Genomic DNA, 144,179 nt, shown 5'->3' on the forward strand with positions numbered 1-144,179 from the left:
ATCCGAGCTCTTAAAAAGAAGCTCTTAAACATCAGCAATATTTAGTGCTGTACAGCCTTCTGGCCACCACATAATGACTGCAGTGTTTTTTATGAAAATGAAACTCATCACATTCTGGGCTTTGCTTTAAGACCTCACATCAATCACTCAGCCCCAAGCTGTGCCTCACACCTTTTCAATTCCCACAGCGTTGTTCTTTCCGTTATGTTCGTCTTAATGTCTTTTCTGCCTTCTTCCTCGCTGTCTGCTCCTTGAGGAAATATGCTCTCTCCAAAGCTGTTGGCTGAACAGTTCTCTTACTGATCTGGAGGGGAGAGGGGAACCTGGTCAAGTCTATAAGGCAGAGACAACTGGAGCACAGTTATTGACCGTTTCTTACAATACAAACAAACTGGGCACAAGTAGTGAAAAAGTCAAGCAGCAAGTAAGAAAAATAAAGGAAAAAATATTTTTATCCCCCACAAAACTGTCCGTGGGACTCATTGCTACAGGATATTGTGAAAGACAGAAATGGAAATTATTTTTGAAAAGGAGCTAAGAAAATGAATGAAGGCTGGATTCATCATCATTATGAAGTGCAACGGCTCAGATAAACCAAGCTGCTGAGAACCCCCCCCGAAAGTTGGTAGGAGCTGTGAGGCCCAGGCGCCTGCTGCTGGTCCTAGAGGAGGTGGGACGGATCTGATTTGGTCACTCTTACGTGCTTTTCAATCATGCCACTCATAAGGAGTAAAACAATGGCAAAACATAATTACAAACTGTTAAAACTGTATAAATGCAGTTAATTTAATGTAAGGGTTTGCCTTACTGATGAAATTACCCAGTTCTTCAACTTTTTAATCTCCCACCTTCTTCCTTTCTGCCTAATACTGTCTTTCTCCTGCTCTGCTGTGATGCACGCTCCTCAGGGCCATGCCTGTGTCTTTCCTTCTGTAGGGCTGCCTCATGCAACTAAAAAAAAGTACAGTAGCTTTATTCATCTGCATTTACTTTCTCCCATTCCTTGACCACCCCATACGCTATGGCTCTCGCTTGGTCCTTACTCCCCTCCTCTCTAAATAGTGGACAATAAATGCCGCACAAAGTCTTCCCACCAAGCAGGCAAATAGGCTGGGCCTTTCCAAAGCACTTGATCCTGGCTTAGTCCCTTGTCACAGACCCTCCTGCTGGAAATGGGGTTCAACAAGCAATGAGGTCAATGCTGAGCATCTGAAAACTCTTCCCACGAGCCTATTTTGCTTTGAAAACCTCCCTCCCACCCATCGGTTGTTTTGAATTAGGGTTTTGGCCGGGGATCACTGAGTTCCTTGACATGGCATGAGAATATATATTGCAAAAGGAACATAAAGCTGTTCTGTGCCCCTTAGCTGCCTGTGCGGTGCCCTAGCATCACTTTATACCTGTTGACCTGGGTAGCGCTGGCTGCAGGCAGCTGAATTTCTTGCACTAAGCCTGCGCTCTTTCCTATCTGGGATGATGCCACCGTGAAGGAAACAAAAGGAAAGATAAGCCACCGCTTCAGAAACCTCATTTCTCTTGTCCCTTCTCATCTGAGATGCTGGTAGACAAAGAGATACTGATGAGCTTTGTTTCGGTGCCTTGCTGAGGATGCCGGGCGGTTGGGCAATGCTTAGTGCTGCTAGTCACCAGCTGTCCCGATGCTGCAGAGCGCGAATGTGCCCACAGTAAACAACCAGGGACAATGGGGACTCTAAGGAGGAGGAATGGGTTTGTACCAGGGCTAGTAACTGTACCTGAATTAACAAAGGGGCAATTCAGCTCGTTGGGATGGCGTACTGCGGCACAGTGCAGGAAGAATGAATGAGAAAAGATCAGCAAGGCTTGGCTTGTGCAGGCTGGCACATGATAACGTTATTGGTCCTGTCATTTGATGCTGGGTGAAGAATGCAGAAAGAAAGTGCTTTTAGTCAGCCAAGTTAGCGTATGACGTTGGTAACATTATTTTCTGGTATCTTCTGCAACATTCCCTTTTTCTGTCGCCTGGGTCGTTCCTCTTCTCCTTTCATCTGGTGATATTCCCGGTTATTAGGCAGCAACAGAACGGTGGGATTCCTAGCACAGCAGCGTCAGTGCTGACCCAGTGGGGATCGATACACTCCGAAATTCCTGGGGTGGTTTACCAGTAGTTTGGGCACACTTTGGATGGATCAAAAACTGGGTGTCTGGCCTGGGGCATTTGGAGGAAAGGTAGCTGCAACACCCGAGGAAAAAAAAAAAGGTCTGATAAACTTTTGTGCTCTGAGAAAATGGAGGGGTCTGCCCAGGAGGGTGAGTACGCATTGAGAAACCCAACATTAGGCATCTGGGCTTGAAGATGTTGGTTTGTACTCTCCGTGACATGCTTTGTAAAACAGAAATCTTAATGTAAATAGTAGCAGATAAAGGATTTTTAAAATGGCCTGTTGCCATGAAAAAAAGGAGCTGGGCAAGCAAACAAGCAAACGCAGCTGAGAGAATGAAGGTCCCATAACTCACAGTGCATTTGTTTACTTACTTTGGCATGAGACGCAGGTGTGAGTTCATTCTTTGTTTCTTTCTGCAGGCTGGAAGAAAGCCTGCCTGCTCCTTGCCACGCAGGTAAAATAACTCGAGTACTGAGGAATATTCTTTAAAGCTGTGCTTTGCCACCTTTTTTAAATAAAAAGGCACATGCCTTTTGAAAAAGAAGTCCAAGGACCAGCTAAAGTTAAATAAATAAAATCTGCAAACTGTTTCATGCAAGGCTCTAACAATGGTTTTCATTTATTCTCCTCACCTCTCCCTGAAATGAGCTAAACTTTCAATGTTCATGGATTACTCTCCCCAGTTTTGCTTCCTGGCATAGATCTTTGCACATTTTCACCTCTCAGGTGTTGCAAATCTCCACGGTCCTCCTGACTGCAAACTCTTTACACACACTTTCTTCTTGGTTATATTAGTCTTTTGTATTTTCAACCTCGTAAGGACTTTTTCATACATACTTTTTGATCTTGGCCAGCTGAGATCCTACTGCTGAGAGTGTAACGGGGTGTTCTTTGAGTGTGCAGAGAGTTTGGGAGAGGGCAGAGTGTAAGAGCAGTGGGGATGGCTAAGCGGAGCCCAGGTAGGAGCTGCTGGCTACAGAGGGACCGTTTTGGGGGAGGACTAGACACATCCAGCCTCAGGAAAGGGAGTTTAGTTTTCAGAACTAGAGCCAGCTGTGGGGAAGCCCCTCCTGGAGCTCCAGGTGGAAGGAGGTGTGCTCCCAGGGTCACGCTGGATCACAAGACTGGCGCTCAGGCCAGCTGTGTAACCTGAATGCCTCTCCTGTGGGATGGATAAAGGGGAGAAAAGAAGCACTTGGAGATAGTAACCTGGGTGGACTGAGAGGCGGTATCTGGTGGGTGAAGATGCAGAGGCTGGAAAACAGGAAGGGAGAGGAAGAGCAGGGAGGAAGAGGAAGAGCAGACAGCTGCTCTGTGGATGGTCCCTGTGTTTGGCTAATGATGGTAATAAAATAGGATTAGCTGCTAGCCCTGGATTGATGGCCACAGCAATTGCCAGCCACTGCTTCCCTTCTGTGAGTAAATGAAGGTGGTGGCACGTGAAAATTACTTTTTAAAGCTAATTAGCTCCGTGTTAAGTCTCATCAGACAGTTAATGTTTCAAACAAGTACAACCTGGGTATAATTGCAGCCTCTGTAAATTTGTTTGCCCCATTAATACTTGTCACTATCAATTATTTAATTCCCCCTCAGCTGTTTGAATGTTTGTTTCAAAGTGGGCTTTACATGGATTTATTAACTGGTTTTTGGTACTGCCAGGAGATATCAGGAGCTTTGCAAACCAGAAGATGTGTTTCCTGCTCCATGAGCTCTGTAAACTGAAGGTAAGAGATTAAGTGGGAAACTGGAGAAAGACAATGATGGTGTGCTGATAGATCTTTGATTTAGTGCTACAAAATCTGTGGGAGATATCCAGGGGGAGGGCGAGCCCAGGTTTGAAAGGATTGGTGTTCGGGGGACCTGGTTCAGGTCTCACAGAAGCAACTGGGAGCTCCCATCGAAGCAAGCGGTGCCTGACTCACCCAGGAGGCTTCTGCTCCTGTTTATACGAGCAACGAGAGAACCATAGCAGCAGCAAAACAGACTCCAGGAGAGAGGGCAGACAAATGAGACCGCTCCAGGGAGAGGAGTGAGTAGGAGCTCAACAGGGATGCTGGAGGGGAGAGAGGGTCGCCTGCCCCGGAGCACTGGGGAGGTGCAAGCAGGGTGAATTGTCCCTGCCAGCCTGATAAGGAAAATGATAATCAGGAAAAATCTTTATTAGAGCTGACTCAAACATTTTTGCCATATCTTAAATCAGAATGTTTGCTTTTACTGCTGTTGATTTTCTTTTTTCTTTTTTTTTTTTTTTTTCCTTTTTTCTGGCTGCTGTGTCTCTGCTGAAATGTTTGTAGCACAGATGGCTTCCTGGTAATTTGTGTGCATGTCCTTTCAGGAATAATATGCTCCTCCAGGACAGCGCTTTTTTTTTTATTATTGTTATTATTTAAAGCGACACCTGTTTGATGTGAGCATTAATTGGGGAGAGCAATAAAGAAATGAGCTGACAGCTGAAGAACCTTCTCTTGATCTCCCTGTGCTTATCTTTAATGCTTTTAAGCTTTTAGTATCAAAATAATTAATTAAGGTGGCATTTTGGTGGTCAGATGGAGAGTGCTCATTTGGCTTGCAGCTCCTTGCAGCTGCTCAGCTGACATGTAAGCAAGCATTTCTGTGCCGTGTGTATGTGGCACGCTGCAGTCCTGGCGACCGAGTATAGGAGTTTATTTTGGAAACTGCTAATGGCTTTGTTTGCACATTTATTCCCTTTGCTGAGAGAGGCTGCAAACTGTTACTGTGACCTTTTGTGTTACTATGATAAGAAGCTGTTTTGGAGGAAAGTAGGTCTGGTGCCTTGGACACCCAGGAGCCTTTGCAAAGGCCTTCAGCCCATCTACGCAGAGGAAGACACGATGCTGTTTGCAGCTGGAATCCATAGGCTGTGTGACATTAGCCGGGGTGAGCACTTAGAATTTAGGTGTAAGAGTTTAGAAATAAAAAGAAACTAATGCGCATACTTATTCAAGGCACATGGTTTGCTGATTTTGAGGGTCCAGCTATGGAGGCATCTCCAACCATGCCAGGACTGCTTCAAGTTGATTTCCAGTAGAGCAGAGAGATGCATGTGGAGGGGAACCCGCCTTCCTCCCATCTTCGCTGTGGGACCCTGCAAAGTTGCCAGACGCCAGTTAAAAAGGGGCTTTTGGTTTCTAAAAGGGGAAATAGCAAACCACCCTGAAGCCAGAGCAGCAGCAGACCTCACAAAGTGTTCTTCTGCCTTCAGACCATCTCTTAAACATAGCTGCAAAAAATTAAACTTTAAATGTTAATTTTTATGTAAGAAGCAAACTATAAATTGTGCTTGTTCTTTATTTTGGCACTAGAGCTGCAAACAAAAAGACATGTCATATTGCCTTCATAAACTAACCCCAAACAATTAGCTCTAATTTTCTTTCAAGTTTTAGCACCGTTTGTTTCCATATATGTCCCCAGCTTTTATTATTAAGAAAAGTCTAGTTACGTAAATCATAACTTATCACAGGGAAAACTGAATTATGAAGACATTCTTACTGAAAGTCCTATGTGTTTTGGCTTTTCTTTTTCTTGGTTAAATAAGTAGCTTAAAACTGGTCATTTAGAAAAGAAAGAACAGCACTTGCTGCTTTTGCAGTGTCCTCTTCAGATCGTGCATATAATAATATATAAAATGAAGCATATTCCCATAGCTGCCATTCTAGAGTGAACAAAGCTTGTTATTAGATGTCTAGCCTCGTTTGTTTGATTTGAACTGCAGTCAGAGGGATGAGTGCATGCTTGACATTTCTTCCGCAGTAAAATGTCTAAAGCAATGCCAGCCCAGGCTCCATTATGGGAAACTAGTAAAATCCATTCAGCATGTTCATGAACAGCAATTCTAACTTTTAATAAACTTACATAGTATATAACCACTTTCGGCTGCTTATGTGGGCAAATGTTTCTGATGTTAAAAACAAAATAGTGTAGGTTTTCTTAGATATGGGAAAAATACTAGCAAAATCCATATTTGTTTTATATGGCTGAGCCTGTTTATATTGCCCATGCTAAGGATTATATGCCCTCAGACGGGAGAGGAATCTTGTCTACAGCTGTTGTGGAGAGCCTTTATTGTAAAAGATGATGGACAAAAAGTGAAGAACTTTCTTAATGAATATATAAGTAACGAGAATAGAAGACAGACCGGGAACAGTGACTTTAGCTCAGTTCCTTGAACCCTGGCAATACTTTAAGTACATCCCTGAGCTGATGCCAGTTGAACAAATAATGTGAGTTTATCTTTAAGTTTTATTAGCTTCAATAGGCCTTACACATGTGTTCAATAACAATGTATAATAAAAGCTCTGCAGAATTGGGGCTCCAGGTTTACTTTTTAGGTCATGGTTAATGGTATTTGTCCAGCTTGTCCTGATAGTTAAAGATAAAACCACTCTCTGCGTTCAAAGTAGTATTTATCCATGCCTTAAAATGTTAAAGAAATAGATAAGGTGTATTCCTCCCTCTTGGATTCCCTGGGGGTGCCAGTCTCATTTGACTGATTGTAGAATCATTTAGGTTGGAAATGTTTTAAGATCATCATGTCGAGCCAGTAACCCAGCACTGCCCAGTCCACCACTGAACCACATCCCTAAGCAAAACGTCTACACTTTTTTTTTAAACACTGGTTTGCTATCCTTGCTGGTGCTGCTCAGCACCTCAATGTGAAGTATGATGCTGCTTCAAAGATCTGCGACTTGCCTTTTCTTTTAAGCCGTAAGATCTTCACACCAAGGATGCTCTATTTCCAGCTGCCAGTCCAAGCTCCAGTAGGAAGTGGCATTTCACAGAGGCTGCTGGAAAGCCACTAGCTGGCTAATGGGGTAGGCCTGAAATGGGAGCAGGCTAATGTCACTTCTCCTAGAACTGTAAACACTCTCTTGTTAATGTCCCAGGATATAAATGCCTATATAAATGGCAGACAACCAAGACCAGAACTGCTGGCTCTGCTAGAGCCCTGTCGAGGCTTCCTCTGATGAGCTGTGTCGGGCAGGCCAGAGGGATGCTCTAACTCACAGCCAGTGGCTACAGGCTCAGCCAAGACTGATGTGGTGGGATGCATCCTAGCTCTGCCTCTTTCCAGCAGCAGCAGGAAGCGGTTTCAGAGTGAGTTCCTCCTTTGGGTTCATGCCACCCAAACACGGATATTTTTTTGGGTAAATAAATAACGCAGGCAGCTTGCTTTACCTTGGTAAATACAGCGTGAGCGTATGTGTAAGCTTGGCGCTAGTGCAGAGTTGTGACTTTGAGAGGCTGGTCTGGCAGCTGGGGAGCTACCAGCAACCACAACCTGGTTTTAGGGTTTTGGCCTTTGCAAGCAAAGGCTGTGTTAATGCCATCAAGGCTGATACAGCAGCACAACAACCACAGTAGATGTTAACGAGACCAGTGCAGAGAAGATAATAATGGACCAAAAGCAAGAAGCCTACATATATGTGAGATCCATTTCTAAATGAAGAAAAAAGAAACGTTTTCCCACCATCTGCACCAGCACATGAACAAGCCTGGCAGAGCAGAAAGACATCCTCCCAGCGTTTACCGTGGGAGAGTGTCTCGGTTAGGGGTCTGCCTCTCCACCACAGGGTCTTACCTGCTTTGGGTTTCTTATTTTTGGCAGTTGGACTAGATGATCATTGTAGGTCCCTTCCAACTGGAAGAGTCTATTCTCTTTTCTAATTGCTTCCCTCCTCTGATCTTAGGTGAGCCATTTTGGCCTGAGCACTGGTGTGATGCAGGATCTTCCACATTCAGGCAACCTTTTGGCAGGAGGCCTTCCAGGCTGCTGAAGGCTAAGTCCCAATATGCCAAATAATGGGGATAATCAATAAAAACTCCGGATGAGGAGGAATATACTGGTGGCAAAATGGTGCTGCTGGATGATGTAATTAATCTGTGGTACTGTAGTGCAGGCACAATAACAACAGATCCATACCTTTCCTCCAAATTATGGAAGAATTGGGTAGCTGGGAACATCTATGAAGTAACTTTTGCATTCAAGTCTGGATTGTGAATACAAAATGTAACTGGGTTGGATTCCCTTAAAGAATGAGAACAAGATGTCACAGATTGCTGTAGCACATGCAGCAAACTGGGGCTCTTAGTCACCATCAGTTGTTTTTCTGTTGGCTGGCAGCTATCGCTTGAGTTTTCCCGGCTAACTAGATCAAGTCCCAAATATATGCCCTCAAATAAATTTCCTATGGAGAAGAGACTGAGCTCTTTGTGCATAAAGATGGGGTTTTCATCATTGTGAATTCCTGTTTCCTCCATGAAATATCCACTTTGGGATGTCCATGATATCTTTAAACTGTCTCAAAGTCTTTATATAAAGGTTAAAGGTTAGTACCTGCTAGAAGTAGTTTTCCTTAATGCTCCATATCAGACAGTGTAACTAATGCTTTACTATTTATTGGCTTGCTGTCTGGGGAGTGCTACTAACTTTTTTTCTGAAGATTAATCAGGTCACCCAAAAGAGACATTAGTAGGAGGATGAAGCCTTCTGTAAACAGAATTATGCTTAATGGTCCCACTTCCAAGTGGTTCTCAGCACTGTTGCATTTCTTAAATCCTTGCTGTGGAGTTAATAGTTTATGGTGGTGTGATGTTTTCAGCCTCTGCGTAGGAGCAGGGAGCTACTGCCCTGCCATTTCTACTGTCAGCTGTTAGCCTGAATGCAATGCATTTTTGCATAAGGCTTCTGTTTTTCTGAAGATAAGCTAATACAGTTTGCATGCATTTCCATTCCTTTTATGGATTTTTTGGGTGCATTTTGATTAAGATAATCTGTCAAACAAGTGTGTGGCTGGCAGTGACAAATTGACCCTTGTGAGATCATTGGCTTCTGTTGGGACGTTTTCAGTAGTGGTCCAGTAGTGTTAAAGGGATGAAGGAAGACAATATGGCTTCAATGAAGCTAATTGGAAAAACTCCCATAAACTTCAGCAGAATTGGGATTTAATCCCTGCTATTTTACAGGAAAGCAAAGCATGGGAGAGAAGCCTTTAAAAACAAAAAATTGTTAGAGAACAGTTGTGATCTTGCATGTCAAATGTATTTAATTATAGGGATTTTTCCAGTATCTCTAGAGAATTTAGGGACATTCAGTGGGACCTTCTTTTCTGCTTGGAAAATACTTTGCCCATTGTGGGCACTAGGAGAGGAAAAAATTGAAATAAGCTGTCTCCAATTGCAGTTGGAAATGTAATACAATGGGAGAGGGCTGAGACCCACAGGGAAGCCAGTGGCAGCACTCCCATTGACCTTAATGGGAGCTGGACCACATCCCACACGGCCTCGGAGATGTTTGTGGGAAAAAAAAAAGTCTACTGTAAAACTGAAAGATGAGAATGAAGAAACGCATGAATTTCAAAACTTTGTGGCTAAAGTGGGGTCAGCGCCAAAACCTGCTGAAGCAAACACAAAGTCAACGGTCAGGCTGACTTTGTTTGACTCAGTTATGTCTGTCTTCTTGTTTTGTGGAAAACTTTGTCAGTTCGTTAGCTACTACTCTTAGAAAATATCTGTTCATCACGCAGATAATATACGCTAGCAACACTTCTGCTTTGTATAACTGATACACTGGATTTTATACAAAACCGTAGGCAAGAGGTTATTTGTGTGTTTGCAGTCCTCACTGATGAAGTCCATCAGGAGCTCATGACCATTGCTCTCTGGTAGTTCCCCCCCTGGAGATCCTTGGGGGTGTCTCCCATGGGATCAGCCAGCTGGTGATGTGAGACCTGTGGGCAAGGGTTAGGTCACCTTGCAGCCGGGGGAGAGGCTGGCAAAAAGGGGTCTTACAAAGATGGGGTCTCATGACCATGGTGGTGTACAAATGCTGCCATCTCACTGGTTTTAAAGATGGCAACAAAATAAGGAGGGATTTTAACTAGAGGTAAAATATGTCCTGGGTTTGAAATGCAGTTCGGGGAAAGCTTAATGCTGAAAAGGCAGTTGCCTTCATGTTGAGGAAAAGAAATGCCTAAAGGACTGCAGAAAGGGGGTGAAAAATTCTACGTAAACAGTTCAGGGCCAGCAAAGGCCAGAAAGCACTCAAGCTGCCCTTGTCTGCTTGTCATTTTGTGAAATTATGGGAAAAGGTCTCCATGGTGGTCAGCAGTCAGGTGTCTGGCGTACAAGCGTGGGCAGCGGAGAGCTAAAGACAGGATGGACACAAAACCTCATCCTGGGTATTGGAACTGGTTTTTCTCAGTGTCTCACCAAGTGCATCAATTCTCCAAAGTATATAAACAAGTTTCCAGAACTTTCAAGAAAGCAGGGTCGCTAACAACAGCTTTGGAGGAAATTTGGAGGGTCCTCACTCCTGAACACCTCTCGGACAGGCAAAGACCGATTAAGGCATGGCAACACGCAGAAGGAGCACAGCTCCCGAGAAAAGGGTTGCTTGCGCTTTCAGAAGAACTTGCTAGAAGCCACAATGCGCCTTGGAAGGAACGGGGATCATATTTCAGCCTTGGATTTTAGGCACACGTTGTGACAGCCTGCGGCAGACATGCCAGGAACTTCATTCCGTAAATCACATTTCTTGCAAAGGAGGCCTCTGTGCTCAGTAGTAGTAGCATTTGTTTCTTCTTTTTCTTGGCTGCTTTGCTTGGAAGTAGTGTAAAGACTTAACCCTGGTGAGAAGGACCTGCAGAGAAATAATGGAGTATGTGAGAGCTCCGGCTTTTGCCTTGTTAAATGAAACTCAGTCTATATAAACACCCTTGAAAAAACCCACTGGTAACGCTGCAAACACAGGATTCAGCAGCAGGCTGTTTTCATTTAGCTTTTTGGCAGCATTTTTAACAAGAATATGTTTTTTGCGACTTTCAAACCAGACACATCATCTTGGATGAACTATAATGGTAATAAAAGCATTGCAAATATCTCTATTTCTAACCCAGGTTTTGCTGGAAACATCTCACCACTTAGAGGAGAAATAGAGCCTTCATGTGCTGAGCGTAACAGCTTGCTTAGAAGTGAGTGTGTACTAAAGCATGTTTCTGTCTTTGCTCTCACTCCAACTTTACTCTTAGTGTTTGTCCTTTGGTCTGCTCAGTATCACACCATCTTGTTATGGGTGGCTTTTACTTTCATCTAGCCATATTGCAGAAACTTCAAAAGCTAGTGACATGATGTACCTTGCCTTTTCCCTCTGAAGTGTGTGATGTGTTTAATGTAATAGTGTTTCATATACACAAAGGCTAGCATCTTCCCAAATGATTTATTTGTAGAGAAAAGTCTGTTCAGTCAGCTGTTGAGGGTGAGGAAGATCTCTGCTGTCGGCGAAGAAGATGTTGCAGTCTGGAGCGAGGTCCACTTTGAACACTTCTGAATAAATATTTTGCAAAGAAATGGACCTAAGGTGTGCAGCTTGACTGTAGTGGTGACCCTAAAAAAAAAAAAGAAAAAAAAAGAAAAAAAAAAAGGAGATAATCATCATAAAAAGGGTTTAATTAGAAGAGAAAGCACCCACTGATTTGTGGAACAGATATGAACAGCTGCAATTCAAAGTTCAAGCCTCTACTAGAGATGCTAAACCTTCTTATTGGTTCTTGCAGACAACCATCTCATGTAATCCTCTGCGTATTTAGCTGCAGCCTAAGGTTGCATAGGAATTTTCCCTCGTTATCATCTAGAAAGATATTTCAGAATCTCTCTCAACAGCTATAAACTTGCTGACTTCCATGTCATCTATGTTTTCTTTTCACTGCAAGCTGGTAAACTTGGCATAAATTACCACTGTTGATCCTGAGCAGCACAACTCTATTCATTGTACAAATAAATTCAGTCTGCTTTTTTTTATTCTGCTCTGTTCTGATCCCCTTCTCCCAGAATGGGTATTCCCATCTTTCTGTATTTGACAGTCCTTCCCAGTCTTATGCAATCAGCAAAATCCATCAACATGCTCTTCTTGGCACGGGAAATGACAGTAATGAAAACATCTAATATATTCAGCCCCAAGACCAAGCTTCTGGGAGCTCTCCTCTTTGACTCCCTTCACACTGACAGTCCCCATTTCAGATGATGCCTCCAGCTTCCCTAAGAATTTCCCTTTTGCCTCTCTAGTGGTAGTTTTGCCAGAAATGCTGGGCAGAAATGCTGTTCTTCCCAAAAGCCAAGATAAGCCCCCCATGACCTGGGATGAGACTGCTGGCTGTTCACCGGGGCGAGAGAAGCTCTGCTCTGGCATGCTTCTCTGTCCCTCCTGCCTCATGCCCTTGTACTCGGCTAGTTTCCAAGCAGCCTGCTGAAAGGTAGTAATGGTGGTCACCAAACTTCAAATGGCCAAGGGTTTGATTTGTTTCAATTATTTTGCCATACAAAATACTGTAAGAATGTAAAGAAACCCTAAAAAGTTATAATTTCCACAATGAGTACTCTTTTAATATAGAAATTTACTATTAACAGTTGGACTTGATAATCTTTAAGGTCTTTTCCAACCTAGGTGATTCTATGATTCTATAGTAGGTTGTAGACAGGTAGGGGGTCGCTCTCTACTCCCAGGTAACAAGCAACAGGACAAGAGGAAAGAGCCTCAAGTTGTGCCAGGGGAGGTTTAAGTTGAATAGTAGGAAAAATTTCTTCACCAAAAGGGTGCTCAAGTACTGGCACAGGCTGCCCAGGGAGGTGGTGGAGTCACTGTCCCTGGAGGTGTTTGAAAAACACATCGATGTGGTGCTTAGGGACAGTTTAGTGATGGACTTGGAAGTTCTGGGTTAATGATCTTAAAAGGTCTTTTCCAACTGAAATGACTCTATGAAATGGGAAAAATAACTGTTGACTTCAGTGGCTACGCCTAAAAAAACCCTGAAGGCAGTCTGGGAACGCGTGAAGGAGGGAGTGAATGGGGAGATGACTTAGGTAAGGTAAGCTCAGCAATGCTACTGCATTTTATAGTCTCGTGAGGTGGCTAAAATTTGCTGTAAGGCCTCTTCCACCCTTTGACATGCAAAGAACAGTCTCGCTCTGTAGTGCAGGGCCAAGAAGTGCATCTTTTTAAAATAAAAATGATCAGAAAATGCAGAACTCTTGAAGCTGGAGGTGTCTCAGTGCCAAAACACACCTTAATAATGCAAACTTGAGTCTGAAAATAAAACGCCTCTTTGACAAAAATGTTGGGTTTATAAGAATCATAGGTAATGAGCTGTTTATCACCAAGAGCCCTTCAGTCCCTTGTTACTTTGATTAAAACACAGACCTGTTGCCCATGAAGGTATAGACTCAATATGTCATCAAACAGCTGCTTGTTACCAGTGCAGCTTGAAAATGCAGCATCTGCACAGAGGAGCTTTCCCTGCTTTGGAGCAGAGCTTCCCTCTGAGGACGTCCATCGCACCACGCTCTGGGCACCCCAATGGCTGCAAACGCAGCCACCACTGACCACAGAAATCATCGCCTCCGGGCTCATTGCCTGTTCCCATGCAGAAAACCAGAGACCTTGCTACACCCAAAGTGTTTACTTTTTCACCTCTGTCCTCCTTCGCCCAGCAAAGTGAACAGCTCTCAGGTGCCAATGAATCGCGACCTGAAGAAGGAGTGAGTGCGGTACTGTCGGTACTATGGTTGGGCTGGTCCTTGGTTCACCCTGCGCAGCGTGCCGTAAGGCAGGCGGAGAGTGAACTCTGCGCTGTGCTATCGCTCGGGGTGGATGTCAGCCTCTTTGCATGAGCTGCCCACGCAACAGGGAGAACTGTCAAGCTGCAACATGCCAGAGCCACCGAGACACACCTATTGGAACGGCTCCCCCTTCGCCTCTCCTTGCTTTAGCCTTCAGAAGTTGAATGGAAAATAACGATCAGGTACTGTATTGTTTATTTTCAGGTTTTCTGTGCCAAACACAATAAACATTCCCTGTGCTGTGGAGTGCAGACAGTCACAGAAACAACCTACTTGCAGCACGTTTTTCTGCTGATTTGTGACTCTGCGTGGCTACGGCTTTTTGCGCTTTGGGCTTGTAGTGACACCACCAGCCACAGCCCTGTGTATGTTACGCTGTGCTGCTTTGGTTTTGCCTTAATATTGCAGTATAACGGTGTGTGACACAGTGTGGTCTATTGTAAGATGGGAGGTGGGATGGGCGAGCTCTCAGAGAGGTGCCCATGCTCACAACAACGTGAGCTGTGATGGTCTGAGCATGTCACCAGGAGCCAGGATGCTGTGACACAACTTCACCCCAAGAAGTGCTGTTGGCACGGTTGTGTGTCTGCTTCCATATCCCATTAGCTGCGAATCATCTCTAGCCTACTGGGCTATTTAATTGAAAAAGAAAATTGTTACAGCAGGGCTATAGGTGTGTAACCACGGGCTTTGCAGGGGGAGATGGATGCTATCGCAGCATACAGGGATGACCTCTAAGAACAAGGACTGTACAAGGAGTACTTGGTGGTGGGAACAAGCCCCCCATGAGCTTGTTTGCCCTGTGTGGAGTGTATGCTTGGGCGTGGGGGTGGCCAGGGCTGTGTCTGGCTCTGGGATGGTGCCCTCACTGGAGTGTGGGGACTGGGGAGGCAAATGGGGGAGCAGGAGTGACGTATCTCTCCAAAGGCTCTTTCCTGCCTGGAGCCACCAGCAAAGCTGGGATGTGCTGTCCCTGCTGCTGGTCATACACCATAGCTGGTGTGTGCTAGAAGCATGCTCCTGCCACACCAACCATGCTTTATTTTCTTTCATATGTTAAATTGGTCTAAATAAAAGATTGGATGACCAATGTTAATTTAGGTTACTCAGGAAATTCCTGTATAGTAAATTTACACTGAGTTTACTTGCTATTCTGTGTGGACTCTCTCCGACAGCGTGTACGTCACCCCATACTTTTGTGCAAGGACAAACCATTAGTGCAAGGATACTGGTGTGGGAAAAGGGCTCTTTAATGAAGTAAAGTTATAATGAGGTTCTGCGGCTGAAAACTGAAGCTAAGAATTCAGACCAGTAATAAGGTGTGCATTCTTGGCCACTGGAGAATTTAATATCTGAAACAATTTGCCTAGGGACATGATGAATTCTCTCTTTGAAAACTTAAATTAAGATGGGGTTATTTTTTTCTGAACAATCTGGTTCAACCAGAAGTTATGGTCTTGATGCTGGAGGTACTGGGAGCAAGTATATGACCCAGGCAATGCAAGAGTTCAGACCCTGCAAGTCTCCACTTGGGTGAAATAAAATGTTTTGAATGGTATATTAAAGCATTGCTTACCCTCACATTTTGAATCTTAACTCAACCTCCCCTGCATGAAGAAATGGGGGAAAAGTGAGAACAAATCACGTTTTCTGCATTGTTTCTTCTGTGATTTCTTTTTTTCTTTTTTCTTTTTTTTTTTAATCTATTCCTCCCAAAATTTCTCACTGATGTGCTTGACCCAAAAGGAACTGGATCGCCTTTGTAGGACTTCCTGATCTTTCTGCTTGTCTTAGGGAATGGGTCACTGCCTGCTTGCTAGAATGCCAGCGCTAAGGGATAATTCACCAGGAAATACCCCAGGCCAAGTAATGAACTGCACAGTACAGCAGCCCTCTTTCTACTCGTTTTCCTGCAAAAACAATCCATGTGCTTAGATATTTAAGGAATGCAAAATAAAGTGATGGTAGTGACTTTGAGCTATTAAGCATATTTTTCTGCTCTTTCCTTCATATACTGCTGCATAGGGGGGAGTTTTACAAAAGCCCCTGTATTTGGAAGGGTGTAGACCTCCCTGGCCAGAGCAGGACTGCTCCTTCTCCTCCCCGTCCCTTGTAGAGGAGCTGTAGCTGCAATGCAGAGGCAGCCAAAGCACTGCTACCTGCCCAAATGGCCCCTGAATCCATGATCCCCTGCAGATGAGCTGGGACGAGTATGGGCATGGAAATGTTTACTACACTACTGGAAATACTTGGCTGGCAGGAGTGAACAAGGCTGTTACCACAGCTGTGCCGAACAGTTAGTAACAGGTTTTTGATGATGAGGAGGAAAAAAGGCAAGTAAGAAGAGGACCTTTGTTTGATACAATCCCACGGAGGCAACCTCCACAGCCCAAAAGTACCCTACATACTCTTTCAGCATTGTATAGATCTACTAAATTAATCTGGTAATGATGACCTAGGTGAATGCTTGTACTTATTTCAGCTGTTTCTATACAAGAACCCCAAAGAAAAAGGAGAAGAAAGGCCCGTATATGAGGTCTACTTGACTTTTCTCTGTTGCTAATAATAGCGGTGAATGAGTATATACAGGGAGTGCCAAACTTGTGTTGTATGTGCATAATGAGTCTTTTCTTAATACTCTGGAATTAACAGGTAAACAAAAAAGTATTTTTTGGGGAAATCAGTGTAGCTATTCCAGTATTTCCCAGATTTTACATTTAGATTTAATCAATCAGCTGGTTTGATTTGCCCTCAGACTGTGTCCCCACAACTACATCAGTCGGACTCCCTCTCTTGTGCTTTAGGAAATCATTCTAATATATGTGGCTAGTTATTTTAACTTGTTATTTTACTGTGAACAGAGCAGGGCTAGAGGAGACCTGAATCACCAATGTACTTTGTGTGGAGGTCTTGTGAAAAGTAGGTAATGCCCAAGGGATAAAATACTGGAAAAAGATTCTTTGATTTGTTATCATGCTAAAGCCAGGATCCATCCTTTTGTCAATGCTAAATTATTCTTCACTGTGTATAATGTATCTTCTCAAATCTGAATTACTTTTTTAAGGTTGTTGCCCAGTAGCTATTGAAACTAACAGAAAAAGTCATGCTTTCGTTTAAAAAATGGCACACTGGGAAAAAAATATATTTACTGACAAGGATTTTCATTTTTGAAGGCCAAAGAACACTTTACTGAAGAGTTTTTTGGGGAAAACTGCATATGTTTATCTCCCTGTGTTGAAAATAAACAGAGAGAAGAATTTTTCCTTATAGAAGTTCTCTTTACTGGCAATGAGGCGTGGACCTGAACAGCTCTGCTGGGTTGTGAGCTAGCAGCTGGGAAAGTTCTTATGTTCTTCTGCCTTCATGGCTTTCATCAGCAGAGATGTGCAGGGTGGCATTTTAAAGTTGTAGCTTACCCAGAGACTATGTACCAAGTTGGGAAGAATAACCCCTAGACAGGCAAGTGAGTGAGATTTACACAAGGAATTTCAAAGCGTACAACTGAGAACTACGTGTAGGTAATTTTTGCTGGACAGATGTTTCTTTATTGGACTGAGACACACGTTGCTTTTTAAAAAGCTTCATGCTATTTGGCCAATAAATTATTTAATGGAACAAACAGTTATTCTTCAGTGTCCTAGCCTTGACTCTGGCTCTGCTCTTCAAGCTCATACTTACTCTAGAGCAAATGTTTCTGCTGACAAATTCACAGTGATTTTTCAAGTTGTTGGCGTGACCTGGCACATTTCTTCAAGGAAAACAAATTTTGATATCAAACGGGGAATATTCACTTAAGGAGAAACTGAATAAAGGCTGGCTATTTGGGTATACTTTATCAGAAGAAGAAACTAATTCTGATTTTAACTCTTGAAATTTTTTACTGGCTTCAAACAGAAAGAAAAAACATCTCTTAACAAAAAAAAAAAAAAAGAGAGCATACTGTAATCTCCTGACAAATATGTAAAAGCCTGTATATTTGTACTCCTTCATAGAGCAGAACTGAAACCAAACAATGAATAAAGACCACCAGTAAACTTCCGAAAAATAAGGCATACGTGCAATGGCCAGGAACCCTCATCATGGACAAAGTAGATGGTATTGCCCACTAGCTGCTTATACCTTTATTTTTGATGTTATTGTAAGATGTAGAGGGTCTGGCATGCTGGATATATGCAAATACTGGGTAAACGCCTGCCCCTTCTCAAATGAATTTATAGTGTCCCCAGGACAGATAGCAATGGAGCTGGCACTAGACCCCAAGTCAGGTCCAGACATTTTTGCCTTTTTGTAAAAAGTATTCCAGATTAAGCTTTTTTCTGTATGCATTAACATTAACAAAAAGTGTAATTAGCTTACAAATATTTCTTTCTTCTGATGCTCTTCTATTTCAGGATTTCCTGTTTCAGGTTTTAGTCCAGCAGGTAGTAAAATATCCATGTTTTAACTAGTGAGAAGTGCTGATGTGTGAAGGATGATCATCAACTGGGGCACCAGGTGGGACCCTTTTGGGATGTGGGTTCCCCTGTGACTGAGAGCTTGTCACACACCAGCCACCTGTGCGTTGGTGCTGTTGGTGTTAACTGTGATACCATAAGAGTACAGTAGTGGCCCTGTGGTGCTCCCTAGCAATAGGGTCCACTCAATAATAAATTGATAGGAGCAGACACAACCACGTGTGTGTAACTGAGCCTTACCCTATCACAATGATATTCTGATCTCAGGGAGATCAGTTGTATGAAAGTGGTACCCAGCCCTCACACGGAAATAATTTCTACTGCTTATCTGCAAGCCCCTCTGCAGTGTGGGTGAACTGAAGCCACAGATTACGCTTTAAAAGACAATTACGTGTCCTTCACTTCCTCAAGCCCCTCAAAAGCCAAATAGTGTTATCTAATCTAAACCACTCCAGCTCTTCTCCATCCCCTCAGACACATGCTGCGCATTACATTTCTGCAGAAATTCATTGCAGTCTGGTTCAGCAATCCCTTTGAAGTCCTTGGAAGCTTATCTGTACTCCAGCAAGCCAGGGTGTGTCTCCCAGCCAGCTTGCAGGTGACCGTAAAGTAGAAATTTATCCCAGAGGCCACAGGTGCCTCTCTGGTTTTTTTTTTTTTTCTGATTGTCAAGAATTGTCCAGAATTTGCCCCAGAATAAAGCTGTGCATCCTGAGGCTGTCACTTGGCCTGAGGGCCTGTTAAGTGTGAGCGGGAATGTAGCGTGGGACACATCACAGTGTCTTGTGGGTGTGGTCCGTGAGAGCTTCAAACCCAAAAAAGCTTCAAGAAAGCACTGAAAAAGGTCATAGCTGCCTTTTGGTACAACCGAGCGGGTAGAAACAAAGCAGGGCTGGCAAGGAGGCACCTGGCTGGCTCCCCAGACTCTGGCAAAGCCTGGCATTTCAGAGCACCGTAACCCCCCAGCTGCACCCACCAGCATCAACCCTTCCCTGCCCAGCTCTGTTCTAGCTCTCCAGAGAGTGTTCCCTGCTCCCCTGCCCCTACCCTGAGGGTCCCACATCCATTGCTATTCTCACCTCCCTTCCTGGTAACCGTTAATGCCTTCCCTAAAAAAGCCGGAAAATAGTTTTACTGCCACAGGACAGAAGAAAAAAAAGTCTGACAATAATCCTGGGATGAAAATGGCTGAGCAAGTATTTACGTTGATTTAAGGCTGTTCCTGTTACATTCTTGAAACTACTGAGGTTATCTTGTAATCCATCTGAATTGCAGCTCGCGGCATTTTGAGCTAATTTTAAATTATGCTGTATTTAACTATTCTTTACCTCCTTCTGCCTCCTGGTATATGTGGAAAAATGTATATCAGGTTTTAGAACCTCTAACCTACGGCTCTGAGGTATCTCTGCATCTGAAAAAGGAGACAGAGCATTCCTTGAGAAGAGAGATCTTGGGGGCTGATGAGACTGGACCCTGAGAGGTGGCACTTTTGCAGTGCTGGGTTTGGCTAGAGGAGGGTTCTGTTGAGCAGTACTCTTTCTGTTTATTTTCTGAATGTTTTGAGTGAATGTGAGTCTATAGATGTTTAGAGAGCGGCAGCACTGGAGATGAGGTTTATTTATTCACAAGATATGTATCATGCAAACAGCTGTGAACTGCTTCTTCTTGCTGCTCTTTTGGTGCAATTCAACTCCCACCCCAGGAGACCACCCGACCCACCAGGGAGAGGCAGCACAGCCTCCCTGGGAGCTGGAGGTCTGCATCGCCTGGAGGCTGCTGCCTCCTCTCCAGCCAGTATGACGCTGTTGGCCTTACCAGCTCCTGGAGCTGGAGCTCTGTGCCTCAAGCTGAGAAGTAGATGAAAACCTGGACGTGAGCTGGCAATGTGTGCTCACAGCCCAGAGAGCCCCCCGTGCCCTGGGCTGCATCCCCAGCAGCGTGGCCAGCAGGGCGGGGGAGGGGATTCTGCCCCTCTGCTCCGCTCCCGTGAGACCCCCCTGCAGCGCTGCGACCAGCTCTGGGGCCCCCAGCATGAGAAGGACACGGACCTGTTGGAGCGAGCCCAGAGGAGGCCATGGACATGACCAGAGGGCTGGAGCACCTCTCCTGTGAGGAAGGGCTGTGAGTTAGGATTGTAAAGTCATTTAGGTCGGAAAAGACCTTTAAGATCATCAAGTCCAACCATTAATCCAATACTGCAGAGTCTACTGCTAAACCGTGTCCCCAGATGCCACACCTACACCCCTTTTGGACACCTCCAGGGCTGGTGACCCCACCAGCTCCCTGGGCAGCCTGTGCCAGGGCTTGCCCACCCTTTTGGTGAAGAAGAACTTTCCCTGCCACCCAACCTAACCCTCCCCTGGCGCAACTCGAGGCCGTTCCCTCTTGTCCTGTGGCTGGTTCCCTGGGAGCAGAGACCGACCCCCCCTGCCCACAGCCCCTGCCAGGGAGCTGAGAGCCATCAGGGCCCCCCGAGCCCCCTTTTCTGCAGGCTGAGCCCCCCCAGCTCCCCCAGCCGCTGCCCACCAGCCCTGTGCCCCAGCCCCCTGCCCAGCCCCCTGCCCGGCTCTGGACACGCTGCGGCCCCCCAGGGTCTGTCTGGGAGTGAGGGGCCCAGAGCTGAGCCCGGCTTCGAGGGGCGGCCTGGCCAGTGCCCAGCGCAGGGGGACGGGCGCTGCCCTGGCCCTGCTGGCCACGCTGCTTCGGCTACCAGCCAGGGTGCTGCTGGCCTTCTCGGGCCCCTGGGCACACGGGGGGCTCATGCCCAGCCGCTGCTGCCCAGCCCCCCAGCCCCTTTCCCGCCGGGCAGCTCCCAGCCCCTGCCCCAGCCCGCGGCTGCCGGGGGTGGCTGTGCCCCACGGGCAGGGCCCGCACAGGTGGGTTGCTGGGCCTGGAGAAGAGAAGGCTCCGGGGGGGCTTTATAGCGGCCTTTCAATACTTAAACGGGGCTTAGAAGAAAGAGGGGGACAGACTTTTTAGTAGGGCCTGTAGCAATAGGACAAAGGGTATCTAAAATAAGAAGAGGGTAGATTCAGACTAGATATAAGGATGAAAATTTTATGATGAGGGCGGCGAGGCGCTGGCACGGGCTGCCCGGAGCAGAGCGGTGGTAGACGCCCCATCCCTGGCAGTGCTCAAGGCCAGGTTGGATGAGGCTCTGAGCAACCTGATCTAGTTGAAGATGTCCTGGTTCATTGCATGGGGGTTGGATTACATGGCCTTTAAAGGTCCCTTCCAACTCAAACTATTCTATCATTCTAACATGGACACAAGGATTTTGGAAGAATTTTTTTTCCTCTGGTGAAGTTAATTTCCTTCTCCCGCTATTCTCTCTATTAAGAGATGAGCTCCAAATGGGTGACAGATTTGTCAGATTTTTGGATGTAAGGCATGAAGAGGAATTTTCTCCTGGGCCCGTTTGGTGATCTTCTTGGCATCCAAGAAAAGGAAGCCTCGGTACTAAACCCTGCATGTGTTATATCCAAGGACCAGACAGATTTTCCTGAAGGAAAAAGCAACTGGATATCTCTAACCAGAGAATCACAGCACAATTTTCCTTCTGGATCTTTTGCAAATCATTTCCTGAGGAAGGTGGGGGTTAACTTCATTTTTCACATCCCTTTGGAAAATGTTCCTGGGCTGCTCCTCACCCCCAAACCAGCAGAAACCTGGGGATCTGAGGCGGGCCAGGGTATGTGCAGAGAAGCCTTGTATTTCCATATCATGCCCTGGCTTCATGACAGTTTTAGTGGGAGCACCATATGAGTGTCTTCCTTCCCTCCTTCAGCTTCTTTTCCCTTTCATCCGTTCTGCCTCTCCTCATTCCAGGAGACCCCACTGACCCCTGGGCCCCACTGTGGCATCGGAGGGGACCGATTGCTTGTAGTTACTGCTGCTTGGTTGTTTGTGAAGACAGGGTTAAACAGGGCGTTATTTCTTATCTGTAAATGATGTTTATCCTGTTGAACACAATCACAAATGCAACCCCTTTGCTTTTAGCTCCATTTTTCACCCCTTACTTTTCCCCCACTCCCTCTTGGTTGTACGCTGGAGACCACAGTAGTTTCTGTTTAAAGTGTTTCAGCTTCTCTGTATTCCAGAATTTAACTGGGAGCCTGTTCCTACACGCTGAGCAGGGTGGGACTGCCGATTCCTTTTTTTTTTTAACCCTCAGAAAGGTGATTACTGAATGTAAGGCTTCAGGGAATAAAATTTATGGAGGAGAAATGGCCTTGTATGTTTTTAACGTAGAGCTACCTCACTGGACAGTGTGGTATTTCACCCTTCGCATGCCGCAAAAAGCTCTTAGTGCTAACGCTTTCTGTAAGTGAGGGCTCAATGTTTCTGCAGTTCCTGACTCCTTAGTACACTTTTCTCAACCTCTGTGGCGAAAATAAAACCTGATGCTTTCAGGTTAATTGCTGAATTGCTCTTATTTGCATGCAATGAGGCTGAATATGCCAGTAAAAATTGGAGCCCTGTTTAAAAAGCTTATTTTGGGAGGTTTATCATCTGTCACTGATCATCATTACAGCTCTTTTCAAAGGACAGCAACATTTTGGGTCCCATCCAGCCCGGGGAGGTGGGGAGAGGGGATGGCTTGTGAGAGGCCATCCACTGCGAGCCACTCATGGGGGCCACCCGTGGGACAGGGTCCTGCAGGTCCCTCACCAGGAGCCTGGGCTGCCTGCCAGTGCGCAGGGTGAGGAGCGCTGTGCAGGACAGGGGACAGCATGGCAGGCCACCCCTGCACACACCGCTTCCTCACAGGAAGCATCGTGGGGGATCCGCTGGGATGTTTTGGTTTTTTTCCTTTCCCCCCCTGTGTTTATACTCTTAGGACCTGATCTTCCCAAACAGCTGAGGGCCGGGGCCAGGAAGCACTGCTTGTTGTGCACAGCCAGCTGGAAGGCAGCACCACGCAAGGTCCCTGGGCACTCGGTGCTCACTCAACACTTCACAGCCGAGGGGAAAACGTGCGCTGCAAGGTGGGATAAGCAGTGTGCCAGCTTCACCGGCATCTGGTCAAATCCATGCTGGCTGGGATGTGTGATCTGGGGCTGAGGCACCACCTTTTCGTGGCAGGGCTTGAGTGAGAGCACCCTGTGGTTTTCTCAGTCTCCACGCTTTTGTGCAGCTTGCTCTCACTCTGCACTCATGATTATTTCAGACTGAACGAGCAACAGCTCTAAGACCTTATAAACCTTGTTTATAACATTCCTCTTGCCCAAAACGCTCATGTTACCTGCTCATCAAATGCAAAGTGGTCAGATAATCGAGTCCTGTTGGCTCCATAAGGCTCTCCTTGGGAAATTAAAGGAGCACTACCTCTAACTAACATTAACAACCGGCAAAAGCGTTTCTGCACATCCACACAGAGGAGCTGTATTCCTCCCACTAGAGGACGGTAGCTGGTGTACGCAGCCATCAGTAGCATTTTACAACAGAAGCAAGAATAAAACAGCCCTACCCTTCCTGTAGAAACATGTTCCTTTCTAGTGGTTTTCACATAATGAATCCCAGTGAATATTTAACTAAGTCTCCCCTGTAATCAAGTTTCTGGCCTCCTTACTTGTATCCACAATGTAAAACATTTCCTGATCCATTGCGATCAGCAGCCCTGGGAGTCTCCAACAGTATCTGTTTCTCTGCTCAGTTGGCATCAGAAGAGCTGCGTGATTGTTATTGGGTTTTTCTTGTCCAGCAGTCACTGATATGACCTTTGCTGTCCTTTAAGAGATGGAAAGGATCTTTAGGACCTCGACTTGGCCATCTAAATCAAAAGCAGGCCTTCTCCTCAAGCCCTGAAATATTGCTGTTTATTCATACATATATGAATAGTCATTGTATGCGTATGAATATTCAGTAATGCAAGTCTAGATTTCATGCAAACTGAGCTTCCCTGTAACCCTGCCTTTGAAGCACGAAAGAACAAAGGAGAAAAGTGTGTTTCTGGGTCTGCGTGAGCAGGGAAAGAGGACAGTTTGGGTCTGTGCGGTGACTTGGGAAACCTTTCTATGGTAAAACCTATGATTCTTGTTTAAGGAACTCCAGGTCCCTGTATCAAATAGCAAATTCCTATTTGTGTTTGGGCTTTACCTGCCTGACCATTACCTTTTCAACCCATTTTTTTGGACTGCAGGTTGTGAACGTGGTTACAGAGTTAACAAACGAGTGTTGTTAAACCTTGATGCATCTCCGTTTACATGGAGGCTTTCTTGGGCAGGTCACTGGCTTCTCTCCAAGGCAATCCAGTTTCTCAAGTGAAATTGTGGGTACCTTAATCACCTGGCAAAGTGGAGGAGGAGGTCATCTTACAGTGGGGACAGCAGCTGATAAAAGACATGGCTTTCACAGAGAGAGAGACAAGCAGCGAATTCCTGTGAAAACTAGGGTAGAAGATAGAGAAGAGAAATTATGTGCAAAGGATGGGGAGAGAAGAAAGGATATGAACCGCTTGGGGAATCCTGACTTAAAGATGTTTGGGGGATGAGAAGAATGAGGCAGGGAAATAATTGTAGGCATTTAGTACTTTATCACCCAGGGTGGTGAAAAGTGAAAAAATTACTTTTGTTTTTTTCAGCTGCTACAGAGTGGCTGTGCCTGTTCGTGCCTGCAGCTGGGCCTCTGAAAGTGAACTGGAAACACGGAGCTTGGCACTGCAGTGAAGGATGTGGGAAGCAGAAGGGGTCTGCTGGGATTCGGTGGTGTGGGATGGCTGGGTCACGGGACCTGCACAGAAAGAACAGAGTGCCTACACAGGGGATCGCCGCCATATAGTTTTCTGCCCCTTCCAGGGTTCAAACTGTAACACGAGCCTTGGTGTGAGCCCGACCTCACACCTTCGGGTCTGAGGTTGTGCCTGAAAGTAAGAGCACGCTTGCTGAACCCTGTGGTGTCACCAGAGAAGAATCTGATCTGATGTAACATGGCAGAGGAAGCTGCCACAACCACCAGTTGGTCTAGTTAGACAACAGAGCTTCAGTAAAATAAACCAGCGTGTATTGATCAACTGGAAATAGAAATAAGAAATGCCTGGGCCAACAAGCAAAATATATCCAAGATCTGTAACAGAAAGACAAATTGTCTTTGCAGCCTTTGTCTTCTCATTTTTATAAGTCTGGCTCTGTCTTGCTGTGCCCTGCTCGGTGCTGAAAAGGAGTTTATTCACATGGGTTCTCTGAGGCCTGCTTTAAGGGAGCTCACTGTAAAAAGTTCTCCAATGGAGGCTGCTTTCCACTCTTGTAAAAAAGATGCTATTCCTCAAGAGCCAGAGGTGCTCTACCAGGACAGCGTGTGACAAATTCTTTATGAGAGAATACATAATAAATTGAGGATTTTCTTTTATTTTGATTATTTAGTATTCAATATTTGCATTATGGAAGTGCCTGGAGGTTCCAGCTGAGATCAGTATCCTATTGTTCTAAGCCATGCATAAAAACACGGTCAGAGATGAGGAGCTTACCATCTAAATAGATGAACTGGATAAAGGGTGGGAGACAGGAAGCATCTATTATTCTCATTTCATAGCTGGAGAGCTTGGACACAGACAAATTAAGTGCCTTTCCCAGGACTGTGTAGGAAAACCGATGTAGAAGGGCAGAAAGCATCAAATGTCCAGTATCCTAGTGTAATACCCTACTCATAACACACCACATTTCCTGTTTAAATACATCTTGCAACAGTGTAATAATAACAACAAATACTTTTTTTTTGAATATTTTCCTTAAGACATACAAAATAAGAGGAGTACCAGAAAGGTTACATGGCTACAAGGCATAACAATCTGGAGGGAGTGTTGATACTCAAATGCCATTACAAGACATTTGACGCAATAGCAGTGAAAATAATCTCTTTTTTTCCAACTGCTTGGCCTTACTGCCTGAAAAAGTATCTCTCAGAAGATTCTGCTGTGCATAATGCAGAGGGAGATCAAAAATCGATAGGCAAAAGCAATTAATTTGCCGCTTTCTGTAGCTTAACCAAAATGAGTTTTTTTGTGGATAAACACCCAGTAAAACTATCCCTTTACAGCCTGGGAACTGCAGCCCCCCCTTCCCATATACATTTTACTGTGGAATTACTTGGGAGCCCATCTGCTTCACACTTTTATGGATAACTATTGCATCTACTGGCATTAAAATAAAAAAAATCTTACCTCAGTTTTTCAGTTTAGCAGCATCTTGAAGTAATACATGGTGAGGACTAGTGATGGAAGTCTTTCAGTAGCAGTTTTTATGTTAGAGAGGGTTTGCGTTTATATGAATATGAAGGGACTTCCCCCTAAGACACTGACAGATATGCAGAACAAATTAGCCTATCTTTGAAAAGAAAAAGATTTGCAGAAGTGGGTTCCTATGATGTGCTGCTTTAGCACCCTAAAAAACAGTTGAAAGCTGCCAGGAAAGGGAGCCATAAATACTTTGGAAACCAGGTAAATACTTTAGCTGCCAGACTTTGGGGTTAGGCGCTTAGCTTTAGAAGAACATTTTTTTTTAAAAAAATATATCTTGGATAAGTATGTAATTGTATCCAGCATGGTCAAGAAAAATTTTTGGACAGGGCAGATTGAATAACAGAGAAGAAATGTTGCTTCCCGTTGTCTGCCATGGAGAAGCTAAACTCTCAGCAATGTTACATGGCTGAATTAGGATCTAAAGGGTTTCTCCCAACAGATATCAAATACTTTAATGTGTGGGTTGTCTTTTTCTTTTCTTTCTTTTATTTATTTATTTCTCTGTAGTATATTCCTATTTTCATCAGATAGAAATGTGACACGTTAGCAGGTCCCACACCTGGAGAATAGACCAGTACCAGAGAATTTGCTTCCCTTGGGTACCCGCGGTCTCCCTTGCCATCTGTGTGCAATGTGGCAGGAGCTGGGGCTTGTTTCCTTGCTGGGCTCCGATGGAGGAGCCGCTTTCCCTGGAGCTCTGACTACACTAATATCTCCAGCACTTGAAAGAAATGTCAGAGGCTCTGTAAGGATTAGAACTGAGGAGTGCTCAGAAGCTCCATGTTATGTTTTTTTCCTAAGGTGACTTTTCTCACATTACTCGAGGGCGCTGGTTGCTTCTCTCGCCTCATCTCTCCATAGGCACAAGCTCTTCGGCTTCTGCTTAACCTTCTACCTTCATCCCTAAAAGCCCTTGAGCTGGGCTCTTGCACCTGCCCAGCAGCAGTAGCCTGCAGTCAGGCACGTCTTCACCTTTCCCTGCCAGGCAAAAGCGATGCTGGGTGGGAATGAATCCATCTCCTCGCCGCCGAGTGGAGATCCAGCTGAGCCCAGCTGTGCCGTCCCTGCAGCCGGAGCCCCTTGCTTGTCCCGTGCCCCTGTTGAACATTAACTGTACCCCTGCCTGCGTGCAGGGGGGGACCAGGGTCCAGCTGACAGCAGTGACAAAGGGCTGGCAGGGCTGAAAGATTCAATTTAACTTTCTTTCTCCTCCCCGGCTTCCATATGCGAGGGGGGACAGCGCTGTTCCTGCTTTTGAAACTTGCGGTGCAAAGGAGCATTGGTGTCCTCGTTTTCCTTCCTCCCTATTGATGTATCATTGCCAGGATGAAAAAGGACGTCTCAAGAGCTTTTGAAAAAATGGGTGACTACTCAAGACATTTTATAAAGGAGGAAGAATGGGAAAGAAAATAGGACTCGGTAGGGGGTAGAAGGAGCCTGAATGTGTGCCTTGTCTGTCTATTCTTTCGCTTGAAACCTGGAGCTGTTGTTCCTATTTCAGTTCAAACTGTCACCTTTAGTTCATGATGGCTTTACTGCCCTTGCTCCTGAACCTCAACAGATTGGGGCTTATTTACCTATTCACACTCTGCTGTGGAACCTCATTAATAGGCTTATTAGCCACACCATTCACGTGCAGGAGGGCTCACAGAAAAGATCCCAGCCACTTTGAGAGGAGGAGGAAAAAAACTGTAAAGAGATTATGCTCTCATTCAGCAGCCTAACTGCTATGAAAGGCTCCCTGGGCCCACTGAGATCTCTTGAAGCCTAAATATGATGACAGAATTGATCCCCCCCCCCCCCTTTAATTCCAAACATGCTTCTGCTTTTCTCAGATTGAGGAGCGGGGCTGTTGTGGGCCACTTTAGGAGAATGTGGCTCATTTAAGAGGAAAGGATGCTATTGATAGACTGCTATCTTTTCATCCTGAAAAAGAATAAATTCTGACAAGTGCTTCCAGACATTGGAAATAGGTGTTCTGATTTGTCATTTTTAGTGGAATGCTTCCTTTTCTTTCAGAGTATGCAAAGATATCGATGAATGGGGAAAGGTATTGCAGCTTCCTGTGCTGGACAATAATTTATGTGAGAATGCGTTAACAACGTTTTCAATGGGCGATGGACATGCCCGGAGCTGGGAAAATTGGATCTTGACTGTGACATCTCAGCTTCTCAATTAGAACATTCAGATGTCCGTTGCTTTAGGAATGGGGGTGGGGTGGGGTAGAAATGAAACCTATGCTTCTAATCAATTACAAATTTGTCTGCCATCCCTCATAAAGCCTGAATTACTGCTGGCGATGGTGGGAAAGTACTTTCTGGGAGGTAAGTATGGATTCAACAGAAAACTTGTTTTCAAGTTTTCAGTGGCTGGAAGTATGCAAATAGAGAGTGACGCTATGCTCTGTGACTATAGTCCTTGAAAATCCCCTTGATCAATATTGCACACAACATATAAAATGTACAGTAGGGCTATGCTTAAATAAAGTAACATTAAATTGATCAGCAGTGATTTAATTTGAGGCAACCAGCACTTATTGATTTTGTTGTCAAGCTGATTCTACAAAGCCAGCACTACACAGACTCTGTATTTAGCAGTCTTTTAGTTAATGGTATCTAAAGCAAATGTTTTATTAAGCAAGTGTCAGCTTAAGTTATACTGAATTGTGAATACCAATATGATGCAGTTGTAAATCAGTGTGTCCAGCAGATGATGTCTGGTAACTATTTGACAACTTTCCCTGCTGGGGCACCCCACACCCCACGGTTAGAGGTGCACTGCCAGGCAAAGTCACAGGGCAGTTGGCACCAGGCTTTGCACTCAGAGGCTCCTAAGCTGAGGGTGATTTTTTGAGGGGGTGTTAACCCATCACCAGCTCCCTCTGGAACCGGCCCCGGCCAGCCGTGGCTTAAGCCCCCAAAAAAACCTTCTGGAGAGGTTTTTGGGGAAAGCTGTTGAGCTGGTACCGTTTCGGTGGGAAGCTTTCGGTGTTGCCCTGCATCACCCAGGCCCAGGGAGGCACCAAGCCGGGACGCTCCGCGCTCCCCAGCTTTGCTTCCTCACCCGCTGGAAAACTTCTGGCGGAGCAACCCAAGCGCAGCAGTGCGGCCTCCCCCCGCTCCAGCCCTGCTCCGGCTGCGGGGTGCGCTGCCCCGGGGCCGGGCGGGCTGGCCGCCCCCCCCATCCCGCCTCCTCTTGAGCATCGCTCCCCGCTGAACGGCTGCTCCCCGCGCCCCGGCCGGGGTGGCGGCTGCGCGGAGGCTGAGCGCAGCACAGGGCGGCGGGCCGGGCCGGGCCGGGCCGGGCGGGGGAAGGGGCTCCGCGCCGCCGCCGCCGCGATTGGCAGAGCCGCGCAGCGCCGTCCAGGAAACGGCTCGGGTTGCAGCGGGGGGAGTGACCAGGGGAGGGAGGAAGGGAGCCGGCGGAGTGCGCCGGGAGAGGGGAAGGGGGGAGGCAAAAAAACCCTAACCAACCCCCCCCAAAAACCCAACCAAAAAAAAAAAAAAACCAACACAAAACCACCACCCACCCGAGGGGGGCTGTCGGCTGACAAAGCTGCGGCGGCTCGGGGCGGGCGGCTGGATGGAGCGGAGCGGGGCCCGCGGCGCTCTGCTCGGCGATGCCCGCGCGGGGGAGGAGGCTGCTGGCGCCGGGCACGGCGGGCTCGCCCCTCTGAGGCGGTAGCCGCTGCAGCCCAGCCAGGGGACGGGACGGGACGCCGGGCCGGCTCCTGCCTCGCCTCGCCACCCCCTGCCTCCCCCAGCCGCGTCCCGCGGGGGATGCGCCCCGCTGCGCCGCTGCGGGTTTGCCAGCCGGCCCCGCCGCGGCCGCCCGCCGAGTGACCGCGGCCGCCCAGGAGTTTCCTCTCCGTCGCGGGGAGCCGCCGCGCCTCAGCCCGCCTGTTGCGGGGCGAGCGGGCCCTTCCCGCCCAGCTTCTCGCTGCAGGTAAGCCGGCACCGGGCAGGGCGGGGGGCGGCGGGGGAAGGTGCGCGGCCCCGCGGGAGCCGGGCGGCTGCGGGCTGCCGGGGAGTCCGCTGCCGCGGGGTCTCGCACCTGGTGCGGGGCGGGCTCTGCCGGTGCGGGACGCGGGGCCGGGCGGCGGCTGCGGCCGGGGGGCGGCTCGGTCCTGCTGTCAGCGGGGAGCGGGGGGCGCCCGAGCAGCGGTCCCAGCCGGTCCCCGCTCCGCAGGGCGCACGGCTGCCCGTGGGGACGGCGCGCAGCGGAGACAGCGGGACGGGCAGCGCGGTGAGAAGGGGAGGCTCGGCCCCGCGGGAGCAGCCCCCGGCCCGGTGCCGCCGGCGGGGGGAGACCGGGGCCGCCCGGAGCTCCGAGGAGCGGGCGGTGCTGCCCCGCGGTGCCCGGGGAGCGCGGCCGCCCGCCCGCAACTGCCCGGTCCGGCACGGGGGGGGAGGAGAAACCCTCCACGAAATATATATTTAAATGCAAAACGGCCCCTTCAAACAGGGACCCATTATGCGTTTGGTGTGAAACGCTATCAACATTTAGAACTTCATTGTCTCCTTTGTACCAAATCCCTGTAAATCTTCCACTAGCCTTTACTCATTTTCATCTGAAAAGCCTGTTTGGGCTGAATAGACAGCAATCAGCAGCCTCTGGACTTCTCTCTCTCTCTCTCTCTCTCTGGAATGTCAATTAAAATGCAGATTTCCAACACCCCCCCACCCCCCCACCCCCCCATCTCTTGGTGGCAAAAGACTTGAGAAAAATAGGATAGTCCTGGAAAGCAAATGAAAGAAGTTCAAACAATGAAAAAGTACTGAAGCTGCCAGCCGGTTCCCATTAGTCCGCCAGAATTAATGTTTAATAGCTGTGATGCTCAGATTTGCTTGGAGATTGAACTGGGATGAAGAGTCTTGTCAGATATACGAGTGTGTGTATATATATTTAGAGATGCATATATATTTCTGTGTGTTTATGTGCATGTGTATATAAAGCTGTTAGCTTTAAAGCTTCGCGTACCTGGATTTTTCTGATGAAGCTACTGGGCTTTTAGGGCACTCGAGATCTCTTTGTGGAGGGAAGAGCCGTATTTCATTCAGATTTTGCTGTTCCCTGCCTAATAGAGAAAGATGCCGAAGAGTTATACAACAAGCAATGTATTGATTTGGTTAACATACTCTACAAATTGTGCTCTCCCTGGGGAGTGATAAACATCTTATAAACAACAATGGAAGTAGATTAAAAAGAACACTGAGCATTGAATTTAATTAATGCCACTGCTGAACAAGTACTACTTGTTTGTGTGTCTGAGTGTGTTTAAACTGAAGTACAGCTCCGAGGAATTTGGTTGGGCTCCCAAACCAGTCTGCTTTCCCATGCTTGTCAGTTTGGCAAAGAAATTTGGGCAGGTATGTGAGGAGGTGAAAATTGACTTGATGAGCGAGTGGCAAGGAGAGCCATCAATCATGGGAGGCTGACAACTCCTCCCCGAAGTGTAGGCTGAGAAGAGAGACAGAGTTCCCTTTCAAGGGGAAAAATAAACACTACGTGTGGCTTTCACTGAGTCTGAGACTCCAGGAGGGATTATGGTATTGTAGTCAGGAAGCCAGAATTGTGGAGGCCAAAAAGCATGCTGGGGCTGTGTTCCAAACATTGAGATAGAGGTACATAATTATCCAGCACAGGAGGTCTTTCCAGAGGCTCGTCCCCCAGCAACTGTGGCGATTCAACTATGAAAAGAATTTGGTTTCATTTCATCTTCGTTAGACTCTGCTTCTTTTGGGAAAGGGCAGTCCTTGAACCCTGGTCGCTGTCGTGGTGGTAAAAAGCAGTTTGGCTCCATGGATGGGTCCAGAGCTCTGATTTTTGCTTTGCTACGCCTTTGCAAGCCACGGGTTTGAATTTTCTGCTGCCCTGCGGATGAAGAGTCCCTTCCTTCTGCTGGCAGATGTTCAGGTGCAGAAGCTGGCAAAAATCTTCAGGTGAGAAGACGCGTGGTCATGTAGCCTTGTGCTGTGCTTCAGGATTTAGGGTGAGGATAGGAACCACAAACGTGTTTGCAGTGGCATTGAATGTAGCTGAAAAATCTGAAACAGCTGAACCGTAAGTGGAATTAATGCTGTTAGTCTGGAATTCTGCTAGCATTCTGGTATGTTTTCTCTTTTCAAAATTATGATTAAATTTTGCATTTATATACATAGCCTCGAATCGGAGTTTACAGGATGGCTTACGGAAGTCAAATCAGTGTTGCACCTGGTCTGTTAATTGGCGTTTCTACCCACTTTATAGCTGGATAAATGGAGCTACAGAGCTGTGGCTGTCAGGCAGCAGGTCGGGTGGTTGACCTGGGTGGTAGCGTCCAGGAGAGCTTGCTCTGGTCCCTCACCAAATCCACATCCATCCCACAGACAGAGCTCTCTTCAGTTCTACACCTGCTCTGTGCTTATTTAAAGAAGTGCTCGGCAAGCTCTTCACAAATGTTTATGCAGTGGTCTGGTGGCGTTTTCACTGGAGATTCAATAGTAGTTGCTAGCTTGCGGTCTGGGATGCTCACATTAGGCTTAATTCTCTAAAGGAGGGACAGAGCTTTGAACTGATACCAGCTGAGGGGTAAAAAAACTTGCCCTAAAGTATTGGAGATTCACCAGAAATACCGTGTATTAATTATTTTCCCCAAGTGCCTTATTTATGTCATCCAAAATCTGTTTCTACCGACTCCGGTAGTTACTGTATATAGTACCCATGATAGAAGATGCCTCAACAGCATTTTTGTCTGTAGCACTGTGATCTTGGTTGGTATGTAGGAGGTAGCAAAAATCTAATAAAATCCGAATAAACTTCTTAATGGCTGGCTTTGTAAAGGGTGGGTATTTGCCCATGTTTCTGTGTAGTATATGCTGAGGTACCATACCACATCCAAATGATAGGGAATTTTGAGAAGTTTGCCTTTATCTCTACACTCCCTGCCTCTTTTTTTTTTTTTTTTTTTCTCTGAAGAGTGAGGGCAGGAGGGAAAAAGAGGTTTTATGTTATTTTTCCCTTCAAGTGCTCTCTAAGCTTCGGTTGCATTTCATCACATCTAAGATGAATCATTGGCCAGATAAGAACAACTGCTGCAGTTACTTGTTTTATCCCTTTGCTGAGGTTTACCGTCTTTTATTTCTGAAGTGGAAAATCAGGTATAATTTTCTGGTTGAGCTGTAAAATCACCCTGTGAGGATGCTCTTCTGACCCTCACCTGTCATCTTAGTGTGGTGGTAGCGCGGTATGCCAGTTGGTTTGGTACCGCTTTGCTTCTCTCTTCTATCAGCCCATGCCTGGATTACCAGTTAACTCAATTTAAATTAGTTTTACTGTGAATAAAGTAGGCTTCCCCCCCCGCCCCCAATGAAATATATCAATAAGCATCAGAGAGAGAGAAAGAGAAGAGAAATGTTTGTGCACACGGTTTAGCGTATAAGAATGGAAACTGATGCTGGGGAGGTCTCCTATGAAGCTGCAATTGGTACCATACTTGATACCGATTTTAATTACCTGTAATGCAATGTAACTAGCCAGTGTCCCTGCACAGAGTGGAGCCTTTCCCCTGTACAGGACTCTCAGGCTTTAAGAGGACACTGCACTGAGTCAGAAGGTGGTACATCCATAGTGGAGCTGGAATTCCTGAAGTGAAATAAAAGTTTTGCAGAATATCCAAGTCTAAAGAGTATTTGTCAACTGTTCTTCTTGTGGAAAATTACTGAATTCTTGCAAATTCAGAACTGCCTAGGTGAAGGAATGAAAAGCAAGGCAAACTTGCATAAACCTTCAAACAATAACAATATCATTTGTCTAATTGTGGTAATTTTGTAGCATTACAGGTTATGTGCCTGCACATGTGTGTGCCTCTCGTTTTTTAAAAAACTATATTTTTCTGTCAGTAACATAGCTCTCTAAATATGTGCTGAGAAGTGATTTTTGTAAAAACAAGGAGGACTTGGTTACGCCTCAGGTGATGATGGAAACTGCTAACAGAAAATGAAAAGTCACTCACTTTTCACATATTCTTGAAGCTGGAAAACTATTTTTCCCATCCTCCTCCTCCCTTCCCTCTCGCCTCGGCTCTATTTGGGGCTTTCTGAAGCTGTTTTGGTTTGTGTTTTAAGATGTTTTGCTGACAGTGTTAAATCTCTCTCCTCCCCACAGCAGCAGCCGTTGTTCCAAGGGAGGAGGTATTACCCTGGCCGAAGGCACTGCTTTCTCTCCATGCTTCTCTAGAGGTGTTCAGATGGGATTAAAGTCCACATGGAGATATGGAAATGGACCAGGAATTTACTCTAAAAAGATGGTCAGCTGGGATTCGGGTTGCCTTATCTGCCTGGTGGTGGTCACCATGGCTGGACTTTCCCTGGCTCGACCTTCATTTAATTTAGTAGTTGAAGACACCACGCTGGAACCTGAAGGTAAATCACTCTAGAATCCTTAATTCCGCAAAATAAGTTAATTTTAAGTGCCTGAACATCTGAAATAGAAGTCAACATCTTTGTGCTTTGGTAAATCTAAATCAGGTAGCAGATAAGCCCTCAAGAGTTATGTTTTTTGGTTTTTCCTGCTCACGTGGGGGCTGTGTTCATGCAAGCATGCATTTATTTGATCTTACGCAAGCAAGTGGTGTCAGTGACTTCACTTGGGACTGTCATCACGTATAATCAAAGTGTATGGCTGAAAGTTTTCAGGAATGGGCCTTGAAGGAAGCCAGTCTGGTGCACTTATGTATGTGTTACACGTTGCTGTCTCAACGAACGAAATGGGTGTATTAGCTGCAAGTCCTTGTGACCATCTTAACCTGAGAAGTTCAGAGGGAAATAAATCCCAATAGTTGACAGTTGTGTGGCCTGAACGCTTTAAAATTTGCCAGGCATTCTGCTAAAACAGTGTTGCAGCTTTATTGGTGTTAGTAATTAGAATAAATTTCCCTATTGCCGTTAATATCTGAGAACACTCAGTACGGCGTCTAGGTTGCCAATTCTGGAGGTGTAAACGTTGAGATCTGAAGAGCAAGGACTGCAATTTATTACTGTGAAAGCAAAAGCTAATTGAGACCTTTACATTGGAAGAGGTGTTTTGATAAAATCTCCTATCTTGAGCCTGCACCTGTTGGTATGTTCTTCTAGGTATAGCTGTTCCTCAAGCTTTGCAGAGTGATTTTCTTCTCTGAAGAGCTAAGGAGGGGCTGCTTTTTTATTGTCATCAGCTGACTGTATTTAAGAATGATTTTGCTGTGTTGTGTAAGGTCTTGCCTGCTCTCTGAGCACCTCGGGGGTGAAAGCGAGGCTTTCTTCATCAGGTTTTATCAGCCCTTTGGAGGACTGATTATATTTCTAATAACTCAACTGTCAGTCCGTAGAGCATTTCTGATCTGGCAAGCTTGCTGGAGAGAATTTGGCCTTTACACATTCTGCTGTTCATGACCACGGATACTGCTTTGGTTTTATTTAATAAATTTTCACGCAAAACTTACTTGTTTCTATCCACTGCCTCTAAAAATAGACATCACCAGCTAACACATTTTTAGAATCCGTTCCAAGTACATTTTTATTGATGGCAGGGGATGAACTATTTAGAGACGATGAGCCCTCCTCCCTAGCAAGCATTCCTGAAAAAAATTAACAAAGTATAGCAATATTGTCATCTGTCAGCCACAGAGACTGCTGATAGCAAAGATGTGGGGTTTTTTTTCTTTTGAAGGTTTTGAGAATTAAAAAGAAAAAAAGCCCAGCTCTCATTGCCACTTACTGTATGATTTGTTAATTGCACATCTGGTGCCTTTTTGGCTTTTCAGAGGAATGACAAAACCATGAATAATTTTGGTTTCAGAGTAGCTGTTTGTAGTGAGGTCCCCTAGTTTTAGGGTTAAATCAGAAAGAATGTGATAGCATGATTGGTGGAGGATTTTACAGGCTGAAAAGTCACAGTTTTTGAATGATGCCCAATAATTTTTCACCTTTTCAGGGAAAGAATAGCTTTTATGATTTTAAAATGTTTCTTCTACAGTGAATATCTAGGGAGTGGAATCTGGGTTCTGTCAGAGTAAACTGTTAAAAAGGATTTAAAACTTCTTCCCTGGGCAGACATGTTATTGACATGAAAAAATTTTAGATGTGAGAACCTGAATCATTACCAGAAACTAGAAGAAAACCCCACCAAAAAATGCTTCTAAGTTAATAGTATAATAAGAGCTTTTATGCTGTGGAATACAGGGAATTGTGTGGGATTTATATCTGAGATTTGGGAAATAAAACCTCCTTTATGTACTTCATTAAACCCCTTTAAAAAAAAAAAAACCCACAAGTTTTTACACAATCACCTTCTCTGGGTTCCATCACTGCCACCCACAAGCTCTCCAAACTGAAAACAAAACAAAAAACCTTTCCAAAAATCTCTTCAAAGACAAAGCAGACTTCTTTTTTTAATTTAGTGAATGCCAAACATTTTAGCCACAGCTAATGGGGGGGGGGGGGGGGGATGGGGTGTCAGGTGTTCTGATAATGTAAATTTTCAATAGAGCTGCTGATGGTGCAGTCATTAGAGTGATGACATTTCATACCAGCTGAGAAGGTCGACAGGGCCATGACCTTTGGTGACACGTGTTGATCTGTTCCTTAGTCTTCCTTCATGGACATGCCCTAAATCTTGTCTTTTTTTTTTTTTTTTTTGATATTGGTGCTTTTATTGTTACTGTTTATTGTCTTGGCGACTCAGAATATTCAGCAAGCTGTATGCAGTGTTAACAGGAGTTGAGACTGTGGCTTTTTCATTCCTTTGCAATGGAGAATATGCTCTTGTCTGTTAGCTAGACATAACTTCAGGGACATTTGCAACTGTTTTCCTCAGAGTATCTGGTTAACTATGTACTTTAGTATGAGCAGTATTTATCTGGTAGGGGGATGGGCTGTATGGATATGTGCAGGACGTGTGCAAGATGCTGTCATGCATCGAGGGTACCTTTGGTTATTTGCAGTCATTCTGGTCTCTTTGGTAGCACGCTTCTCTTCGTGCTTTTACAGAACACTGGACGTGTGGAGCTCTCAATCTCATCTGTGGCCATCAGATTTTACTCTGATATATATGAAAGTAGTTACACTGAAAAATGGTACCTTGAGTCGTTGTAAATGATAATGTCGAAATTGGTCTCACGGGTGCTTGCTGAGGGCTGGATCCTCGGCATGGGTGTTACTGGTCATGGCGGTGGTATAATTGGAGGCTGTCCAGCGGTGTAAGCAGAAACAGGACCTGTGGAGTGAGTTTGGAGACTGTCAGCTCTCAAATTGTATCTTGCATCAAGTGTTTATGTATATGTCTTTTCTCCTAGGAATATGAAGACTTTCTGCTTTTAAATATTTAGAAATAAAGCCTACCCCAGTGTGTACAAAGGAGTCATTCTTTTTCTGGGTAGCCAGGCTGTGAAGGCCTTTGATGATAGCCAACATTTCAAAAGGGCTCTGACCGCACACATAGGTTGAAGGGTTACTTTGTGAACTGAATAATTAGTTTAGACATACATTTGATAAATAGCAAGCTCTCCCTTGACCTCCTCTTGCCCAAGCTGTGTGTTATCGTTCTGCTGGGTAGCTAATTTTGTCTCTTCCCCACTTGCAGTGCCTTGACGCTGTCCTTGGAGCACCCACTCGGAGCCCTGGCCTGGTGCAGTAACAATGTGTTTCAGTTCTGTTAATTTAGGTCAAATTTCAAAGGACTAATTTAAGCTTTCCACAAGGGACAGCCCAATTCTGTGTCCTGTGACAAACACAGTAGTGCAAAATTGCCTTAAACGTGCGTGTGGGAGGCTCCTAGGAGGAGCAGCAGCAAAAGAGAGAGACCCGCTTTAATGGGTGATGTGTGCTTATGATGGGCTCAGGAGTGAGTAACAAGCTGTCATTTGGGCTTTAACTCAATCACAGCTATTTGCTGGCCCTAAACAAATAGAAATAAACAAATAGAAACACATTCAGTGCAGTAGTACCCAGAACAATACCTTCCTTTTTGTAAAAATGTTGCATAATACAAAGAATATACGCTCATTTTTGGAAAAATGTTGGCAGTCCTTAAAGGTTAATGTCACCTGTGGTCACAGTGCTCCAGCACAGTCCACTTAGAGATCCTTCCTTAGTTGCTGGCAGCCTGCCTGGATCAGGATGTGGAGTCTTGTGAGGTGCTTCCCCGGCTCCCAGGGAGAGGGCAAGGGCTGCAGCATGTGGAGGAGGGGTGGTGGGATGTCCTCTGTCCTATGGGGAACGGTGTGCTCCCCTTCCTGGGGTGCCCCCATGGGTCCTCTCCATGCTGCTGGGACCCCCCGCAGGGTGGTTGCAGGGCCGGTGGGATCCTGCATGGTGGTGATCTCCAGGGGCAGAGGTGATGGAGAAGCACTGGGATGCTGCTTCCAACCTGGTAGGAAGAATAAAGCAAAAAGTTCACCCAGGCTTTCCTTGTTACATGTTTGTTGTCCGCCCCCCCCCAAGAATAGTGGCTCTGATATCTGCAAGTCATGATTAACAATTTGAACTGATTAGTTGAATCGGGAGGGTTGGTTTTTCGGGGTCTTTTTGTTTTGTTCAAGGAAGGGCAATTATCACAGCCCATTATGGAGGAATGTGACATCCCTACAGCTTTGGGTGAGGGTTGGATGCCCTTTCAGGGATCCGGTTCAGTAAGTTATTTGGCCCAGTACAGGAATCGCTAGCTGAGATTCTGGGGAATTGTACAAGCAGCCAGATTAAATCAGTCTTCATGTGTCCATTCTGCCTTTAAAATCTGCAGTCCTTTAGCAGGGGCATGGTCTTGAGCTGCAAACTAATTGGGCACGGGTAGAGTTGTTATTTACAGTCGGTGTTGATGAGACACTGGGAGTTGGTAATGTGTCAGTGTGGCAACTCTTTTGCAACGTAGCACAAATAATTGCATGTTTCAGGCTTATCTGCCATACAATTGCAGTTTTTTGAAGGGAGAAAAAATACTAACTTTTAGGAATGTTTTTCCTTTAGTGATTTTTTTTTTTTTGGGGGGGGGGGGGCGCGTTTGAGCCAGAAGACTCAAAGATACTGAGTTGTGGTGTTTGTGTTGTTTTTTGTTTTTTTTTTTGGTTTTTTTAAACCATTTATATAGATAAACCCTCAAACCAGTGGCTGACTCCAATGGATGCATAGTTTTCTAATTTTAAAATAGCTCTTTCTTGGCAGAGAACTTGCAACAAAATTCAGGCTATAGTAGCTTTTTTACAGGCAAGTTACAAACCTTTGAAAGCAGAATTTACAATGAAAATGCTGACATCTCCAGTTATGCAAGGTTGTGTCCGCATGAGACGATGGACTATTGTGGCGTTTTGATAATAACCATAGCATAGCGCTTAATGAGCATATTTCTATACCCAGTTTCCCAGCTTTGGTAGAAATGATCACTTGGCTTTAAACAAATACGTTCAAAGATTAGTGTTAGAATGAATATTTAGTTTAGAAACAGATGGGAACGCAAGAATACTTAAGCATCCCTTTTTCTATCATTAATAGAGAAAACCTCCTTGGTGGAAGTGTCAGATTTTTAAGTGTTAAACATTTTGTGAGTCCTCAAGGTTGAAGCTTTACAGCGAAAGCAGAGACTTTCTTTGAAGCAGCACTCCTTAGCAATATAAACCCGTGGTTTTAAAAGAACCATCACCCACTTAGGCAAGTTACGTCTTGTCTGTTTGTAATAGTGCACCTGGTTTAACTAGAAGAGAAAATTTATTTCAGTGTAGTTAAACAAATGCAAAATTCATGCTGAAAAGACATCAGGAACCCAAAACATGTCTGTAAGGATGAAGAGCCTGGAATTTGGCAGTAGTTTGACTGTGGGTTTGGTTGCCCAGTGTCAGGCTGGGTACACCGGGCTCCCATCGCAGCTGGGCAGGTGGGAGCATCCTCTGCAGAGTCAGTCAGGACGCACAGAGCTGTGTTTGTGGTGCCTCTGGACAACACTTGATTTGGCAAGGAGCCTTCCAGGGTAAAATCATCCTTACAGCGATTTGGGAAGCAATTTGAAATTCAGACCTTTGGATTTAGGTTCAGCACGTGGTGCTGTGTGTCTGCAGCCCTTCTGGGGGGATTTGGCACAGTATGCCCCCAAAATCAGAGGTGCCGCCTTGTAGTACAGGGGACTAAACCAGCTTTTAAACTGATTGAAAGAGAAGTTGGAGCAACTTTGAGTACAGTCAAATCTTAAATAAAGACCAGATTTGCAGAAGAGTGCAGCAGCCAGCAGCTCCTGTTATAATTACAAAACGTGCGCGGGGAGTGCTGAGCTGTTCTGGAAGTTTGGCCTTTCGGGTTTCACTCGGAGTTGAGAGCGTCAGCAAAACTGCGTTGGCATTTACTCCTTGGGGACTGTGCCTCTTGATGAGGACAGTTGCAAAATGAGATGTTCTGTAAGAGGGGTAAATATGTGGTTTTCTTAAAAAACAGCTTATAATTCATATGCCTACTAGTACATCTTCAGGTTATTGTTTCCCAGGTCTTAATTATCACTGCTGTTGGGATTTTTTATGGGTTTTTCTTAATTATTATTGAAAAAGAACCCCATTTTTTTAGTGTGGGGTGGTTTTTTTTTGGTTTTTTTTTTTTTTTTTTTTTTTTTTCCTGGACCTACTTCTGAGTATCAGAGTAGTCAGCACCTGGTATAGAGATGTGTCTCACGGGCTTCACTTTCTGCTGGTTCAGGTCCTTTTGGGCCTTTTGCTGCTTGTCACTGCACAAATGACACGATCCGTATCAAAGAGAGGGACAGAAAGGCAAACTAAGTGCTAGCTGAATTCTACCGTGCCCTTCGCTTGCCATGCTATTATTATTTTAATTGTATTTTTAAAATGACTGTAAGTGAAAGCATTTGGTGAACCTCGGCGAAGCTGAGGAATTGTGAGATCTGACCTACTTTCATTCCCCTCCTCACATGCCGTTGCAAGTTGTGTGTAATTATTGCTTTTCCTCCCCCGCAAAAGAACTGGCTCATCAGTTTGGGACATTAACCGGTGTGGAGCAGCCTCGCAAAGTGCCTTACGGTAGCAAAGACACAAGAACTGAGAGGAGGGGAAAATTCCTTTGTACCAAGGAAAGGGCTTGCATTTATGAGGGTTTACTGGGAAAGGCAATGTGCTGGGGGACTGGAAGGGAGAAAAAGGAGGATGAGAAGCTGGCTGGGGAAGAGAAAAATCATATTTTGGCTGTAGTTAGTTTTTTTTCCTCTTAGCTTTTCATGTGTTTCTGCTTTGAAAGGAGTTTTGTGACATGGTAGTTATCACCCCGGGCTTTCTCCCAGGGGGCTTGTGGCTGTCCCTGCGTGGGGTTTGGAGCTGGATGCTGTGGCTGCGCATGCCTTTGCAGGCTGCGCTGACCAGGACGAATCTGTAGGGGATTAAGTCGTGGCTGGACGGAACAGAGCTTGATCAGAGTACCATGCTGAAACTTAGTTTTTAAATGTGATAAAAAATTGTGATGTAGAAAAACTGTGTAAGGTTCACAATGCTCTCTCTTTAGCATAGGATGTGGGGGGTACAGGTGAGCTGCTGGCAGGACCGGCAGCTGGGCAGCAAGGGGGAGTGTGCTTTTGTGAGACTCGCTTTGCAAGTTTGTAAAGTTCCCTGCTCAGTGTCTCCATGCTGCAATGTTCAGTTTGCTTCAACGAAAGTAGTATGTTTTGTAATCTGAATGCCACCCAGCGGTTTTCAAAAATCATTAAAAAAAACCAGTTTAAATTTTGAGTAGCTCTTGAGCTTGGTGCTGTTAAACATCGTTTAATCATGAAAAGCAATCCTGTTTAGATATTACAGTGTTGAAGTACCCAGATTTATCTGATATTGTTTACTCACCAGGGTAGCACAGGTATTTTGGACGTTTAGGATTATTAACACGGAGGCTCTGTAATAAATCTGCAACACAGCGCTGCTCAGGAATAGCCCTTCTCCTAACGATTCAGAAGCATTTGAGCCATCTTCCATTAGTATGGTGGAGTGCCCAGGAGCCACTGCTGCAGTGAGGAGTGAAGGAGGTGTCTACAAGTTAAAAATAGCCCTTGTCATGTAAATGGGTGTGCGCCACCTGGAAGTGCAGGTAGCCAGCCTAGCTTTTAACGTCAGGACTTGTTCTGCTGCTCTCTCTTTGTCCGCAGGTACCACTGGTGACTATCCTCTGTGTGGAGCTGGAACTGTATTAGCTGTGGTGCCTTTGACTAAATGTTGCTCTCAGTTAAAAGAGAGCCTGATATGCCTTGAAGCTTTGGAGTATTTGGAGAATATCCTATGGTTTAAACGTGTTGTGGATAGGACTTTCAAAATTGCTGAGGGGATGTTTTGGGGATATTGTTTCCATTGACTTTTTTCAAATCCCGCTTTAGGAAGTTGGGGAAGATAAATTTCAGGGGAACAGGCAAGATGAGACTACCAGATGAGCTGCTAAAATTAAGAGGATTTGTATAGTCAAGTAAAAGTGGGACCGTGTACAAAAGAAACAACTGCTGACTTGCTTATAGGGAATCTGAATAGATGTTCTCTGCATCCAGAGCTAACACTCAAACATGAAATTGTGCAATTGTAATTGCACAGTTGTAATTTATTTCTTTTGCATGTTGAGCAGTACTAGTCCAGAGCATGGCCTTCGGCAAACCTGCAAGAAAAAAAACTTGTGTTTTTATGTTTGGATTTATGCTATGTTCTGTTATGTTTTTATGCTGCTCTTGAAATGCAAATAAGGGACCTGAAAAAAGCTACAGATAATCAAGAAAATATTAAACCCAAGAAACCCCCTTTGCAACTAAATATACATGCTCATACCTTTTCCCAAGGCTGTATATCTTACATGGAGCCTTTCCCATGCAGACTTTAGTGCTAAGCTGGACAATGGGAATTGCTTAAATTGCTCTGCATCTTGGTTATGTGCAGAATACAGCCAGGAAGGTTTGATGTGCTGCGGTTGCTGAAAGTGGAAACAATGAGAAAATGATGCTAGTCTTGGATTCTGCTTTTTAGCGAGAAAAGGCTAATTTCAGCTTTTCATTTGAGGTTCTGGCAAAAGGTGATACATTTCCCCTTTGTACTTTATAATAGATTACATGACAAGACTTTTCTGTAATGAGTTTGAAGAGTAGTTAATTATTTTTGAGATTGCGTTACACGCGTGTTAGGTTTGTGTGGTACTCCCCAGCACTCTTAGCACTGAGACCATCACTCTGCTTCTTTGGGCAGCTGATGGAGATTCTGACTTGAGCAGAAATGGTCAAGATTTGGTGCCTGGAACTAAAGGTTCAAACCCCTAAGGTGATGGCCTGTAGTTTCTCATCATACTCATGAAATCACAAAGGGCAGCACAATAATTTTAGGGGGATTGGTGTGGCTGCTCAAGGTTGGGGGTGTTCCCTCCCTCCCTGGCTACCAAGTCTTTGTGCAGAAGACATACTGATGCTTTTCTGTTTCTTGCTCTGTCCTGTATCTAAAGATAAATCCTATGGTGACTGTTGTATAAAGAAGCCCTCATCCTGTAAGGAGCAGACTGTGAAGAATGGGGACAAACAGGAAGAAATTGCAGGGCAGTTCCCAGCAGCAGGAGGTGGCCTTGCTGGTCTCGCTGCTGTTTACTTTGAACTTGGCATGCTCTGAGTCTTCCCTGGCTTGGCTTCCAAAAGCATAAAGCACACAGCCAAGCCCATGAGCATGTGATACTTGGCATTTTTGACGTATGTTGCGTGGTTGTGCAGCCATAACTCAACCATCACAACTATAAAGACAGGTAGGAGCAAGCAGGCTACAAGTTGTAGGAATTTTTAATCTCTGCATGAAGCCCAGACAAGTACAATTCCTTTTTCTTATGAGCAGCCTTCTTCCTTTAACCAGGGGGTGAGACACATCAGCCCAGCTGCTTTGCAGCCATCAAAGCCATGCTGAAATAGTTTGTGCACCTTACCCCATGCTAGCCAACACACTGATGTAGCAGGGGACCTCACGAGGTTTGCCTCCACTGGTTTCTTCTGGGTGTGATGAGGCCCCTGTGTCTGTAGCCAGGGCTAAATGCTGCTTGGGGGCAGTTACCTCAAGGAGTTGCAGTTCTGTAATTGCTCATCTGCCAGAGAGCATTACACAAGGCAGATAGGTGTAATCACGTGGGGATAACTTTTAGGAGCATTTACAGAGCTTTTTTCTTGGCCAGGGGGTCCTGCAAGAGGTGAAACACTCTGCTGCTCATCAGAATTATTTATTTTTCTAAGCCTTCAAAGCTTAGGAAAACAAGCTAGCGCAGTGTAATTTTTTCCCTTACCCATGATCACATTGGCAAGTGTTTCAATTGGAGGAGATTCACTTTTTTTTTTACGATCTTAGTGTATGTAACGCTCAATAGGAGTTGACATGATGCTGGAGGTCGATGCCTGAGCAGGTCAGTGTGGCTGGAAGCTCTACACATGCTAGAGTACCAGACATGTATTATGTGGCAACGCGTACTTCATTTTGCAAATGTTCAGTTCCATGGCGAAAGAATTCTTCTAATTTCCCCCTCCCCCTAGTCTGGTTTCATCTCTTATACCCATCAGATGACTAGGTCCTTATAGAAATAAGGATAACAGGGTTAAAGAAGGTGCCAGGAAAAAATACATCAATTTATTTTGGAGAGTCTGACGCTTAACGTTTAGTGGAAGGCACTGCTTTCAAGTAGAGCAGCCTGGGAGCTTGTTGTAAAGGAACAAGTGAAGACTTAGAATCTGCCACACTTGTGTTTGTAACTGTCATGGGTATCTCTTTGATGCTATGTGTTTGATGATGTTAGTCCTAGATCTTTCTCATCAGATTTGAACAATTAATGTCTTCATACGTTAGAGAGGGGGAAATGATTTCTGCTCTTTTTGGAGTGTTGTAGAGTGACAAGTTGTGTGGTTTTGGGTGTTGGTGTGGTGGTGTTTGGTTTGGTTTTTTTTTTTTAGTGTTTTAAAATTATAAAAGGAACTGCAGTAATTTGGAAAGGAAGGTCTGTTATGAGAACAGAGACTTCCTGATGATGCCTGGCGGAGGCAGAGCTGGGCAGAGCTGACAGCTAGCTGGTGGAAACGCAGGACAAATAGGACAGCAGGAATCCGGTGACTTTGGAGGAGCAGATGGAGGAATTGCAAACACTGTTTTGTCCCCCTTTGTATAAACAGACGTGCTTGGCCTTTGTGGATTTGGTTTGGTGTTAGCTAACAGGAGGTAGTCACCATGGCCAGGATGACTTTTAGCATTTCTAAACCGGTGGCCGTTTCTTTTGTAGGCTGCATTTATCATCTATGGTCAGAAGAGGACACGCAACTACTCTTAATATTAGCTTGTCAACTTCAGTTGAGGGAAGAGCCCATCAGCTTGTACCTGGGAGGTGGGAAGGAAGGTTGCAAACCTGACTGAAGATACCTGGGCTTCCTGAGCCGGCACAGAGGCTGTGTCCTGGCGGGAGCGTAAAGGCTTGGGTTTGACTCGCACAGTCATGGGATGGGGCTGTTCAGCTTCAGGCTTAGTTCAACAGCCCCGTTCCACGTTGCTCATCCAGTGTGGTCTTGCTGGATCTTCCTCAATGAAAACCAAGGAAGAGGTAGGAGAAGCAGGAGGAGCGGTAGGGGTTGGCAGCCTGGCATCCCCTGTGGGGACATTCAGTGTTGCAATGAACCTCTTGGATTCTTGACAGGTCAGGTCTGTTGACCCTTCTGGGCACGCTGTGGTGAGTGTTTAGTTATTTACTAAAGCCTTTTGAAGCGAAAGTGGCTTGATGGGGGCTGAGGCTTTTGTGTTACGGAGAGTTGTGTGAGAATCTTTGCTGGGGTTAGCTATTAGCTGATTGTTTAATTATTTGGCTCTGTAACTCAGTAACTAAATGCCTTAAGCCTTAAGATAAGCAGCTCTTTGTTAATATTTTAATAAATGGAGACAAATAATACTATAATAATAATTTTAAACCTAAGGAAATATAAATCTCTCATTTCAGTGACCGAATCTTGAATGAAGCATGATTTGGAATGTAATTGCATGTATCATAAGTATCTGAAACAGAGCATTCAGGGTGTCCCCAGACCTCTGTTGTGGTCGTGGCTTTTATACAAACAGCATTTACTCCATTTGATGGCTGGATGGCATAAACCGTGCTGTGAGACCATATGAGCAGGCAAAGAAAAAGTTCACATCTGTTTACTCAACAGCAGCTTGGTTTTCCATGGCAGTATCGTTCAATGGCTCCACCTATAAAGTATAACTACATTGTGTGCACCACTCTTACAAAGGAGGATGTAGCTGAGAGCAGACAGTGGCAGAAGCAACGTGCCCTCCCTTGTCCCCCGGTGTTCAAGAACACCACCAGAAATTTTGCACGTGCCTTTGTTGCTTGTTTGTTTGTTAAGGGGTGATAGGCAGGTGTTATTCACATCAGGTAATGCCCCTTCGCAGTAGGAACTATGCCACAATTATAGGATTTGCAGAAGAACGTTCTTAGAAAGTAATCCTGTGCCGCCTTGCCTTAGCCGTGCAGAGCCTGCCCAGCGAAGGGCTGATTTACAGCTTTCGGTGGTGGCTGAAGGATACGGTTTCAAGGCAGGAGTTCAGGGAGAGCTGGAGGAGCGTGGATGTGATACCAGATCGTCAAGCCTTGCTTTGTGCTGCAGGCTCTGCAGGGCTATCTCCTCCTCCCATCTAGCTATTTGGCGAAGGGAAAATTCAGAAGGGTGCTGCTGAAAAAACTGGCGGATGGGTGCTAGTGAGGGCTGAGCAAACTTGCAGCCGTATCTCTCTGGTACCATCAAAAGACATGGGAGTGGGGAAAGAATCCTGATGTCAGCCTCGGGGGAACCATTGATTTGATGGCACAGCATGTACATGAGTTCAAAATTTGTCCCTGAGTTTCAGAACAGTGCAAAAATCCTTGTGCAGTATCCTGGAGAGAGAGTTAACTTTGCAGCGTAGGTTGTTTATGTGCTGCCGGGAATTTTTTAACAGTTTAAACTGGTTGATTTTAGCAGTGAGGCTGTTGGGTGGACTTGTGCCTCAGAATCCCACCTGTTCTCTGTTTGCTTTTGGGCACCATTTCAAACCCACACTGGAAAAAGTTTATAGGCAAACATTATAAAAAGTGACAGTCTTAAGTGCTGCTACATTCTAGTTTGGCAACACAAAGGCTTACCTGAAATAACTCACTGTTTCCAAACATGACTTCATTATTTCATGATACTTTGTGCTGTATCTTCCCTGATACTCTAGAGAGACACAAATGGGAGAGGATAATATTTACCAAATGCTAATACATATTTGAAACTTGTTTTTCTTCAGTATGCTCGTCATTTTCCTTGCAAAATGATTTTTTTGGGGTCATTTTGAAATCAATTGCAGCTTTTTGAATTTGGATGTGCATTTGCGTTGACTCGGTGTAAATTTGGGGACAGTAGTTCAGAAAGAGATGCAATCAAAGAGGGAAGGTAGAAAATTACTTTCCTTGTGTTGGTATGGGAACAACAGATCTGCCCAGGAGGATGCCGTAACCTGTGTGACCATCCTTCGAGGTTCCTGGCACTCGTCAGCAAAAACCACTAATGCACTTAAAGGAGGGTTGGGTGATCTTCACCCATGGTGGCTTTTAAAAAGTTTAAAGACATTTTTAGACTCCAGTATATTGTTGGCACAGTTAAACTCTGTAAATGCGGGTAGAGCATTACAAAGAAGTCTTAAAAACTTCAAAGTAAATTAGCTAGCTGGCTTCAGTTACCTTTTTGAAAAATTATTTGACAGTTGAATCTGAATTAAAAAGAAAAATCTCAAGCAGACTCAAATATAGTCATTACTGTTACAAAATACACGTAGAAAGGAACCCATGCTCCTTTTGGAAATTAGGTTTCTAACAGCATAGTGTAGTACTCAGCGAAACACCTGATCTGTGGATTTGTGACTGTATCAGGAAGACTGAGTTAGTTGGAGGAGTATAAAGCTGTATTTGTAGCTTGTCCTAGACTTTGAGATGGAACTTTGCATACTAGAAAGTTTAGAGACCTTGCTATAAAATCAAAATCCAAGAATCTTTACAGTCTCTGTAATTGGTCTTGTTTAAGTGGTTTTAGGTGCTTTTCCTGGCTACCATCTTGGTGTGATGCGTGTGTCAAATCTGTTTGAAAAAAGCTTGTTTACCCTGGGGAAGAAGCCAGGAGAAGCTTTACTTGCTTTGCAAGGGCACATCCCTGGGTCTGTTCTCCCTTTGCTTCAGGCAAACTTCCACTGAGCTCCCTGAAATTACATGAGTCCAGGATGACTGGGAGGAGACACTGGGCACGCTATTTTCAAGTACATCAGTATAACCCAATATTTAAACGCCCGAGTGTCCCGCTGTGGTGGCCACTTCTGTGACTCGTAGAATCATAGACTGTCTCCAGTTGGAAGGGACCCATAAGGGATCATCGAGTCCAACTCCCTGCTCCTTGCAGGACTACCGAAAACTAAACTACTGACAGAGCTTCAGCGCTTCCAAACTCCCATCCACTGGCCAGCTCAGATGTGACGCCTGTTTCAGACTTCTTTGTTGAAAGTGTGATACGAATAACAACAACACCATTCCCCGAGGATGAGGAACATGGGTTTCAGGGTTTCGGTATTCTTAGAAGCAGGGGTGGACACTGAGGAGGCACCTACTTTAATATTCCCTGAGACTCCCCAACAAACCAAAAGAGGCGTGTGTTTTATTTATGTATACGCACAGTGGTGCACAACTGGTGCCTGCGCAGGGAAGGATGTGTGCCGGGGAGCAGCTGTCTGCGTGGTGTGACCCTCCTCATGAGCAAACAGAAGGTGCCATCGTGTTTCTTTATTTACGGTTCACACTGGCCTTGGCGAGGCCAAGAGGCTCGTGGGAGAGGGATGCTGTGGTTGCAGGGAAAAGCCAGTTAACAAAAGCAGTCCCTATATCTGGCACAGCTCGAGTGCGTCATAGGTGTGCCGAGCCATCCCGCTGCCCCCTGCAGAGATGCTCCCGAGTGCCCAGGCTGCGGTTCCCTCCCCCCTGCTGAGAACCAGCCTTGGAAAGGGGCAATGAAGCTCTAGTAACTATAGGCAGATGTAGTTTTCCAAGGATGTTTTTTTGGAAAGAGGCTGTGGTTTGACATTCTTCTCATTATTTGGTTACAAAAGGGAACTGATGGATGAGCCGTTCTTCTTTTGAACTTGTGTACGCTGCGACTTGGAAAGCTTTGCTTGTGTTCCCAGGTTTCTGCTGTATTCTGCTCAGGAGAGGCTGTGAAATAAGAAATGAAGCAAAAAAAAAAAAGAAAAAGTTACTGTCATTGGGAGCGGAGTAGGCAGTGTAGACGTCCAAGTGTAGAGGCTTGAGAAAGGGTGCAGGGAGAAAAATAAGAACATTGTATGTGCTGTGTATAGGAACTCATGTTTATTAACTTAGTTTTAGCAAGGGTTTTTTTGACCGTCCTGTTCTTCCAACACAGCTCCCTTCAGTTTGTTTTTTTTTTTTTTTTTTAAAAAGAAGCAACGTATAAAATAAGATGAATCATAAAATTGTTTGAATCATAGGCTCAAATGCTAAGATATAAAACTGAATTTGCTTTTTGAACTCCTCCTGCCTTCTCCAAAATCTTTGAAGCCCCCAGGTGCAGCATCACTCATCTCCCCAGAGTTGGCTCGCTGTGGCCAGTAAGAAGGGTTGTGCCCTTGCACGGCACTCGGAACAAGGCACGTGTCAAGACACCGATCCAAAGGGAGCGAGCTTTGTTTGTGGTTAACTTCTTGAAACTAAAGCCTACCCCATACCTGCATGTGGTTCAGTTTTATGAGACAAGTTGCTGGGCTAATCTGGATGAAACTTTTTTTTTTTTTTAACATAACTTGATTTCTGTGGATGAAAAGGGCCTTCACTGACTTTTGTTGGAAATTCTCTCCTTTCCGTTCTCTTTCTTCTTTTTCCTCCTTCCCTTCCACCTTCGCAGAGCCACCAACCAAATACCAAATCTCTCAGCCAGATGTATATTCAGCACTTCCAGGAGAACCGCTTGAGTTGCGCTGTCAATTGAGAGACGCCGTCATGATCAGTTGGACTAAGGATGGGGTCCCTTTGGGGCCCGACAATAGGACAGTGATTATTGGGGAGTACTTACAAATTAAGGATGCTACACCCAGAGATTCAGGCCTCTATGCTTGCACTGCTGCTAGGACCCTAGACAGTGATACTCTGTACTTCATTGTAAATGTTACAGGTGAGTGAGTTAAACATAGGTTTTTGCATGTAGAAGCTGTAAAATGTCATATAAAGACACGTTATGATATAATGTGAAATGGTCCACTCGGGCACAGCCAGTTGAGCTGAGTTCTGTAGTTATTTCAGGTATTTTCCTCCTTGTCTTGACCCTGAAATGGACTCAGTTTGTATATACTCTTTTTACTTCACGGGATCTATAGTGATTAACAGCTGCTGAAGAGCTCTCTGTGCTATGCCGCTGTGACAGGATTAAATTATACAGAGTTGCTGTGATGGTGATAAAGCCGGTAGAAAGAATACAAGCTCTGCCCGCCCCCCCCCCCCCCCGCCCCGCATCAGAAGAAGAAAAGGGGTGTCCTACATCCTTTAAGTTTAGAGATAGCTCACTCTGGAGACACTCAGTTCCGTTCAACTGAATGTCTTTAAGAAAAATAAAAACTGTAAGCGGAAAGAGACTTTTGGAGTTAGCAAGCTCCCTTTGGAAACTTCGTAGCACTTCAGGATTGTTAGCTAGTTTTGTTAGCATTTTATAAGAATGACACACATGCTGTGGCTGGATTTTCTTTTTCTACAGCTTCTGCACAGCTAACATAACATCTGTTCTCCTTGATAGATATTCTGTGATGTAGCATATTGGTTTATTTGTCTGTAAAAATAGGCTGGTTTAAAGACTTGATTATTTTTGATGTGCAGATGCCCTTTCCTCTGGGGATGATGAAGATGACAATGATGGGTCCGAGGACTTTGTGAATGACAGCAACCAGATGAGTAAGTAACGGCGATCTGCCAGAAGTCACTAGCAAGATCCACGTGGAAAATAATGTCCCGTCTTTTGCGCTCCTGCCTTCAGAGCTTCTTGATTGTTACTGCATGGGCTGTCAAATAGCGGTATCTTTGTCTTTCTCCATTTTTCTGTTTCACATAGTTCGTAACTTGGAAAAGAAAAAGAAAAATAAACTAATATTCCTCTAAACATGCTTTACTGGTCTGTACTTTCTTTCTCCCTTCTTGCTAGCATTTCTGCAGTTTCCTTTCTTACTGAACTGAAGTTCAGTCTTTGTCTGATTTAGACTCTCACAGATGAACTAACTTTCCCTGAATCTGAGCTGCAATTTAACAGAAGAAACAAAGATCCAACTCACTTTGTTAAAAGGTGGTATGGAAACTTTAAAAATAAAATTTAGTTGTAATGAGGTAAATCCTTCAAGCCTTAATCTCGGCAGAAATCTCCCCAGGAAGAATGAATTTGGACACAATGAGGTTCTTTTATCTGCAAAGGACCTCAAGGTTTGTTGCAAAGAAAGCAATCCAGCACTAAAACCACATTTTTATGTTACTTATGCATGATGAAAATGGGCTAAAAGAGTCTTAAACCTATCTGAATGTTAAACTTCAGCCCCTTTAGAGAATTTGGAAAGCTATTAATAGGTTCTAAATAGAGCAGTTGCTAAGAAAAAAAAAAAAAAGGTAAAATTCATATTGGTTCCTTATGCCCCTATGCACTGTTGCAAAATCCCCTCGGTGACTGGTAGTTTGCTAACGCTCGTGCTGTGTAAAGTCAATAACACACAGAACACAGAAATCCTTCATGGGAGGTGTCAGCTAGTTACCAAACGTGGTAGCCAGGTAGTATATTTGCTCCTCAGCCTGGTTGGTAATGGGCAGCTATACTGTATGCTTGAAACACTCATGCAGATGATAAAGCATGGGCCTGATTTCAGCTCCCCTAGTTAGTTACTGTTGTATATGACTGCCCCGGTCTGAAGCTGTGAAACATTAGATGCTATTTAAAGTGATATAAGTTCTGAGCTGCCTGTTTGGCCCCTGCCATCTGTTAGTGTGATTAACCCGGGCTGATTCACAGGTGCAGCTTGAAGTGGCTGAGATTAGGCAGCTGGAGGCTGCTTTGACAAAGGAATGTGGTGGCCAAGATAATTGGCCAGTTTGGAAAAGGGACACTGCTCTTAAAAGAAGTTGTCTAGGGAAAACCCACCAACCCAGGCAATGCTAGTGTTCCCCTGAAAAGGACTCGTGGGTAGAAATTCCTTTTAGGAAATGCCCCTCTGTCTGTTATTGCTGTAGAGGTTTATTGGTGTTGGTCAGAAAAAGGCTTGCGATATTTTTGGTGTGTTAGCAAAGACTGCTTCTGGACTGTGCTGGTGGCTTTGGTGATTCATAGTGAGCACAGATAGCTTTGGAGATATATATATTTATATATATGTAAAAATATTTTTTATACATATTTTGTGCCTATAGCAAGGAGAAAAAAAGCAAAGGGCCTGATCTCAAGGCAGCTGTGCTCTGTAACAGGGTGGTAACCATTCCCACCCTTTCATGCAACAGGGAGATGTACCCAGTGGTGTCCCCTGTAGCACCAGTGATGCTCGTGTAATATGAGCTATCATTTTAAGCTGCTGCTAATCAATCTTGATTCAGGAGCTGGTGAAAGGCCATTGACAATTTCCGTCTGCCAGGGATGGGGTGTGTACTTCAGCGGGGGTCAACCACACTTTCCCTGCTCAAAGTGAAAGACGCCTCCAGAGCGTGAACGTTTAAACATCTCGGATGGCAGGGAGAGTGCAAACTCTTGCCGTGTAGAAGGAAGGAAACTGCAAGTAGAGAGATTGCTCCCAAGCAGAGCCTTGTACAAACAAGTCCTCATGAGATCGCCCTTTGCAAGGTGCCTGCAAACTGCTGGGGCTTCTTGCAGGCTGTGGATGGGAGCAGGGAGCGGCGCAGCCTTCCTCCTGGTCTGTGAACGCTGGGTGGGAAGAGCTGTAACCGGGAGAACAGTCGTGGCAACGCATCCCTGCAAGCAGTCTGTTTTCAATGAAAAGTTGCATCATAGTAACTCGGTTGGATTAATGCAATGTTGCTGAAAGAGGGTTGTGATTTGGCAAGATCAGAGCTGGATGAAAATTAGGGGTGGGACTTGGTGCGGTGCTTTTGCAAACCACTGAAGCTTGTGGATCTAGTGTCTTCTAAGCCTTCCCGTCAGTATTCCTCTTCTAGATTTTATACCGCATCCAAAAGGCCACGTCTAAGTCAAGATGCGGTGTTGCAAGACAGGTTGAGAAGTGAGTGAGGAGCGGAGGGGTACGCTATGTCCGCCCTGAGCGTGCCACGTGGCAGACAGCGGTGTGCAACGGTCCGGTGTCCTCTTCTACCTTCTCCTGCCTGTGATGGGCAAAGCCTGGGAAAGTCCAAGACCTCACTGGAGCCCCTGGCTGCTGCTCTTTGAGAGAAGTTTTGAAGGGTTTCCTGCACCATGGTTTGAGCTTTGCAGATCTAAAACAATTTAACTGATAATTTACATACAAATTACAGCTGCGATCATTAAGGATAAGCAATGGAAATTGGCCTGGTTATGCCTTTACTGATGGAAACAAAAGGCCATAGTCTTCAAAGGTTGTTGCTTTTTGATGAAACAATTCTGATAAAGTCCAGCTGTCCTGGCATGTTAATTATGATGTGATGAGGCAGGAAATGGCTGTAGTGCCTTCCACAGGAAACTGAACCTTGGCATTCCCATTCCTGCATATTTAAAACTAAAGCAAACCTTTTAGAGCTGTTTTATTTATGATGCTGAGTATTCTTTTAAGCTTTTTTGATTTTCTTTGCCTGGGTTACAAATATATTTTTCGGAGGCCAAGGTTTTCAAACACAGGCAGAGAGGCTGTTGAGGGAATTGAGTGTCCTTTTCGAGGCTGCCCAGAAAATACAACTGCTCTTGGAGCCGGCGAAGGCTGTACGTGGCTCAGTAGCCGTGAGGAGCAACTCGTCCTCGGGAGAGGCGGGCGCTCGTGTGTACACATGTGCGTTTGACCATTTGCCCTGTGTGTATTTTTAAGTAAAAGGCATGCATAGCAGATTTCACTCTGCGTTTGGTGTCCTTTTAGCTTGACAGATATTTTAACTGTCTGAAAAAACACTGTGGTAGATTTGTTCCAGACTGCATCCTGAATAGCTTTTTATTACTTCCAGCTTTTGTTGAAGGGATTAGTGCTTGTGGGGAAGGTGCAGGATTGGTTCCACTGCAAAATAGTCTTCTCTCTCGACAAAATGGCTTTGTTGGCAATTCAGTTTTCCCCTTTGTTGCCTTAAAGAGCTGCCGTAGCTTGGTTCTGGAGGGTCGCCTCCAAGGATGTTGATCTGGGACTTCATTTTACAAAGCTGCAGGCTGATCGCCATCAGTTCCTAGTGACAGCGCTGGGGAAAACAGTGCTGGTACTTGTTGCCTCATCCTCATCATGATTTTGGGAGGTAGCCCTAACTTAAGGGGTTTCTATAATCCTGATTTAGTGCTGGTAAGGCAACAGCTGTTGTGATGGTTGTGCTGAGGTCCACCAACAGTAATTTATTCTGGAGACCCCTGGGTACCCCTGAAGATACTGCTATTCTGCCCAGAATTCTAGTCAGGCGACTGGAAGCTTTATGACTTTTTTTCCTTATCACCCTTTAAACAATTTTGTCTGGGCCAAGCAATGGTAAATTGGCACCAAGAACAAATAAGTATCTAAATGTAATCCACATGCTGTTCTTTTCATGCCTTGAAGAATTTCAGAAAGGATGAAACAAGGTTCAAATTCATCAAATCCTGTAGAGTGGAAACCCACTCAAGGGAGCAGCAAAAATTGGATGTTGCCTAGAAGTGTTTTTTAATTAAAGGTCAAATACAATAGTACTGAAAACCATGGAGGGGTTTGATGTGGTCATTTCAGGTGCATTATTGCCTGCTGAACGTGCTTGTCAGGCAGGCTTGGAGTTGACTACTTTTGTATTTCTTTGTGTCAGATAAGTTGAAATAAAAATTGAGGAGTCCTGAAGTGGTCCCCAGGGCTGCCTAATTTCAATTTCACATACAGGAGATTTGCCTGATTAGATGTAATGTATTTGCAGTGGAGTGCAGTGTGGGTCAGCAGGATATTTTCTTCACTAATGAGAGCTCTAAAAGCAGTCAGGAATTCCCACCCATTCCCCTGCTGCTCGTTACTTCTATGTGCCGGAGTCTGCCCTGTTGTTGCTGTGAACTTTTCACAGCGGTGCTACCTACTTCCACCTGTCCTGTTAGCAAAGTTGGGATGGGATAGACGCCGTCTGTAGAAGTTGTCGGCGCTTGGTGGTCTATACTCGTTAACTACGTTCATTATTGGTTTTAGTGAATCTGGATGTTTTTCCTCTCAAGACAAATAGAAGCAGTCAAAGGTGCTTTTAGGTGTTGATGATTTAATCTATAAAGAGAAATGCTGTATGTTAATCGGATCAGTTGCTGTATGAAAGCACAAAATGAGGGTGAGTGTCACGGTTTCTGGATGTTGCTGCCTTTTTTTCTTTTCCCTTAAACATACTGAGGAGCTGCCAATGTATGTTATTACTACCTAGTGAAAAATGGTAGGATGTCTTGAAGCGTTTTCAGACAGTGTTTTCAACATGTGACGTCCGCATGTTTTCCTCCAAGCTCCCCTGTAATTCAGGAGCATTGCAGGTTACGCGGAGGGTTGTGTGAGGGGAAGCTTTCCGAGCAGAGTCCTTTTTCCCAGCCTGGGGAGTTTCCATTCCCCCTCTCCCTGTGGCACAGAACTGAGCTGCTTCTCTTTGTTCCTGCCTGCATCCTCCTGGCCTCTTCTCTGCTCCCACCTCTTCTGTAGAGCAAAGTTTTAGCTCCCTGGGTGTTTATGTATACGAGTCTTAATTGGATCACTTCTCTTCCAGGAGCAGAGTTTTTTAAAGGGTGAGGATTGATGGAAAGGAGGGATATACGCAGGAAAACCAGAGGGTGAGCTGCACTGTAATGCAGTAGGAACCTGGCCGCAGGAACTAGCCTTGTTTGGGGCACTGTTGATGGTTCGATCTTGACCAGTTCCAATGCCCTGGTCACGGGCTGCACCCTGATGGGAGCTTCTCCAGAGCTGGGTCCATCCAGCTTGTGCTCTGCAGAGCAGCATCGCCATGGGCAAGCTGCGGAGCCTGTGGTTCGGAGGTTGTGCGTGCCAGTGACTGCATGCAAGCTTTTTATGTTCCGTAGGTGTGAGAAGGTGCGTGCGGTGGATGTGATGAGAAGTGACCATGCTGGCTGGTCACAGTGTTGCTGGGTCAGCATTGTCCATTTGGGGCCAAATTTAGGCACTCTGCTCTGGCTGAGATACCAGTGTGGCTGGTTCGGATGGTCGATTGGCTTTGCCCTGCCACAGTTTACTTTGACTTTGTGGCAATTGTGGGTAGGGCCCACCAGCGGTCACCTTACGTTGCCTTGTGGAAGATGTTTAGGGGTCCAGAGAAAATATCCTTTCAATACATCAGTACCAACATGGAATGCCATCTTTGCCTGGGATACTTGTAATTTGGTCGTTGGATGTAGTAGTTAATTCCTTTGGTTGGCTTTGTTTAAAGTCTTCTGTTGTTTTAACGTGATCTGGTTTTAGCAAATAATGTTACAGCGATTTTTCCTTCCATCCTTAATTCACTTTAGTCTGTGTAACAATTTCTAAGTGTTGCAGTTAAATTTTCAATAGTTACCTGATTTTCTATTTTGATTACATGCACAAATTTGCTTTGCTTTTCTGCTTCATTAATTTTAACACTAATTGCCACTTCGGGCAAAAAAAAAAACCCAACCCACTTATCGTTCTTAGCATCATTATATGACTGACTTTTAGAATGTTTTCTTTATACTGAGAGAGACATTGTTAAAGGAGTTATTCCTGTATTTTCTATCCAGCTGTATTTTTATTTAGGGAGGGGGGGTAGCAGGATTTCTGAGTTTGCACTGATTGTAAGAACTGCTATAAATATTTGCGGAACGGAAGACTTTATTTATAGTGGAGTGTTAGGCTGCTAATGAAGGAAATGAAACAGGGCAGAGAGAAATAGAGTTATTTTTCTGGACCCCTCTAGTCCTAAAAATTCCACACTAATCTGATTTGCTTCAGGAAAACTCCATTGTAAAAGAAATTAATGTTTCCTACTATTAAGCAGATCTTGAATCTTTAACTTTTTTAAACTGTTATGGTGAGACAACTGAAGCGATGCCATGAAGATACTGTGCGATGTAGCCAAAGCGACACATGGATCCAGAGCGTGGGATAACCTTGGATATGGATCTATCTATCCAACTGTACTTGTTGGAGGGTAAAACCAGATGGGCAGTTGTATGTTTTGTTCTGCTGTGTATGCTGTACTGGTATGTGACAAACGCTTGAGAACCTGGATGAGAGAAGGGTTTTCCATGTGCTCCTCCTGCTCCTTGTGTGGGCCAGGGCATGGCAAGGGGTGAGCAAGAGCCAGGAGAACCTTGCCAGGAGACAGTGCAAGTGGTGACTCGGTAAATATGGGCTGAGGGAGACGCTCTCATTTTTTGCCACGGTGTTGGATGTCACTGAGCATTTAGGCTTCGGTGGGCTTATGAGGCTGGGAAATCCTGGCGGAATGATAAATGCTATCGCTGAGTTTTGCTGATCCATATTTACTCATTTGATTTCTTCCTCTTTGGTTAAGATTTCAGAAATATATTCCATTTATAAATGTATTCTAGTGTGTTTTGCGACAGTAACAGCACAGTTCACCCTGTCACTGTACGCTGTAAGCTTTAGCGTGCTGCCGGGTAGGTATGTTTGGTCTCCTCCTTCTCATAAATGAGGAAGGGTTAAGTCTGATGCTTCCAACAGGTCTTCCAACTTGGTCTGTCTGGCTGCACAGCTGAGGTCCAAGAATTCCGAGTTTGCTGCGCACTCACAGTAACTCAACTTGAGGTCAAAGGCATCTGATCATTTGAGTCTGCTGAAAACCCGGTCCCTCTGTCTTACTTGACATACACAAAACAAAGGATATCTGTGGTTAATTATTGGAATTTTGTCATAAATTATGTACTCAAAGCTGCAGACTGAGCTGTTTGCAAAATTCTGGTCAACACTTGCAACATGTGATTTCCAGTCGTGTACTCTTTCTGAACCACACTTAAAATGAATGTGTGCAGTGCTTTGTCTGTGGAAGGGGCTGGAAAGAGAGCTCAGTTTCCGAGTACTGATATTTCTGGATGTATCTCTTCAAAACAGGGGCGCCTTATTGGACACATACGGACAAAATGGAGAAAAGGCTACATGCGGTGCCAGCGGCGAACACTGTCAAGTTTCGTTGTCCAGCGATGGGAAACCCAACACCGACGATGCGATGGCTGAAAAATGGGAAAGAGTTTAAACAAGAGCATCGTATTGGTGGATATAAGGTAAGATCTCATGATGTGATTTCGCAATTTCAGTTCTTGACCGAGGCTGTAAAAAAAAAAAAAAGAACAAAAACAAACCAAAAAACCCCCAACTTGCTGAAGTCAACAGAAAATCTTTTAACGGCCTTGGATGAAACACAGAAGCAAAAAAAAATAAATAAAATTGTTTTCTTCTGGGGGAAGGGTAGATGTTTACTTACTGAGCACTAATTCTATATTTATTTTTTTTTTCTCAAATTCAAGCTTGTATCATAGCAGAGCAGCTAAGGATTATTTATAGAGACTTATTTGGAGAAGTAAAGACTGACTTTGCGAAGCAGAGTAAGATTATTTTGCTCTATTCATTTTCAGCTGCGTTGTTCGAAGCATGACCATCCGCTGGCGATTGTAGGCAGTTCAGTAAAGGAAGGTTTGGAAGTCAAAAGTTACTATTTTCTGTAGAGTTTATGACCTGTGAAACTGAAATGGGAAGCAGAATTTGAGGGAGAGTAACAGCAATTACTTACAAGGGTTTGTTTGAATTTTAAACAGCTTCAGATTAGATGTTTCATTTGAAATCGGTGGTTACTGATTAAGAGAGAGTTTTAGGGAGGCCAGCTAGCTCTGTGGGTTAGTGCGTGGACCTTTAACCTCCTGGTATCTGCCTAGGTCAGGTCAGAAGTCAGGATTCGGTCATCTTATCCTGCTCTTCGCAGGGAATGGGGCTGCGTGACTTTGATGGCAAATTGCTGTTCCAGCCCTACCCGCGCCATCCTGCCCACACTTCTGAGTTACCTTAACGTCTTCTGCAGACCTCACGTATGCAACACTTCAGCAGCTTTGCTCCCAAAACGAGAAGTTTCCGAGTTAGTCACCTTGTGTCACGGTTGTAAACCCCAGCCTAGAACTTCTGCTGAGGAGCTCAGAGCAATTTGTAATGGTAATTAAGACAGAAATAAGCATTAAGCTCAAGACGAGTCCTGGGGGCTGCCTCCCCCGGTACTGCGCTGCTGCCTTACCCCAGCAATCACAGTATTTTCGGGGTGCCACGTTTTGCAATGCCCTGATGGAGCCAGGGCGTATATTGCTTCGTTGTGCTGTTGACTCAAATCCTGCTTGGTACGTTTTCCAGTGCAGAGGAGGACAGCCCATAGCCGCCTTTCCTCTCTAGCTAGATTTACTGTAGAAAGTGTCAATTTTTCCAGCATTTGTGTTAGCAGAGAGCGAAGCCCAGAAAATCTCCCTGCATGAACGCTAATTATCTAAGTAGACTTTTCCATCTATGTTTGCTTACCCCATAAATTACTCTTGCTTATGAGTGTACACCTGGCAACACCTTCTGCCTTTCATAACGCTATGGAGTGTTAACGAATTGGCTACAATTCAGCGATTTTCACCTTTTTCTCAGTGCTTTTTTAAAAACCAAAAAAGCGCCAATTAAAGAAAAAAAAAAAAAAACGCAACAAACTAATCCTGTCTTGGAAAATAATAGTAACCGTTTAGGTACTAACTGGGACATTATTTGAACACTTTACATCTCATGAAGGGGAAACGTAGATATCGCTCTTGAAAACTGTGAAGGAAAATGTGTGTCTTGCAAGGCGGGATGGAGATACCTGATCTCTGGTTTGGGAGGGTGACCTTTGGTGGGCTAAGTCAGCCCACGCAGAGCTCCGTGCTGCCACTGCTAGCCTGTGTTAGGGATCTGGGTGAGCTCATTTAGACTTGTGCCCATTAAGTGGCACAAATTAAATTTTTGTTCATGTGTGTTAAACGTATACGACTTCCTAGGTATGTATGTACTCTGGGAAGAAACCACAGATGCATATTTCCGAAGCCAGCTTCAGTGTGAACTGAACTATATACCTATAATTCTAAATCATAACTTCTTACATCTCTTTAAAGGAAAAAAAGGTGGGGAGACAGCTGTGGATTTTAGACTTGCTCGTTGCTCAGAAATCCATCAAACTTTAAATGATCTGGTAGCATTTACTTGTCATTGTCATTCTGCTTACCAGATCTACCTCTATTCTAGATTCTGTCGGTGTTTTGAATAACCATCTTTTTAAGATGGAAGCTTGTTTTCTAGTGAAAGGGTGTTACAGAATGAGACCTCCAAAGCTTCTGGAGGCTGTGCCCTCTTCTTGTTAGAGAGGCAGGATGAGGTCACTGTGGTCTTATTCAAAATTATTCCGGAATAAAGAGAGAACTGTATTTTCTTGATGTCTCTACACTGACAAACTTGTAATGAAGGAATCTGCAGAAAGGATTGAGCCTTTCCATGCTGGTCTGTGTTCAGGCACATATCACAGCAACTCGTGATAATTATTGTACGCCAGCTTGTCTTCAGTCTTGCCATTGCTATATATAAAGCATTTCTGCTGGAGAGCTGCATGTTCATAATAGTTTGAGCAACTAGAATAGCTGGAACCAAACTTGGCCATACCTGCCAGTCAACAGTTGATGTAACACCATCCATCCCTTTTGGAAGAGGCAATATCCCTTGAAGACTTTAAGAACAAAGTAAAAGAAAGGAAAATGGGAAGCTTTCCAGTCACCTTCCAGCCACCTCTCTCCTGCTGTCTTGAGCTAAGAAATCTCTTCTTTGTGTTCCCTTTATCGCAATCAGATAGTGACCTGTAGCACTTTGTCCCTCTGACTGGGGAATGCCTTGAGTCAATTTGCACTCAGGCAGGCTAGCCGAAGGGTGTACGTGCTGGCCAAGATAGCTTCCAAAGTGAAATTCTTCCACTGTGACTAATTCTGGGTGGTGAATTTAAAAATTGAACCTTTTACGATTTTTCAAGATATACCCAGACTTCCTACAGCAAAGAGAAAGGGATCAGTTGTTGAATGTCTAAATCCTTTTTAGTCTTTTAATTTTTTTTTTCTCTGCCTCTAAAGTGGTGATAGCTCTTGCTTCTGCTTTAAAGATATTTTATACTTTCTTTGAGTGAATAATCTGAATCCTTTATGAGAGACCACAGGAGCCTTTACTTTTCTGTACGCCACCCAGAAAGCAAATGTACTTCTATCAGTTGTTACTGTTTAACAGGTGTGTGTTTTCACGTGCTCGTTTTGATAAGCTTCATCAGTACAGTCGTCTTGTATACATTTAAATTCAACCAGGTAAATGCGGAGTAAAGAAAGAGTTCTGATGCTATAGGAACTGTAAAAGCCTATGGCTTTTGCATGGATGTTCTGCGCTTGTTCTCTCTACCTGAGCACTACCACTATATGGCTGAACTGTGCTAATTTTGTGGGGAATCATATTTTGGTTTCTGATCTTTCTTTCAAGATTGAAATTTTTAAATTGACCCTCTTTTATAATTTTTGTTTGCCAAGTGACAACTTTTCATGACGTAACTGTTCACTGAAGACATGCATTTTAAAATTAAACAGAACTGTCCACAATTTTTTTTATGATACTCCAAAAGCAACACGTTTCATAGAAACATTCCTTGCCCTTTCCTAGATTTCTGACCAGTATTTCTTGGCATTTTGATTCCAGTGTAGTTTTCCCATCTCCAAGCTAAATCTTAAGGGTACAGTTGTATGCATTTGATGTTGATAATTTAGTTTAAAGATTGAATTGTTTAGAGAGACTGTTTGGAGGAATTGGTTAAAAAATTGGTGGACAAGATTTGTCAAAAAAAAAGCATCTCTGTAATTTGCTAGAAGCGTCCATAATTAGTCAGAAGAAAACGCTTTGAGATTATATTTATTATCTCAATCCTTTTGCAGATAAAGCACCGTTTTTGGGTATGAAGCACAGATAAAACATGAATATAGGTATTGCAAAGCTATAAAAAAAAGAAAAAGAGGTCAAAAGCAGTTATTAAACTGCGGCGGCAATGTATCTGAAGGGTTAAGCTGTGATTTGGGATACTTGGAATGTGGTTGTTCCCTGAATTTCCCTATGTCAAGAGAAGGCAATGACAAATGGGAAAGGCTGCCCTGAAGACCAGGTGACGGAGTGCGTGGAACTGTGTGGGCATGCTCCAGGATTTTTAAAGAACTCAGTATGAATTAGGGCTTCAGGGAATAAAATAGTAGTAATAACAGGGTGGTAGCTGGCAAGGGGCTAGTCAGGTTGGAGAACTGGAAAGGTCTCCTGCAACTGATGGATGTCTGGCTGCGGACACTTGTCCAGAAAGGACCCCGTGTGCCTGGTGAGGATGCTCCCACTTTCAGTGCCTTGTTGCTGCCCTCATGTTTTTTTCCTAGTGGATTAGTTCACATGAGCTTCCTAATATGTTCTGTCTGCCAGACTAACTCAAGTCATCTACTTAAACAGCTTAAATATGGACCCAGTTGGTATCACCCAGGGAAACTTAGTAGGGAATATTTGGAGAGCTGTAGCACTGGTGTCTTCAGTTAGAAGGACCCTAGTGAGCAACCGGGAGGCGGCTAATGGCTTTAACCTGCATTACCAAAGACTCCATCTGTTTGCAACTTGAGTCACAAGGGTGTGTTTTGGTTTTGGTTTTTTTTTGGGGGGTTTGGTTTGGCTTCCCCCCACAACCCCTGAAAAAAACCCCAACAAAGAAATGAGTATCACTGTAGTACATCTGTACACAGAAGGCTGGTGTAAGACCTGTGTAGTGCGGAAGCTCTGCTTTGCACCTCTTTTGAAACTAGTTTTTACATAAAGCGGTATGGTTTTGGTGCTGGTTGTCAGTAACATCACCAGTTTTGCTTCCCAAAGACAGGCTTTATGGGGCTAGGGAGTTACTGAAAAAGACCACGTTAACAAAGCCTGTATGAGCAGGGTGTCGCCAGCTGCATGGCTGTGAGTATGTGGCAGGACCGTCACGTGTCCAAGAATGAAAAGTTGGATCTGGGAGCTTTCAGCAGGAGGAGATGCTGTCATCCCCATCAAAGGGGAGTTTTTCTGGGCTTCGCAATGCTGCGCTTGTAACCAGAAAGAGTAAGTCATCAAGCTGAATCTAGTTGAATCCAGATCCATGACATAAATCTGGTTGTGTGACAACATGTCATAAATGCTTTGGGCCTCTACAGCAGTTATTTAGCTTAAACTGAAGAGGCTTAAGCGGTTTTATTATAAAGATATTATCTCTTCTCATTGGAGTTACAAGAAGGGAAAGAGCACAAATAGTTTTTAATATTGCTATCCAGTATATCTACTTGTGGCTCAAAGTTAGTTATGTTTTCTTATTGAATGCGAAATAATTTCTTGTGTTTTCCTATCAAATTAATGAATTACAGGTTGTTACCCATTTTTATTTTGTTTTAACTTTTGTCGAACCATGATCTGTTCTTCCTGTTTTGCAGTCAAATTGGTTAAAAACACTTGCTCTGATTCTGAGAAGTGTGATGTAACTTGCAATGGCAAAAAGATCAGGTCACTTTGACCAAGTCTCCCTCAAAATAGCTCATACGTAAAATATGCAAAATATGTAGCTGTTGTGTTTGTTGTTTACCAATAGTTTATGACAGTAATTCTTCCTGACCCAAACATTGGCTTTCAAGGTTGCTTAGCAGAATAACGAGACAATACAATAACACTGATAAACAATTTCTAGCTTTATAAACTTATTTCTTAGCTCTTTGTAGTGTGGGGGAAAAAAAAAATCAATATGTAGTTTTGTTGTATACCATCGAGAGTGGGGGCTGGGGAGAGGAGCTGTAAGTTTGGAGTGGAGATTTTGAGGTCGTGTCACACGTTTCTGTGACCTTGGGTTAGCATCCATGCCCTTCACCTGCTGCTGGAGTCTTGTCCACATTTCCTTTGTTTTTCAAAGTCCACGTGGCCAGTCATTAGCTCATGTTACTAGCCCCAAACTGGACAATACTAGTAATATCAACGAGCTAATGACTAGCTGGGGGGCCTAGGAAAGCCAGGAGCCCCTTGCAGAGAGGACTCTTCTTCCAGGCTTTGAACCGAAGGCGTTTTTACCTGCAGCAAGTGTGAGGGCTAAGCTCTGGGCACCGGGGACGTGGCCCCGCACAGTCTTTTTCCTGCTGGATAAGGACCTGCACAACAGCCAGACATGAAGCAGGATTTCAGACCTATAGTTGTAATGATGTTTTAAGAACGTATAGTTCCTGGAAGTGTCACTGAATGGTCCATAAATTTTTCTGGTGTACTGCACTGAATTACTACTTTCCATTTGGCTGATTAAAATGACTGTACCAGATTGTATTTTATTCCATTCGCTAAAATACGTACTTCACAATTGAAAAGTTGTACATTACAGCTCCATAATGTTAAGAGTTTTGAGTGCTTTGTCAAAAATGTGATGTTAAAACAAGGGATTAGCGGATAGCCAGCAAAAGGTCATTTTGAGAGCCAGCTTATGATGCAGGAAATATATATGTGTACCGGATGATTCTGTATCCTTTCAGTACTGGGCTGGATCCTATTTTCTGTGAGGTGAATGCCAACACTCCTTTCGAGTTCAAATGGGAACAGAATCAGCACCTTTAATACATTCTGTCTGAGAATAATTATATGAAATAAATGTATGCCCTTATTCTCCGTTGCCATGAGGATTTTCTTCAGACACTTTTCATAAGGCAGCACCTTCATTTCTTTTTTGTGGTACCCCAGAGCCTCAGGAGGTGGTGCCCACTCTGTGTGTCTGTGGGAGGGATCCCAAACATTGCTCTTCTGTACTTTGTTTCTCCAATACAGGGGCTCTGTAGTTGAGCTGTTAGAGAAAGACAAAGACGTAGATGTTAGGGGATCGTATCCATCCCATATTGCTGGTGGGCAGTTAATAGTATCAGATGATTGTTTGGAGACAGATGGGAAATATCCTGAGGGTGTGAATTCGCTTTAGAGTGGATTGAGAGGTAAAGCCTGGTAAGGCAACTGCTGCTAATTGGTGACATCTTCGTAAGCCTGGTAGAACTGAGTGTGCACCGACGTCCACAGCGCTCGGATCGGGGACGAGGTACATTTCCAGCAGAATGCACAAAAGCTTTCACTGCTGCAGCCGTCCTGCACCAGATCAGGCACAAATAAAGTATTTCGGTATCCAGAACTGTCAAATGAGCACAGAAGAGGCTTTTAAACATGGATTACGAGTGGTTAACTCTTCAGGAAACAGTTCTTTTGGAGGGGGAGAGGGTGAAACTGTGCTGACGAAGTTCCCAGCCTGTCTGGTTTCAACCCACCAGGTCCGCAACCAGCACTGGAGTCTCATCATGGAGAGCGTGGTCCCGTCTGACAAAGGAAATTATACGTGCATCGTGGAAAATCAGTACGGATCCATCAATCACACGTACCATCTCGATGTTGTTGGTAAGTAAAACTGTCACGTGTAGGACAATGCTTTTAATTAATGACTCTGTTAAAACATTTAGAACTAAGCTGGTACATTTTGCGTTGGTTTTAAGATGATTTCACAGTATATTTCTGTTACGTTTTCACTACGTAACCAATTGCTACATACCTTTAGATACTCATCTGTGTCGCTCGCGTCTGTAGGACTGATCTATACCCGTGCCTTGTCAAAGGTGTAATATCCACGTGTGCAAGTGAATTCTTGTTGCTGTGATACACCCACAAGCTTACCATGACAACCAAATAATAAATACTGATGTAATTTTAATCATTAGTATTACAATTTAATTATTACTTGTACAATTGTACTAACATAAATTTTAATAACTGCAGTTATGAAAACTGTCAAGTGATCCTTTAGACTGCAGCTATTATAGCTGAAATGATTTTTTTTTTTTAATGTGAAAAGCTAGATATTGACTTTGGTTAGGCTAGTGCAGATCTGGAGCTTTCGCAGCAGTGTAACCGACATCCAGCCACAGCCTGTTGTGTGGGCTCTGAGCAGCCCCTGAAACACAGGACAAAAATTCTGAAGAAGTGTTTTACCTGAGGACAAATTGTAAAAAGCTGTGTGAATTCGTAGTGGTAGCAAAGCCGTGAGATTCAGCAGGGCTATTAAGCACAAGCTTAATAATGTTAACTTAATAATACCAAAATCCTGTTGACTTTAATAAGGCTTACACATATTTATGTAAGTGCTTAGCTAAATTAGGGCTTGAAACCTCAGGAGCCAGGTCTGTTCACCCCTACTCTTGCTGATTAGCCTGGGTGGGTGTGAGCAGTTTTATTGACTCTGAAGGCATTGCTGTCCAAAAGTAATCGCTTTGGCTGTTATAATAGGACCTGCTGGTAGTACCTTGGGGGATCTGAGCTGCAGTTTCTGAACTATGTCGTGAATGGCTTTTGCTCTCTCCAGGCTTGTGAGGTGATCTGAGCCTCACAAGCTTTGGGGATAAAACTTTCGATCAATCAGTATTGAAAGCAAAAGTGAATTTGATGATCGTAAGCCGTTGCTGGCTGGTGACTGACAGCCCAGCTTATCTTCTGTGGGGAATCTTGCTGTGAGTTTTGGTTTATATGACCAAAATGGCGATGAAATATTCATTTCCCTGTTTCTTAATCGGTGTTTACATGAATAAAAATGCATCCCTTGCATTGTTTTGGATGACCTTTTAAAAGTAGCGTCTTATTTTGTCTGAGACCACCTAAATCTGCGGAAACCCCCAAATCCAAAAGAAATCAACTGCCAGCTTCTCAGGCAGCAAGAAATGAAAACATTCCCCATGAAAATGCCAGCGAGAGCTAGCCTTCATGGAGCAGAAGAGGAAAAGATAATTTTGTGACGGGGCTGCCATCAGACTGAAGCCCTACCACCAGCCCTCAAACATTTCAATCTCCAAAACCAGTCTGTGAACCACCCAACTCACCTATACTTGGTTTTAGGTAGTCAACGCTGAAAGCAGTGAGGATTTTGATATCGCCCTGGCAATATTTTTGGCGTCCTTGGTAGGGTGAGCTATGGGGATGGTTGAGGTGAACCGAGTGACTGGCAAAGCCATTGTTGTTTGAACACTTTTTTTAAACAAAGTTTGTGGAGGATGCAGCAGCAACAGCTGCCAGAGAGGGTAGTGAATTGTGTTCTGCGTGCCTTGGTCCTCTGCTGACCACCTTGCTGGAGGGCATTGGCTGCTCGCATGAACTTGCCAGGGGCGAGGCTCAACTTAAAGCCTGGCCCAAGGAGTATATAAGGGGATGATAACTTAAAGCCTGGCCCAAGGAGTATATAAGGGGATGATGAGTTGTGGGATTTTTTTGAGGGTTTTTTGTTTGTTTGTTTGGGGTTTTTTTTCTCCCTAATTCTTTGGGAATCGTATATTGATTCAAGTTTAGTTTTGCTTTGTAGATTGACTTAAGTTTTGCTTAAAACTTTCTTTTAGTGGGCTACATGGGAGGAAAAAGGCACTTCTGCAATATTGGGAGTTTTCCTTGCTGAAATGAAACTGGTTAAAAATTCCCCTTCCCTTTTCTGTCCCCTGCTCCTTTTCCTCGTTACCGCTGCAGTCCCAGTCTGGCATGTTTCACGTTGACCATAAATTTCTTCACCCATTTTTTCTAGAAAATGTGTTCATGGATGATGTGGTCACTTGAGCAAATATTTGTCAGAAGCCCTCTCACCTCCTCTCCCCCTGTGAGCCTTTTGAATGTCTTACATTGAGGAATATTATGCAGAAGTTTATTTTTCCTGGCAGTAAATTACAGTGACCTGCATGAATGAATGGAATGGTAATAAGGATTATGTCATTTATTTAAATGTCTATTCCTCTCCTTTAGAGAGGCAGAAAAGTAAATAATGAGATTTTTCAAAAGCAACTAGTGATTCGGGGTGCCAGGTACCCTGCTGATGGCACCCAAAGGAGCCCTGATTTTCCCTGGGCAAATATTCAGCATTTTCTGATGCTCAGGTCCTGAGAGATATGAAACCAAAAGTCCAAAAGTGACATTTGCAAGTCACAACCTGCGTTTTGGAGTTCTGCTCAATCATTTTACTTTCTTTTTGCATTTAATTTGATGAGTTCAGGGGTGTAATTGTTAGTTTACTTTGAAAACATGTGTATGGGAATGCAAACCCTGAGATACCTGTGCTGGATTTAGTGTGAGTCTCTCAAGAAATACTGCATTGGGCCTTTAACCTGAAAGAGGGATTGATGCTAGAGAGGTCAGCCATTTCTGTGATGCTGAAAGCTTGTAATAATTGTTGAGGTTGGGCATAAAATTGCTGAAGCAGTAAATCAAGGCTGGCCAGAAGGGGAAACTCCGACACCTTTTATAGTTAAGACAGTTACACAGAAGTTAGTTTTGTGCTTTTTTTTTTTTTTTTTTTTTTTTTCTATTTTCACATGAATTTTTGGTTCCCACAGGGTTATGGAGAGTTACGGATCTTTATTTAGAGGCAGTTGTATATGTAGACTGCATCTTACAAACTTCAGGTTGTAATTTTAGGTCAAGTTCTGTGTGGAAAACTGTCAGTTGAAAGCCTCTGAAATTACTTTTCCTATATGGTTTAACTGGTTCCAGAGCTGATTAAGTGTAAGTAATAGCAAATGGTATTAAACATGGTAACGTATTACACTAACATGAGCATCTGACTATATGGTGTAATGTAGAGAACCCTCTGATTATGTCACAGATTTGGGAGGTATCCCAGCAAAAATTGTGCCAAATAATGACACAATGCTAGTTAGGAATATCCAGTATTACTTGATGCCAATAACCTTCCAGACCTTGAACTCTTTTGACAATTAAAAGCCTGGAGCCAGCAGGGCTGAGTAGTTTTCAGTCAGAATGTAGGTGTGAAGTATTCTCGTTTTTACCTTGTAATTACTTGCAAGAACCCTCTTAAAATAGTCAGCTCAGCTCAGATGGTCTCGTTCAAATTTACAAACCTGGCAAAACTGTTGCACTGAATTTTTTACAATGGGAGTAGAAAATACTGAAGAAAAAAGCAGCAAGTCCTTGGCAGCCTCTCCGTATTGCACAGGATACTCGTGCGCATTGACAGCGCTAGCGGGGAATTGTCTATTCGAGTTGGCCAGGATATTCCTTGTTGGACAAGGTTGTTCTTTAAATGTTAGGGATACCCCAATCAACTGCCTTTTCCTCTCTCCTCCTCCTCCATTTCAAAACAGGGACTTGAGCAGGCAACGTGCAGTGCTTTGCTGGGGGATATAAATGTGTGAGGTTGCAGCAGCGGCAAATGGTGGTGCTACAAAACCCCATTAGGATCCTGTGAAAGGGAGACGAGTCGATTTTAGCTTTTTATTGGAGGACTACCCAGAGGCTTCAATTAATATTAGATACTTATTGTCTAAGGCAACGTGCCAGCACACAGTAATTGCTTACAACCAAAATGCGGAGAGGCCGGGAGAGGAAAATGTCACTGTCCGTTTTATAGATGAAAAACCGATCTGTGGAGCGATGAAATTTCTTGCCCTGGGTCACGCAGGAAGCTTGTGGCAGAGCCAAAAAGTAAAGCTGGTACTTGAATCCTAATCCAGTACCTTAATTAAAAGAATGTTCTTTGCCTTGTACAGTTTAGCCCATCAGCTGGTTGTTGTTTTTTTTTTTTAATATATGCAGCTGAAGTGCCTTTCTATTCTTTTGTATTGAACAGTAGGTCGAAACTTGCATTTTTATAGCAAGCTTACTAATAGACTAGCTCCGTTCTCATTAAACATATATAAAGTCATGCAGTCTTAAGGGAGAATGAATGAAAACGGTGTGGTTTTCACTTATGAGTTGTATTGTAGTGAATCCGGGTTGTAGGAAGCAACGTGGGAATGCAGCCACTGAGACTTGTATATAATTAGCTCACTCTTGGATTGCAATTATCGCTAGAGTACAATTTCAGCAGCAGTGGCAGTTCTGTTTAAGCATGGAAGTAACTAATTGAATTTATATTTTAATGGCAAAAAAAAAAAGGTTAGTGTTCGAACAGTCCTAGTGCAGGTAGCCATTTCTGTCCTATTTAATGTCATCATCCAGGGAAACAAAAGATGGTTTGGTTTCAGATGAAGTTTGGCACATTATCACATTTACTGGGTTTTATAAGCAGCTGCTATAACACGATGCATCTTCCAAGAATGTATGAGAAGACCCTGCTGTTTATTATAAAAATGAACATAACTTGTCACAAATGTATTTTTTAGAAAAAAACAGCCAGTTTAGCTGTACTTTGACCAGTTTCTAATTTGCCTAATAGCCATGCCTTTGGTCCTCATTACTGAGGAGTGAACTCCAGAGCTGAAAGAGTACCACGCAGTTGTGCCTTAACAGTAATTCATATTTTCATATGAAAACAGTGCGAGAATAACTTATCGTCCAGGAAGCACTTAAAATGACTCTCAATTTAAAGCTTGAGCCCCAGAAATCTCATGTATGAGTGGTTTTACTGACAGGTGTGCAGAAAAACGCTTTTATTCTGAACCCTTGGGGGTTTTAGAAAGCTTTAGGATGAATTTTACTCTTGCTTTTTCCAGCACATTATTAAACAAAAAACTGATTAAAATGGAATCAGTGTTTTGCTATTGGTACATCACTGTTTATATTTCCCTTAGTTTTGAAACAAAGGCAACGTTTTTTCTTCTGCCTAGTCAGTTTTATTTTTGGACTTTCATGTGCTCTCACAGTCTCTAACTGTGAACATGGCACGGACGAGTATTTTTTTTTTTTTAAGTCGTGTTTCCATGTTGTCATTCCCAAATTCATAAACACATATGCGTTGTAGTTTTGCTTTTTGGCGAGGCTTGTTTTGTTGAAATAAAGTTCAGAATTTGTTTGACTTAACTATACTACGTTCCTTAATTTCCAAAGAATTGGTTTTAGGATTCAGGTTACATACGAAAAAGGAACTGACACCAACTAAATGCATGCCTTAGACGTTGTACCACTGATGTCTGGCAGGAGTTAAGTGTGTAGGTATTACAACCAAGCCTAAACTTGCATTTCTGGCAGATGTGCCTGTAGTTGTTGACTGGCTCTTTACATGGACAAGCTTTGGCTTGACATCTTCACCCAAGTGCTTGCGGCATGGGACATGATGAGACAGGGGCTGAAAGCATGAAGGAATCCACACTGATGCTTGCCCTCAGGTATTTGGTTAGGCCGAGAGGGAAGAAGATTTTATTTAATGGGCTGATAAGCCTGAGTGCGGACTTTACACCTGGCAGTAGGCTTTTGGCAAGGTGTGTGCGTCTGAGAAGAAATTACGCAAATTGTTTAGTGCTGGAGGCTGTGCGGTTCGCTCCTGAAAACAAAGACCACAGTGTGATGGTTCAGCTAAGGGAAAATGAAAGCTTATGTTCCCCCCCCCCTCCCCGGCCTTTCTTAATAAGGTAAAAATATTCCAACCCTCTAGTTTTATAGTGTTAAAGCTTCTGATTTCATTGGAGTAGTCTGGCTAAATTACGTTTTATGGACAAATACTAGTGTCATTACTTCATCTGCTGGGTGAACAGTGAATTTGTCATGTTTGGAATGCTTCCTGCAGAGTCTGCTGGGGGAGGACTGGTCTCCCTGTCCCACTTTCTGTCTTATTACAGCCCCAAGGCAGGTATTTCTCTTTTCTTTTGATGAATGATGAACAGGATATTGTTTCAGCTCTGTTATTATCATTTTTAATCATGCCTTCTAATTTGTGCAGTATCCTACTCGTGGAAATGCAAGTAGGAATTTGCGGGAGTTGTCTGAAGATGCTAACAAGACTGTTGCCTTGTTAAATGTGCGATTGGCATGTGTCAAAAGCCATGTCTGTGCCTAGTAAGAGGGGCCTTCTGACCTGATTGAGTCTATTCTAACAGTGTTGTTACTGAAAAAAATGGCAGCGTAATTGGTAGTAAATTGGTAGTTATGTCCTCTTAAAAAAAAAAGCTTTTCTTTTTTTTTCTTATCATAAATATAGAAAAGTCATAAATGAACTGTGACACAGACTGGATGCACGGGTCAGATTAAAGGCAAACGCAAGGTTATTAATCATGTCTGCCTTATTAATGAGGGGTTTGCACCTACGTTTCATCACGTTGTCCCTGAGCATGGGAGGAAATGCAGAGGTGGGACAACCCTGTGGCTGCAAAGGGATAGCTGCTCATTGCAGGAGAGATGGATCCTAACTGAGACCACCACACTGGTGGTTTTGGGGATGAAACTAAGGTTAAAAGAGATGTAGTGGAAGTGGAAGTGGATGGAGGTGGCACTTAGCATAGGCATCAGGGGTTGTGCGTAACTGCAATGAGCTGAGGTTGGCAGGAGACAGGACTGGGAAGATGCAAGAGTGAAAGGGTGTGGGGAGTCTTTCCAGAGGATTGCAATGCAGGGGAGAAAAAAACCCTTGAGGGATGGCATCAGGGTGAGATAGGTAAGAGGGTGAGTGATCTGGAAGTACTGAAGTGTGGAAAAATCAGTAAAATACGGAATTTTGTCGCTATTAAAAAAAAAAGTTTGTACTTACAAACCTTCATGTTGGTATCCTGTCCTCTCGGTGCTCTATGAACCACTATGTGACTTGAAATCCAGAGGTGGCTGTGTTTTACAGGTTCTCAGGATTTTAAGTCATTAGGTCATCTTTGGATTACTGCTGTTCCCATGGTGTAGCTTCAGTAGCAGTTGTTCCATTTAAACATACAAAGATGCATTAAAAATCGTAGTTTGATAAGCACTTTTGAATATTGAACTGCTCTGTAAACATCAAATATTAAGATTATTTTTTTCAAGCTGTTCTTCGAAAGGTTGCCTGATTACGTTGAAATTTTTGACTGTTCATGAAAGAAAACCAATGGTACTGTCAGAACTTGAGCTGAGGGAAGAACTCAACAGGGCAGTGGCTTTGTTGGAGTAAAGTTAGTCTTTACCATTTTTGAAAATGCTTGTGAAAGTAAAAATTTGTATATACTTTTAGGGATTCTTGGTCACTGTCGCAAATTAGTTGGTCAAAACAGTTGCTGTTAAGTAGTTCATGTATTCTGCATATACAAGTGAATATACGTGCATTGGTTAGCGTTTGCACCTGCAGCCTTGTTTCTGCTGTTAGGTTGGATTATACTCATTACTGAGCAACATAATTTCATTTCAGCAGTTGGCTTCGGACGTACGTTCCTTTGCTGGAGTGTTTGTTGAAACCCACCTATGTCTACACCTGAATGAATAGTCCAACAAATGACTTCCCCCACCCCCCCACCCCCCCCGCCTTCGGTGACATTTTCTCAGAAAGCAGGGTACTGGCACCTGCTGCTCAGGTGATGGTCCTCCCGGCTTTGTAGGAAGCTGGCTGTTTGGAGGGTGCACTGAAAGGCAGGAAAATGTAGATGCAGAAGCGTCGTGGTTTAACCCCAGCTAGCAACTAAGCACCACACAGCCGCTCACATACTCTCCTTGTGTCAGGATGGGGAAGAGAACTGGAAGGGTAAAAACCTCAGGGGTTGAGAAACAGTTGCTCACCACCAACCGACCGATACCCAGCCAGTTCCCGAGCAGTAGGCCCTGGCCAGCTTTCCCCCAGTTTATATACTGAGCATGACATCGTATGGTGTGGAACATCCCTTTGGCCAGCTCGGGCCAGCTGCCCTGGCTGTGCCCCCTCCCAGCTTCTTGTGCCCCCCCCAGCCCTCACGCTGGCAGGGCCTGGGAAGCTGAAACATCCTTGGCTTGGTGTAAACATCACCCAGCAACAACCAAACCATCACTGTGTTATTAACATTATTCTCATCCTAAATCCAAAACACGGCACTGCACCAGCTACTAGGAAGAAAATTAACTGTCCCAGCCACAGCCAGGACAAGAAGAGAGGTCCGGAAGTGTAGAAAGTAGCAGAGGAACTTTTTTTGGTTTGGAGTACAAAGTTTGTGTCCAAGCGTGGCCAGCCTAAGTGGTTGCTATGAACGCTGTTGCATCTTGCAAACTTTCTGTGCATTTACCTGAATTACTAGAAATACGACAAATGTGTGTAACCAGGGTCTTTGCAAGAGGAGAACATCTCCCCTCTTGACATGGGACCACATGGTGGTAAACTTCATCACTAGGGAAGGCAAGCCCAATGGCTGTGTGAGGTCCAACATAGATATGTCTTGTCTTGGATGGTCCAGCACAGAGCATTGAAGCTCTGGGCGCTGGAGCTTCTCTCCTGCCCTGGGAGCCTGCACCCGAGGTATGGTCAGTCAGCCGGCTGGTCTAGCGGGGGAGGCAGAGGGCTGGGGAAGGGAGAACACCGTGGTCCTTCTGATCATTTCACACCTGCGTTGCTCAATAGAGCGAGTGTGCTGTGTAAGAAAAGGGGGAGAAGTTTAGGAATATAAGAGGGCTTTTAAAGGTTTACATAATCCTTTCCATTTTACTTTAAAGGCAGAGCTGTTTTTAGGAAAGGAAATTTGGAGGATGAAAAATATGCAGTCGGGTCACAATAACAACAGCAATAATAACTCCCACTGTGTGCTTTATGGCATCACCGGGTGCACTGGTGACTTAAGCTCACTGCAGCTGGGAGAGGACATCATCCCTGTGGGAGAGATGCTGTTTGCCAGGCATACAGTAAACCTTTGGCAGAGCCTACTGGAGAGCCCAGTCCAATGGACCCCAGTGTTGTCTCTGGTTCTTATAAAGCAGCTGAGTGCTGGGAGCTGTGCACAGTACCAAGGATGGTATCTCTGTGTGTAAAAAACGAACGCAGTCTCTGGAAACGGCCAGAACAGTAAATTTTACTATTTCTCTGTGAGAAGTCACAAGTTAGTTTTCATATTTTCTTGCAGCCTTTTTCTTTCAGGGTACACTGAAAAGAATTTCAATGAAATTTCAGCTCCTCGTTGTTCTGATTGGGTCCCGTGTGTTTTCATACTAAAATAAGGCCTCTCCCTGCTTTGTTCAGACACGTATGAAGCTTTTGCTTATGCATGTCCCATGTGAGGGGTACCGCAAGCGAGCTCCAAGATTGCTGTTATACAACTCTTGCTGCTATGACTTTTTCTGCTCCGCGGGGCTGATGAAACACACTCTGTGTCAGCCTGACAATAGGCCTTTGCTTTAAGGATGAACTGGTCTTAAAAACCTGTTAATAATTTCACATTTTAAAACAAGAGCATTCATGTTGCCTGCCGTAGCCCTGGGCTTGCTGGCTGTTCCCGTCTCTTTTAACCCTCTAATGTAAGTGTGATTTGAAAGCACATGTTTTAACTAGTTCTGATTGTGATTTCTCCCCACCCCCCGTTTTCACTGACATCAGTGGGCTTCATATCAAGCCAAATATGTCAGCCTTGCTTCCTTTCTTTCCCCCGGCTTGCTGCCATATGAAAGAGGTGTGCAGATGAACTTGTGCTGTAAAGGTGTTAAGCAAAGATGGATTTTTAGCTCAAATGCACACAGGACAGCAAGCTGAAGCTATGCTGTAGAGCTATCCAAAGAAACAGATGGGATAACATCAGTGGGAGCTTTGCCTGCTGGAGAAACTACTTCAAATTGGAGGTGAAGGTGGTGAAGCCAAGGACAAAGAGTTTGAATGCACCTGATTAGTTTCCGTGAAGATTTTAAAAAGGCACTGCCTTTTACTGGGCTGGCCTTGGTAAGTAGGGTGGCTCAGGTAGGTGAGGCATGGGTGGCACAAGGAAGTTGGATGGGGCGGCATAGCTTTTGCTGTGGGTAGCAGATGGGTCTGCTTCTGGTGTCTGTGTTTAATTTTATGGGAAAATATTCAGTGGCAGCAGGGAATATGTGGAGTCTGGTTCCCTGTGGTCTCGCTGTATGCCAACTGATCTGCAAACCAAAGCAGAGGTGGATGTCTGGGCCCAGTAGTTAGCAATGATGAAGTGTGTGACACAGCAGCAGAAAGAAATGCCTCAAGTTTATATAAAAGGCTTCTAAAGTAAAGGACAAAGGCAATTTAGGAAGTGGTTATGGAGGTTATCTCCTCAGTCCCACCTGCAGGAGCAGATCCCAGCGGTGCTCCAGACCCCAGCCCTCGCCGGGTTCACTTGTGAGGGCCAGGAGCTCCAGCTGCAGCGATACTCCTCTGAGCTCTTGGCCGCTGAGGTGACTTCTTCAAGTAGCCTTGGGCCAATGGGAAATGCTATACATGGAGAGTCCTGCTGTACAGGAACATTGAATAGTGTGAATGTTTCTTGGCTAATGCCTACTGATAAAAGATGCCAAGATTTGTAAGGCGTGATTTCATCAGCACTCATAATGCTGGTCTGATCCATAAGCTATTCTCCCAGTCTGCCTGAAAAGCTCCTGTTCTTTATCCAGGAATCTTGCCAGGGCTGGTGTTTATCTCTTAGTGTTTAGTGACAGTGATCCTTGTAGCCTGAAAACATCTGATTTTGCAGAGTTTGGGAGGAGAGCGTTGTCCCTGACTTGCTGTGGACGCTACCTTGGTGTGTGTATAGATTACCTGGGGAGCGATGATTTGAGGGGGGTGTATAAATGGAACATGGCAGTTCAGCAGTACTTCTGAATTGTCCATCAACAACATGCAGTGCTTTGCGTTACGCAGAAAGGAAACCAAACTGGCGTGCAGCTGGTAGAAGCTGCTCAGCTCCTGGCTCACATATATAGAGTGTATATTTACGTTAATTAGTAGAGGCGTTTTGCCTACACCTGCTCAGTTGTTTCTGATCTTTTGCAAGAGCAGCCAGCCCTCAACCTTCCTCCTCTGCACTGTGGAGCAAATGGTGGAGTTTGCGGTGTTTTCCTTCCAGCTTTTCATAGAGCGCAGGCCCCCAGAAGCAATTGCTTATTGCTGGAGAAAGGAAGCGAAGGTTTGGCTTGGCCCAAGCGTAGAAGGCTCCCTTGAAGGAGGAAATTCCTGTGGGGACTCTGACATCTGTTTGGTTAGACCCCTCCTATGCCACTCCACCTAGGGGCATGGAGGGCAAGTGTAGTTTCAAATCAGGCCCTTTGTATGAACTTGGATAATGCTGGATTTATGGAGAAATCAGAGTTGCAATTCCTCGTGCCTTGGCTGCTCCTGGATCGCTCCTCAAAAGGGCTCTCTAATTCAGAGAGCAATAATTAATGCAGTCTCTGAGCGCTTGTAAACTGAGGCCAGGTTTGCAGCTCGTGTGGGTGGAATCTTTCATGAAGGACAGTGATCCTTGTGTCTCTCCTTGCAAACTGGTTCCTTAGCTGTCAGCTAGGGCAGGACAGAAACTTGGAAGGTTTTTAGTTGCTGCATGGTGAGGGATTGACAAACATTTAATCTTTCAGTGGTTGATATTTAGCCTGAATGGGTAGTGATGAGGGACTGATATCCTCTGGTTTTCCCAGTGGCTTTAGTAGATGCCCTCACCCAGTGGTAGGTATCCATACCACCAAAAAACATCATCAGAGCCAGCAATAATAGTACCTATGTGTACAGTCTCAACAGGGATGCCAAAAATTGAGCACAGAGTGAATTGCACAGGTAGAGAGAGTTGTTTCCTCAGACTGTGTCTGAAACGGTCGTTCATGCCACTTCTGAGAAGAAATATTTCAGCTTTGAGGTGGTGTGGCGTGCACTGCTCCTGTGGGAGCTGGAGCTATACCTGAGAGGTTTCACCTGCCTGTCAACTCCAGGCGATGGTTAAGTCACCTGAGAAGTTACCGTTATAAACTGCATTTTCTGTTGGAGCAGTTTTGGTAATTCCGTGGGTATAGTTTGGAAGAGGGCACAAGGAGGAGGCTCTGGGTGTCCCAGAGTTGGGTGATGCCACTGGCTTCCCACTCCACGAGGCTTGTCCGTGGGTCAGGTGGATATTCACCTGCCTGTAAAGTATCTGCCGAGGGAATCCCCAGACGTGATGCATTGTTGGGTCGGAGAGGACACACGCAGTTGCTTTGGGGACAGAGCCATGTAGCAATGCGTTCCCCCATCTGTGGTGTGCTCCCAGACCTCGGGGGCCTTGTGGGACCTCCCGTGTTGGGTACACGGCTCAGTGGAAATGGTGGGAGAGTGCTGCGTACCGGGTGAAGAAGAAACACAGGGGAGAAATATTTCAGTCCAAGGGTACGATGAAAAAGCTGTGTTTGATATTATTTATATTTTTTCAAAGGCTTAAGAGTCAGTCTTGCAAGTTTGGGATGCTAAGCCAAAGCCAAGGCAAGAGGCTGTGATTTCAGTCTGGCCTCAAATGCAGTAGCATGCTTTTGAGACCCATAATTTACAGGATAATTAGTGTTTTCCAAAGCAACAGATGTTGCACGATCAGGAGGAAGGTGGTTGGGAATGGGCAATGTTTTCACTGAACGGGGTCCAGACTGCTGCAAAGACGTCCCGAGCATGGAGTCAGGCAAGAAGAAGCAACTGGAGCCGAACGTGCTGTGCTGACCAGGGCAGGTGAAGAAGAGGGCATGGCAGCTCTGTGTTTTTAGTTAAGCAGAGAGACAGCTGGAACTGTTTTAGATTTTATGCAGTGATGATTGCATACACAGAACCTCTACCAGGGGCTATCGACCCTGAATGGTTGCTGGTGCACGGAGAGGCATCATCTGCGGGAGCCCTCTGCGGCTTCACGGTGGCAGCCATCTAGGTGACGCCTTAGGAGTCAGTAGTATTATGAAACTGGTATTAAAGTCTCTGATAAATGTGTCTAATTAAAAATTGTGAAAAAGAACTAGATAATTTTTTTTCTTTGTCACCTCTCCCTCGCCCTGCTTAATCGAGGATCTCTGCCTTGTCCCCAGAACTCATGTTTGGTCTTGCATTTGCTATTCAGCTTTTATTTTTCTTAGCCTGCACTTGAATCACACATTTGCAAGGAGAGGAAACAAGCACATTCAAAAGGAGAAAATAAGAGTAGTTTTCATTATTTATTTTTTTTCCCAAATGAATCAGATGCCTTATCCAAAGCCCATTGAATTCCATGTGAGTTTTCCCCCTGACTTCAATGGGCTTTGGTTCTGGCTTTTAGCTCCCATGAAAGGTCCCGAACTGTCTGTGCTGGGGTGACAAGGAGGCTTGGGCAGACAATTGCCGGAGCTCCTCCAGCCCCTGGCCCAGCCAGGTTGCTAAGGAGACTTGGCCTGGGGCTGGGCCCAGAGCTCACCCCTTCCGGGGTTGTTGTCTCCGCTCCCTGCCAAGGCACTCCAGTGGCGGCACAGCCACTCTTTCAGTCACAATACACTCGACTTCGGCCTCTGGCAGCACCAAATCCTGCCCTACATCTTCCCTCCGCCAGCGTGCTTGGCGAGCAGCCTCTCTTGCCGCAGTTTTTCCATCTCTGCAGCCCTCGCGCTAGGACCGGAGCGGTGGGGTCGCATCTTCTGGTCGCTCTTGACTGTGAAACTGCAGGTTTGGCCCCTGTCGCACCCCTCCGTACACCAGCATCTTAACCTCGTACCTTTGCATCGCGACTTTCCTGGCTCTCTCCTCCCTGGTTTCCCTCTGTGTTGGCTGCCGCTGGTCAGCAAAAAGAAAAAGAAAAAAAATAAAAATTGGAGGAGATTAAGCCAAGGGTGGGAGAGAGATGAGGCCCTTTTGTAGGAGCCACCTCTCCAGAGACTTACGCTTCTTAAAGAGCCGATTCTCAGGACTCCTCGTGAAGTGTGAAGCCTCCAGTAGTTGGTTCCAGGATAGTTCTTCCAGTTGCTTCTCCCTCCAGCATCTGTGGCAGGATGGGCTCACGCCCATCTCCATGTGTCGTGCAGGGCTGGGAGCTTCCTGGGCAGTTCCTTCTATTGTGCCAGGGTTTTTTTGAAACTTGGAATTTTCCAGCTTTCTTAGATTCTTTGCATTTTTCTCTCTTGGAGGAGGGTACTTTGAAGTTTTAACATTAACAGGCTAAATAACAGTTTCTTCTAAGCCATTGGGCAGGTCTGTCAGTCATCGTTGCAGATCGCGAGTCTGTTTGTCTACAGATAACAAGCAGAATTGCTCGAGCAATTCTGAGCAGAAACGCTCAAACCTTAGGCACTTTCGTGGTGGTGTACAGTTTAGATGCTTGTAGCCTTGAATGCGATATTCCTCCCATGAGCAATTTGTTTTTGCTCGACCTTTTGTACATAATTTACTCCTCAAATGGGGATGATGTTGTTTTTGTATCTAAGCTGCAAGTTAGAGAAAGCAGGCTGGTGTCGGTCTCTCAAGGTGGGATCCTTTAAGCATGCTTTCTCTTTAAAAGGTGTTATAAAGGTAAACTTGAGGAAGCACTAGAATAAAAATGAAAATAACACGTGGAGATTTGTAAGTAATTATGTCTGGCTTAATTACTTTCAGGTCAATGTACAGAAAATATTTTTCATTTTAAGCAATGTTATCAACATCCATTATATTTGCTTTTAAACATCTATTACGTTTCAGTTGAACCAGGAAGGTCTGTTTGAGACAGCATATCTCTGAAAAAGCCTTGTAGATCTGTATGTAGTTCACTAAGTAACTAATACGTATGGTAATAAAATTAGTATCTACTACTTTTTATGGTCCTTATAACATAATGTTTATCATTCTTAAAGACAGCTAATCTATGGGCTGATTTTCTGTATTATAGCATATGCTGTTGACTTGGTTTTGAAACGTGTTAGCAGAGCAGAACACTGACATTTCAGTGATCAGGTAGCAAAGATTGATTTCTTGAGGTTTTGATTCAATTCAGTATTAATGAGCAAGGGGAATATTGAAATCAGTAGGGCTACAGAGCTATGGGATTGGTTGCCAACTTGTTTTGTATGGAACTATTGTCTGAGTTAAATAACGAGATGTATATGATCACTGTAGTTTAGCGATGAACCTGATGATAATTATTAGCTTATTGAAGGCTAATGATAAAATTAGTTTTACTAGCCTTTAAGATTTTTATTTTTAAAGGTAACTTTGACTCTTTTGCTGGTCTTCAGTGAAAAGAACACACTGCTTCCATCTAATATTAGCATAGCCAGATATTTGAGTGATGATATCTGCTTACCAATGTACAGCTTGTATTTTAAATGCTAAATAGTGATGTGGGATTTATGAACGTGGTTTTGACAGTACCTGTGCTTAAGCAGAGTCCTTAGATGCGTGCAGCATGCAGTGAAATAGGAAAGACAGGGTAATATCCCAAAATGACTATTCCCAGGAAATAGTACAGAATTATACCTGGTCATTTGTAATCAATGGAAGTATCTCCATATTTATTTACATATTTTCCCTACTTCCCCCTCTGTAGTGATTTCCCCCAATACTGAGTGTATTTCTTGTGGTCCTTTGGACTCCAGGTTTGTCAGGAAACCCTGCTGAATTTGCATCATGATGGTTACGTTCTTCTGTGCTGTGTGCCTGTGTGGGCATAGGAATACTCCCCTCTGCTGAAGTGGGGGAGTTGATGAACACTAATCATTGCTCCATATGTTGAAGTGCAACTAAAGTTTATTTTTAACATGTTTACCCTTAGAGAAGAAATTTCACAAATGGCTATACATGTACATGCGCTTTATTTAATTTTTTTAAAGGAATTTGGGACCAAGAATATAAGAACTCTGCTTTTACTTCTTTGCCTCCTCTTTTTTTGGTAAAGGAAATGTTTGACAGTCATCAATAAAAGATTAAATCGTTGATGGCTATCGGGGTAAACTAAACGCATTTTGTGTGTTGATGCTGGCATAGTAGGAACTTTTCCAAGATGTTTCAGGCCTCATTCTCTGGTTTGTTTAAGGGCAGAGAATAAGGTCACGAAGGAAATCAAACCCTGATGTGGAGAAATGAAACATGAGGCCTACTGACTTCTAAAAAACATTTTAAATAACATTCTCTAAGGTTTCATTTTATACTGAAGGCAGCTGTAATAAGTTTTGGAAGATGGTGTAAGGTTTCTATTAAAGAGAGATTTTTCCTTGCTGTTTTTGTACCCAAATGAACGAGGGAGGGAGATGGAATTAGAGCTTATTTAGTATAAGGTGAGAAACTAAAAGTTCTCTCCAGAAATGTAAAATATTAATTTATGTGTTCTACTGTAATTTACAAATTAAAAAGAATATGAAACTGTTCCTAGATCTTTGAGAATGACACACATAGCCATGGAATAATTTAATAACTGCAACACAAATGCACTTTTGCCACAAGTAAAATAAGACTGCTGCTTTGTAGTATGCTGCCAGCGTAGCCTCAGTGAATAAATTCCCAGTAGATGTTTGCTGCATGCCAAATATATTGGACTGTATAAAAGATCCCATTGTTCCATGGGCATCGTTATTTGCTATTATACTCTCAATGTTTGCTTGTGAAACAGTTTATTGGAAACTAGTACGTTTAAGAAGGAACGCTTGATTTGATATTCAGTTGACTTGGCTCTTAATGTCAAAGCTTTTACAGTGTATACAACCTCTAAAAATAAATACTTAGGTCCACTCTTTTTCACTTCAAAAGAATTCCCGGAGCAGGGGAGAACGGACAGCTTGGGCTGGGGATGGGCAAGGGGCTTTTCACTTCTAATTCATGGGTTGAAAGTCTGTGTAGGTCAGTATTAACTTTACATTCTTGTAAAACGAAATGGACAGAATTAAGTTTGCATGGAGAAGGTGGGGAGCTCCCAGCTAGGCTGATGAAACTGCAGCTCTCTGAAGGTTTTCTGGGGAGGGTGGCATTGTCCGCCACGCTCACTGGGTCATAAGGCAATTTGGTAACCAGGGCTGCCATACTGAGGACTTTTCATTCAAACATTGTGTAAGAGATTAAGTATTTATGCTTTGCCCACTTGCCTTGTCCAGCAATAAAAAGCTGTTGGTGGCCCTGGAGGCTGGGGAGCTGGCTCATGCCCTGCCCACCACCCAGATGATTTTAGGAGCTGTTAGATCAGGCATAGTGAGGGTGATGGAAAGGTGCCTGACTGACATAGCTGAGGGCGAGGCTCCCATTGATGCTTTCCCCAAAGACTACGTATATCACATCCACTAAACTGGGCTGAGAGTGCTGGCTGCAATGGCTCTCAGCGTACCCAGATGATACAGAGTGCTGTAACACTGTGTATTCAGTGATGGAAGCTTGACTGAGAACATATGAGAAATGCTTAAGCAAGTCTATAGATTAAAAGCTCTATTAGCTCAACATTAAATACACTGCAGTTTTCAAGACAACTGCCTGTGTCCTGCTCAGAATAAGAACAAACTGGTGTTTCTGCTGCTGTGTCTGGGTAAAGCAGAGAGCGGCTATCGTGGTAGTACTGGTCAGAGCGTTCTGAAAAGTCGAGCCGTCTGGTACCTGCATCCTGCGTGAGGTGTTTCAGTGCTGAGGCTTCTGCTGCTAGTTTTGAGAAATTTTGACACACCAATCAGTTTTTAAAATGAATCCATAATCTTTCTTAATTTGTGAAGGTTTAGTCCAATTAGAATGTTTTAAAGCTCAGAGATACTTACTACAATAGCTAAAAAAAAAAAAAAAAAAAAAAAAACCCACCAAAAAAAGGAAGGTATTTTACTTAATTCTTGCTGAGTTGAAAATGAAAATGCTATGGAAAAATGCTTAAAGTTTTTAAGTGTGGTTTCTGCCCTCCCCCCAAATAGCTATTCTTTATATTACAAGTGTAGCGCTCAGTCATCTCCTTTGAACTGTAGTTTTTGTTATACGTTTTGGCTGCAGTGTTATTTCAGAGGAGTCAGCCAACAGGCTTACAGGGCTTTTTGGCTCAAGTTCACTTACAGTTTTCTTGGCAGCTCTGCTTATTTATGCATCTTTATTTCTCTCTCTCTTTCTCTCTCTCTCTCTCTCTCTCTTTCTCTTGCTCTTTCTCGCTCCCCCTCCCCACCGAACAGAGCGATCACCCCATCGGCCCATCCTCCAAGCTGGCCTTCCAGCAAATGCCTCTGCGGTCGTCGGAGGTGACGTCGAGTTCGTCTGCAAAGTCTACAGTGATGCTCAACCTCATATTCAGTGGATAAAACATGTAGAGAAGAATGGCAGTAAATACGGACCAGATGGACTGCCGTATCTTCAGGTTTTAAAGGTGAGGCTTTACAGATGCCGGCGATGGTGATGACTTCTTTAAAGTGCTGAATTTATTTGATGTAAATCCAAGAATTTTGAGATCTGAGCTTCTTTTGAAAATGGAAGTGTTTATGTGACAAATGAAATAATGAGTTAGATAAACATTTATTGTCTAAATGCTAATTATGCGGCTTATAGACACTGTTTTGCTCTTTTTTACTTCCGTGAAGTCCTCCGGTTCTGAATGTTTCATTTTCACATGAAAACCCTCTTAAAGAACATCGTTGACATTTATGTGTGGGTAGAACGCATCCAAAACATACCCAGGACAATCTACTCCATTTCTTTCACGTTTCTTCAGCCTCTTTGTTTCAAAGTAACATGACACCTGCTGCCAAAACCCTGTTGGCAGGATTGGGTTTTCTGGATGCTTGAGCCTGCAGAGATGTCTACTTTTTGCTGGCGTATTGGTGGTGTCATTCCTGCCGGCAGGTGTTTTGAGCAAGCCTGACCAAGGAAACTCCAGTTTTCCAAGCTGGGTGGCATTGCCAAAACTCAGCATGCTGGCAGGCAGGACAGCCGGCTCTATACCGTCCTGTTGCACGCAGCCGGTGCACCAGCCCTGGTGCTTATTTCCCCCATGCCGCTGTTTTCTAACTCCTCGTGCAATGCTTTGGATTTAAAAAAAAAACAAATAACAACAAACCCCAACAAACCCCAATCCCTCAATGTTTTGACACTGATAGCTGTACGAAGTGGAAGGCATATTCTTATGACGTGTTGGTGGTGGGACCGTAGACAGATTGGTGTCCGTTTTGGGCAGCAGTGACATTGTTCTCCTGTGTTATTGGTCTATTCTAGCATTCGGGGATAAATAGTTCCAATGCTGAAGTGCTGACACTGTACAATGTGACAGAGGCGGACGCTGGAGAATATATTTGTAAGGTCTCCAATTATATAGGGGAGGCCAACCAGTCTGCCTGGCTCTCTGTTCTGCCAAGTAAACAAGGTAACAATGTTTTTTAAAGCAAGCTGGATGTAGAAGCTGGAAAAAAATAGTGCTTTGGGAGACTGCAGGCAGCTTGTAGGATAACTCTTTGGCCTTGTGGTATATGTGTAATCCTCCTTCGGTGATGCAACTGGTATTACACCAGCAGCCATGGAAAAATTCCCACAATATTCTGTGTGTACCGTAAGCACTGCTTTCTGATGCTGATCTGTGTTCTCTCTTGTGTTTGGTGTTTTTGTGTCTGTGTGTTTATGTCTGTCCAGTTTTGTTGTTAATTCTGCCTACCTTGCAGTTCACGTATAGGGTACTCATTGAATAATATAATTATGGCCTAATTAGTGTATATTTATATACATACGTGTGTGTGTGTGTGTATATATGAAGCACATAAGTACCCACTGAAGCATGAGTCAGGTCGGTGTAGTCACTTACAACTTCCCACATGACCTGTGACTGCAGGGTGGGAGGGTTTTCCGGTTGTTACTCACCCGTTACTAACTGGGTAATGACCCGTCAGTAACAGTAAGGACTGGCAACAATGTGACTACAACTTCTCACTAAATTTGCTTTAAAATGGTCTGGTAAAAATGTGTTTATTCCGTCATCATCTATTTCAAAGTAACATTTTTGAATGGAACAGAGACAAAAAGCAGGAAACAATAATTTCTGTGAATGTCCATCATAGAGATGTTGACATAGATGCCCTGCTGTGCCCATTTTAGGACAGCTGGAATGTTCCAGGTCTTATACATTGATTGGTTTGGTGTGTAATGACTTGTCAAGACAGAGATTTAGCAAGTCTGGAAGGAGACCAGAAAAAAGAAAAAACTTACAGGGTTTTTTTTTTTTTTTTCAGTCTCTAAGACTTAGGAAGATATCTTTTATTTCCATATCCATGTTCTTGAACCTTTGGGGTCCAGTTTTTCTCCCTGTCCCTTGAGAGCCACAGCTAATCTTTTTTGAAGAAGAGCTGAGATACCGTCTACTGTGCTTCTAAGCAAGCCACCAAATATTACCAGACTTCAGATTAAAACGAGATTTGACAGCACTGCACAACATACAGTGTTTAAGTGTACTGCAGTGGGTGGTGCAAGGACCATACACTGCATAAGCTAGCTACTAAGTTGTGTCTTTTGGAGCAGAAGTTCTTTTTTTTTTTTAATCCTTCAGAGTGTATTTTTATAGTAAATTCTTTCCTCTGAAACAGGTAACTACATGTGAAGGATCCTGCATTCTGTCCTACCTTGTTTTCTCTTTGTTTTTCTTCAACTTCCTTTTATTAAAAAAGAAGAAGGAAAAAAAAAAAAAAGCTTTGTGGGTTAATTTTTCCATGTCATTTGATTGCATGCATGTTTAGGTGGTGAGTTTAGGTCTGGTGAAGGGTGTTGATTACTTTCTGAGGTGAGCTGGGACCTGTTGGTAAACGCCTTTTGGATGAGGGATTGTGGATGGGGAAAGGAGCTTTGCATCTCTACACCTCTGCCTTTACAAAGTGCAAAGCCCTGTGGCTCCATCTCCCTATCCACAAGAATTCTCTCAATGTCTAGCTTTTTCTCTTGCTTCCCTCTTTTGTTTTTTTTTAGGCTGCCGGTGTTAACACCACGGACAAAGAAATTGAGGTTCTCTATATACGGAATGTAACTTTTGAGGATGCTGGGGAGTATACATGCTTGGCGGGTAATTCTATTGGGATATCCTTTCACACTGCATGGTTGACAGTTCTGCCAGGTATACACTGCTCTCTTTCTGTGGTTTTTCCTCTTTTTTGTTTCCCCTTGTTGATTGCTGCAGAATTAGCACGGCTTCTGTCTCAGAAAAGGACTTTTACAATGATTTCTTTTTTTAAACACAGTTGTCTCAAGCCAATGAATTGTTTTGTCACTTATTTGCAACTCCAAAAACTTAACAACAGCAACAAAAGGTGGGGGGAATGGCTATTGCACCTAATTGAAATTTTTTTTACATCTGTTAAATGTTCGTTAGAAATGCTAAGGAACAGCAGTTCCTTAACACTTCAGTGAGATAACTGAAAATCAGCACATTAATCATTGTAAACTTCTTCAAGAGGAGGAAATTCAAAGTTTCTTGTGAAACTATGGGGCTAATTTGGCCACAGCCATGTACTGGTTCTTTAGACTACCAGAACGATTCAGTGTGCTTAAATTCATTTTTACCTATCATGCAGATCTCTTATGGAAATCCTAATTTTAATGTCAATGGATTGTGTACAGAAGCAGTGCCTTCCATATCTTGGGAATCGGCTCTGTGCATCTTTAAATATTGCATGCTCTAAGAAAAACAAGTAGTCATTTGCTTTTACTGCAAAGCATGTCTTGCTATTCTGGGGTTGATGATGTTTCTGTCCTTAAAAGAAACAAACATCAATGTGCTTTATTGCCTGAAAATTGTTATCAGCTGTTAGAAGATGTAACTGTAGTTGGTTTTGACACTAGTCAAATTTTCTCATTTATAACTGTTGGCAGCTGCCTTAGGAGTTCCTTTGAAAAAACATGAACCTCCTGAGGTTTGCTGGGTCATCTTGTGCTTACCATTTATTAATTGTTAATCCTAAGTAAAAGGTACAAAACCTGCATGTGCATATTGCTGAGGTTCATATTACGGGAGTGAAATGTTCCCACTTTCTGCAAATAGTTTCTTACCCTTTATTAAAATTTATTGAACAAGGCAACTTTATTACATCTCACTCTTATGTGAACACCGAGCCTGCCTGGTCTGTCACCAAGCAGGCGAAGCAATACTTGTGTGGAGCTTGCTTCTGCTAGCAGTGTTTGCGTTTTGCAAGTGCTTGAACAGCATTTTTTTTTTTTTTTAACTGATTTTCTTGAATGAGCTATTTTTATAAGCCTAGAGTGAGGCACAAGAAAATTTCAGCTGCAACGTGCATTGCTTGCGGAGTGACCGCTGATTGCTGTGGAATGCTGTTTATCCGGGGGTTGAATCCCAGATAAGGGATTAGGGACAGTGTTTGCACATATAACTGTCTTGAAGATAATTTCAAAATGGTTTCAATCAGAGTAACAGCTATGTAGAAACCACTCCCACTACAATCTAATCTCATAGACTAGTAACCACTGATGGGGTTACTTCAAATATGCAGTCCTCACAAAAGAGGACTCATTAATTAACATATTGTTAGCAATTCAGCTTTCACTTACATTATGCTTTTTAATCTGACACGGGGCTCTTCAAAGGACCTCAGGGGGGTTAGACATCTGGCATGAACAACAATGAGTAAAGCAGCTAAGCAGCCCGGATCCTTGAAACACCCTTGAAACCCCTAACCTGGGTTTAGAAACGTGGTGGGAGACCTACTCATCCCGCCTTGCTGCTGCATTTTGAAATGCCAGTCAAAATTTTGGATAAACGCGCTATGCAGACTCGAGCCCAAATGTCTCTTTGTGAATTTAGACACTTTTCTTTTAGGTCAGTTAACTGCGTATTTTATCTTTAAATGTGTCTTTTTTTTGGTTAAAAAGAGTTACCGTGCTTTTGAAGTTTGACTTGAGTAACAAAATGAACCTGAGCCTAGTTTGAACACTTCAATTTTTTCTTATCCCCTAAATTTATTCTTGATCATGCACTATTTCAATGTATATGTATCTGCCTATCTAGGCAGGCACATGTATATGTCTATATATGTATCCATACATGTACAAGCTCACACTCAGTGGCAAACAGAGAATTCAAAGCAGCAGTCTAGAAAGAAGAGCAATTACTTTCAGATCAGAAGATGACCTAAACTTTCACAGTATTCTGTATGTCACCCAGTCACTACAAGAATTGCTGATATTTTACCATTTCAAGTTGTTCCAAGCGCTGTACCGAACGATGCTTGTACTGTGTGCTAACTCTGTGGCATGATTGTTCCCTCCTAAAAACTTCCAATCTAGCTCCTGAAAAAGAAAAAGAATACCCGACATCTCCTGACTACCTGGAAATAGCAATTTACTGCATAGGGGTCTTCTTAATTGCCTGCATGGTGCTGACGGTCATCCTGTGTCGCATGAAGAACACCACCAAGAAGCCCGATTTCAGCAGCCAGCCCGCTGTCCATAAGCTGACAAAGCGAATCCCTCTGCGCAGACAGGTAACAGAAAGTAGATAAAGAGTTTAAAAGACTTTTACCAAACAACTAAGCCAGCACATCCTTCTGATGAAAGCTATGGAAAAGGGAATAAATAAGCATTATACCAAATTGCAGTAGGGGTGGGATTTAATCTGGCACCTAAGAGACTGGCACGGGAAGAATGTACATCTTAACACATCAATGGGTGTCTCAAGGCAAGGGAATCAGGGCAGGGATGTTAAAGGAGAAATGTAAAACAATGGAATGTATTCTGTATTAGCAGTCTGTAGATGGAAAAAATGTATTTCAAGTATTTTGGGGCCTGATCCCACAGCTCATTGAAGTCAATGGAAAAATTTTTACTGACTTAATGGACTTTGGAACGGAATCCTATTTGATTGTGTATTTATGGTTTTTCTAAGGTGACTATTATTGTAGTAACTGGGTACCAGATACAGAGAGGTATTTTTCAGGAAGAATTTTGAAGACTGAGGGGAGGGAATTTCAGGGCCAAGCATTCAGAAACCGCCCCAAAATAGAAAAAAGACTGTAATAAAGTAAAAACAGGGGAGATACGGTATCAGATCTTGGACAGTTTGATTAAGATGCTGATACTTTTGAGTGAGGAACAAAAGCAAATGTCAAGTTTAAAATACACACAACAGCATCGCATGAAATTTATTTTACAATTGCTTGTGGCTGGCAGTGACAGTTTCTGGAGGGGGCGATACCAGGAGCAGCAAACCAATTGAATGAGTAACAGGACTTCGGCTATGTCACAGGCCATCACTTGCCAAAACAGCCTCCGTTCCCACATCCTATCCTCTCCTGAAAGACTTATTTCTTTTGAAGCTGGAGTTTAATCTGGTTTGACTTTCTTGCAGTAAGTTTTCAGGGTAGACCTCTGAACCCACCACATCCATCCTCACTCAGGTTTCAGCCCTGCCAGGTGGAGGGGTGTTGGCATCTGAGGCTGAGGTTCACCTTGTTGTTCAAAATGGGGACCATCTGCAGGGGTTGGATCCAGGCTGTGGTCAGGGGGGTTGCACCCGAGGCTTTAGTTTGGATCTGCCTGCACCATGTATACGTTGTGCAGAATTTCTGCAGGTCGTTTTCACAGCCTGTCCAGAATATTATCATTGTCAAAGTAATACACATACCTTAAAAATAGTTCTTCAGTGGGGTAAGTGTTTGAAACTTAGATGCACTGTCAGAGTTAGGGTGGGGCTTGGTCTTGGGATTTTGAACAGTATTGCTTTTTTCTGAACCCATGGTTTCGGAATCTTCTTGGTTAAAAATACTACAAAGCAGTAATGCTTTAGCCATCTTCCTCTAAAGTGCAGTATTTTACAAAATCTTGAGGTGGGGATATGAAGTTTGTCCAACCTGAAAAATACTGGATTTGGTTTTTGAGCAACAATGGTAGTTCTTATTTTTTCAGTCTGTTTTTGCCTTTTTTTTTTTTTTTTTTTTCTTGTAACTGTGATTTTACTCATTTGCTTGGAAGTCACTGGGAAGAAGAGGGACTTTTGACTCTGAATGTATCAGAGTGATGAGAAGCCCTCAGTTCCATTCACACTTCTCTATAGCTAAAAATCTGTGTAGCTTTCTGGACAAAGAAGGCTTTTCAAATGTTGCATGCTTAACCAGAGACACATATCAGCTGGTTAGATAAAAGACATTTATTAGATTTCTGCCTAAATATAAAAGCATCATAATGACTCAGAGATAAGCTGACGGCGTAAAAAATACCTAGGGTTTGGTGTGAGCTCAGTTGTGTCAGTTGGAAATGGTTCCTCAGGGGGAGAGTATTATTTCATTGCGTGTGACAGCAGTGCCAACCGCTGCCCTCAGTTTAGTTAGTTATCATTTAATGATGCAATATGGACCTTCTCCAAAGCTATTGTTTTCACAGAGGAAAAAGAATCTGTCTTACAACATGCTTGTCAGATAGGGTTTTATTGGTTTATTCTGGTTTTCTATATTTTCTTAGCCAAAGCAGCATTTTTCTTTCAAAAGCAGGAATAATTTTTCTGAAAAACAATACGTTTGAAAGTGCGAATCCTATTTCAACCCCTAAGCAAAAATTCCACTAATGTCAATTCTCCCAAGTACTTTTTGTTAACAGGAGTTTCTCATTGAAGGGCTCTCTCTGCTTTTGTGCCTTCACAGAGGAAAATACAACTACTATAAGCATTATAAGAAATACGTATTTCTGTGTTGATGGTTTCACTGGTCATTTCACTAATTGCGTGTATTAGCTTGCAGAGGCAGGATGAGACAAGTCAGTCCCTAAAGACTTGCTCGTCAACAGTGAAGATTCTGTAATTTTTCACTTAGCATCTCCTTGGTCTCTAAAGCTGGAGCATTTATTTAGTTTCTGCATCTTTTAAAGCTGGTTTTAGATTTCAGAATTGTTTTCACGAGTCAAGAATTAAAAAATAATCCAGGGGGTGTTTTATTTAACGGGTATGTGTTTCTGGATTATTCAGCTCTGTTTGTTTTATTGTGCCACCAGGCTTACTTTTTTGTTTCAGTTTATTTGTATTTCAGAGGATTGTATTTAAAGCCTGGTGTTTTTGGTTTTTTTTTTCACTAAACCTGTATTTATCTATTGATTACAGAAGGTTCTCACTTGCCTTTGTGGAACGTGGCCGAGTTGCTGAGGGGATGGTGAGAGCAAGCAGGGGAGATGCTCATGGCAGGTAGACTGTGTGAGCTGGGCAGAGATTTGGGGCTGGGTGATGGGATTTGTTGGAATTCCAGAGAAATGAGGCCATAGATCAGAGACTTCTTGATATTGTTTTCAAAGCTCTCTGCTGCTGGGTCAAGCTCCCTAGGGATCTGGATATGAAAATAATCCTGGTTCACAAAGAGGCGTTTGCACGACTGTGATGCCATCTTGTCTAAGCGGGATAAGAGTCTTGCTGAGTAACATATGGTTTGGTTTGCAGGCCTGGATTGTCGTAAACTATTTAGTCTGAGCTACTACAGGATTTTATCATTCCCCACGTGCAGGCATTTTTTTCCTGCCAAAGTGTGGTTCTTTTCGCATTCATAGGAAGGGTCAGGATGAAGTCAGGAATTATCAGTTCCCTCCCCCTACAGTCCGCAGCCTCACTAGGATCTGGTACTTGGTTTTCAGAATAGAAACTGCTTACAGGGAAATCCCCGAGCAGTTGTTGTTCTTTATATAAAAGCAGAGAGGTGCAGTGCTCTGCTGGTGTTAGCCGTGTTCTGTGTAGAAGTACCAGCTTGGGAGGGAGGGGGAGGAAGTATCTGTAGGACTGAACATCACAAACTGTTTCGAAGTATGGGCTTTAGGTGACAGGTTCACTGAGCCAAAAGGTAAAAGGTAGCCTTCAACAGGATATACATCTCCTTTGTAGAACTTACTTTCCTTTTAACAATTAAATTATAATGAAACAGGCAAAAAGACAGTCCCATCTTTTGTGACTTGCCCAGTCAAAGTCAAGTACTAGTGTTTGTCATCACTAGAGCGTTTCATCAGTGCCATCACAGTTAATCTGTCAAGTTGGGACCCCTTCAGCTTGGGCGTGTATATGTGTCTTCAATAGGGAGGAGTGATTTCTCATGCTTAACTTTTTAAATGCACTCGCATTAATTTATACTTACTGTTGTTGTGGAGGCTAACTCTTCATAACAACATAACGTGTGCATTTGTGATGAACAAAGACTGATTGGTTTAAAGTAAGACTTAAGCTCACCCAGCAAAATAGCTAGTTCAAAATGATGTTGGCAGCTGGAACGTGAGAAAAAGCCAAGTAATCTGGCACAAGTAAAGTAACATAGTATTTCACGTAGTATTGAGCTGTAAAGATATCATTCATTTTAAGGAATAGACTCTGAAATACAAAGATTAATACGCAGCTGTCAGTAGGATATGTTGCAAGGAGTTTACCTTAATACCTATTTTAGTTTCTTGCTTTATCCTTGGATTTCTCTAGATGGAGACCACTGACTTGCCTAGTAGTACTCGTTTGTTATTTTGTTCTTGTAGAAGAGTTTCAGAAGGAGTGCTTTTCAAGAAGCAGTGGAGCGTGTTTTAAATGTCAGTATTTAAAATTAGGAATCCTCAGTTTCGTGTAGTGCATTTAACCTTATATTTTCATAGATCCAGTCACTCAGATGGACTGTTTTTATCAACAGTAATAACGTTACTTACTGATTATATTTATATACATATATGCATATGACTTCGAATTAACTTTTACAGCAGAGCCTTCAGAAAGACTGACAATTATAGGAAATCACTGCATGGCTGCTAAAATCTCACAGCAGGAGTGCCAGAACTGACAGATCTAGGCTTCGGGACATGGTATAAATCATCAGTGGAGGAAAACACCCTTCATAATCAATTACAGACAATTACACACTGCTCTGCAGCTGATTTCGCCACATGGCATGTAAAGATTCCAGCAAAGATTTGTTTGTTTTAAATGCTCCGCTGCTTAGAAATGCTTGTAAAGCATTATCTTAGAGCTGATTAAATACAGCGTGCTGGCCAAAGGAAAAATATGTTTTTAAAGTAGGGATATAATCATGCATTGGTGCATGACATTTGGACACGGTGGGCTTTTCTCCTTCTAAAGTGCAGATACGGAGCTAAAGATCTGTCTGACACTGGTACTTTTTCTTTTTTCTGGCATCCTAAAAGCAGAAAGGAAGCACACAAAGAATATTTTCTGGTGGAGATCTACCTTCCCATTCAGGTTAACATATACCACAGTAGTCCATTTGGTGTTCTGCTCAAGTCAAGCCAACTTCTGCCTTCCTTGCTTTAATTAAGCACTCAAAATGCCACCTTAGTGTAGTGTTATCACTTAAAACAGATGTTGCTAACACATGAGGAGACCCTGAAGATGTTTAATTCACCTGCATCAGGCGGCCGTCCTTATTGCTCTGCCCTGGCTGTGCTTTGTTTCTTTACCTGTGAGAAGCACACGTTGGTGAGCTGGGTGGTTGCCCAAGAAGTTAGTAGTTAATGCATTTTGACTAGCTGTCCAGCTGCTGCTGCTTGGCACCTGGTAGACCCAAAAGTGGCCCTGGCATCTGTATATTGGCCATGTACAATTACAAACTTGCTGCAAAAGCTGCGTATGGCTTCTGTTATGCCCGAGTCCTACGTACCTTGACTCTTTGCATGACTTAGAGCAAAAAGAGCATCCATGTACTTGAAAGCAGCTCCACACGCTGAAATGTGGGGCTCATGGCAGGAGTGTTGTCACTAGTTCTCGAACCTGCATGGTAAGGGGTTGGAGAGCAGTGCTGCAAGTAGCAAGCTGCAAAAAGGCTTTCTATATGCTGTTCCTTAAATGTATACATGTAGATTAAAGTTGACCATGTCTACTGACCTTGGAGTAGGTAGGCTTTTCCTCATTGTTTTATAGCGCACTCTAAGGCAATGAAAAAAGGTGCTTTAGGGATGAGTTCAGAGGTTAATTCTTTACTATTGCAGAAAAGGTGAAAGGCCATTTTCACATAGAAAATCTCCTCCAACTGCAGGCCAGCCTGGGTTGGCTTCATCTTTTCTGGAGCAGATTTTTATAGCCCTTGAGCTCCTGTAACTCCTTGTATTGCTCCAGTTAATCAATCAGAAGAATATTCCCTGGGAGCACAGTCCATTTTTCATCTCCCAGACAGTGAGTAGTTTCTCTGGATTTTTCATCATTCCTGTCCATGATACTGCACTTTGGTTACCTACAGCATCTCTGGCCAGTCATCCAGTTATTGTGTGAAGTAAACATGCAGTAGTGTTAAAAGGGAAACTGGCAGAGTCTTTCATCTGTGCGTTTTTTTGGGTTTTTTTCTGTACATTATTACTATTTAACTTCTGTGTTTGAAATGCATCACCAGAGCATTTCAGTTTATTGTTAAGTTTACATTTATAGGTTTCAACCACGCTGAGACTGCTGAATTGGGAGTATAAGAGTTAGTGAAAAGATGAAACTCTGGCAGAGATCTGAACAGTGTTTAATACAAATACTGTATTCATGAAAAAAGGACCCCAAAACATTCTGGACCATTTCTGATACGTAAGGGATACCATCTAAATTTTGCAGCTTCAACTTCCACGCCTTCCTGATGTCACATGAAAACAATGGCTATACTGACAAAGAAAGGCGAGAATGGAAAGGCAATGTAATAAATAAATAATTACATAAGAATTGAGACTTGAAAAAAGATCTTGGTAGAATGGCTGGAAAAAATAGTGGGTGACTTTGGGAAATATGGAAGAAGTAGTCATAGAATATTAGTAGGTTTGAGGTAAGAGATTAAACAATGGAAACCAGAAATAACAGAAAAATGAAATTCAGTGGAAGTAGTGGGGACAGAGGAGATGCCACACTGTTTGTGGAGATTTATGTACTTCTTAGTGCTAAGCTGTTCATTTCTTGAAGCATCATTTTTAAGCCATGATGAAAATGAGGAAAAGTAAACAAAACTCTAATTCCAGCCCTGGTTCTCATGCTGGGTTGCCATGCAGCTCCTGCAGGTGTGTTCCCCTCTGTAGATTGGGCATGGCAGCATCTCTAGGATTCTGTTCAGTATTCACTTACTGATTTATTTGGAGCTACCTGATCAGCATTAGTAATTTTCTGTTTGTGTCCCAAATTGTCACCATATTTATTATCCTGGAGAATGTGCCAGGTACTTAATTTGCTGAAAGTAAATATTAACATCAGTGATGGTGGGATGAATGAGGGGGAAAGTGGTCCACCTTACTTTTCTGAATGGTAGCCTTATTTGTGCAGTTATACTTTCTTGTTCAATAGACACCACATCTTGCATGCAGAAGCTGGAGCTTCTGATATCAGTAAGGGTCTGTCAGCTGCAAAACTGGTTACTAAGTTTAATTTTTTGATAGCAATCCTTAACACTTCCTTATGAAACCTCTTTACAGTCTTAATCTCTGGTCTTAGAAAAATATGTCAAGAAGCCAAACACATTTGATGAGGTGGGTTTGAGGATGTCTACCTACAAAAAGACCTCTCAAACAAAACGGCTGGTCACAGTTGTGATGAGAAATTTGTTTGAGAGCCTTAGCCTTGTCTTGTCAAAACACATTGTGTAAGAGTGTGACTTGCAAAAGCCTTTCAGCCCCATTCCGAGGAGCTTGAATAATTCTGTGGCTGAGACACCGTAATTGTTAATTGGACTTAATATAAGGGAGCATTATGCTGGATGTATCAGGTGTCATAGAGACAAGAGGATTTTGTGTTCATATCACTATGTGTCACTGCTTTGCACTTTAATGCTATTAGGATCTGTTTGCTTGTAATTGCTTTTTTTATCTAGTTATAAGACCTGTGGAAGAAAATTGTAGCCTGGTGAGATTTTACATAAGCAAACCGGGTGTCAAAGTTGACTCCAGGTGATGAGGGTAAAGGTTGGGACATTGTTACTCTGATGCTCTAGGCTTCCAGCTTGGGCAGCAATGCTGGCTGAGAAGCACCTCCTGCCGCCCTGATGTGAGGATGGGTACCAGCGACAGCATTGTGAAACAACCTTCATCCCACCTTGGCCACCAGATTTGGACTTGGCCAAGACTGTCAGTGGTCTGAAGAGAGAAGGAGGATACACACTTAAAGGAGTGGAAGACTGGCAATACAAGCATTTTTGTTTTGTGTTCATATTCACTTGAAGCTCAGAGGTCAGCAGACAGCAGGCTGCTGCTTGCAGGTTTGAGGAAAGAGCCTTACAGAAGACGCACCATTCACACCAAAGCATGGTGTGACATGTTACACGGACGTAATAGCTACCTCCTTTTTCAAAGCAGTTATCATTAAATACCTTTGGCACTCCAAGGAAAATGTTGCTGAGGCTGGTGAGAAATCCATACTCCAAAGTGGATTACATTTCAAAGTGTTGGACACTAAATTATTTTTAGGAGCTCTTCTCCACATTGCCTGTGGAGTCTTTAATTAAAAATGTAGTTAACTGAAAACTTCAGTATCCCCAAATTATTGTCAGAGCTTTCTGATGCTTTCAGTATTGAATGCTTAGAAAATGTAGAACCATAGAATCCATAGAGTCATTTAGGTTGGAAAAGACCTTTAAGATCATCAAGTCCAACCATTAATCCAATACTGCAGAGTCTACTGCTAAACCGTGTCCCCAGATGCCACACCTACACCCCTTTTGGACACCTCCAGGGCTGGTGACCCCACCAGCTCCCTGGGCAGCCTGTGCCAGGGCTTGCCCACCCTTTTGGTGAAGAAGAACTTTCCCTGCCACCCAACCTAACCCTCCCCTGGCGCAACTCGAGGCCGTTCCCTCTTGTCCTGTGGCTGGTTCCCTGGGAGCAGAGACCGACCCCCCCTGCCCACAGCCCCTGCCAGGGAGCTGAGAGCCATCAGGGCCCCCCGAGCCCCCTTTTCTGCAGGCTGAGCCCCCCCAGCTCCCCCAGCCGCTGCCCACCAGCCCTGTGCCCCAGCCCCCTGCCCAGCCCCCTGCCCGGCTCTGGACACGCTGCGGCCCCCCAGGGTCTGTCTGGGAGTGAGGGGCCCAGAGCTGAGCCCGGCTTCGAGGGGCGGCCTGGCCAGTGCCCAGCGCAGGGGGACGGGCGCTGCCCTGGCCCTGCTGGCCACGCTGCTTCGGCTACCAGCCAGGGTGCTGCTGGCCTTCTCGGGCCCCTGGGCACACGGGGGGCTCATGCCCAGCCGCTGCTGCCCAGCCCCCCAGCCCCTTTCCCGCCGGGCAGCTCCCAGCCCCTGCCCCAGCCCGCGGCTGCCGGGGGCGGCTGTGCCCCACGGGCAGGGCCGAGTGTGAGAGGGCCCAACATTTCCTACACAGTAACACGCATTTAACCTTGATAATTGTCACTGCTGAAAAATATGGAAGCCTTTGCAAAAATACCATTTTTCAATTGCAAATTCAAAATTTCAATTTAATAGTAACACCAAAAAATAGTAAATTGCGTGTGATTTGGGAGGAGAAATGGTGACACGGATGACTATGAATGAGTGGAGGAGGAGAGCTTATTGATAACCCCTGCTCATGGTATAAGCTGCCCACCTGGGTATCTGAGAGTAATGATGTAAATACTCTCAGCTGATTAAAAAAATATTAATTTGGTAACTGAAAAGAGGGAGAAGTTTATTTAATTTATTTTCAGAGTGAATGTATTTAAAGGTTACATGTTTTCTGACATATGGGACAGACTAACAGCCCTGGCAGCCGTTCGAGTCAGCAGTGTGCTTACAAGGGAGGGTAAATGTGTGAGAACAGGGGACTAGAAACAAGGCTGTAGATTCAGCCACTTTCTAATACCACTGTTCTGAGCTGGCTTGGTTATCAGGTACTGCTGTTTTTCAGATACTGGGTCAAGGTTACATCTCCACCTTTTTTTTTCTTTTTGCATCTTGTATTGTAACAACAGGTGTCGGCTGACTCGAGCTCCTCCATGAACTCCAACACTCCTCTGGTGAGGATAACTACTCGCCTCTCCTCTACGGCTGATGCCCCCATGCTGGCAGGAGTCTCGGAATATGAATTGCCAGAAGACCCAAAATGGGAGTTTCCAAGAGATAAGTACGTAACCTCTTTCCCTTAACGCTACCCATGCACATCCGAACAACATGACACAGTATGGCAGGAAGCATCCCTCCTAACGCCTCCCAGGCTTTCTTTAGTTAAAAAGAAACCGCAGTTACCTGAACCTCCTCTGAAGATCAAGATGCAATTCAATGATCTGAAATCAGTTGGCTTTAAAAGAAACTAAATTTTCTCTGCCAGTCATTCTGATTTTCTTTCCAGATTTCTTGTAGGTTTTCAGATACTTCGCTGAAATGTAACACCTCTGTTAGGAAAAGATTGAATCTGAAGTGTTATTTCAAAACATAAGTGATCTAGACCAGGAGAGATATCCACATACGAGCACTGTTGATGCGCAGTCGTGATTTCCCCAAGCAATACCTCTGTAAATCAAGCCATGTTTCTTAGTTGATTATTTCATTGGTTAGTATTTATAAATAGGTAATACAGCATCATGTAGGAGGTAGGGAAAGTCTAGAATATGGTATTAGACAATCTTTTCTTTCTGTCGGGACTCTGGGTAGGATTTTGTGTTGGTTTTCTATTAGTCTATATTAGGGGAGGTGGTGATTTTTGATTTAGGGGGACATTTGCATATCGTGTGCATATATGTAGAACTTCAGTGGCTTAAAAGTATTAGGTTTCAAGCAGAGCATACTGAATTTTGCTTTATGCAAATTCATTTGGCTACGTAGTATTTTCTTCAAAGTCTGTTGACTAACATGCAAAATGAACTTCTGAATAATCTAATTACAGCTGTAACCATATTAATATAAAAAAGACAAGTTAAAGAGATGTAATATTAACACGGGTAGGACTGTGATTATGTATTAAAATTAGTAGTAACTTTAAGAAGTCTTTAGGTGGCTTTGAGAAAATAACACCTTTTATCATGAACAGTTCTCTTTGAAAGTTCAGGGTTGTAACTTTTGGATAGAAGAGCTGTAATTTTGAACCTTCTGACAACTGTTCTGGAAATTATTTTAATGATGTAGCTGAAAACTAGTGCAAAATGCTGTAATTGCCACCTGCAATATTCTAGTCAACAGTGGGGGCCTGTATATGTACTTCTGTCAGCCCATACCCTGGGGGGATACACTAAATGCGGAAAATTTTAGAGTGCTAAACATTTCAAACCAGCGTTCAGCACAAATGTAGGTGGAACAGATTTTCAATGAAAGGAGGCTATTTAGAGGCAGTTTATTAGGTTGGGGGGCAGGAGGCACACAATGAAGGGTTTGTTACTTTAGTCCTAGCAGGGCAATAGCACATAAATTAACCAGTTTCTAATGCAAATGTTTGTTCTCTGCCAAGATCCTAAATTCAATTTTAGTTCTGGAGAATATGCAGGATGACCTCAGCATAGCATCGCTTCCCTTCAGTCTTTGCACCTTTTTAAACTTGCATGTGCTTTAGAAACCAATCCAAAACAGCTTGAGGAGTCCTCACTGAGGCAAAGACCGCATTTGACAAGGAGTCTGCGGGCTGCCCTCAGGAGGAACCACTTCTCGCTTCTGTCTTGTGCCTGAGCAGATAAGCAGGGATTTCAAACCACTTAGCCCTGGTCTAACACTTTTGTCAATGGTAGGATGACCTGTCCCTCTATTTCATGGGGGAAGACAGAAGTCTGCGCTTTTAAGAACGAGTCCCTGTGTAGGTGATACCTGTGAATCCTGCTTTTGACCACGGGAAGCGAAGACCTCAAGAATTCTGTTATGAGAATGCTCATGCAATTCTGTCCCCTACGCTGGATGACATTAGCAGCATCAAACTCGCTGAGCACCCTCTCTGATTTCTGCCATGGCGCTGCTTCTGGGTGTTAGATGATATTCTTGGAGTAAAGCAGCCCAGATCTGGCCCGTAAGCACTTAGACTGGAACCAAAAAGATTTTGCCCCAAGGCTTTGAAGTTTCTTTTTTATTTTTTCCCTTTATCCTCATAAAATTGAGATTAGCGTCTCTTGTGTCTGTTGCAGCTGAGCAGCATTTGCAACCAGGTATATGCTCCACAAAATGCATTTTTGCATAGCCCACTTAATGACTCCTCCTTTTAAAAGGTTTCTTACATTGACATTGTGGTTATAACCAAGTTTCAGTTTCCGCCCAGTCTCTGCTTCCTGCTCTCTGAGCAGAGCCAGGGTGCTGCAGATGGGAGGCATCTTCTGTTACCCTCCTACATGCCACTTGTGGCAGCAAGGAGCCTGCAGCCAAGAAACAGCCTCTGTGCTAGACGCAGCTGTGGGTAAATAAAGCATCCCGTCTCGCCCCTTAAAGGATCAAAGCGCTGGGGGGATGCACGGGGCTGTCAGAAGAGCGATCTTGCTGTGGGTTGAGAGACCGTGGAGGAGACAGCTTGTAGAGGATGCTCAGATCTGCCAAGTGCTTTGTCCCATGGAGGTGCTGCCTTTGTGGCACTGCTTGTGCGGCCGGGCAGGCAGAGCATCGCCTCTGTGTGCCCAGCACTGCGACTGGCAGCAGGAGAGCAGAGCTGGTGGCTGCAGCAGCTCCTGGCAGCTCTTCGAGCATCGCGGGTGCCTTTACCGGGGCTCTCGCTGTGGTAACCCTTCCCAAGCTTTTGCCGTGTGCTGGTTGCCAGCTTCTTTTTCCTTCTCTCTCTCCCCTTCGTCCTCCCTCCTCTCTCCTGCAAGAAGGCGGCTGTCTGGCCACCTCGAAAGAGAAATGGGTGTGATAATTACCTACAGCTGCACCCAAACATGGTGTCTACTGACTTGCTGTCTCTGTCCTACCTAATCCCTTCAGTGTAATAGATCGTTAGGCACATGTTCATGGCCTGCATCCCCAACCAGAAAGCAAGAACGTGAATTTTGAGCTAAAATTAACCTGCCCAAGAGCATGTTTGATTTTCCTTTCTGTTTGCACTGTGCCATTGTATCACAGGAGTTCATAATATTTAAAACATCTCCCTCCTCTTAATACCACCCTTTACCCCACAACTCATCAGCTGCCTGAAAGTGACCACATGGCAACACACACAAAGAAACTTTTCTTTCATCTCCTTGCAGTCGATGTGAAAAAGACAACGACCAGCCGTGTTCCAATGACAGGAAAAGCTTGCATGTTGCTGGCTGCTCCTGAATTTCAGCCACGGTCTGATGCTTTTTGAAAGCTCTGCCCCTCCATGCTGTGTCTCCCCACTAGCCATCAAGTACAGCCTCTTATTACAAGGAGAGCCAGAACTTAAAAGCTGGGTTTAGCAACTGATCTGCCCTATGCTATACCATCCCTAAGAAAACACACTGCAGTGCGCGTGAAAACCGATGCACACCCAGGGTCTCATTAGTTCCATATGATAAATGCTTCATGCTACAGCAAGTTGTTGAAAGCTTTTTATATTTAGCCCTGGAATTTCACTGGCTGCATCCCTTCACCAGATGCTGTGTGTTAATCTCCTGTTTACACCTCTAGGCTGACGCTGGGTAAACCCCTGGGTGAAGGTTGCTTTGGGCAAGTCGTCATGGCCGAGGCGGTGGGGATTGACAAAGACAGGCCAAAAGAAGCAGTAACTGTGGCAGTGAAGATGTTGAAAGGTAAGAAAACTGGGTGCTTAGGGATCAGAATGGGTGATATGGGAGTTCTCATCCATGAGGTTTCTTTTGTGGCATCTGAACTCTGTCATCGTAGGGGGGGGTCAAAGAGCACATAGCTGACCTCAGCCTTCAGCAGTTTGGGGTGTAAATCTGCGCCCTTGACAGCCTGTTTATCTTGAGCAGTGAGTATTTAGGAGCCAGGAGATGTATTAGCATCGTGTGGGTCTCTCTGCTTTTAGTTGAGCTCGTGTCAGAGGCTGTCCATGTGTAGATCCTAGGTCAATCAGTCCGGGTAGTTGGTGCTTATTTATTTTGAATTTAATTGTAAAGTTTGTTTGCAGGAAAGGCGTACTTACTGGAGGTTTGATAGCTAAGGATAGTATCTCTATGTCTGATATTACTGTGTTGCCTCTTAACATAAAACACTGGAGAACTGGTCAGTCCATTCGATAGGTTGAGACTTTTTTTTGTTAGGACATAACTTATGACTTTGTATAATGTACAGTGTATACTGGAAAACGAATCCCATATTCTGCATTTTGAAGCACATGTGTTTTACACCAACTGGTGAGCCTTAGTGAAGTTCGGGCTGGCACGCTAGAAAATATGAACTGAACCTGTGTCTTGTACAGATGATGCTACAGAGAAAGATCTGTCTGACCTGGTGTCAGAGATGGAGATGATGAAGATGATTGGGAAGCATAAAAATATCATCAATCTCCTTGGAGCCTGTACCCAGGATGGTGAGTAGAGAAAAGAAAGTAAACCAGGACTTGCCAACGGGTCTGCAAAAGTCTCATTAATCATAGTTTTTTCAAGAGTTTTTAAGGAAGCAGTCATGGCGTGATGGGATTTTTAGATATTCCCTAGCTTAGCAGCAATATTTTAACTTCTGTCTCTTGTTATACTTGCAGCTTTACCATAAGAAAGTGTACTATATCATATAAAAACTCTCTAATCCCTTGTTGTAGGAGGAAGAACAACCAGTGCCTGTTGTTCCAAATTGTCAGTCTGCTTCAGTGGAATTTGTATCCCATGAATCTGAAATGAGCACTTTTACTCTCTGAAGACCACAGTGGTGGTGTTAAAAGCTAATGATGTCAAATAAAGTGATGCGGAGTGGCATAAAACTCCGGAAATCAAAAAAATCTTAAGAAGCACTCTGTCCTTGGTTGATATCTCATGGCATTTTTTGATTGAAAATGCTTGCTTTTCAGGATGGGGGCGGGGGGTGTCTGGAAGGAATAGGTGCTGGGTCAGGGTTTAGGTGCTTTCAGCCACTAATTGTAGCTCTGCCACTGTCCTGCTGCGGAGCTTCGGGCCAGTCACTTCACCAGGTCCGGACTTCCTTTTCTTTCAAGTTGTGCTCACTGATTTCACAGTTAAACATTTACTGATTCGTTTCGTTTATTATAGAACTTTAAAAGCTTCGTTACATAAAAACATGTTACTCTTCGACCTTACTCCAGTTTTCACATGGTTCTGTTTACCCAAAGGTCCGTTGTACGTGATAGTAGAATACGCTTCCAAAGGAAACCTGCGCGAGTACCTGCGAGCACGCCGCCCCCCGGGGATGGAGTATTCATTTGATATTAACAGGGTACCAGAAGAGCAGATGACATTCAAGGACTTAGTGTCCTGCACGTACCAGTTGGCAAGAGGCATGGAGTACCTGGCTTCACAAAAAGTAGGTAGAACTTGGAAAATACCACGCAAAGCGTGTCGTGCATATTTGTTCCGGTGCCTTTTTAGTTTAGTTTTGTTCTCATATTGTTTACATTCAAGAATTTGCTGGGAGAAGGACCTTTCTCAAACAAGTTGCATAATCCATACTCTTGGACATCAGTGGGAAAATTCATACTCTTGAAGTTTTCAATCTCAGTTCCACAATATTGCTAAAATGAGGCCCAGAGTGGATCATTTAAAGTAAATATTGCTACATATCTGCAGTTTGAATTCATAAGCACAGGTGGTGACTTGATTACACAAGTCACATTACTCTACCCATGAGACAGCAGGCACCATTTGCCTTCTGTTTCCAGTCAAATCAACCAAAGCAGTTCACAGAGTGATGTGAAATAAATTAATTCAGTTACTGAAAGGATTTACGGAATGATACCAGGCAGAGTTGGGAGGACCACAAGATGCCAGGGCAAAAATTGTGAGCAGAAGAGGCAGAAATAAATGGAGTGAATTAGTCCCTTAAGTTATGCACTTTACTTAAAACTGGTGTTTGTTAGGAGAGCAAACTTGTTGAAAGAATTTATTTATCCTATCATCTCCCTGGACACCAATTTCTTCAAAAATATTTTTTTTAACCTGTAATTTGATTAAATTATACTTACGAAACCTTAAATAGCCCTGCATAACTAACTTTGTAAACATACTGGGGCTTGGTGGACAAGCAATCATGAATATCCTGCGTGGTGTTTGGACCCAATGACTAAACCAAAGCACTAGATATTGATGATATGTACTTCCTGCAAGGTGTGGAGTGGTTACTGGGATTTATACCAGTTTCCAGTTGTGTCTACACCCAAGTATGGAGCTGTTTTGAACTGAAGACCAGAGCTGAGTGTAAACCTCCATTGTTGCTGCTTGGAGTCATGACTTTTTTAATTGCTTTTCTGCACTTGTAGATGTGGGGGAGGAGGGGGAATCTAGATCTAATTTTTTTTTTATTCATTTGTTTTGAAACAGTAATTCATAGTATAGTAGTAGGGTGGACAGAGTGACATGCATGACACCCAGGGAAAAACCTTCTAATGGAGTAAGCATGAGTATTGTATTAGGTAAAGCACCTTAGGATATCTCTTTCTAAGATTAATGAAACATTTGCCTGGCAATGAGCCATGTCCCAAGAAAATAGAACTGTTGTAAAAGGAAAAAAAGAAATCTTTTGATTGGCAAATCTTGAGAACAAGCGTCCGCCTGAGAAGCTCTGAAGTGCTGTTGTAGGACACTGCCAAGAAGGTGTGCGCTCGCACAGATGCACACGTCAGAACCATTTCATGCTTGCTGCAGCTCCTTTGCAGAAACACTTGATCAGCACTGTGCAGGGCTTGACAGTATGTGAGGCATTGCACAAGGCACAGGAAAAACAAAGGCAGCACATAGTAAAACTGTGCATTCCGGTTCTTCAGATATCCCACCATTTCTGTTTGTATTTCACTAGTTCTCTTCCCCTTAGGGATCCATTTACTAGGCTGGAATAATAAGAGAGCTGGTCTTCTCACGGTATTTTCATCATTCAGGAACTGTGAGGAGGCCAGTGTTCTTGTTATTTCAATCCAATAAATGGCTCACTGAGACTTCAAAAAAGCAACAAATAATAATATATAAAGATAGCATTTGGGTGCCTGCTCTTTGCCTTACAAGCAATTGTACGTAGAAACAATATCCCGTTTCTAAAGTTGGGTCGATGCTTTTTAAAATTCTCTTGACGTGTTCTCTCCAACCTTCCAGTACTGTGCAAGAACCACAGGGGAGCTCCAGGTACAGACACTGGCGCGGACTGTTGCAAAGAGACAGCAAATCATGAGGGCCAGAGGGTCAGCTATGAAACCTGTCAGATATGGAGATCAATAGTGGCACCATTCTGAAGAGTCTCAGTTACAAAAAGCAGGGTATGAAAAAGCAGGAATATACTGACAGAAGATGCCAGGGTTTGAATCACTTGGTGTATATTCACCCGGAGGTGTTACATGCCATTTGAGATGCTCTGTGGTAGCCCCAGCTGGCTGTTCTGGAAAGGCATGAGTCTGCTGTACATCCTTGTGTCATCCCTGGTAGTCTCATCAAGATACCTGAGCTATCCTAGCGTATCTCAGGTGACATTACGAACTTGTACTAGGGTGATTGAATGGAGTTCCCAGTGTCTCAGAGGCAGTTCTCCTCCTAGGGTTTGAGAACGGGGACAGGAACAACAACTATGTTGTTTCTGCTACCGTAGCATTGCTGATGCTGAATTAGAAGACCGATTTGATGCTGAAAGAATGTACCGTTGCCTGGTCCTGTGCGCTTGAAGGCGTTGCTGGAGCAGGTGTTTCCTGGCAGTTCCCCATGGCTAACCCAGTGAGGAGCAGAAGCTCCATAGGCTCGTTTTACCCATGCAGGACAAGAGATCTCAGCAAATTGCTGGGGCAAGTTATAATGGAAGAAAGAAATTGGCTGTTGTAGAGTGTTTTGTAGTGGTTCAGTCCAGCATGTCTATGCACATGCTGAAATAAAGAGTACAGCGTAAAGAGTAATCTAATATTGGGGGGGGGGGGGGGGGGGGGGAGTCAATATTTAACTTGAAAAGAAGTAGAATACCCTGGGGGGACGCTGAATGCAACGTTTCTTACCATGCCCCTGCGGCCACCTTGTATCAACCGTAATAAGGCTGCTTAAACACAGGAATAATATCCAGAGCAGTCACAACATCCTTTCCATGTCAAGAATCAGTTGCAAGTTTTCAGTGTAATGCTGACATGAAGGAAAAATCTCTGAGGAGGTAACATGTAGTTTCAGTATCAAAGCTGTTTTAAAAGCAAACAGCCATGCCCAGGTTGTTTTGGTGGGTTTTTTTTCCTTTTCTTTTCATAATTGAATTGTTATACTCTCATGGTTGAAGTAAATACACACGCCCTAGACACATAGTTTAGAATTATATACTGTGGCTATATCTCATATTAAGATCTTTTCCCTTAAAAGCAGCTGCACTGATCCAGCCTGTCAGGTTTTAGCTCTGGTGAGATGATAGAATTTTAGGGAAGCAACATAATAAAATGTTCATTAACAGTACTTGTAATGAAAGTGCTGCAATACCTGTACCTACCTGGGCACGCGTCATGGAGAGTGAATCACAAAGAGCTTGGCACAGTTTGGGTCGCCGCCCAAGCTTTCAGTCTTAGCAAAAGGTAAGACTTGAATAAACCAGACTTTTCTAAGAGGCTTCTTAGGGCCGTTGTTCAACTTGGAAACACCAGCTGAGGGGATGGATTGCAGTAATTAAGACCATCATATCTCACAGGCTTGTAGTAAATGTGTGGCTTTCCCACCTTGTGATTTAGGTTAAAATCCATAAAGGAGACTTAGTTGTAGCGTACAAGTGATTTCACTTTTACAGCAGTTTATTTCAGTGGGCCTTTTTTCTTTTCTTTCCAGTGTATCCATCGAGACTTGGCTGCAAGAAATGTTTTGGTAACTGAAAATAATGTCATGAAAATAGCAGACTTCGGTTTAGCCAGAGACATCAACAATATAGATTATTATAAAAAGACTACTAATGTAAGTGAATGGTTTTCTTATCTCTGGAAACAAGTGTTTCTTTCAACGATTCGCTTCAAAACTATGGTTGTAAACTTAATGGGCTTCTTGTACAGCAGCCTCACTTTTCATCGCAGACAGAAAACAGGGATCAAGGACATAGCATTTCTGTACCCTCTTACAGTGACAGTTAGTCAGAAAGATAACCAAAGAGGCTGTATATTCTGTGATTTATTAAGAAATGCTAAAATCCAAGAGTTGTTTTCTGTGTGTCTCTGGCTTCACTTCACTTCAAGTAAACGGAAATATTCCTGTCAATTCCAGCTCATTTTCTACCAAGCCTAGGATCTTGAAAAACACTGTCTAAACAGTGCTAGCAATACCCATAATAAACGTCCTGGTTACATGTGGTATGGCACGTGCAGCTTTACGCCTTTTGCTTGTACTTGGCTTGTTATGTACAAGTTGTAGCTGTAGTGTCAAAGTGGGGCTAGAAAAAAATGATTTTTTTACTCCCCGCTCTGTCACCATTTTGCTGTTTAACCTGTACCAAATCAAGAAGATAAAAGGTTTCAGGTGTTGTTATTAATGCCTAGTTTGCACAGTTTACATCTCCTTCTCAGGGGATCTCTCAAGATCCTGATGAACTACACTTGGGTCTTGATGGGAACTTTGCAGAACTCATTCAGTTCTACGGACTTTAATATTTGGCGTTAATGTTGGTTATTTTTAACAGTCAAGTTAAGTGGCTTATCTGTGAAAATAAAGCACTAAGTGATTAATGGCATTTTAATGGTAATAATCTGCCTGCTTCCAAGAGACAGAGCAACCAGGTCTGGGTACATCAGTGCTGAAGGGAATTAAACCTTCTCCATATCAGCTTTTGCGTGATCCCTGGGCTCTGGGCGGAGCGGGTGTTGTGTGCAAAGCGACAGACAGTTGTGACTGTGAGCTTTGGGTCACTGCAAAAGATGGAACAAACCCCCAGAATTCTGGGGTTTAGTCATCAACTTATTTTTGCAGTCAGGCCTGTTTTACAGAGGATTATTGATTGGGTTTTTTTGTCCTTAAAGAGACATCATGGATTGATCTTTTAATTTTGAACAGCTTATCCTATAGTTCTCCTAGCAAGCAGTCTGAGCACTTTTTGGGAGCCCTCAATTATTTTATCTTTGATGTGTATATCCATTTTTCTTAATGGTCTCCCTACTTTAGGCCATTTTGTTATTCTTTTCCTTGAAAATTTTAAAGGTAAATCATGTGCTGGTTTGCATTAGCAGGCTGTTTTCTGAGAATTGATTAATCTTGTAAAATATTGGCATTGAAATCATCCTGTAAGTTGCTACCATCTTCATTTTTCTTTCATTCCCCTCCAAACTTACAGGGACGGCTTCCAGTAAAGTGGATGGCTCCAGAAGCTCTGTTTGACAGAGTTTACACGCATCAAAGTGATGTGTAAGTGGCCTTATTTGAATTGGGTTTGGGGGGGTGGGAAGGGAGGTTATAAAGTTTGGGATATTTTGAAAGTATTTTAGTGTTGTCCTTTACCTTTAAGCATTTTCATTCTGTTTCACATATTAATAGATGGAACAGGACTTGCCCTTAGAAAGTGAGGATTTTATGGTAGACTGCTAACCAGTGCTCTGTTACTAATCTGCCCAGCTTCAAAGCACATGAAAGGTGGAAAATGCTAACCTCCTTCTGTCAGTGCGGAAGTTTCCCCCCTTGAATTTATTTACGGATGTGCAGCTACAAAGAGTCTATCTAATTTGCTTGGCTTTTGACATACTCTGGACTTCCTTCAGTTAGCTTTTTTTTTTTTAAAAAAAAAAAAGAAAGAGGGAGAGAAAAGAAAGAAAGAAAAGAAAGTTCCTGAAAACTTCTTAAAAAATTTGTGCTAAGATTAGGTATAATAAAACATAGGCTGGATATACTGGAAAAGTTTTGTCTGATTTTTAGAAGTGGTGTTGCTGCCCAGCAGTACTTCACATGTAGTGGGAAATCATTGGACTCTGACACTTAGAAATGCTTTAATGTGTGCAGAGAGTTGCTCGCTGATGCAACCGCTCAAGATTTATTCTGCTTCCTATTACAGTTTCCTAGGCCCATCTACAGTGCTCGTGTGCATTGTGCTTGAAGGAGACGTGTATTTCTGATGCAATGCAGATGAAGATCTTACGGTTTTTATTTCTCCTAGAGAAGCTCTTAACTGTAAAGGGCTGGATGCTTCCCAGCACAGGTGTAAAAGGTTATGCATGTCAGTGCAGGGTTACAAGGAAAAAGGGCAGGGTGGAGAAAATAAGAGATAACTCCTCTTTCTTTAACCTCGGTGCACTTCCCGAGGTGCTCTCTCCTTAAGAAAAGCATTTACTGAGGCTTTTCCTGTGACCTTTACGTAATTTACAAAGGAAACTGTATACCCAGGTTAAGGGTGGATCAAACTTTAGTTTTAAAATAGCATCTTTGCACAATATTTAAGCGAATGTGAAGTAAACCACTGGTTCGGGACTGAAAGCTCCCGAGCTCCTCAGCAGCCAGGGAGCACGAGGATTTCAGTGTTGGAACTTGGAGACTCTTGGCCCCACGGTGGCTTTGAAGACGGCTAAAGATAATATTATTGTAAGTTTGTGCAAACAGTTTACTAAAATACACTGCTGCAGAGCTAGGAGAGCTGCAGAGGAGCTCGGGAGCCAGTGCAAGCTGTGTGCTGTTGCTCACCTGGCAAAGCCACCTGCCAAAGAGCCTTAGGTTGCCAGCAAGGTGTGATGAGCAGCCTCTGGGGCGGGGTGGCAAGCAGGCAGGAGAATTGGCTTAAAATTATACTCCTTCATTTCCTAACAAAAATGAATAATATTATTAATAATAAAAAAAAGGTAGAAGAGCAGAATGATGGAAAATAGTTTTGTTTTGAACAATTTGCTTTTTCCAAAATATTCCTCCACGTCGTTGCAATCCAGCTGTGAGTGTTGTGTAAATAATAAAGCTGTGAAGACACAGTTCTGTGCAGTAGCCCTGGGAACTCAGGTGCTCGGAGCACACCAGGCGAAGGGAAAGAGTACGCCTGAGAACATGCTCAGTCCCTATGCTATATGCCGCCTGTGCATCTGATGCATCTCACAGATTGGTGTCCTGCTCAGGGTGGTTGGAGTTGGGCAGATGGTGATTTAAGCATCTCCAAGGAGGGGTTGGCAATCATTGCATCTGCCTTAGACACATCTCTCTTCAGCAGTAAGGTAGATCTACTAATGCTGTTTTCTTTTTGATTTGTAGTTGGTCATTTGGTGTGTTAATGTGGGAGATCTTCACGTTAGGAGGATCACCCTACCCAGGAATCCCAGTGGAGGAACTTTTTAAGCTGCTTAAAGAAGGGCACCGAATGGATAAACCTGCCAACTGCACCAATGAACTGTAAGGACCCTTATTTGCTGTACCAGGATCGAAGGGCACAAATCGTGCTGAATTCACATGGTTAATGATACCCCCGGCAGAATCAAACACTTTCAGAATCGCTCAACCCTAAAATTATGGAGATGTGTGTGTGTGTATAGATATGTTAAAGAAAAGGTATGAAAAGGTCTTCAGGAAACATTTGCAGAGGTTACTTCTTTACACACCCTGCTGTGATCCCGTTGGAAAAAGAAGAGATCATCTACAAGCCAGTCTTCATCAGTGTTTTTACACCCGTATTTGTTTTCTTTTAATCTCATTAATATGACAATTCCTAAATGGCAGACATACCACTAATCACATGTAAGTTACGTCAGGCTGGTTTTGTACACAGCAAAACACATCTGGGAACTTCTGCACTAACACAGCATTATATCCTGGTGATGAGGGGAGAGTGTTTTCCCTTTCTGGTATTTCAGTATAGCCCTCAACTATTTTTAATGTTTTTTTCCCCACTTTAAATTTCTTCACAAAGACCGCAATCCCTAACATGCAAAAATATTTAAGGATATCTAATTTAATACCATTGAAATTCCTGGGACAGAAGGCTATGATCGGGTCCACAGATACAGGAGCAGAAATGCACCTTTGAGCGAAGGGGGCATTGCACAGTTTTGGGGGAGTCGGTGGCGCGTTTGTAGGGCTGTGGGTGCTTGCAGCTTTACTTGTGATGAAGGACATCGACTGTGTATGAAAAGGCTTACGAGAAGGACGCGTGATTTTAATTAAGCCAAGAAAATGTGTGTTTCTTACAGGTATATGATGATGAGAGATTGCTGGCATGCTGTGCCTTCACAGAGACCGACTTTTAAACAGTTGGTAGAAGACTTGGATCGGATTCTCACTCTCACAACTAATGAGGTAGGTAAATTGTTTCCCTCCATAAGCTGTTGATCAGGACAAATGGTTCAGGAGACAGATGGAATTTATTCAATTATGAAATCCTGCTCAAATTCTTTTCATGTTCTGTTTGTCGTTGTCCTCTGAGGTTACACGGAGCTAAACTATGTGTCCTATGGAATCCTCGGTTTCTTCCCATTAGGCCTTGATTTATGTAACTAAACAGAAACACATCTTTAAAGTGCTTTTGTTTATTCCTCATTGCATCTTTTGATGATTTTAGCATAGCGGTATTGAGGGACTACACGCAGCAGGTTGAGAGGCAATGTTTACATTTCAATGTGAATTTCATATGAAGGAGGGATGTAGAGTTCATGGTGATTTTCATTTATCGACTCAGTTTGATTCCCAGCCGTGATATCTAGGTCAGAAGAGGAGAAATTGTCAATGGTAGATTTCAGATTATATATCTGAGAGTGAATTAGGTTCACTGAAATAGCTCTCTGTGGAGGGAATGAGGGCCCACAGGGAACGCATGAACAGCCATCCAATTATCCAAAGGTCCTGCCTCACACTGCTTCAGGTTCAGATATATGAATGCAAAAAGGTTTTATTTCAAGAGCATTCTTTCAGAGGTCTGAGATATTATTAGTTTTACCAAGGAGCACACTGATTAGGCTATTCACACAGGAATCAGTTATCACTAAATCATCCGTACCTTTGAGGAGGATCACAAGTGATGGAAATGTCTTTTGGTGGAAACTTCTTTTGAGAGAAAATGCTTGGTGTTCCAGAAATATTTTACAAATTCCAATCATTTTTGAAAAATGATAAGTATAATGGGAGGAAAAAAAAAAAAGAACAAACACACAGGAAAGTTGCAACAACTTTTTTTGGCCTTTCCAAAAAGAAATTTTCCAGATTTGCTGTTGGCTTCTTTATAAGGAAGGGGGGAAAGGTAGATAAAAAAAAAAAAAAAAAAAAAGATTTGGGTTGCTTTATATGGGTCCTCAGTATTACTTATTAGTTTTTCAGAATTGTCAGAGAAATAAAAAAATGGATGATTAAGCAGCTTTAGGAAGGCCTGTATGCAATAGAGATGACAGGAGAACCTGAGTAAAGAGACGCCGTTTTTTATGATCATCATTTGCCCAGTAGATCCGATTGAAAAAGATTCTGTGGCTTCAGTAGCAACTATAAATCTATATGGATTCTCTTGTTAAGGCCTGCTCAAAAAGTGGCACCTTCAGGAATGGCTCAGGGATGGGGAATATGCACTCCCTGCGGAGTCGGTAATGCCACTCTGTGTACTGTTACCATTTTCCCCTCATCCAGTACTGACTGCATCTTTTCCTGCCTAATTCCTATGATTTCACAAGACTGGTTGGAGGTGGGCTGGCTGCCACTGCGCAGTACTGGGTGGCTTGGACTGGATATGCATTTGCAAATTCAAGAGGAAGGTTCTGGGCTGCAATTCTAAGCCTGGGAAAGGATATTGCTTTCTTTTTGTGTGCATGTTTAACCATCTTTCCTTCCCAATTCTGTACTGCTCATGGACCTGGAATGATCTCAAAGGTAACCTGAAAAGGCCTTTAGGCTTGTGTAAATTACTTCAGGCTAGAATCATAGAAAAAACGGCTGGAAAAAGCTCAGGAACACATCCAGCCCATCCAATCAGCCTACAGCAGGATCCACTATACGTTAGTCATTCCTGACAGATGTTTATGTAATTTGTCCTTACAAGATCTCCACTGCTGTATCTCCGCATCACCCCTTGACAGTCTATTGCTTTGTTTTATTAGCCTCGCTTTTTCGTAAGTTTTTCCTAATCTGTGGCTTTCAGCATAAGATATTGCTTTTGTTTTCTTTACCCTGGACATAGAAAGGAAATTATTTCACTTGTCTTTGCACACATTTTACATTCCTGAAAACTTGTCATGTTCTCACTCAGTGTCTTCTGAGAACTCCCGTGTGTCCCGTTTTCCTCCGTAGCTTTTAAGACCTCTGATTTTGTGTAATCTGCACAGTATTCCTGAAGTGCAGGGCCTTCAGTGTGACAATGCTTCTACTAATCCTCTCCGCAGTGGCACTTTCCCCCCAGCATGACTCTGTTGGTACAGGGACAGCTTAGTTTACCTAACAGCTCAAAGAATTGCTAGGGCAGCCAGTGGTAACTTCTTCTGCATTTGTGCAAGTAATTATTTCTGCTTAAATCTAATGTCTTGTTCTTCTGCATGCTGAATCATCACGTGTTGGGGTTTTTTATGGATGCTTTGTTTCTTGGGTTGGTGTTTTTTTTTTTTTGTTATTGTTGTTGTTTTTCCCCCAGAATGACCCTATTTCCCACGTTTCCCAAAGTAGCGTGGAATGTTTCCCTGAGCCATGAGAGCAGAAGTCACCAAGGCAGTCTCATGGCTTGTTATATCAACACCAGGAACCAACCTGGTACTGGAAACTTTTTATGCCCCTTGACATGGCTCTGGCCTTAGGTATTGGATAAGGAGGCTGGAGAGGGGGTAAGGGTCCCACCTTCACTACTGGATTCATAACTGAATTGCATCAAGTCTTTTGATGCAATGAGCCATGCCTGATATCCCATGCAAAGTCCCTGTTCCTTCAAATATTGGAATACTTCTTCTATCTGTCTGAAAAGTGGCTGATTACTTCTGGTCATGCAGGGCTGGTTTGCTAATAAATAAATACATGTCAAGATTGCCCTCATTAATTTTTTAAAAGCTTAGGCAGAAGATAGGCAGCAGTCATGGATCCAAACTGCCTTCTCTTGCTGCCTGCTGTATTTGTTGGCATTTTAAAAAACTTGGATTCCACACCCCTACCCCCTTTCAAAATTGTGACCATTTTTTAACAATAATATGGTAATGATTGAATGTCTGACTTCAAAAATGATATTAACTGAAGAACTAAATTACCCCAAACCTAAGCACGGCAGCATAAAATACTGACTGAGGTGGAAGACTTGTGTCTTCAGTATGATCATAACTTGTGGTTTAGCAAATGAAGAGATTGCATTTAAATGAATGCAGCTGCCTTTAGAAGTTGAAAGAGAAGGAACATTTCAAGGGAAAAAAATAACTTTATTCTCTTGCCAAAACTGTTGTTTCTAGCAAAAGAGCCTTAACCCCAAACTTGGATTCAGCAGATATTACTTCCTTTTTTAATGACTGCTTTGGTCACAGCTACTCTGGGACACACACACACACACCCCAATATGTAGTGTAAAAATCCCAAATATAGTGAATTTAATTTTGTTTTCCTATCAGTGCTTTTTTGCACATATGCCACTGCATGTTTAAACACAAATTTAATATCACAGTATATAAAACAGATATTCAAAGTGACCAAAGGAATATAAAGTTGGAAGTATCTTTCCCTCTCCAAATCATTACCATGTGCTAAAGAAAAATGGTTCTATTTAGGATGAAATTTCATTTTTATCATTGTGAGTGAAAAAGTCCTCTTTTGATGTGGTTGGCATGTTTATTTCCACTGACGCGGCTAATGCTGGTGATGTTGGACTTCAGAAAAGTACCCTGTTATTGGTTGGGTTTTCTTTCTCTATTGAAGCTCTTTGTTTTATGATATATTTAAGCAACAGGCACTTTTGAATGCAATTGCACTACAGAAATGTCATTTTTAAGCTGTTCTTTTACCCACTGAGTGATCAAGGCAAATCAAAGCAGTGGTGACATGTTCTTGTCAGTTTTATTTGCTGTCTGAAACTGCAGTTTCTTTCTTTTGTCATAGGAGTATCTGGACCTCAGTGGACCTCTGGAACAGTATTCACCTAGCTACCCTGACACGAGGAGTTCGTGTTCTTCAGGTGATGACTCTGTTTTTTCTCCCGATCCAATGCCTTACGAACCTTGTCTTCCCAAGTACCAACACATGAATGGAAGTGTTAAAACATGAAAAGAAATCATACAGAGGAATAAAGAAACAAGAACATCAAGCTACCTACCGTATACAAAACAAAATCTTTTCTCCAGGACCTTAATGTTTCTGCTTGTACATATGAAATATGGAAAAAAAGAAGAAAAAGGAAAAAAAAAAACAAACCCAAACCAAAACTTGGAGGAAAGCAGTCAGAACCTACATAGAGAATCTCATGATTTGCAGCTTTTGAATATTCCCAACAAAGAAGAATGTTTATGAGCTGTGTCTAGATACCCATTGCTATCGATTTCCTGACTCTTGTAAGCTGCAACAGACTTGGTTTGTACAATGGACCAGTTGGACTTGAGGCAAACTCTGGGTCTGCCTTTCTTGTTTATTTTGTAATATTTGGAGAAAATATATGTTGGCACACACTTACAGAGCACAAATGCAGTATATAGGTGCTGGATGTATGTAAATATATTCAAAATATGTATAAATATATATTATATATATTTACAATGAATTATTTTTTGTATTGATTTAAAAATGGATGTCCCAATCCACCTAGCAAATTAGTCTCTTTTTTAACAGCTATTTGCTAAATGCTGTTCTTACACAGAATTTCTTAATTTTCACCATCCAAAGGTGGAAAATACTTTGCTTTCAGGGAAAATGGTATATCATTAATTTATTAACTAATTGGTAATGTACAAAACAGTTAATCGTTTATAGGGTTGTTGTGTTTTTGTAATTTAAATGGCATTTCTATGCAGGCAGCACAGAGGACTAGTAGATATATTGCTCAGACTTTACTAGTTTTCAGATCTTTAAAAAAAGAAATATTTACAGTATATAACTAATTTTGGGAAATTAAACTTTTGATTTATTTGTGTTTAAAACCTGCAGTGTCAGATGATTATTCTTAGCAAAACCAAATCCTTTAACGTGAAAGTCTTTTATTCTCAATACCTGTCACTTTAACAGTTCAACTCTTTAGCAAGATTTCCCATGGCCAAACTCCAGAAACATTCCACACACAAAAGAAACAAAAAAACAAAAAGAAATTTTTAAAGATTCCTAAAGTAAGGAAAGACATGAATTTGTCTATAACCATAGCAGAACATACTGCTCTAAAAGGAGCTGAGCTTCTACCCCAAGTTGCACATGCATCAAATTAACTACAATTCTCTTCCCTGAGTTGGATAATGGGTTCCAGATATTTTGGCCTGGATCTTTTGCCTTTTAGACTGACCCTCTATTGTAACTTAAGTTAAAAAGAGAGAAGTTGTTTATAATGACAATTTGCCATAGGAATATCAGCATCTTTTTAAGGGATTAATTCATGTTGACTCCAGTATTTCCTTCTGATCCATTCCATAACAGTAGGTATAGCACTGGCCTCTGCTAAAATATCACTGTTGTTTGTATCTTTTATACGGAAGTCTTGTGTTTTTACATTTAGAACACTCACACTGATATGGCCATGCAATATGAATGCAAATTACACTGTTTTATGTGGTGGTGTGGTTATTGTTTTTGGTTTTGTTTTTTTTTTATTTGTTTTGGGGTTTTTTTTGGGGGGGGTGTTTTTGTTTTTTACAAATTGGGTTAAAAGACTTAAAATCTGTTAACTTTTGTACTGACAATAAAATGTTTCTACAGATATTAATGTTAAAATTGCAAAATAAATGTCATGCAGCTTATTTTTCCTAATCCTTTGTGTCATACAAAATGGTTTCCTGAACATCAAGTGATGGAACACATCCAGAAATGCTTCCTTTTGACTTTATCGTAGATCCTATAGTACAGAGCAATTCTTTCAGAAATAATATTTTAGCCTCTGTCTTATAAAATGTCTGCTCATGAATAACATGAGTTGTTTGAGTAAACAAACATACAATCTTTGGTGTTTGTGTGGTGGGACACTATTTTCTGGCAAATGGTTTGAAGTGTTCATAATATAGATATAAAAAATATTCTCTTTTTATTTAGTCAGGCTGTATCCTTTGATTAGTGACATTTCTCATTCATACTGGAGAGGCTGGAGGAATGTTTGTATATGAGATTTAAAAAAAACATAGGGAAAAACTAGATGGTAAGAGAGTCATCGTGGAAAGACTATAACTTTTTTTTTTAAAAAAAACAAACTTGAAAACAGAAGGAAGACTCTCCAAAACAACTAGTGCTTGAGACAGAAATGGGAACTTTGTGGTCACATTACTTTTGCAGGTTAGCTGGAAAAAAGTTGTTGAACCTGGTCTTCACCACATGCTGTAAGGGTGCTCCAGACACCAGACTATTCTTTGGTTTCTTTTCGTCTCTCTACTTTGACCAGATATCCCATACCAATCCCAAGAAACTTTCTAAAAACATACCTGTCAAAAACTTGTGTTTTCCAACTAGGAATTATCTGCTTGAAAAATTCCCACTGGCTCTACTGAAAAATAACAAGTTCCTTTCCCCTCAACATCTATTGCTATTAGCAGTAATGGTAGCTACTGTCTGACAGAAACCACAGTATCCTTAATGACACACATCTGGTTTTTAAAATTCTCTTAAAGTGTATTTGAAGATCTTGAGTCTTGCTCTGCTCATGTGGAAATTAATTTAAATACATCTTTACTGCTTTGATATCTTTTTAAAATAACAGTATGTGAAAACTCAGAAACATGATGGAAAGGTGCTGTTAAATAACGTAAGCTTATTTCATTACCCTGATCTTGTTTTAAACAGTTTGGTTTTCCTTTGTTCGTTTTTTGGTTTAGCTCTCCAAGATTTAGATTCGCACCTTGGAGTTAGACCATGATTTCACAAATGTTGGCTGAAATACCTTATGCTGTTTTCCTAATTTTATACTGTGATCCCTGGATTAAGCTTTTATTCTTTCCTGCTATCTGAAGACTTTCTTCACCATTGACTGCTGACTAATTTCCTTCTATGAAAACTGGCTCTAGAACAGGGCACAGAGGCACTCGGTTGCTGGGGGAGAGGCAGAACATCCTCTGTGTGTAGAGCTGCAAGAGGAATCTAGGAAGCAGAAAATAGAATCTGGCGTTGAAATTTGTCTGAAGGGGAAGTATTCTTTATTGCCATGCCTACCTTTGGCTCTTTCATGAGAAGAAGGGGTTAGGAATTTGGATTGCTATCTCATCTGGAAATAAAGTTACCCTTAATAACAAAGCAATAATGAAAAGTAACGTTATGTGGGGAAATGAATTTATATTGGTGTGGATAATGAGGATTATGTTACATATAGTCAGATTCCTGCAGCACCTAGTTGTTCCTTGTCCCCCATTTATGTATTGACTTGAATCAACTCTGCATAACAGATGAGGAAATATGGATGTCGAAAGCAGGTTTGTTCTGGCTCAAGTCCGTAAGCAAGTTCATATTACCTGTTTTGGGTTTCTCCCCACTTTTTTTACTATAATATGGCAAGTAACATGGGCTATATACAACAGATAAGAATATAGCTTCTGTTAGTTTCATATGATTCAATATCTGGTGTGTTCTGCTTTTACAAAAGTAAGAGTTGAACTGCATGTTCTGGGTTTCAAATTTGTCAAAAGACAGGTAAATTTGCTGTTTTATTTCTGGAAGTAACATGAGCAAAGCTGTGTACAAAATCTACTCATCTTCATGTCAGTTCCTTGAGAAAAGAGCACCACAAAACCCTGAGGTCCGGAGTCCATCTTTTTGGTGAGAGATTCAGTGATCTCAATGTAATTAATTAAACCAAGAGAAGGTTAAGAGTTGTCTTGATCAGGGTATATAAGGTGCTGTTAGAGTAAAATATTTCTTAATAATAAATGTCTCTTCCCTAAAAGCTTCAGATCCAGTGCCTGAAAAGTGATGCAAGACCCATCCAGGCTAGGTGGAAACCTTCTGGATAGTGGAATTAATCAGTGGTAGGAGCAGCGTACCTATGGGTACCATTGACCTTCCCCCAGTTCATAGTCACATAATGGTTTGGGTTGGAAGGGACCTCAAAGCCCACCCAGTCCCACCCCGTGCCCCGGGCAGGGCCCCCTCCCCCCAGCCCAGGCTGCTCCCAGCCCCATCCAGCCTGGCCTTGAGCACTGCCAGGGATGGGGCACCCACAGCTGCTCTGGGCAGCCTGGGCCAGCGCCTCGCCGCCCTCACGGGGAACAATTTCTGCTTCACAGCTCATCTGCATCTCCCTTCTTTCAGTTTAAAGCAAACATGTTCTTGTGGCTCAACAGTGAGCAAAACTCAGCAGTCAAGGGAACTGGTTGTTACCTTTCCTCCTGTCCTCCAAGCCTGTGATGAGAAAGCTCATGTCCTGCAGATCCTGAATGGCAAGTGTTGGGGACTTTCTATAGTCCAGGGAATTTCAAGTACATGCAGAGCAGCTGCTCGAATCAGCATCTGATTGTTGTTAAGGAAACATAAAAAACTGTTAGAAAACAAGTCCTTTAGCAAACTTTCCAGAATGTTTCTGCATTATTTTTTTTAGAAGCTGAATGTACTTGGGGCGGGGGGTAACTGAGACAAAAAAGTTCCTATTCATACAAGGAAAAAATAAGCCATAGAAGGGGAAAAAAAAGCCAGCCACCACCTGTTTTTGAAAAGTCATCTGTCCATTCTGCCATCCGGAACTTCTGAATCTGCATAATTCATAATTTAAAGTAATTATTATAAAAATATGTTATTGATTTTTCCACAGTAAATAAGTTGGTTGTGGTGAAACATAAGTTACCACCAACATTTTGTGCTTGGAAAGACGGTCAATCCCTCTGTGCCCATAAATATGTCTGTGTCCCGAGCTTTTGTCACCGTGAGTCCAAGCAGCTAAAATGCAGTAGACTGTGGAGCAAGTCATCTTTTTTATCCCCTTTTACCTATGCAAAACTCCCGTTAACCAGATTTTCCACAAAACACTTCAAGGAGAGGGAAGATTGAGGCAGTCATTGTCTTCACAAGGAAGCATGGAGACAGAACAAGGGGCATGAGGCACCAGTTGCTTCAGGATATTTCTCTCTGGATTTTGGAAACAATTTTTTCACGATGAGACCACTTGGGCACAGGGATAAACTGCCCAGAGAAGCAGTGGAATCTGCCTGGCTGTAGACAGGCAAACCCCGGCTGGGCAGAGCTGTGGATAACGGTGTAAGGCCCTGCTTCCAACAAGGTTGCCCAAGGTGGTCTCCAGGGTCCCTTCCAGCTGAAACGTTCAGTGATTTTGGAAATCTGCATTATTGGCCAAAAGTAACCCAGGTTTCTTGAGTACTGGGAAGCTGCACTGGCTCATGTGGAAGTTGTCGGTGGAATGTATTGTGCAGTAAATTCAATTTAGTGATGCATTTAACGAGAGAGGTATCCCCCTCTATTAAGACATTTGGATTTTAGAAGTCAGGTCGTGGCTTGCTTTTGATTATCACAGCTGGCCAAAAATTTTCTGATTGAATTCCTATGCAGTGGAAAACACTGTTTTGTCAAAAGCTTTCTAAAGCATGAGTGTCTTGCAGAACATAAAGTATTTTGACCTTATTAGAATGAAATGACCCTATCGGAGTCATCTTGTCAGAAGGAAATGAAGTCATTTTATGTAGTAACTATTTATTAATAGACAATAAGATATAAAGTCAAAGTAAGAATGGGGTATTTTGGTTTATTGAAACAGAATGGTTAGACTAACTCAAAGTGAGATCAAAGTAGTGCAAATAATTGCCCTTTTAAAATGTTTTATTTCTGGTTCAGCCTGATGGTGACTGTTTTCTCCAAGTACCAGAATTTCTTGAGGAATACACTTCTAACTATCAATGATTGTATCGCTTAGAGCACCTATCAATATTTTGACAGGCTTTTTCCTGATGCACCAGCTATTGTCCCCTACAACCAGACCCCTGTGAGCAAGGCCAGTATATCTCGGGGGGGTTGTGAAGAGCCTGGTGCCATGACCACTGACCAGCTCCGTGTGCTGTGACCAGGTTGCCTCCCCTGAAATAATGAATTAGTGGGCAAGTTTTTCCAAGGCCTCAAAGGATTTCCAGGGAGGACTAATATTTCCTTGTGGCAGAGGAGCAACTCATCTCTTCTGCTATGGCGTCGCGCCTTTGAATTGTCTGAGGCAATAGGGAGAGAGTGGAGAAATAGGACGGCAGACAAGAGCCCCAGTGTCACTGCTGTCTGGAGAAATCTATGGCCCATTATACTGAAACCAAAGTGAATTACAATTTATGGAAAAAAAGATCAATAATGCCAAGGACTGTTTTAAAGACATCTCAGAGGAGGTAGCCAAGGTGCAATATTTTGTCTAGACGTGTTTCCCTGGCACAACTATAATTTTCTTCAGGGCCTTTCAGCAGCATACAGAACTTTCTTTTCCCAAAGTTTGTAGCCACAGAGATGCACAGACTGACAGCTGAATGCTGCTGTATTGCTAAATCCGGGAAGTGAGGGATCTGCCATGGGGACAGTGGTTTGGGTGTTCAGAAGAGCAGGCTGATCCAGTCTGGAGAGGGGGGGCTCTGACAGCAGTGGAGAAAATGGAGTTGCATCTTCTTACCCCACGCCTGCATTTCGAGCGTTATGTGTGAAGTCCGAAGTGCCAAGAGCACCTGGGAACAGTTTGCCGTGACGAAAGGTTAGTGCCAGTGCTCCTGAGGAAACTCCGACCACGCGTACCTGCAGCTGGCCCGCGACGAGGTTTCCTGAGGGGAGCAATTAAGCATGGTGGCAAAAGGATGCCTTTGATCTTTGCTCGATGAGCTGTGTTTGGAGAGGGTGGGACAGAACACACAACTTGCGGTTTGTGCTGGTGCAAAATCAGTTTGGAGGCGAGGGACCTTTTCGGTGCAACCTTGGCAGCGGTGGTACAGAAGATGCGCGCAGGGGCCTCCAGAAGAAGGGAGAGCGCTGGCCTGCCACAGGCAAGCAGCGCTCTGCAAGAGAAGAGGTGAGAGAAGAAAACTTGCGCCGTTGGCACTGGATCTCGATTCAAAGTGTTTCCTTATGAAACTGGTCATTTTCTCCTCATCAGCTCCAGGAAGCCGCCAACCCGAATGCCTGTGTGCTCATCTCCTGTGGAGCTGCCAACGGGTTTGAAACGAAGCTGCCAGCATGCGACTTGCCTGGCACATCCAGCTTGTCTGAAGCATATTCTTTCATGAACACTCCCTCTTCTCACCATTTTTCTGGACTGTATTTCATTTACTTTGCAATAAGATTTTTTTTTCAAAAAGTATTTGTGTTTTTCGGGTCATGGATTTGGGAACAAAACAAACAAACAAACAGACAAAACCAAGGATTTCTGCTAGGGAATTGTAAGTAATAAAAATTTGCAGATCTATTTGTCCAAATTCATATTTTTCCTCTCATTTAAAATTTCCAAGATTTGTTCCCTGACAGCTGTTATAACAAATGGTGGACTTCTTCAGCTGATGTAATCCAAGACTTTATTCATGTCAGAGGAGATGTAATATATATTTATCAGCTGGTCAAGGAAGTATGATGCATTGGTTTATTTTTTAATGTTCAGTACCCCTTTTTTTGGTATTTTTCAGTAAAAATTCTATATCTACCTCGAATTGTCTATACATACTAGACCTATGGAAGACTTTTTGTAGGTGTAACCCTACAGGTTGCTAGACAATGAAGCTAACACCATATAAATGTTCGGTAATCACGTAATAGACATGATCATGGTAGGGTTCTGGAAGAGTCAATACAAATGTTACTAACCGGATAAAAATTCTGAAGGAGAAATGTTTTTATTGTGAGTTAAAAGTGTTAGGTTTTTTTCCTGTTAGCGTTTGGCAGCTCTTAGCTTGCTCCTCACTTGACTCTTTGCTTCATTGTTTGCAAATACTCTGTGGATCCTCATCTGGCTTAATAGTTGGGAAACAACAACAAGTCTTAAAATGACCCCAAAGTTTCATGCCTGGTCTCCCTTTTGATACTGCTTGCCTTAAATATGAAAGCTGTTACTTGGTTCCAGACTTGGATCTTGTAATCTCTATTTTCCTGCATATGTAAGTTGGCTTCACCGTTAAGCAACATGCGTGCTGAGCTCCCTTTATTCATGGTGTTGCAATAGACAAGGGGAAAAAATCTGCTGTGGTTTTCTTTAGGCTTTGTTTGACTCGTTGCAGACAGATGAGAAGCAAAGAGGCAGAAGTCCCTTGCTTTTTGTAGCGCCATGGTAGTTGTATCTCTTGCCGGAGCCTCCTCCAACTCCTGCCCTCACACCCACAGCCCAGAGCACACGCCACATCAGTAGTTAAAACCCATACATCCTCAAAGACTTTCATATTTTGTTGAGATTTCTTTGTAACTACAGACAGCCATTGCTCCATTAACCAACTCCCTCTGTTTGACAAGCAGAAGATTTATGGTACTGCGTTGAAGAAACCAAAATGCAATTAAACACAATCAATCAGTTCAGCTGAAGTTTCCAGATACTGCTCATGAAATCCTCAAATGTCATTAGAGCTGGAGCTTCCAGAAGCGTGGAGTCTAAACAAAGAAAAGATGGTAGTTTTGCCAGGGTATTTTAAGTCTCTCAAAACACACCCCCAAAGGTCTACATGTATTTTTTTAAGAAATAAAGAGCCAAGGGGCAGGCAAGAGTCTAGGGTTTACTTTCGGTCCTAGGGTAGGGAGTAGGGGTAAAAGGAGCATCAGATGACAAAGTGGTAAGTCACTAAATTTGTTTGGTTTCTGCAGGCGCCGTGTCTGCTTTCACTCTGAGTGACACCGCAGTCATGAACAGTATGTTCCTTTTGGGGGGGAATGTTCCCGCTTCATTAATTAGTAGCAAAGATATGATACAAACACGACGAAGTTGCATACTGGATTTGTAAACACTTTCTTAAATAGCTTTGGAGTTCTTGATTTCCACGGTGTTTCTATGTAGAGCCATACCCCAGCAACAGACTTCCAGGAAAACACCATCAAGCAGAAGTAGCTTTATTTTATCTATTTATTTATTTGCCACTGACTGCAATTCTTTTTCCTCAAAGCAGCTGTGATATTCATGTAGCGAGTCCAAAACATTTTAAGGCTTTATTCTTTCCTCCATTGTTTATCCTTTGAGGACAATTCCTTGAAGTTACACACATTAACAAATGCAGCATTGATATTGCTGTTATATCCGTTGCAGAGAGAAGCAAGTGTAAATTAGTATGTCCTCTTCATATAGTATGAAAAGGCAAAGACATGCAGATGATAGTGCCTGTGCTCCTTACGCAGTCCACATATTGAGTTGATTCTTATATAGGAGATCAAGAATATATTCCTATAGAGACTGAGGAGGGGAGAACCCAAGAACATTTTAGCCCAACGGAAAGAACCTGACATTTTTCTGACAGCGAAAGATGGGACTCAACTTTCACAGCAATAGAAAATGTTTAAAAAACCTAAGAAACTAAGCCTTTTCCTTTTTTGCTCGATCTATGTGTTAGGTCAGTCGGTGTTTCTGGCACCTAATCCTGGGTTTGATAGACAAGCAAGTCATTCTTGTACACTTATTTTTCATTACAATCCCATCTTTATCTGAACTGCTTCTGTTTTGAATCTGCTATGGAGCCAGTACTCAAGACTCACCATGAGAAAGTAACGAGGATCTCTCTCAGCAGGATCTCTGGCCAGCTGATGCCATGAAAAGCAAGCTTTTTGCCAGCAGCCACGTGACTACATTTCGTATGGTGCCAGAGTAATGTGCTGAGGAAGTTGCCTCCATCCCTAAATCCCCACTTTATGCTGTTCTGCAAAAGGCAATGAATCTCTGAAGGGTGTGAGGCTTGCCTTCCAGCATACCATTTCAAAAAATGCGTGTCAGGCACCAGTAACCTTTTTCTGATGGTGGAATGGCCGTGGCCATTCAGATAGCTGCGAGTGTTTCACATGCTGGGACCGTGAGGCTGTAGGAAAGCATGACTGTGTGTTTATCCCCCATGTACTTGGCCATTTCGTTATAATCATTAGTTACAGAGAAGCTCCGCATGAAAGGAACGTGCTGACCGCTTTTAAACACGCGGCCGCCCCCAGCAGCAGGACGCCCCGGCCGTGCGGGAGATGGCTGCGGAGCTGTGTGGGTGCCGGCGCAGCCGTCAGCACTGACTTTTCCCGTCATTAACAGAAAAATGTTGGATTCTCTGGAATCTTGTGGTAGCTGGTGTGATACGGTGAGGGTTCAAAGGTGATGTATCCTAAGCTTGGTGTGCTAGGAGGTTTACTGGCTGCAACTCGGGATCAGATTCTCGGACCACTGAGTCAGACGGTTCGCTGCTACCGGTGCTCAGTACCCGGAGCAATTTGCTGCTGTTTGCTGTCTCCAGAAAGGCTGCTGGGAGGCTCTGGGGAAAGAAACTACAGCTCCAAAACCAAGGCCCTGAGAGGAACATTGCTTGTAAGGTTCATCTCTTCTCTGTGAACACCTTCTCTGCTCCCTGTTGCAGCACCAGCCACCCACAGCTTCTCAGCTGACAGTAGCAGGGGAAGAAGCAGCTGATGGGGGTAAAAATGTGCTCTCCCACATTTGCTTTTTCCCCCAGGGCACCCCCAGCCTTGCTAAAGCTCCCCAAGTCCCGTGTGCCTGACCCACATTCACGCTGCTGGCTGCAGGAGCAAGCAACTTTCATCCTGGCCTTACGAGCTGCCACTTTACCCCCTAAAAAATTAATCTCCGATCTATTTTAGAACAAAACCCCCACTTCCAGTGCCTCTGCAGTGTGATCCTCAAAGATGTCTACTGCATTGACCATGTAGCCTGGACACCGCACGCACTCCGCTGGATTTTGGATTTGTTTTAAAAATTCCAATTGTTAATTTTATAATGTGTCCCTCAGGTCCCTTATTAATGGACAGCTTACAGAGGAGGTCTGCGTTACTGTTTACCGCAGCCCTCAATACTTTGGCATCCCTTGAGTCAAACTGATCTCTCAGGCTTCTGCTTGCCAAGTTAAATCCTTTTAGCATTTTTATAATCTCCAAACACACGTTTCTTCATCTCTCGGTCTCGGTCTCTGCTATTCAGTAAGCATTTGTTGTTTGAAATCAGATCATGATGAAATCTCTTAATAGTTGCTCTATGAAAATATTTTGTTTAAAAAACACTCAAAACTTAATTGGAATGAAAATACCAGCAGCTGGATTGTAGTTTGAAGTCATAAGTCTGAGAAGCAGCTGGAACAGTGGGGTTCAGAGAGACACTTCTAAATCTTCCTCTTCTTACAGGAATGTTTCAAAGCTGCTCTGGTTTGGCAGGCAATGAAAAGCACCCACTTGAGTTCAGCCTTCTCTGACCGGTATCATATGCCGCTGTTACATCTGTCACTTAGCTTTGCAGATAAAGCACCAAAAAAACCCCATTCTGTCTTTTTCTAAGCTGTATGAAGGGCTCTGATTAGCTCCACGTATTACCAAAATGTCACTGCCATTGCTGCCAGATCTGAATAACGACTTGCTGTGGTAGAGAAATTTATTTCTTCTCAGCTCCTCTAATGCGACTTACTGAAAACTATGCTGTAAAGACCGATCTGGGATGGTTTGTTCATTGGGCGAGGGCTTACTCCTTCAATTGTATTGAGTCTGGCTCTTGTCCTAAAACAGAGATCTAATTAAACTTATACAAGCATTCATGAACTTGTTAGACAATTTTTATTGTGTTTTATTCATATTTGGTCAGAGGAATTGTTAAGATTCAAATAGTTTGAGACATTGGATACACGGAGTAGTGTCCCTACTATGAGTTCAGCTGGCAAAATGTTGTAAGTTTTCAGACCAGTTCTCTGTCCCTTTTCTACCAGATAAAATTCCTTCCATCCCAAGAGCTAATTGATAAGGGTGGAATTACTTTCCTGGAGGAATCTCCTTCTCAGAGTAGAAGTAATCTTCACACACAGCACAGCAGCTTCTCGTTTGTATCTGAAAAGATCAGCTCTTTGATTTGATCACCGTAGAACATTTTGTTTCAGATAAAGAGGAAAATGAGTTTATTAAGAAAAATGTAATTTTGACATTGGGTCTGTAAGTGGTACATACAAAAAGCCCCCTAAAAGCAATGTAAACTTACTGGAGCAGCCTTTAGATAAATTCTTCGTATTGGACGTTTACATTCAGATTACGCTTATGACCAGCAGGATATCTGGTTGCCTAAAATATTTTTTTTTAAGTTCTAGATATAACGTACAAAGCTTGGCACGTAATGCAACAAGAATGTCAGCAACCTCAGAAGTCTAAAAGGATCCAGCGCACTCGCCCGGACAAAGCATCCTGCTCTCTGTCAGCAGCAATACGGGAACTCGGATGAGGACAGGAGGGAGTTTAAAGAGGCATCCGAAGCGATTTAGCCATGACTGCAATCCTAACAATACTGACAGGCTTTTTGTTTTAGGTGGGGTTTTTTGTAGTGGTGGGTTTTTGGGGGGTTTTGGGTTTTTTTTTTTTTTATAACCTGGCATGCAAACTGAGATCAGGAGGCATTAACAGCTGAGTGTAATTACAAAACTAAATGGTTAAGGATATAAACCTGACCTCCAGCTTGAAGGAGTTGTCCTTGTTTTGCCTCCTACTGAGCAATCCATTGATCCTAAGGTAATCACAGCTATGAGAATGAGGCGAGAGGGAGTGAGAGTGTTTTAATGCAGAAGGTGAATCACTCTCTCCTGTTACCCTAAGTCACTCCACCCTGATGAGGCTGTAAATAATTTCTTAGAGGATAAAGTGTGCTCCATTTACAAATTTTGGTTATTCTCAGCACTATTATTTCAGTGGCTATAAGCAACTTGGTTTGTGCTTCAGGTATTTTAATAAAAGCTAATTTTTGCTGGCTTTTTAATTCCTCTATCAAGTGTTTGATTAAGTGCATGGACACTGCCTGCCTGCAGATAAGGCTGAAACTCATTAGGGTAATCAGAACTGCAGTCTTCACCTTTTCCTAATAGATTTTGTGGGAGTAAAGCTTGGAAGATGTGAGTGGAGAGGTATCTGCCTTGCTAATTTTAATGGGTTCTTTCTGAAACTCCTAAGTGGAGAGGTTCCCTCTCCCTTACAGCACTGCTGTAAAACCCTGGCATTCACTCAGCAAACTGCCTGGATGCTTTGCTTGCTTCAGGCACGTCCTTTATTACCACTGCAATCAAGCTGTGTGTAAATCATGTGCTCACACACCAGAATCGGGGCTTCTGTGTAATTGAGGTGAAAATGGCAAAGGGTTTTTAGGTGCCTTGACTGCCCCCCACTAAGCCAGACCCAGGGATGGGCCATGGAGCAGGTGCCTCCCTGGGTCCAGCAGCATGGTCAGTGTAAGCAGGGCATGCCACGGTTCTGGATCACCTTCCTGGGCCCACCTCCATGGCGATGCAAGCAGTGCTCAAGCCAAAGTTGTCCTGAGGAAGAAAAGGTCAGTAACAAATATAAACAAATCACTTTTAGCTGTTGATGGTGAATTCTGGAGGGTTTTATTATTTGTTTAATCGCCTTCCAAATGCTGTCTTATGAAGATGTCTTTCTGGACAACATTGTAGGCAGCAGGAGTGTCTCATCAGTTTGGCAATGTGAAATGGACACATTAAAAATGTGACGCAGACTAGACCTGGTGAATATTTGCCAAAATACTCTGTGAGTATTTATTTGGAAAGTGAACTGAACTCACTTTGGCCTTGTTCCCCCTTCTCGGGAGCTCAAACACTAGGAGCACGGCTGTCTTGCCATCCTTCACCATGTAGCAAAACAACCTTTAAAATCAGTTGTTTTGGCAGAAGTTTTTTATTTGCCACAATTGCATCACGGCTGCTTGCCCAACTCTCCAAAAAGAAGGGAGAAAAAAGTGAGTGCAGCACTTCTGGCTAATCGCAGCAGCTGCTGAAGTGATAACGAGGAAGGGATTAATGTTGATAATTTTGCCTTGTAAACATAGGAGAAGGTTAATTGGGGGCGGGGGAAAGTATAGGAAAATGTGTTTGCTCCTGCCCTTTGCTGAAGGTTACATTTCACCCGGAGAGGAGCCACACCAGCTCTTAAATCGGTGCGTGGTACCAAAGGGGAGGGGGATGGCAGGTGAAAGTGGGCCAGTGGAAAAGGAGACTGGGGATTCTACAGTAGTTTTGTTGCCACAGAAGAAAGTTTCTGTTATTGTAGATGGCCTTTGTGTGCTTGTGCTCAAGCTGTGTTGGGGGTTTGTCCCCCAGGTTGTCTTACAAACAGGAGCAGATGTGGGTATTGGTCTGATGCAGCGGGGCAGAGCAAACTGGCAGCAGTGGCTGGAAAATGTAGCTGGGAAGGTGGGGGTGGATCAGTATTGGATAAAATGGCTTTAGCTCGCAGCATTTAGCAGCTCTATGAACTTTTGATGAAAGAAGGGAAATAAAGGAATGTAAGAAAGGAAATCCTGATGTGGATTTAATAACAAGAGCATCCAAACAGGTTGTAATCTCTCCATGGAGTCCCTGCATTCAGGGAAGTGAAATCTGTCAAATACTTTATTGCCTTGAAAATTCATTTGAGCAATCAAGGAGTTCATTCCACTCCTAAATAAGCATATGAACCAACAGATAAACATGAATTTCAAGAATAAACACTGTTGTAAGGCCAAAAGCTGAGATTCCCAGTTGCAGTCCAGTAAATCCATTTTCCTTTATCCTTCTGGAGTAGCCAGAATCCCAGATTGCTAGATTACATTTACCTTTCAGAAGGGAGAGATATTTTTTTTTTTAAATTATCACATGTATCCCGGAGCTAAGCACAAGTCCTCAGCTGTACTCTGCTGAAACTCATGTGAATGCCATTGTTGTATTGATCAGTTCACTGCTACTGCAGGTATTTGAGGGTTATGGGTTCTTTCCTGAGGCCATATTAAATCATAAATTCAATTTCTGAATTACCGAAGTAAATGAGAGCATCAGCAAGTATAAATGAGTAAAAGAATATAAATGAATAACCAAGGAAGTTGCATCAACGTTATGCTGCCTGAGTTGGTGAGCTGTACTGTATTTTGTATCAGCGGCATGTTCCTCTGTCATTAAGTTATTGTCATGGTATCTGGATGTGGCCATTTGATTACAAAATAGTTATGTTGTGAAAAAAAAAAGCTCTCTTCTAATACAAATCTTATATTTAGTGTTCAGGATTTGCATGTGCTGTGAAGATATCAAGTAATAAGCAAACCTTTTCTTTATGATTTTGAGTATACCCTTGAGCATAATGGATTTAAAAATCTGCTCTAACCTTTTGCTATTGGAACACAGCATGTGTCTGACCTCCTGACCTCACAGCTGTATTCAGGGAATTGTATACTTCAATGATTTCTTTTATACAAACCTGTGTTTGGTTAATTTTAAAAATAATTATTCTGAGTTTTCATAGAAATGAGTGTCACAGACACAGCATGTTCCAGCATGCAAAAAAACCCCCTAGCGCTACTACTAAAAGAACCGTATTTTGATTAGGACATAAGCATTATTTGTAGCTGCCTTTCCTTATCGTCGTATGGTTAAATAGGCCACTTTTAAGTACAGCTTTGCTGCTGCTCCTCTTTAAGAGTACAATCCCATGCTATAGAGCTTTGGTGTGTTTTTATACACTGATGTTGATGCTCGGATACTTTCAGGCTGTGAGGCTCGGTTGAATTATTGTGAAATACAGGGAGTTTGTTATGCTGTAGTGAGGCATCAGATCAGCTGGCAAACGGTTCCCTTCACACGGAGTGGTGTGCAATCACCGAGCTCCTGCTCGGGCTCTATAGGAATCCTGTTCTACAAGGGTCTGTCTGTACAACAGTTGTACCTGCGTTTCTGCTTTCAGTTCTAGAACTTCTATTGCTTTGCTAATACTGATTCTAGCAGAGCATCACAAATTGCTGTACTGGTGCAAGTGACAGGCAATGAATAGTGATGTAGAGATGATAAGAATGTGTGTAGGGTGTGAAAGCAGAAACCTTTTAAAATGGCTTTGTTTTTGGAGGAAGACCGGTGTTACATCCCGATTGCCAGACTAAACCTAAAAATTAAAATGCAATCAATTGTTTCAGACCGTTGAATATAAAGATGTAAATATACCTGCATAAACACATGTATAATTGAAGCACTACTAGTGGACATCTGGAAACAGATAATTTTGAAATTTGATGATATGGCAGGATATCTAACAAGAGGTTTAAGGATAGGAAAGTTAGAGTAATATTCTGAGTTTTACTTTCACCTGTCTCTCGAAGCCCATTCCTTTGTGCCTGGCACTACTTTAAGTTAAACAGGCTGCATCTACGTTTTCAGTGTCAGCCTTCTCATTCCTTTCTCACTTACAGAATGAAACTTACTGTTCCCACCTGTCATCCTTCTTTCTCTCTCTCCTAAAAATGCCCGTGGACCGAGGCCTCAGCCTGCAGGCAGCACCAAGCAAACAGGTCCTTGTTCCCGTGCGGACACCCGCTCCATCCCGCTCACAGCAGCACACTTGCTCTGGAGCTCGGTTTGTCTCCTCTGCAACATCTTGTTTGAGTCCTCTGCCTATCTGATCTGCAAGGTGAAGCGTGTGCTTTTCCAGTTGTCAGGGCATTCACAGGTTATTTTTGTGGAAGGAATAAATCAAGAAAAAAACCAACAACCCTATTCATCTTCAATATTGTCATGTGCTTAATGTGTTACTTCATACAGTACCTAGTAAAATGAGACTGTACAAATTGTATGGGTACAAAAATTAGCATTACATAGTCAATAAATCATGCAAGGAATTTGGTATCTGTGTACTTAATCTAAATTTGTTAACACTGGCAAGATAAAGGTCATTTTGACTCCATGCCGACTCTTGAAACTGGGACGCTGTTCAGAAATTTAAGGTTTCTTCATCCAGCTGTGTACATGTACCTTGTTATCTAATACTTTAATTGCTAACAAAACAGTGGGTAGTGGAGAATATACTGTCCTGTGTCAATATTTAAGCAGGACTTTACTTATGGCTTAAGTTTATTCACCTTGGAGAGAGAGAATTTTTGCCTCACTTGAATAACTGGGCAAAGAAAAAGCAATGTTTCAACTTGCTCCTGTGGTTTGTACTTACTATAGGCAAATAGAGAAATATGTGAGCTAGTTTTGAAACCAGTGTCCTTCAGGGCCTTCCCCCCTCACCCCCACTTTTTCCCTTTTTTTTCCAATTTCAGGACCTATTGGGACGTCTCAAGGATCTGGGACCTTTCTCCTTCTCTTTCCCCTTCCCGATGACTGAGGCATATTAAACCCTTTGGTTTGTTTCTGATGAATATTTGCCTAAATTCTTAAAGTTCTTCTACAAAGGAGTTTAGTAATTGTCTCTCTTTTCCTTCTCATCACTTCTTGAAAAGCTGAACATGGGGATGGGGACTTCTGCGGGCATATATGCAAGGGAAGCTGAGAAAAAACATAAACTGCTCAGGTTTAGGGACAGAAATCACCACCACTGTCTCTCCAACACATTCTCAGTGGCTTTTCCTAGAAGGTGTTGTTGCTTAAAGTCTAAAACTTGTTTTCCATGTCCAAAAGTCTGATCCTTGCTGTGGAGAAAGTGAAAATAAGAGATGCCATTGTGCTTCCATAAAGCCTTAAAAAGTTTGGAATGACAATTAAGGAGGAGGCTATAATGGTAGATTTTTTAATTTTATTTTTTTTTCTCAAACTGGAGTTGTCCATGTGGGAGCAGCAGCAATGTGTGAAACCTGCCATGTGCAGAGGCTTGGTTTGGATCGTTTTTCCTGGAATCTACTCACATGGCTAAACGATCTGTTTGTTTTTAATACCTTGTGTTCACCAACCCGTGATAACATTAACAAACCAAGTCTTGAGGAAGTTACATACTTTGATCATTCCTCTGTGCTTCCTGAAAGTTTTTCCTGAGTTGATCCTGCTTCGAACTTCCCCTTCCATACTGTGAGTTTAATCCTTGCATCTACTTTTCACCATTTCTGTGCTTTGAAGTAAACATGTAGTAAAAGAAAACCCTTGTATCAAGACACAGAAGGTATATTCAGTCTTTGTCCTGTGAAATAAGACAATACTGCAAACCAAACATAGCATAGCTTATAGGTTATGGCTATACTATGCAGCACAGGACCCTAGAAACTCAGAATCTAGGTACCAGGCTGCTGCTTTTAATACATCTCATTAATAGTGGAAGACCTGGCTTATGGCCATAAAAGTGGTGGTTTTGTTGGGTGTGGGGTTTTTGGCTTTATTTTTATTTTTTTTAAGCAGAGGAAATGTGCAAAGAGCACACACACCATAGGTTAAAGCTATGTGAAGATAATTGGGGAGAGGTGGAAGAGGCAGCAGGCTTTCAACAAAGAACCTTTTCTTTGCAGAAGATGTGCACATATGCAATGCCTTTAAAATTCTCTGCCAAATCTGACCGTGCTGCTTACTGGAACCTGTCCATGTATCTCCTGGCGTAGATGGGGCTCTAACCATCCTTCTGAGGGGAACTGGAGAAGCTTGGAACAGTGTTTCTGGGGTCTAGACTGATGCTTGTGGTGCACGAAAATATAAAGGGAAGCAGAGTGAGAGTTGGGTGAGTTGCATTTAGCAAGCTGAACAACAGTTTTCAGCCTCTTTCTATGACAGGCAGACGCCTGTTGCCTTTCAAGGTGTGTTCTGGACATTTTTTTTAGCTGGTTTCATGCTGTGGTGAATCCCAGTGTGACTTTTGTTTGCAAACTGGAATTTTCTTCCACATCACATCTCTAATCCAGATTTTTCAGTACCTCAGAGTAATTCTCCCTGACACAAGTCCAATGCCAAAACAATCCCTAGATTTTAATATTTTATTGCTTTATAATAACTCCGATTCTTATTCGTATATATTTCCAGTAGGAGTACTTATTGAAATGGCACTATTTAATTTGCTACGTTATGGCATGATGAGGGTTTAAAGTGTACAGTGTTGAAGTTAAAAGGAAAATGTTATCTGCTCTGAGAATAAAAATAAGTCTGCAGCTGAGTATTACTAAATGTGAATATATAAAACATCTTGTCGGTCCTCCCTATCTTGTACTTAGCCAGGTGCTATCCCAGCTAAAATCAGATATCTTTTATTAAACTTATAGGATTTGGACCTTTAGAGTTTATGTTTACAAGGCTTTTTGTAATAAGCAGTAACCTTTTCTTCTAATGAAGCCTGAAATTCTCATTGATCACTCTAAACGTTGATGCTTTAAGAAAAAAATACCAAACACTTTTTAGAATTAGGAATATGATAGGTCATCTAAAAGGATGAAATTAGACAGATTTCCAAATGTGAAAGTACCGAATTATGACATAAGAAGCTCAAAACCCAACCAAGTCTAAATGCTGAGTGTTACATAGGTGTGTTTTCTTTAGGATTTCCTGCTAAAAATGACAGACCCAACATCCTTTACCGTGTCAGTGATTTTGACTTTGTAGGAGAATTGGCATGTGGTGGCAGGAAAGGTTGTTCCTAGGCTGCTGGTGATAAACGTTTGGACATGAACCAGTTCATGAAATAGTGGTTTGCTTCTCGTTTACTTTCTTTCCTGTATTGTCTGTGATACCTTGCTTCTCAAAGTCAGTTTTTGTCTCAATCTAGCAGACTTTTGAAACATAGGTTATAAGGAATGTTGTTCCTTCTAATGCAGTTAAATCCATGACATTTTAGATTTCCTATGCCATTAATTTTAAATATGCATTTTTGGGTCTTTTCCCCACTTCTGTGTATTGACAGGCTGCAGAGACATATGTATTACACTGTGCCAGTTGTTCTTGTGACAATATTGTCCCTGTAATATGGCCAAAGCAGAGTCTATGTGGGTTATCTGACACTTAAGTATCTGAATTACAAGTTATAAAATGTACTTTGAACACTTGCAAGGCATGTAACCAAATTATTCAGCTGCTTTTGTATTCTTCCCTACTTTGTCCTTCTTTGTGGTCTGCGTTTGTGAAATGTTATTTAAAAAGAACAGCCAGCAAACCAGGAGATTTATGGTTCTATGCTGGTTTGGATTAAGATAGAACATAACATAAATATAAGAGTCTGTTTGTTTGCTGGCTTTGCTTCTCATCCTTTCCCACATTGTATCTGAACCCAGCGCAGCACAGCTGCTCTGGAGCATATGCCTGTGGGGTTTTCATGTCTTGTGCCTGCTAATACATGTGAATTGTTTTCAAACAATGGGCAATAATGACTTTCATGACTTTTGTGTAATTTCTTGTGCTTGGTTTGTGCAGAGGTGTTCATGGTCTTATTGCTCCTGATCTATGGAGGTGTCTGGATCTAAATTAACAAATGAGTTCTAGGCTCCTAGAAGAGGTGTAACTCAAATGTGGATCCAGAGACCCTAAAACTCTGGAGGTATTATTAGTTAGATGAGTGCTTCAGGGAAAGTATTTCTGTAGTAATTCTAGAAATCTCTACCAACTATCCTTGCTTGATTTATTGCTGTCACTAGACAAATGCTACGTCATTTGCTGTGCAAACGTTGACTGGGGACAGCTTTGACAGGACCTCTCTAGAGGTCAGTTCTGGTATTCTCACCATGACAAGCCAGTAAATAGTTCAGAATGGCAAATCTAGCATTGTCCTTTTGTATTGGGGGGGGGGGGAAAAATAGTTTGGCAAAACCCTACCCTTTCTGCTAGGGCAAGTATACTTACTCCTTGCCAAATAGCCCTACAAAGCCATGCTACTCTTAGTTTCTATATGGTCTCTACAAGCAATTATTCAGCTGATGGCAACTTGTTCTGCATGTCCTCATAGTAAAGTAAGGCTCTGATAATACCTTTATAATACTTTCTTCTTCCTTTTAAAAAACACAAACAGATGTGAATGTAGTCTTCATAGGTGCACAGTTCTGGTTTCTTCTAAACCATTGCTCTTAATCTGCTCTGTGTGCTACAAGCTGTTCCTAGGTAGTATGTTCCAGAAAATGGAATTTGAAACAAATGGTTTAACTTGCAAAGACTATCACGTAAAGCTAAAATCATGCCAAACTTTTTGTTGCTTTGAGACTTTAATCAGCCACCTTTTGCATTTAATTGCTATTTTGGCAGGCTAGAGAAAGGAAATGGAGATTTTTAACAATTTCATATCAACATGAACCAAAACAAATTTGATGAGACAAAGGAAAGGTCTTTTTCTAACTCAGTGATGCTCTGCTTGCCAAGCGTCAGAAGCTTTTTGCAAACATCAGAGGTGGGAGAGGTTTTTTTTTTTTGAGAAAAGCTTGTTAGACTTCTTTATAATAAAAGACTTTACGCGACACAGGTAAATGCATGATATGCTCCCATTTAGAGCACGTCCTGCCTAACACATCTTACCTACCTGATGTTCCACTCCAATGGACCAGCGTCTTGGAAGGCTTTGTGGAGCTCTCATATGCACTGAGAAGTAACAAACCTGGTATCCCATTTACCTAGGTAAATTTACCTCTATATCCGTATCCTAGGTTGTATTTCCTACAGTAGATGTGCACTGCAGTATTACTGGCTTTCACCTCACTGCTTACCATCACAAGCGTAGCTGTGGCCAAATGCGTTGTTATCAATAAGGTCTGTCCTCTCCCAATTCACCCAGTAAAAAGCAATGGTACAGTTCTTAATCAAGAAAGTGGCTGTTTGTCATTAATATCCACTTTACTTTAAACTTATTTAAGTGTTGGAAACCTCAGAAGCTGCTATTCCAGTTGCGTATAATGTGCTCTTTGTTTTCTGTTTGGCTTATCTTTAAGCACAATACAATCTTAAGGAAGCACACCCACTCCCTAATGTTTTCCTTGGAAGCCAGAAATGTGTGCTGCAGCGTATTCAGGCAGTTGCAAGTAAAAGTGAAGTATATTATGAAAGGTGCGGGGGATGGTAGTGGTGGGATGCAGGAAATTATATTCAACTTTAAAGGTTGCAGATCCAGGCTAAGACCAGAGTTATGACACTTTCTGATTTGAAATTGTGCAGCTGAAGTCAAAGAGCAAAACTAGCAAATGCAAAAACATTCGGCTTGGTTGGCTTGATGGATGGCTTTTTAAGGCTGGTACACCTTGTGTTATGAGTACACCCAGTCTTTTCAAAGTTCAGCAGCTAAACTGAAAGTAACCATTGTTCAAATACTTTTGTAATGAGAAAATCTTGTTTACTTTAACGGTTTCCCTTCCTAACAGGCATGCTGGTTTTTTTCCCAGCCTGTGATTTCTTCTTTCTTTATAGTATTTCCAACAGTGATATTATCCCTGGCTCCTTGGATAATTAATTCTGATTTCTTTGCAAATATTTTTTTTAATAGTCTTTCTTAAAAGTCCTAGATTTTATTGTAGCTAATGCTAAATTTATTAATACAGAAGGTTTAACTTTACATATGACTGGCCTAGGAGACTACTCAGGCAGTCCAGATCTAGTGTGTAAATATATATGTGTGCGTATATATTTATATATATCTATATCTATGGGGTGGTGGTGGGGAGGTGAAGGCAAAATACAATGTTGAAGTATTCTGATCTTGCAGGTGTGAGACACAGCACCATCGTGCATATTGTTAGATACTCCTGTGTATGAGCAATGGTACCACGGCCAAAAACCTGCTCTGGATGTGGATCCAAACTCGCACATATAAGTGCATCCCCCCCTAATGGCTCATCTGTGAGAGGATAGCATGTTACTTACGTACACTAAGTATATTACTTACTAGAGTCGGTCTCTTTTCAAGCTGCTAAATCTCTGCTCGGAACATCTCACTGCTCTTCAAAGCCCTTTGGGAGTCTCCATGCCTGTAGTCTCAGCCTCTGCTTGGTTTTGGCATCTGACGTTTCATTTTCTGCTGCATTCTGAATATAGTTCCAAGGTATCAAAGAAAACATGATAATAAATGATTGAATTCAGAACAAAATCATGTGTATGTTTTGTGTCCCCTTGCTGCTGTTTGTTTTTTCTTTTTAAAAAAAAAAAACAAAACCCTGAGACCAAATTGCATGTAGATACTAGATATGAGGCCTCACTTTAGAATTCCTTTAAATTTCACAAGGAATTCAATCTTGAATGCTGAAATTGAAAAGTCATTTGTGATTTTTGGTTCAGAGTCACCGGTAAATATCCTGGGAGTCCTATTCCGAGGCTACTGAAAAGTCAATTTAAAAGTGGATCTCAGAAGAGCTCTGAGTGAGCAGAAGTGTCATACAAACAATTTAAGGAGTATTTTCTTTCTCTAAAATTCAAGCCTTGGTTTAGTTTTAAATTTTAACTCTGGGTTTTTAATTTCAATGCAGTTTGTGAACCACTTCTGATACCTCACTCTACCTTGAGCAAAGGAAGCTTGAGACAAGGCTGGTTTTCTGTTAAATAAATAAACATTGCTATTTCATTGATATTTCTTAAATTCAAAGGTCAGCCCCATTGTTTCTAAAGCAGTAGTATATGATTCTGAAACATAAATCATTAATATCAACAGTGAAGACCATGATGTAGTCAAGCATTTGTCACAATGAATGGAAAAATAAACAATTTGTTCCCCCAAGACCTCTGTGCTATTTAGAGCTGAATGAAAACTTCATTGACTAAAATAACCAGTTTGAATACTTCTTTTTTTTAATTGTTCTGTGAAAGCTATTTGAGAGATTAGATCTTCCTCACAGGTATCTACACATAAAGTATTTGACTTTCAAAAATGCTCTAAATGAGAACAAAATTAACTCTATCCCAGCTGAAACCAGGATGTTGGTCACGTTCCCTTATCCATTTACTGGCTTTTGTTGGTCTTCGTGAAAATGTGCTCAGTACAGAAGTTTGCCTGCATGACAGAAGAAGTTTGCTTGTACCTGCTGGTATTTGCTTCTAGGCTGGTGTTTGACCAGTAGTGAAACGCCTCCTGTAACGTTTTGATTCTCACTGTGTCTCATCAACTAGGGAGGCAGAATTTCTTGAGACACATGGCACTTCAAAACAACCCAACGGACAGCAAACACCCATCCTAAGCAAATATTCTTCAGTTGCTGGATTGCCTTGAGGTGTCACTGACAGTTGAACTAGCCCTGCACTTGCAGCCAGTGCCAAAGGCAGGCTTGATAAACAGCCTCCCATGCCTGCAGCTGGACCCAGCTGGTGCAGCCCTGGCAGCTGGGGAAGGGGCTGGTCCCACTGAGCAGCGGCTCAGAGCACCTGGCTGGGGCAAAATCTGGGGGTTCTGCTGCAAGGGAAGCCCAAGCTGAGGGGCAGAGAGACTTCTGTCTCTCCCAGACAGCTTGGCAAATCCAAGGCTGAGGAGGGGTGAGTGGTGTGTCCTGAGTGCATCCCCCTCCCCTGGGGACCATGACCTCAGAGACACCATTGCACTGGCGCATCCCTACTGGTGCGCTGCTCGGGGAATCTGGTGTTAGCATCGGCAGCAAAGCCTGAGGAGAATATCATGAGAGAGAGGTTGTGGGATGACTTGTTAAGATGAAGGACTGTGCACAGATTGGCTTTGGGAATGTCACAATGGTTGTGAGACTATCATCGAGTTGGAAAGGATTTGGGCTGTGACCAGATGAGAGCGTTCAATTTACTCACATAGGTTCTATTTATCTTTACGCCTGCTCCTCTACAAGTGGTGGTTGCATTTCCTTCAGTGTTGTCTTCCACTTAAGTTAGCACCGAAATAATTATTTTTCCTGTATTATTTTCATAGACTAAGTGAATAATTAAGAGAAAGTATTGTAATATTTCCATAATTAAATCTCTGATCAATGAAGGCAATGCACTTGAAATTACGTATCTTCTGAAGTGCTTTAGTGGATCAGGGCCTGGTTTTGGCTTCATTTTTCATGCTGTCTCACAAGCAGAAACTTGCTGGCCTAAAGCTTATAAACAGCTTTGAGTATCAGCTATGTGCTTTGTTAGAACAGCATCCATCAGGCAGCATCAGGGATGCAACGGGTGTTTTGTCTTATCTGCTCTCTCTCGGCAGTCATATGCTCTCATACCTAGACGGTTGGCTCATTAAAACAAGTGTGTTATTGCTGAGCACAAAAAAAAAGAAAGAAAGAAAAGGAGAGAGGCTCGGTTTTTTAAGACTTGGATTTATAGCTCCATGTTGTAATCAGACATCACAAATTCTTTCACAAGTACTATAAAACAAGTTTTCTCATGAGAAGGCGGGGGGGGGGGGGGGGGGGAAGGTGAGTATGCTGTCCTCCATTAAACCATTGCGAATTTCTAGTTTAGTGCAAGCTTGAGGGTGAAAAAGGGGACCTAGCAGTAAATCAGCCGTGCAGCTCTCAGCCATAAAGTTTCTTGAGCAGTCAGAACTGCCAGGGCTTGTTTGGATGACTTATTCCTAGGCAGGGGGGGGATGGAAGAAAGTTTATAATACAGCTGCAAACTTTTGCTGTTTGTAGTGTCATTGTTGTTTACATTACGCAATAATGTGCTCCAGAAACTGCCTTGCATTTCAGAGGTGACGTTTTCCTCTCTGACCTTGTTTTGAGATTATTTCACCCAGCCAACAGAGCAGAAGTCTGGAATCGCCTCGGCACGGGTCAGGTCTTTGCGGAGAATGGGGGGTTTGGTGAGGGCTGCGGCAGCCGAGCCTGACCAGGCAGGGCTGGAGCTGGGGGGAGACCTGTGGGTCTGACTGGGGTTTGGATCAGGCCCTTGAATATTCGCCAGGAGAGGTGGTACGGGCCGTTATCCAACGTGGGTGACTGATTGAGTGATTGCTTTGTGTTGAGATTGGAAGGGAGAAGGGTGCCAGTTGGCTTGGGTGACTGGTAGCTCTTGGATAACTTACCTGTTGCTCCGAAAAGTCTGCCAACATTTTACGCTCAATCATTAGATCCCCTCCATTAGGCGAAGGCTAAAATGTTTATTGCTTGTCTCCATCAACAAAATTTGATCGGAAAACTTCATCGCTGCACAATAGCTGCAATCTGTGTGCTGCAGTTGGAGAGGCTGTTTTCATTAGAAGGCGATGCTCTATCGGACAATGCAGTGATTTATCCGGTATCAGAGGGTGTCTTGGGGTGTGGATCACAGCGAGGTACCCAAGCAGGGGCGCAGTTACCTGTGCCGAGCGTCACTGCCTGGATGAGCTATGCCAAGGCTGAAGCAGTGCGAGAAAAGTGCTCCTGCAGACCGGCAGAACTTGCCCAGAAGGGTGTTATACAGTGCACCTTGGTACAAGTCAACTGAAAAATGAGGGGAGTGGAAATAGACCTTAAATATATGCTTTTGGTGAGCAACTTATAAATTTGTGAGAAGAGTACTAGAATTGATTCTTAAGTGGTGTTTTTTGGGGGAAATGGAAGAAACTAAGCCCAAATCAGGACTCTATTCCTCTTTCTTCTGAAATTCTTTCTCCTCACATGAGTGCTGTTACAAGAAAGACATCCAGTATCCCAAGACCGCTGACTAACGCTTGAGATGAGTATCTTTTAAATTAAACAGAACTCAGCCTGACCTGTCTCTGTCTTAAATTTCTTAATAGTATGAAATATACCCCTTAAACAATCTTAGACCTGTGCTTCCCCCCTTCTTACCTTAATCTAAGGTATGATTAGTGCTTAATGGACCTTGAAAAGCACCTTTATTTATAATGGCCACAGGTTACTCTTGCCTAGATAAGATCTCCAGTTTTCTGTTTTCTCTTGAAATGAAACCCAAAATAGTGGGATGCATACTTGGTTATTATATTCCTATATGCTACGTTTTTTTTCAGAACCACCTTCTCTGGTGAATTATTTAATATATATAACTTCTTTTATGCCAAAAACAATGGACTTCTGTATGCTGAGCAGTACTGATAACGGAGTATCTGTTACACAGCTACACCAGGGTATCAGGTGCCAAGAAGCACTTTTCATGAAGAAGGACATCTGAATCCAGGACGTTTATTCTGCATCTGATGAGGTGCAATGGGGGCAAGAGATGGCACTCTCCTACTCACTATGTTTTGCTGCACAAAGAGCTCAGAACCGCTCAAAACGTCAGCCTGCATGAGTCAAACTGATTACCTGCCATGTGTTATTTGCTGAAATTCAGGGACAAAAATATCTAGGACCTACTGCTTTAAGAAAAGCAACCCAAGCAGGCAAAGACCCAAACCGGGATTCCAGAAACATTTCCTCTAGTGAATGAAACCTTGTGGGTTGGATTTTAGGTAAAAAAATTCAGTTGTGTCTGTGCATCTGTGCATTGAGCACAGTTACAAATTTTTTCTGCAGCGCAATCTTCCAAACCATGCAGCCTCTCTCATACCTGTTTAACTTAAATCAGGCTAGAAAATGAGGGAAGTGAAGCTCTCAGAGCTGGTAGATGATCTTGTGGGACAAGATAAACAGTCATTACTGTAGCTAATGATGCTGAACCCCTGTGATATGCTAATCATAAAGTAACAACGCGCACCTCAAACTACCTAATTAAATTTCTAAGGAATAGTTTGTGGTGGGATTACCAGTTTTCTCCATGCTGGCATCAGATCCTAGCACAACTAGCCAAAGTCCAGATACGTGTACATTGCTCATATAGCTGGGACTGATTTCCCTTCTGTTAAGAAGATTGTTACAGTGGTGGCCAGAGGTTCCAGCGCTCGGTAGCATACAGGGAAGTTAAGCAAGACCAGTGATACAAGGGGCTTGTGTCAAATCTAGCAAGAGCAGTAATGATCTCCAGAGTCTCTGCCCAGTTACTTAATCGGAAGATAATCCTTTTCAATATATTGCTTATTATTTTGAATAATGGTCAAACTCGAACGTACGAGAGCTGCTCACCTGAGTTATGTCTTTTTCAGCTATGCTAATTTGCTTGTAATTAGAACCCTCAGGGCTGGATACCATCTGTTTTCCACAGTTCCCATCTCCTTAATATCTAAGGGCACATTTAAAAAATAAAAAGCTCTAATGGCATTTAAGTGCCTATAAAGCATGGATTTTCATGCTCATCTGACTATTAACACATTCAAGGTGGTTGCTTTAATTCTATTTTTTTTTCCCCCCCCAGCCTCTTTCAAAACATAGCTAGTGTGCTATTCTTTTCTCCCTGGCCTGTGCTGAATC

At 43.1% G+C, this 144,179-nt stretch overlaps 1 protein-coding gene across 12 annotated transcripts; it reads left to right on the plus strand.

The window, feature by feature from the left end:
• The first annotated feature begins 29,982 nt into the window (after positions 1–29,982).
• FGFR2 (fibroblast growth factor receptor 2) lies at positions 29,983–117,937 on the plus strand. Of its 12 annotated transcripts, none has more exons than XM_055812279.1 (18): positions 29,983–30,410; positions 34,611–34,867; positions 50,403–50,669; positions 51,365–51,439; positions 58,723–58,892; positions 66,018–66,141; positions 84,418–84,608; positions 85,451–85,598; positions 89,510–89,712; positions 99,089–99,240; positions 102,669–102,790; positions 103,423–103,533; positions 104,287–104,477; positions 107,939–108,061; positions 109,425–109,495; positions 111,311–111,448; positions 112,243–112,348; positions 116,093–117,937. In XM_055812279.1, the coding sequence occupies exons 2-18, from the start codon at positions 34,693–34,695 to the stop codon at positions 116,255–116,257; spliced, it is 2,532 nt and encodes an 843-aa protein (XP_055668254.1). In that variant the 5' UTR covers positions 29,983–30,410; positions 34,611–34,692; the 3' UTR covers positions 116,258–117,937. The 12 variants fall into 12 exon arrangements, with proteins under 12 accessions (XP_055668254.1, XP_055668261.1, XP_027651292.2 ...); XM_055812286.1 differs by having other exon boundaries at positions 34,614–34,867; XM_027795491.2 differs by lacking the exon at positions 29,983–30,410 and adding an exon at positions 32,213–32,407.
• The last annotated feature ends 26,242 nt before the right edge of the window (positions 117,938–144,179 follow it).

This window comes from Falco peregrinus, chromosome 1 (assembly GCF_023634155.1).
Source record: "Falco peregrinus isolate bFalPer1 chromosome 1, bFalPer1.pri, whole genome shotgun sequence".
Lineage (NCBI taxonomy): Eukaryota > Metazoa > Chordata > Aves > Falconiformes > Falconidae > Falco > Falco peregrinus.

Bases quoted from the DNA above. Each gene is read 5' to 3' on its own strand.
- FGFR2 (XM_027795491.2), top strand. From the start codon at position 32,346: ATGAAGAGTCCCTTCCTTCTGCTGGCAGATGTTCAGGTGCAGAAGCTG. The intron at 34,868-50,402 runs GTAAATCACTCT...CCACCTTCGCAG, and splicing joins CACCACGCTGGAACCTGAAG to AGCCACCAACCAAATACCAA. The intron at 58,893-66,017 runs GTAAGATCTCAT...TCAACCCACCAG, and splicing joins ATCGTATTGGTGGATATAAG to GTCCGCAACCAGCACTGGAG.